This window comes from Leucoraja erinacea, chromosome 5 (assembly GCF_028641065.1).
Source record: "Leucoraja erinacea ecotype New England chromosome 5, Leri_hhj_1, whole genome shotgun sequence".
In the NCBI taxonomy this organism is placed as follows: Eukaryota; Metazoa; Chordata; class Chondrichthyes; order Rajiformes; family Rajidae; genus Leucoraja; species Leucoraja erinaceus.
This window is the reverse complement of record NC_073381.1, coordinates 55,058,851-55,182,618: the sequence shown is the minus strand read 5'-3', so window position 1 is coordinate 55,182,618 and position 123,768 is coordinate 55,058,851. Positions and strand designations below refer to the sequence as shown.

At 43.0% G+C, this 123,768-nt stretch overlaps 3 protein-coding genes across 6 annotated transcripts in view; 1 reads left to right on the top strand and 2 right to left on the bottom strand.

Annotated features, from left to right (window-relative positions):
* Positions 1-14,997: 14,997 nt before the first annotated feature.
* On the bottom strand, positions 14,998-35,346 carry LOC129697271 (uncharacterized protein KIAA0408-like). 3 transcript variants are annotated; one of them, XM_055635647.1, is made up of 8 exons: positions 34,298-35,346; positions 29,708-29,875; positions 21,795-22,022; positions 21,569-21,643; positions 19,679-19,828; positions 19,519-19,598; positions 16,671-18,006; positions 14,998-15,844 (listed from the first exon to the last, which is right to left on the bottom strand). In XM_055635647.1, exons 1-8 carry the CDS (start codon positions 34,505-34,507, stop codon positions 15,662-15,664), a joined length of 2,430 nt encoding a protein of 809 aa, XP_055491622.1. In that variant the 5' UTR covers positions 34,508-35,346; the 3' UTR covers positions 14,998-15,661. The 3 variants fall into 3 exon arrangements, with proteins under 3 accessions (XP_055491622.1, XP_055491621.1, XP_055491623.1); XM_055635646.1 differs by having other exon boundaries at positions 21,554-21,643; positions 34,298-35,344; XM_055635648.1 differs by lacking the exon at positions 29,708-29,875 and having other exon boundaries at positions 21,554-21,643; positions 34,298-35,342.
* A 513-nt stretch (positions 35,347-35,859) lies between these two features.
* Positions 35,860-98,316, bottom strand: LOC129697270 (protein SOGA3). Of its 2 annotated transcripts, XR_008723483.1 has the most exons (9): positions 97,542-98,316; positions 96,955-97,179; positions 96,614-96,772; positions 63,493-63,561; positions 58,870-60,084; positions 57,162-57,347; positions 50,168-50,267; positions 42,692-42,973; positions 35,860-37,280 (listed from the first exon to the last, which is right to left on the bottom strand). XR_008723483.1 is itself a non-coding variant. In XM_055635644.1 (6 exons), the coding sequence occupies exons 1-6, from the start codon at positions 98,265-98,267 to the stop codon at positions 57,348-57,350; spliced, it is 2,505 nt and encodes an 834-aa protein (XP_055491619.1). In that variant the 5' UTR covers positions 98,268-98,316; the 3' UTR covers positions 57,213-57,347. The 2 variants fall into 2 exon arrangements, 1 of the variants encoding a protein (XP_055491619.1); XM_055635644.1 differs by lacking the exons at positions 35,860-37,280; positions 42,692-42,973; positions 50,168-50,267 and having other exon boundaries at positions 57,213-57,458.
* Positions 98,317-122,395: 24,079 nt separating this feature from the next.
* LOC129697269 (protein LEG1 homolog) overlaps positions 122,396-123,768 on the top strand; it is a 21,551-nt gene continuing 20,178 nt past the window's right edge. Inside the window, exon 1 of the mRNA XM_055635643.1 lies at positions 122,396-123,082. Within this exon, the coding sequence (XP_055491618.1) occupies positions 122,755-123,082 (328 nt within the window). The 5' untranslated portion in view covers positions 122,396-122,754. The remainder of the gene's footprint in view (positions 123,083-123,768) is intronic.

Here is a 123,768-nt window from a genome sequence, read left to right as displayed (position 1 = left end):
TAGCTGTTATTTATATGGTAGTTGTGTAGTGATTATTAATCATACTTTTGTTTACAATGCATTATTATTTAATACAATTTTCATAGTGTTCTTGAGATAAGGAAATGTAGGAAAATATTCTTGACTTTTAACAACATTAAGATTATGGATAAGCTTCCGAGTGGGAATACTCATCATTGTTTAAATAGTCTTGGATCTATACTTAGAGTCATGACCTCCAGAGCTACAGGCTAGGTGCTGAGAGATCGTATTAGGGTGGGTTGCTCTTTTGCATTTGGCATGGCCTCCTTCCTTTGTCCTAATGTTTTGATTCGAGGAAAGTTCCTTTCAAATCCTGATTGACTTGCATTTTATGTTTCATATGTCAGCATACGCTATGTAATGACAGTCTCCAGATACCTTTTTACTTGAAATTGTGATTCTTTTCATTATAAAATTGAATGTAAATCACATCTTAAGCAATAAATCCTTCCTCTGTAATAATCCTTCTTTTGTTTTATCGTTATTAATCAACTCTGCAAAAACAGGTCAGTTCCCCCAGAAGACACGGATAATGTAAATTTTCAGTTATTGCATTTATTTTGTTGACGTCAATTAATAAATACATTTTGTGGAGACATCAGAATTGGAAGTACTGGTAACTGAATATTTAACATCAATTAATATCCAATCCAAAATATAATAACGGCAGGTACACAAAAATGCTGGAGAAACTCAGCGGGTGCAGTAGCATCTATGGAGCGAAGGAAATAGATGACGTTTCGGGCCGAAACCCTTCTTCAGACTGATGAGGGGTGGGGGGGGGAGAAGGAAGGAAAAAGGGAGGAGGAAGAGCCCGAGGGCGGGGGGATGGGAGGAGACAGCTCCAGTGTTAAGGAAGGGGAGGAGACAGCAAGGGCTAGCAAAACTGGGAGAATTCAACGTTCATGTCATCCGGACGCAAGCAATCCAGGCGGAATATGAGGTGCTGTTCCTCCAATTTCCGGTGTTGCTCACTCTGGCAATGGAGGAGACGCAGGACAGAGAGGTCGGATTGGGAATGGGAGGGGGAGTTGAAGTGCTGAGCCACCGGGAGTTCAGGTAGGTTATTGCGGACTGAGCGGAGGTGTTCGGCGAAACGATCGCCCAACCTCCGCTTAGTCTCCCCGATGTAAATGAGCTGACATCTAGAGCAGCGGATGCAGTAGATGAGGTTGGAGGAGATACAGGTGAACCTTTGTCGCACCTGGAACGACTGCTTGGGTCCATGAATGGAGTCGAGGGGGGAGGTGAAGGGACAGGTGTTGCATTTCTTGCGGTTGCGGCATGTTGGAGCGCGGTAGAGTTGCTGCCGTACAGCACCAGAGACCCAGGTTCGATCCTGACTACAGGTGCTGTCTGTACCGAGTTTGTGCATATGGCCATGAGGGGTTTCTCCGAGAGCTCTGGTTTCCTCCCACACTCCAAAGACATAGAGGTTTGTAGGTTAATTGGCTTAGTAAAATTCAAGTTGTACCTAGTGTGTGTAAGATAGTGTTAGTGTGCGGGATCGCTGGTCGGTGCAGACCCGGTCGGCTGAAGGGACTGTTTCTGTGCTGCATCTCTAAAGTGAACAAAACTAAAAATAGAGCAGTACAGTGGGCTTTGGTTTTCAACCGCACTTGCCTGGAAATATCAGCTGAAGATTGGAGTGGACCATGGGGGAAACCTAGTGCCTGAACGAAAAGGCCAGTTTCCTAGAAAGCATAGAAAAATAGGTGCAGATGTAGGCCATTTGGCCCTTCGAGCCAGCACTACTATTCAATATGATCATGGCTGATCATTTAAAATCAGTACCCTGTTCCTGCTTTTCCCCCTTATCCCTTGATTCCTTTAACACTAATAGCTAAATCTAGCTCTCTCCTGCCCAATTTTGTTTTGCATTGTTGTTCTGCAGCTTGCAAATGAAAAGAAAGCAGAGACTTGGGTTTAAGTGTAAGCAGCAGTGATCCTCGGGTGAATGTTTTAACGGGACTTGACCATGTTGAAGAGTAGTTGGCATGTGGGAGCAAGCAGGCCGGAGAATGATCCAGTCAGAATTAGATCGGAAGGAGATAATGCAGTGGTTAGGAGAAAGGGCAGTTGAATCAGGTTAGAAGGAAGCGATCGATGGACAAAGGTCAGGACTGTGGGCAGAGTGCAGAATCATTGAGGGCGGGTCAGTGAATGTGAAGAGTCAGAGTGTAAGGAGGGAGAGCAGATGTCAGGATTGAGGAAGGGAACAGTGAAGTTTGGTGAGTGGGAAGTGCTGGCCTGCAGCGGCTGAATCCATTTACAATTGCCTGGATTCAGGGAAGAGTAATGAAACACTGTCCCGAAATCAGGCCATTTAAACATTTGCAGCTTATTCCCGCATGTTATCTCTCTTCAGTGTTTACTTTTTGATTTGATGCTTCCAATTTCCCTCCTCACTTATTCTGTCTGTTCCTGCTTCTTGGAGGTGAAGGAAATGAGGAATAATGCAGGGAGGGTGAATACTCAACCAGCAGTGGCAGTGTATTTGACAACACTGTCAATCCCCATACTCCAGTGTTTAAAAATACGTCCAGCTAAAGACTTGTAACAGCTGTGTAAAACAAGAAAATGCATCAATCTTGCCCTCCACTCCGATTTGGCCCATGTCTATTATAAACATTATTTGGCTGGGCTGGGAATATTATCCAAACGTGCCAGTTAGGGTAGGAATAGGAATATAGGACAGATGAATGTGTGGCTGAGGAGTGAGGCGTTACTGAATGATCATCCCTTAAGGAGGTCATGTTGTCGACCTCCTGGTGGTGAGCCCTGTCAACTGACCTCAGTCAGGCGAACGACCAGAAACTGAGACAGCAGCAGGAATAATGCAACCTCAGTCACCATGGCTTGGCGCCAACCCAGAGCATGCGCCCTTTTTAGGGCAAGCACCTATGGATGTCGAACCGGATGGCATCACCCTGCTGCAGCTGACTGCGGAAGGCCTAACTGGCTACATCGCCTGGAGGGCGTTACATAACTTCTGCTGCCTCAAACGCAAGAAGAAGATCCAGTAAGGCTATATGAGTGGAACTGAGAAATATCAAGGGGGATCCTGGGCCTGCTCCACAGCCAGAGTGAGGCCCACCGCAAATTGGAGGAGCATCACCTCATATTTCGCTTGTGTAGTTTACACCCCAGCAGTATGAATATTGACTTCTCCTTGCTTTCTCCCTCCTTCCACTCCCCTCCCCTCCCCAGCTCTCCCACAGCCTACTGACTCCACCTCTTCCTTTCTTTTTATGGGAATTAGAGAAACAAATATGCCAGGAGATTGCAGATAACTACAAGACTAATAGGGTTGGTTGGCATGGTTGAGGGTTTTAACTTTCTCGATATAGACTGGGACTGTCAGAGTGCCAAAGGCTGCAATTGTCAAGTAAGTTCAGAAAAGTTTCCTTAGGCAACATTTAGAGGACCCTACAAAGGAGAAGGCAAAGCTTGAACTATTAAGGGAATTGGGCAGGGCAAGTGACTGAATTGTCATTGGGCGAGCCTTTGGGGAGCAGCAACCAGAGTTCTACGAGCTTTAAAATAATTATGGATAAACACAGGGCAGGCCCTCAGTTAAAATGCTAACTTTGATGCAATTAGACAAGAACTTGTAAAAGTTGATTGGAATAGGTTGTTTATGGGCAAAGAGGTCCAAAATCCATTTGGACACTTGTATGTGTGATAGTGAGAGTTCAGGATATACATGTTCATGTTTGAGATGGTAGATGTCAGTGCCCTGGAAAATGAGAGAAATTTAGGGCAGCGCAGTGGTAGTAGTGCTGCTACCTCACAGTGCCAGAGACGCAGGTTCAATCCTGACCTTGGGTGCTGTCTGTGTAGAGTTTGCACGTTCTCCCTGTGACGGCATGGGTTTTCTCCAGGTGCTCCGGTTTCCTCCTCCATTCCAAAAATGGGCGCTTTTTTGGGTTAATTGGCTTCTGTAAATTGCCCCTAGTGTGTAGGAGGTAAAAATGTGATAACATAGAACTAGTGTACTAGTGACCGATGGTCAGCAGAGATCTGATGGGCCAAAGAGCCTGTTTCCTCGATGTATCACTAAACTCTTAATTGAAGCTTTGTCTGGAAAATGGAGAGTGTGTGGGTCATCTATAGACAGCTGTGAGCAAGTGTATCTCTGGAGGAGTATAGCAATTTGAGGAGCATACTCATGAGGGATAAAAAGGGGGCATGAGATTAAAGAGAATCTAATGTGATTTTATGTTCATTAAAGGGAAAAAGGGTAACTAGAGATAGAACTTTGTCAGAAACCAAAGGTCCTCTGTATGTGGTGCCACAGGAGTTTGGCAAGGCCTTAAATTAATATTTCTCCTTTGTTTTTACTGCAGTGAAAGACATGTAGACTAAAGAACCTGAGAACGTTAATGGTTATGGCTTAAGAGTAGTCTGTATTACAGTCGATGAGGTGCTGGATGTCCCAAGAAATATGAAAGTTGATAAATCCCCCAGGCATGATCAGGTATGTCCAAGAACACTTTGGGAAGCTAGGGAAGAAATTGAGTGGGTCCTGGCTGAGATACATGCAGTATTATTTGACGGGGGTGAGTGGAAAAAGACTGGAGCGTGATTGTTGTTGCTCTTCTATTTAAGAAGGGCTGCAAAACAAACCTGGGAATAGAGATCAGTAAGCCTAATATTTGCAGTGGGAGAGTTAATGCATGGGATTTTGAGGTGTAAGATATACCTGTACATGCATTTGGAAAGGGGGGATGATTAGGGATAGTAGCATTGTTTTGTGCATAGAATATTGTGTTCAATTGAGGTTCCATTTGGTAGATTGCTGTAGAAACAGGTTCCAGGGAGAGCTGGATACCTCAATACAGAATTGGCTTCATGGTTGGAAGTATAACGTATAATTAGACCATAAGAGCGAAATGATTCCATTCATCCAATTGAGTCTGCCGCATTCGATCATGGCTGATCTATTTAACCATCTAAACCCCATTCTCCTGCCTTTACTGTAACATAGAAACATAGAAAATAGGTGCAGGAGTAGACCATTCGGCCCTTCGGGCCTGCACCGCCATTCAATATGATCATGGCTGATCATCCAACTCAGTATCCTGTACCTGCCTTCTCTCCATACCCCCTGATCCCTTTAGCCACAAGGGCCACATCTAACTCCCTCTTAAATATAGCCAATGAACTGGTCTCAACTACCTTCCGTGGCAGAGAGTGCCAGAGATTCACCACTCTCTGTGTGAAAAATGTTTTTCTCATCTCGGTCCTAAAGGATTTCCTCTTTATCCTTAAACTGTGACCCCTTGTCCTGGACTTCTCCAACTTCCTGCATCTAGCCTGTCCAACCCCTTAAGAATTAAGAACCTTTGACATCCTTACTAAACAAGATAATTTAAGCATTGACCAGGCTTTTCAGCTAAAACGTTGCCTGCTAAGCACCAATTAGGTGCTTAGAAACATAATTTTGTTCACTTGCAAGAACTCGTCCTCGTATCATTCAGCAACAAAGACATATAGTAGTAAGACAAAGCAACTTTTCTTCCCAGAGATATCTGAGGTTAGATCAACTTTTGCTATAATAAATAACTTTTGTTTTCACTATTTGTGAGGATAGCTGACTTTGAAACATAGTTGACTGTTGTTTGTAGATGCGGGAAGGAGTACAGATTTATTGAGTATATAAATACATGCTGTGTGTGAGCTCACTGAACTTCTCGTCGGGCCGAGATCTGGAACAGCAACAGGACCCTCAAGCTCTCCAAGCCAAGCTGCTGTCAGTAGTTCACGGTGTGCAATTGAAATGAATGTTCAGGAGAGACGAGGGCACTGATTGTGATTTTTAACTTGTGGCCTGAGTGAAGAAAACAGTTGATTTTCCTAATAGGATAAATCATGTAAATAAATCATATGGCTATATTGAGAAGCTTTTACATTTTCTATTTGGCTCCTTGGTTTTCATCTCAAATTCTGAAGCAATTCTGCAACCAACCCCCCCCCCCCCCCCCCCCCCCCCCCCCCCCCCCCCCCCCCCCCCCCCCCCTTCCCCCGGCTGCCAGATGTAATGAATGTAAAAATCCCTTACAGTTGGACAATTATTTTCAATAAAATAATGTATAATTTGCTCATTGCAATAATTAACAAAATTAACTTGTCCAACTCCGCTCAGAAATGTATTAGCTGTAGTTAGCTGTAGTTAGAGTGGGGAGTTTAACAAGAATCTTTGCTTAGCTACTTATTATAAGTAAGTAAGTTTATTGACCAAGTATTCACATACAAGGAATTTGCCTTGGTGCTCCGCCCACAAGTAACAACATGACATACAACATGTCAGTTACGAATGATTCAGAAAACACAAAACATTAATAATAATAAAACATTAATGATAAAACACAATTGATCAAGCGAGCCAACAAAATACCAGATCAAAGGGAGGCTACAGATTTTTGGCTGTTGAGTAGAGCAACTACTCGTGGATAAAAACTGTTTTTATGTCTGGCTGTGGCAGCTTTGACAATCCGGAGTCTCCTTCCAGAGGGAAGTGATTCAAAGAGTTTGTGGCCAGGGTGAGAGGGGTCAGAGATGATCTTGCCTGATCGCTTCCTGGCCCTTGCAGTGACAGTTCATCAATGGAGGGAAGGTTGCAGCCAATAACCTTCTCTGCTGATCAGATGATTCGCTGCAGCCTCCATGTGTCGTGCTTGGTGGCTGAGCCAAACCAGACCATGATGGAGAAGGTGAAAAGACTCTACGATAGCCGTGTAGGATACTCCCTACTCAAATCCTTTTGCTATGAATGCTAACATACCATTTGCTTTCTTCACTGCTTGCTGCACCTGCATGCCTACTTTCAATGACTGGTGTACCATGACACCCAGGTCTCATTGCATCTCCTTTTCCTAATCGGCCACCATTCAGATAATAGTCTACTTTCCTGTCTTTGCCACCAAAGTGGATAACCTCACATTTATCCACATTATACTGCATCTGCCATGCATTTGCCCACTCACCCAACCTATCCAAGTCACCTTGCAGCCTCCTAGCATTCTCCTCACAGCTAACACTGCCCCCCAGCTTCGTGTCATCTGCAAACTTGGAGATGTTGCATTCAATTCCCTCGTCCAGATAATTAATATATTATGTAAATAGCTGTGGTCCCAGTACTGAGCCTTGCGGTACCCCACTAGTCACTACCTGCCATTAAGAAAAGGACCCGTTTACTCTTTGCTTCCTGTCTGCCAGCCAGTTCTCTATCCACATCAATACTGAACACCCAATACCGTGTGCTTTAAGTTTGCATACTAATCTCTTAAGTGGGACCTTGTCGAAAGCCTTCTGGAAGTCCAGATACACCACATCTACTAGTTCTCCCTTACCTACTCTACTAGTTACATCCTCGAAAAATTCTATAAGATATGTCAGACATGATTTACCTTTCGTAAATCCATGCTGACTTTGTCCAATGAATTCACCACTTTCCAAATGTGCTGCTATCCCCTCTTTAATAACTGACTCCAGAATTTTCCCCACCACTGATGTTAGACTAACTGGTAGCGTGGATAGGGGAGAACCAGTGGATGTGGTGTATCTGGACTTCCAGAAGGCTTTCGACAAGGTCCCACATAAGAGATTAGTATACAAACTTAAAGCACACGGCATTGAGGGTTCAGTATTGATGTGGATAGAGAACTGGCTGGCAAACAGGAAGCAAAGAGTAGGAGTAAACGGGTCCTTTTCACAATGGCAGGCAGTGACTAGTGGGGTACCGCAAGGCTCAGGGCTGGGACCCCAGCTATTTACAATATATATTAATGATCTGGATGAGGGAATTGAAGGTAATATCTCCAAGTTTGCAGATGACACTAAGCTGGGGGACAGTGTTAGCTGTGAGGAGGATGCTAGGAGACTGCAAGGTGACTTGGATAGGCTGGGTGAGTGGGCAAATGTTTGGCAGATGCAGTATAATGTGGATAAATGTGAGGTTATCCATTTTGGTGGCAAAAACAGGAAAGCAGACTATTAGCTAAATGGTGGCCGATTAGGAAAAGGGGGAGATGCAGCGAGACCTGGGTGTCATGGTACACCAGTCATTGAAAGTGGGCATGCAGGTGCAACAGGCAGTGAAGAAAGCAAATGGTATGTTAGCTTTCATAGCAAAAGGATTTGAGTATAGGAGCAGGGAGGTTGTACTGCAGTTGTACAGGATCTTGGTGAGACCACACCTGGAGTATTGCGTACAGTTTTGGTCTCCAAATCTGAGGAAGGACATTATTGCCATAGATGGAGTGCAGAGAAGGTTCACCAGACTGATTCCTGGGATGTCAGGACTGTCTTATGAAGAAAGACTGTATAGACTTGGCTTATACTCTCTAGAATTTAGGAGATTGAGAGGGGATCTTATAGAAACTTACAAAATTCTTAAGGGGTTGGACAGGCTAGATGCAGGAAGATTGCTCCCGATGTTGGGGAAGTCCAGGACAAGTGGTCACAGCTTAAGGATAAGGGGGAAATCCTTTAAAACCTAGATGAGAAGAACCTTTTTCACACAGAGAGCGGTGAATCTCTGGAACTCTCTGCCACAGAGGGTAGTCGAGGCCAGTTCATTGGCTATATTTAAGAGGGAGTTAGATGTGGCCCTTGTGGCCAAGGGGATCAGAGGGTATGGAGAGAAGGCAGGTACGGGATACTGAGTTGGATGATCAGCCATGATCATATTAAATGGCGGTGCAGGCTCGAAGGGCCGAATGGCCTACTCCTGCACCTAATTTCTATGTTTCTATGTCTGTAATTCCCTGTTTTCTCTCTCCCTCCCTTTTTTAAAAGTGGGGTTACATTAGCTACCCTCCAGTCTTCAGGCACTACTCCAGAATCTAAAGAGTTTTGAAAAATTATCACTAATGCATCCACTATTTCTGCAGCTACTTCCTTACGTACTCTAGGATGCAACTTATCTGGCCCTGGGGATTTATTGGCCTTTAATCCATTCAATTTACCTAACACCACTTCCCGGCTAACCTGGATTTTACTCAGTTCCTCCATCTCATTTAACCCCCGGTCCTTTGCTATTTCCGGCAGATTATTTATGTCTACCTTAGTGAAGACAGAACCAAAGTAGTTATTCAATTGGTCTGCTATGTCCTTGTTCCCCATGATCAATTTGCCTGTTTCTGACTGCAAGGGACCTACATTTGTTTTAACTAATCTTTTCCTCTTCACATATATCCCTAATATATGATGAAATAGGTCTTGCTTATCTTATGAAGACCTGTTCCTTCACACTTCCGGATATTCATTCAACAATGATAATCATGAAGGGATGCTTTGCACGGTATCACTGTGTAAATCTTTTCATTACATTAAAGTTAGTTGGGTGCACAGTATATTTTTTATCTTTAGCAGTTTAGATGAAATTTACTCATGGAGTAACTCTTTTTTTGCTTCTCTCTTTCCAAATGATTCTGTTTTAGGTCAGGGTTTTTCTGCGATTTTCTGGCAATGTCAGGTGTTTCATTCTGGTACACCTTTAACATAGCCTTTGGGGCCAACAGTTCCAGGCAACAGTCAGCACATCTTTGCCAAATTCTTCCTGAGGCAGTAGATTTTTTTTGCTTCATTTTTCAACTGTCAAATTGAAAAGATAACGATGAATGATTTGGATTGTCTTTTGCACATGAAACAATGCACCATTGCCTTGTCAACATGATTTAGTATACTTCTTTAGTCACACTGAAGGAAGGTACATTTGATGATATAATTTGCTTGGCAGTGTTTAGATTACTTCATGAGCAAACTGACATGTACATTATTTTCGACTGGATCTGTTATATCAGTGAGATGGTGCTTACAGCAAAGGATCAATTCCAGTTATTCCTATTACTGCTAGGAAAAAAAATCATTTACAGAAATCAAAATTAAAATTTCCAGCTTTTCGAGGATTAAATCTTTCTCAGAGCATAATTGTGAGTAAACTGAGTAAGTGCAACATTATATGTAGCCTTGCATTAACTTTCAGTGTATGTTGCTAATGGTGAAGGCTGAGAATTCGTACCTTAGCCCATCTAACAATATAGATTTGTAAGCTGCATATATTTCAAGGCTTCACTTTTAAGATTTCCAACAACTAATGTTTTGCAACATTACTTATTTTCCTCTCTCCTCTGCTCCCATTCATTTCCTATTTACTGTACATCTTCTCCAGACAGATCAGCAGCAATTAATAAGCCTTCTCCACCTTTGTGCACTCACCACCAGACAGAGAGTCACCCAGACTCTTGGTCTCCACCCTGACACTCCCTTATTCACACCACCCTTCCACGTCTGCAAATTAAAACATGTTTGATTTCTTCACTCTTAAGTCATTAATATGATGCATTAACTCTTTATTTTTTTTAGTTGCTTTCTGACCCTATGAATATTTCAAGCATTTCCTGTTTTTATTTCAGTCACAGGGAGCTGATCAGTTGTGAATTTATTCCTCATCTGTGAAATTATGGTTCTTTTGGAGTCAGACTTCTTTGCCATCAGCCTCAAATCTAGTTGTTGAGAATGGTTTGACTGTGATCTGCTATAACTGCTCATGGTGTATAGTGGGAGCACACCAAATAACTCCTGAAGCTCTCACTAGATCATTCAGTACATAACGCAGATAGCGGGAAGGTTCAGCATGTACAAGGGAATAGCAGAAAATGACCAGAAATTCCTGTGTCATAAAATGTACAAGCTCGTATCGCAAATAATCAAGGCCGCACAGCCTGAGTCTAGGCTCAGAACAATAAACCTTTGTCTTTCCTATTGCTCATCTCACTAGGAATCATTTGCAACAGCCTATGGATATACCAGCCTGTACATCTCGTGGGAGGAAACCAGAGCCCCAGGGAAAACAGGCAAACTCTGCACAGGCCAGCGATCGAACCCCCATTCAGTGGAACTGTGAAACCATGCTGTGGTACACTACCTGCTGCACCATTGTACCATCCCTTGTTTGAACAGTGGATTTTGTTATTCATAGTTGCTAAGATAGATTAGTAAAAATAAAAAGAACATGTTGTATATCTAATTCCAAGTGGGGGAAGGGAGAATTAATTTTACGCAAACTCGTCCTCGTAGGAAACTGACACGACCAGACAAGGCGCCTTCTTAAATGTCACTTGATTTTACTTTCCCTTGACTTCAATGGTAAATGGTTGCCAGTAAACTTCTGTGCCAAAATTAACTGGGTCTGCTAAGCCCGATGTGTCTAAGTGGCCTGCCAACTTCATATCCAATGATGCTGACATGTGATAAATAGGTAACAGCAGGATAACATCATTACAAACTTGCGTCACAGGAGGTTTGGGCATACAGACTACACCACAGCTGAACTGTGCAATGCCAGTTATTCTTTCTTGTTTTCAGTGTAAACCATACAATGCAAACATATTGCTCGTTTGATTTTTAAGCAGGTTTTTTGAGAACCCAATTTAGAGCCATTTAGTTAATAATCACTATATTTTCAATGGGAAGCAAAGGAAAGTAAAATGGGCCTCCTTTCATTTCCCTTTCAGAAGCCATTGGTTTTAAAATATAGCTAGCAGAGGGCTCAATATAAAAACTTTAAAATGGAAGATTTTGAAATTACATCCATTCATTAAAAGCTTTGTCTTGTTAGAAAAGTTTTGTATAATCTGCAATCAGAACATATGAAGATGTTTCTTCAAAGATATGAAAGAGAGAGCCAATGTTTTACTGAGGAAAGTGTATATAAAACTACAGGCCTATTTATATTAAAAATGCTTCAGAAAATCATGGTAACAGTGTTGTAAATCCCTCAGCACAGATGTAAAGATCATCATGGAGTCGTACAGCATGGGAAAAAAGGCTCTTTGACCCAACTTGTCTAAACTGACCAAAATGCCCATTTACACTATGCTGCATTTTGGCCCATGCCCCTCTGAACCTTTCATATCCATGTACCTATTCAAATGTCTTTTAAATGATGTTATAGTACCTGCCTCAACTACCTCCTCTGGCAGCTCGTTCTGTAAACCCACTGTCCTGTGTGGGAAGAGGTCACCTCTATTAAATATTTCCCTCTCACCTTAAACGTATGTCCTCTGGTTCTTAATTCCCCTATTCTAGGTATAAGAGTCCATGCACTTACCCTATCTATTCTTCTCATGTTCTTATACACCTCTATAAGATCATCCCTCAGCTTCCTGCACTCCAAGGAATAAAGTCCTTGCCTGCCCAGCCTCTCCCTTTAGCTCAGGCTCTCGAGTCTTGGCAACATCCTCGTTAATCTTCTCTGTACTTTTTCCAGCTATATAGCAGGGTGATCAAAACTGCAACACAATACTCCAAATGCGGCCTCACCAACGCCTTGTACAACTGGAACATAATATCTCAACTTCTGTACTCAATACCCTAACTGATGAATGCCAATGTACCAAAAAGCCTACATCTATTTGTTTGTGATTCACATCCATGCTGACTTGAACAATCTGCCCAACATGCACCTGAAGTCCCACAAACACGTCTGGTCTTCCGTTAAATCCCTAGAAGACTTTGACACAGAGACTGCATGGCGCAGAGCCAGGGAAGATGCCAACACCACCAACAGAGAGGTCATCACAGACACCACAGTGAAACCACCGGGTTTTGACCTCCATCGCAAGCAATAGCTAACCCTGAACAGAATCCGCACCCTCCACGCAAGAACAGCCCATCATCTGCATAAGTGGGGGATGACAGGCAGTCCTGCTTGCGACTGCGGACATCCAGACCAGCCCATCCCACACATCGTGAATGACTGCTCACTGAGGCTTTTCCCTGGTGGCATCAAACCCAGCAGGAAAACTGATGCTGTCCTGGCCGGGATGTGTACCCTTGATCTACAGCTTTAGGCTGTGCACGCCATACACAAGAAGATGACCAAAATCCTTCTTGACACAGGCTATTTACCTGACACCACTTAAAGCAACAATTCTCCAGGGCCCTGCATTCACTGTGAAGGTCCTGGCTTAGTTTGACTTTGCAAAACGCAACACCTTGTAGTTATCTGTATTAAGCTTCATTACCATTTCTCAGCCCACTTGCCCAACTGATCAAGATCCTGCTGTAATTTTGGATAACCATCTTCAGTGTCTACGATACCATCCACTTTAGTGTCACTTGCAAACGTACTAATTTTGCCTTCCACATTCTCTTCCAAATCGTGGCTATGAACTACAAATGCCAATGGGCCCAGCACCGATCCCTGAGGTACGCAAGTCACAGCCCAAAGAACAACCTTCCAAAACCACCCTGATTCCTTCCATGAAGCTAATTCCCTACAACTCTCCCTGGATCCCATGCGATCTAACCTTCTAGTGATAAGACAAGACAAGAGACATTTATTTGTCACATGTACCAATTGGTACAGTGAAATGTGTGGTCATCATACAGCCATACGAATAAAAAAGGCCAAAGAACATGACAGTCTTTGACATGGACATCCCCACACAGCGGAATCAAAGTTTCCCACTGTGAGGGAAGGCACCAAAGTTCAGTCTTCCTCCTCTGTTCTACACCCATGGTCGGGGGGCTCTCGAACCCCTCGCTGTCGCAGCTACGGGCGGCCTGATGTTCAGGCCCTCTCGCCGGGATGATGGAACTCCGACGTCGGAACAGGAGAACAACCTCAGTGGCGTATACATCTGAATCGGCCACTTCCTACCAGAGTCCGCGGCTCCCGAAGTCCACAGGCCGCGCTGGGCGGAGATACACGCTGGCGGCCCTCGGCAAAAGATCCCAGGGCTCTGCGATGTTGAAGTCAGAGCCGCCCTCGCTGGAAGCTCTACAAGCCACAGCTCCGCGATGTTGAAGCAGCTCCGGAGCTTCAAACGGCGATCCAGGAAAAGCATCGCCCGCTCCGTGGTGAATCCAGTGTTGCGTCGCCGCTGAGGCTTTGGCCGGTCCCCGGCAGGAAAGGCCGCTCCAATCCAGTTGGTAGGCCGTGAGGAAGGGAGGCGGGGACGCGACTTGGAGAATAGTCGCATCCTCGCCAGGAAGTGACTGGGAAACGGTTTCCCCCTTACCCTACCCCCCTCCCCCACATAAAATAGCTAAAGAAACCTCCAAAACATACTTTTAAAACAGACGAAAAATAAAAAGATAGAAAAACAGACTGTAGGCAGAGGCTGCCATCAATGCGGCATCCCTAGTGGTTAGCCCCTAGTGCAGCCTACCATATGGAACTTTATCAATTGCCTTCCTATGGTTCATATAGACAATGTCTACAGCTTTGCTCTCATCTTCGTTACTTCTTCAAAATATACATTCAGAATTGTAAGACATGATTTCCCAGGTACATATCCATACTGACCATCCCTAATCAGCCTGACAATCCAAATACATATAAATCTTAAGCTTCAGAATCCTCTCCAGTAACTTGCCAACCATAAATGTTAGGCTCACTGTTCTATAGTTCCCAGGCTATTCCTTGCAGCCCTTCTTAAATAAAAGCACAACATTAGCCACCATCATCTGGCACCTTACCTGTGTCCACTGATGAATTGTATATCAGCCAGAGCACCTGCAATTGCTTCTCTAGCTTCTTACAGAGTTCTTGGATATATCTGCTCAGGATCGTGACATTTATCTACTACATTCTTATGCCTTAAGATGTCCAGCACCTCCTCAAACGTAGTATGGACTGTTAAATCATATCTTTCTCCAAGGTAAAAATAGAGGAGAAATATTCGAGGATCTTGCCTGTCTCCTGCGTCTCTTTACAGAAATAACCGCTTTAGTTTCTGAGCTTTACTATTCTCTCTCCAGTTATCCATAATTATTTTAAAGCTAATAGAACCGTGGTCCCTGGTTTCAAGAGTGTGAAGAGTTCATGACAAACAGTGAGGATGTTTCCTTAATCCTGAGTGAAACAGAGGCTGGTAGGTGCAAGCTGGTAGGACAAACATTGTTATAGGATAAAGATATAATAAAATACAAAATTATATATATAATGAAAGAAACTTACATACCAGAACTAGTCAGCTTTATTTTTAATATTGTACATTTACTTTATTTTTACAGTTGAAAACAGACTGAACTAAGAGCAACATTTTATTCCTAAAAGTGCTGTGAGTAATAATAACACTTTTAAAATCAAATAATAAGACTGTCTTCTTGCTTTAATTTATACTTCCACATATTAGAATGGAAAAAAAGACCCTGCTTTCTGCAGCTCACCATGAACATATACTATAGATGCCAACTAACTGCCTCCTAAATGCCCACAGACACAGCTTCAACTACTCATGCATGAACAAACACAATAGCATGCAAATAACTGAGCTTTCTGCTCATCATCGAATACAGCTGATATACAAGTTTGCAATAAAATACAGAATGTTACAAACATTTTAAAATAACACCGAGTGATTTAATAATTTGGAAAATAATTAAACATTGGAAACATTAATTTATTATAACAATTTATAGTTATGCAGAGTTTAGATTATGACATTTAATTTAATTACTGGAGACTACCAATCATAATTTCAACAATCTTTTCCTTTTAAAGCCATATTGAGATCAGTTGAAGTATAAATATACTGTATAATGTTTTATAGGAATGAAATGTAGAATTATTTAAATAAACCCATTAAGATACCTGTTAATCTGTAAGGGGCAATGTAACACATTATATCATTGAAGTTTTTATATCAAATCGGAAAGCTTGATTGTGCTTCTGTAAACATCGCTTAAGTGAATCTGGTGCAGACGGTGAACTTGTTGCCCATCGTGATGGTAAACGGCGGTTCTGTGGTATAGCAGGACGTGAAAAACTCATCCCATTTAATCTTCCCGTCACAGGCAGCAAAGTCTAAGGTTAACAGGAACGTTGTTAGTTAATAGGAAGCAAAGATTACTGTAATTCTACAACATCTAATATATAATCTGATGTGTTTGCTTACATTATAACAATGGATTATAATACATGATGCAGTGCACTATGATTTTGTTTTTAATCGGTCAAATCATAGTTTCTCGAGTCAGACAGCTCAGAAACAGGCCCTATGGCTCAATTTGTTCATACTGCCCCTCGGCCTACATTTGGCCCCTAGTCCTCTACACCTTTCCTACCCCTTTACCTGTTCAAATGTATTTTTAATGTTGTTACAGTACCTGCCCCAATGACCTCTTCTGGCAGTTCAGTACATATACCCACCACTATCTGTGTTAAAAAAAAAGTGCCCCCTCAGGTCCCTATTACATTTTTCCCTCACATCTTAAACCTATTTCCTCTGGTTCTTGATTTCCCCAACTGAGTCAAAGACTGTGCATTCACCCTATCTATTTCCCCTCAAGACTTTATACACCTCTATAGGATCGCCTCTCAGCCTCCTGCGCTCCAAGGAATAAGGTCGTAGCCTGCTAAAACTCTCCCTATAGCTCAGGCCCTTGAGTCCCAGCAACATAACAGCAGAGTGATCAAACTGCACATATTACTCCAAATGCAGCCTCATCAATGTGTTGTACAACTATAACATCCCAACTTCCATACCTGATGCTAATGAGAGCAGCCTGGTATATGTAGAACCTAGGGCACAGCAACAATACTGTATGTCAACAGGACTTTGTGGTGCACTGCTGAGCACTAACCATTGTAAAAAGCAATCAACCATGTGGACCATCAAAGTTTTCCTTACCACGGGCAGTGAAAGTTGTTGTCCTGAGACCCTCTGGTGGGATTGTCTTGAAGTTTTCTCCATTTCCTTTTCTTGATTCAGGTGCACAAGTTGAAAAAAGTCAGAGTTCCCCTTTGAGTTCTCTTGCATTCCATCAGTACAGGATGCGTATTGCTTGGGTCTATTATCAGCAAAACTGGCAATGCTATTCATCACTTGAAAGGAAGGATTTGATGATCTTTCATTGTGTCTCAATGTTGGCCAACCATTATCAAAATTTGATTTTGCTTCCCAGGCATGTGTTGGATTGGAAAAACTATTTGGAATCTTGTTAATTTTATCAAACCTGTGCCTTTTATCATTATCCACCATCTGGCCAGGAAATCTATAGTGATGCTTCTGTTCGGCTATTTTTGTATTAGTGATGTACAGTGGCTTACGGGATCCACATGCATAATCCATATGCTTTGATGGAAATTGTCTGGTAGCATGGACATTTCCTGCAGAATGGATCGCAAAGCTAGAGCCTTGGCCAGGTTTTGTTGCACTTTGCACCACAGATCTTCCACGCACAATGGGGTCACAACTTTCAAAGCTCAAGGTCGTTTTTCTGAAGCTATCTGCTTGTGTTGCAGGTGCATCGATTGAAGGATGCAGACACACACCACTGGTACTGCAAATTCCTGTTGCCTTTGAAGGGCTTGGAAAGTTATTCTCTTGTATTGGTAGCAAATGACCTTTATCTGAAGACAAGTTTACTTTTGAACCAATATATTTGTTTTCAGTTCCTGAGTCAATGTTAGTTGTATCACATGACCACCAACTAGAATTATTCGTACTTGATTTAGGACCTGTATCATACTTAATTAGAGGTACGGAAGCCTTAAAGTCCCATGCATTTTTAAGAATGTGCTCTTCATTTTCCTGCAGCATGGCTTCATTAGGGCCACTGTAACTTGTTCCCATGATGTGACTGTATGTTTCACAGTTACTGTTATCCTCTTTCAGAGAATCATCATGATCCTGTGGAAATACCAAGAATGAACTTGCAAGCAACAAAGAGGATGTCCTTGGAGGAACTGGTGGAGCTTTTCCTTTTATAGGAGAAATGACATTTATACCATTTCCTCCTGAAAGCCCAGCAGAAAAGACATATTCATCCTGGGTGGAGTGATTCCTGTTTTCTTCATTATGTATATCTTCAGAGCTTTTTTGATATTGTGAAAGTGTAGGGTGAAATGCTTTAAATAAATCATTTGACATGGAGAATTTATCATCAGAGGAGGTATCTTTTCTGATTAATGTCATTTCCTGACATTTCTTTTCATGTGCTTGCAGATATGGATAGGACGTGTTTCTGGTTAAAAAAAGATCAAAGTTTGGTAACTTTTTAACATATTACATGATGTTTTAATCATTCAGTTTAATAATTATACTTTGCAGCAATGAGGGTTCCCGCGTTCAAAGTACATTTTCAGTTAGTATCTAAACTGGTCTAGTTTCCACTGGGAAAAGTTTGGTCAGTTTATAGCTGGACTGCATCAAAGTAAGATTCCAAAAATAAAAACAACTGGTTAGAGATTTCTGATGTCATAAAATGAAAATAGTTATGCTATGCTATTGTAAATATCAATGTTCAAATGGTAACTTTTCTTTTGATGATGGAAATTAAAAAGTAAATGAGATTATTTTTGGTATCTCATTTTTCTTTTATTGTTGTTGTCTTGTTATATGTTAGCATAAGGTGTTTTTTATTTATTCTTTTCGTACACTCTGTCTGTAACAAATAGACAACTTTGTACTTTGTTATGTCCTGAAAACAAAAAAAAACAAAAAAGATTTAAAAAACCCATTGTGATAGTACCTGCCTCAACTACCTCCTTCAGCAGCTCATTCCATATACCTACCCCCCTTTATGTAAAAAAAGTTGCCCTTCAGGTTCCTATTAAATCCTTCCCCCCTCACCTTTATCCTGTCATCTGATTCTCCCACTCTAGGTAAGAGACTCCGTGCATTTACTCGATCTATTTCCCTCATGATCTTGTACACCTTTATAAGATCAATACTCATCCTCCTGCGCTTCAAGGAAAGTCCTAGCTGCCGAACCTTTCCCTATAGCTCCGGCTCTCAAGTCTTGGCAACATCCTCGTAGATCTTTTCTGCACCCTTTCCAACAACAACATCTTTCCTATAACAAGGTGACCAAAACTGAGCACAATACTTTAACATTCTTTCTCCCCAGAGATGCTGCCCGACCCGCTGAGGTACTTTTGTAAATCATTATTGTAGAAGTGTGAATTGTGATGCCAGGGGAAGGAATACGGGTGGAAGCAGTTGGGGAGAGGGAGGAGAGAAATGGGAAAGCATCCAGTTGGGGCACTGGAAAGAGTTGAGGTTTGGTGGTAAGTTACCACCAAAATTGGAGAATTCAATGTTCATACAGTTAGATTGTAAGCTACCCAAGTGGAGGTGCTGTTCCTCCAGTTTGAATGTATGTTCACTCTGGCAATCGAAGAGAACCAAGACAGAAAGGTTAGCCTGGGAATGGGAGCTAAAATGATTAGAAACCAGGAGATCCAGCAAGGCTTGGTAAACTGTATTGGTCCCATTTACATGATTTTTGATTGCTGTTAATACTGCTTCTGTTTCCCCAGTCAAAGCTAATGATATTTCAATATTACATGTTGATTCACTGGTCCCCTAAAGTGAATCTTTTAAGTCTATGTTTTCCCATGGTTAAATTTACATAGTTCACCTGCCCCACCCTCTCAAAGACAATGCACTTATTCAACAAGTGCTTCATTTTAACTTGCATACCATAAAGAAATAGAAACTGCAATTTGTAATGTTTCTGACATATTGATGATACCTTCCAGTGCCTATTTTATTTTGGACTTCCTTCTGGTAACTGCATAATTCTTCACTTACTTTTGCTATTTCCTGTAAAGCCTGTGAAAAAAAAAGTACAATATGTAAGGGAGCCCAAATGTCAACTACAGACATAATGTAACTTAAAGAAGGTTACTTACTGCATTCAATACACTGGAGCATTTATTTTTATCATTCTCTGGACTGCCCATATTTTGACTGTGACCATCTTTTTCAAAGCTTTCAAGTGATAGTTCTTCAATGAACAATGAGTCATTTGTGTTCTTTCCCAGGTCTTGATCTGTTGGAGCCTTTAGGGAACAGTGATTATACTTAGATAAAAAATTATGTAAACATTGGAAGTAATTTAGTTAAATCTGAAAACAACAGCGTACAAAAGTAAGCAGAATAAAGCAAACTAAAACAAGCATGAGATGAGTTGACTATAGTAGATTGTGAAATTACATTAAAAGTTATGACAGTGAACAAACAACAGCTAACATTCAAATAATTCATACAATGTTTACAAAGCTCATATATTCCTTTTGAGATAAAGAAAAACAAGAATAAGGGAAATTACTTGTTAAATTAAAGGAAAAATGCATATCAGGTTGCCATAAAATATAGCATCTGCAAATTGGGAAACATTCATAATTCTGCAAAGAATATCAGAGCATTGATTAGGGATTTAAGTTTAGGATTATTATAGTCAGGTGCACCAATGTACAGTGGGCAGCATGCTATCCAATCATATCAGGTAATACTATACATAAGTAGAATCAAACCATGCTCAAGTACAATAGGTAGAGCAAAGAGATCAACGCAGAGTGCAGAATACAGTCCCCAGCATTGTAGAGCAGCAGTTCCATAGATAATGTCCGCAATGGAGTTGAGGCACATTGGACAGAATTCTACCTTATGGAAGAGTAATTTAGAAGCCAGACAGAGGGGAAGAAGGGTTCCTGAAGCTGGTGCTATGCACTTGCAAGGTTCTAAACATAGTGGGGAAATCAGAATATGAAAATAAGTGTGCAAAAAATATGAAATATAAAAAAGTTTCGATAGAGTGATAAAAAGGAAAGGATTAGCTAGGTCCATGTGAATTTTAGCTGAGACAAAAATAATAATATTGGGAATAAGAAAATGGGAGAGAAATTAAACATATGTCTCATGGTCATCTTTGTGTAAGACACAGAAAACATCTTGGAATTTACTGATCTCTAAAGGTCTACAGTGAACAAGGAGCTCAAAGAAATTAGCATTGTTAAAAAAAGTAAAGGAGAAATTAATGTTACTGAGAGATAATAAACCTGCTGAAACTACCAACCTGCACACTTTTTAACGAGGTGGCTGTGGAGTTATGGGTGTGCAGTTTATCACCTTCCAAAAGTCTGTTCCCACAGATGAAATGTACCAAATATAACCTCCGTTTAAAAAGGAGGGAGAGCAAAAACAGGAAACTATAGTCTGGTCCACACTAATTTAGTAGCAAAAAAAAAATGCTGGAATTCATTGTTAAGGAACTGACAACAGTAATCAGTGAACAATGCAATTGAACTATTCTACCCACTACTAGAGTGCAGTCCTGAGTTAATATCGATCTCATTGAAGACCCTTGGACCATCTTTGATCGGACTTTACCTTGCATTAAACATTATTCATGTTATTCCTTTTATCATGTATCTGTACGCAGTAGATGGCTCGGTTGTAATCATGTATTGTCTTTCCGCTGACTGGTTAGCACGCAACAAACGTTGGCTAGTCACAATACCAAAGGGAAGAAATATTTTCACCCAGAGGGTAGCAAATTATTGGAATTTAGTTTTAAAGTTCTTTGTGAAAGACCAGTATATTCAAGACAGAGACTGTTACTTAAATTGAACTGCAACAGTTAAAATATTCAGTTTTTATGTTAATCTAATTAACACCATCAATCCTAAATGCATGCACACGTACACTAGTCACATGATCCTGGTCTACTTAGCATCCATCAATTCATAGCATTTGAGACAGGAAGCATATAAATGAAGCAGTACCCAATCGTCACTTGCATTTTTTCTTTGTCCTCGTTCATTTCTTTGTCCATTCAATTTACATTCTTGTCTTGAATTTACGTCCCAGTAAATCTATGCAGATTGAAAAATATGTGTTCACATGACATGAATTCTTTCACAAAATAGATAGGTTTTGTGATTCTACAATTCACAAGTTATCTATGATTGTCTCAAATACTTAGGCACTGTTGTCAATCTCAGTTAATCATTGCATTACATATACCTGCTCTATCTTCCACTGCATATCCATTAGTTGACTTTCCCATTCCTTTCTTTCATTATCAAAGCACTGAAGTAACTCCATCTTCTCCATGCTCCAATTTATCTTGCCGTTTTCCAACTGCTTGTTCAGATCCATGGTTGCCAGCAAACACTGCTGTTCCGTCACAAGCGAGCCCCTTGTTTTGCAAGGTGTTATTTCCACGCACTGTTTACTTTTCTTTGCTTCTAGCTTTCATTCATTTGGAGAGAAAAAAAGGACTTTGGTGAATGCTTCACGTTTTGCATCTGGACTGAACCTTATGCTAATTATCGGTAAATTAAATGCACAAACTCAATCGTGTAATAAGGAACTGCTGACCTTGAGTAAAAAGGCAAGAGCACTAAATTTCTCTTTTTTCTTTATTTTACTTTATCTCAACCTTTTAATTAATTCTCACACAATAAAGATCTTTAATCATTTATTTTCATTACTTAAAGGCCTTTTCTGTCAAAAGGCCATGAGAGCATTGAATCACACATAGAATCTAGTTGTAGTCATGGCCTGGATGTTTGAACTCAAAAACTACAGATACCATGAATGTTATCTCTCTAAATTAGATATGCAAGTAATTTACTCAGTTTTGAATAAGCACACCTTTCGATCATTGTCGCACTATGGTTGAATGAATATGCATGAATACAGGTAGATACATGGTTTTCAAATTTTTTTACCAATAAAAAACTGAAAAGTGTGGCGTGCAAATGTTTTCAGCCCCCTTTACTCTGATACCCCTAAATAAAATCCAGTACAACCAATTGCCTTTAAAAATCACCTAATTAGTAAATAGAGTCCACGTGTGTAATCTAATCTCAGTATAAATACAGCTGTTCTGTGAAGGCCTCATTAGTGAACAAACAGCATCATGAAGCCCAAGGAACACACCAGACAGGTCAGGGATAAAGTTGTGGAGAAGTTTAAAGCAGGGTTAGGTTATAAAAAAAATCCCAAGCTTTGAACATCTCATGGAGCACTGTTCAATCCATCATCCGAAAATGGAAAGAGTATGGCACAACTGCAAACCTACCAAGACATGGCCGTCCACCTAAACTGACAGGCCGGGCAAGGAGAGCATTGATTAGAGAAGCAGCCAAGGCCCATGGTAACTCTGGAGGAGCTGCAAAGATCCACAGCTCAGGTGGGAGAATCTGTCCACATGACAACTATTAGTCGTGCACTCCACAAATCGGGCCTTTATGGAAGAGTGGCAAGAAGAAAGCCATTGTTGAAAAAAAAGCCATAAGAAGTCCTGTTTGCAGTTTGCCACAAGCCATGTGGGGGACACAGCAAACATGTGGAGGAAGGTGCTCTGGTCAGATGAGACCAAAATTGAAGTTTTTGGCCTAAATGCAAAACGCTATATGTGGCGGAAAACTAACACTGCACATCACCCTGAACACACCATCCCCACTGTGAAACATGATAGTGGCAGCATCTGCTGTGGGGATGCTTTTCTTCAGCAGGGACAGGGAAGCTGGTCAGAGTTGATGGGAAGATGGATGAAGCCAAATACAGGGCAATCTTGGAAGAAAACCTGTTAGAGTCTGCAAAAGACTTGAGACTGGGGCGGAGGTTCACCTTCCAGCAGGACAACGACCCTAAACATACAGCCAGAGCTACAATGGAATGGTTTAGATCAAAGCATATTCATGTATTAGAATGGCCCAGTCAAAGTCCAGACCTAAATCCAATTGAGAATCTCTGGCAAGACTTGAAAATTGCTGTTCACAGACGCTCTCCATCCAATCTGACTGAGCTTGAGCTATTTTGCAAAGAAGAATGGGCAATAATTTCAGTCTCTAGATGAGCAAAGCTGTTAGAGACATACCTCAAAAGACTTGCAACTGTAATTGCAGCGAAAGGTGGTTCTACAAAGTATTGACGCAGGGGGGCTGAATACTTTTGCACACCACACTTTTCAGTTTTTTATTTGTAAAAAAATTTGAAAACCATGTATCATTTTCCTTCCACTTCACAATTATGCACCACTTTGTGTTGGTCTATCACATAAAATCCCAATAAAATACATTTACGTTTGTGGTTGTAACGTGACAAAATGTGGAAACGTTCAAGGGGTATGAAAACTTTTGCAAGCCACTGTAGGTGGTGATGTGGAGAGATAAAGAACAGTGAATGAAAGATATGCAAAAAAGTAACAATGATAAAGGAAACAGGCCATTGTAAGCTGTTTGTAGGGTGAAAATAAGACGCTAGTGAGACTTGGGTGGGGGAGGGAGATAGAGAGAGAGGGAATGCCAGGGCCATCTGAAGTGAGAGAAATCAATACTCATACCACTGGGCTGTAAGCTGCCCAAGCGAAATATGAGATGCTCCTCCAATTTGTGTTTAGCCTCACTCTGACAATGGAGGAGACCGAGGACAGAAAGGTCTGTGTAGGAATGGGAAGGAGAATTAAAGTGTCCAGCAACCGGGAGATCAGGCTGGTTCACGCGGGCTAAGCAAAGGTGTTCCGCGAAACAATCGCCCAGTCTGCGTTTGGTCTTGCTGATGTAGAAGGGTCCACATCTTGAACAACGGATACATTAGATGAGGTTGGAGGAGGTGCAAGTGAACCTCAGCCTAACCTAAAAGGACTGTCGGAGTCACTGGACAGAGTCGAGGAAGGAGGTACAGCGACAGGTGTTGCATCTTCTGCAGTTGCAGGGGAAGGTTCCTGGGGAGGAGGTGGTTTTGGTGGGAAGAGATGAGTTAACCAAGGAGTTGCAGAGGAAACGGTCTCTGCGGAAGGGGGAAAGGGGCGGAGATGGGAAAATGTGGCTAATGGTGGGATCCCATTGAAGGCGACAGAAATTTCGGAGGATTATGTGTTGTCTGCAACGGCTGATGGGGTGGAAGGTAAGGACTACGGGGACTCTGTTTTCGTTGCGACTGGGGGGGAGGGGAGCAACGGCAGAGCTGCAGGGTACCGAGGAGACACGAGTGAGGGCCTTATCTATGAGGGGAGAGGGGAACCCCCGTTCCATAAAGAATGGGGACATATCCGATGTTCTGGTATGGAACACCTCATCTTGGGCGCAGATGCGACGTAGACGGAGGAATTGGGAGTAGGGAATAGAGTCTTTGCAGGAAGCAAGGTGGGAAGAAGTGTAATCGAGATAGTTGTGGCAGTGGGTTTGTAATAGCTGTCAGTCAACAATCTATTTCTTGTGATGGAGACTGTGAGATGAAGAAAGGGGAAGAAGGTGTCGGAGATGGTCCAAGTAAATTTGAGTGCAGGATGAAAATTGGTGATGAAGTTGATGAAGTCGATGAGTTCTGCATGGGTGCAAGAGGTAGCACTGATGCAGTCATCAATGTAGTGGTGATAGAGTTCGGGGATAGGGCCAGTATATGCCTGTATCAGGGATTGTTCAGCATTCCCTACAAAGAAGCAGGCATAGCTGGGCCCCATGCAGGTGCCCATAGCTACGCCTTGGACTTGGAGGAAGTGGGAGGAGTCAAAGGAGAAGTTGTTAAGGGTGAGGATCAGCTCCGCTAAACGGAGTAGCGTGTTAGTGGAGGGAGATTGGATGGTTCTGCGGTCGAGGAAGAAACGGAGGGCTTTAAGGAGTGGGGGGCTCGGAAAGCGGAAGTCATTAAAGAGACGAAAGGCATGTGAGATATCTTGGACATAGGTCGGGAGAGATTGGACCAGGAGGGATGGGATGGGGTTGAGGTACGTGGAAATCATTTCCGTGGGACAAGAGCAGGCAGAAACAATGGGTCTGTGGAATGTGGGTTGTGTATTGCAGAATAACTAATGAGTCAGTACATTGATCTGCACGTAAGTACACCATTTTGTCACACACTACCTTTTATATGGAATAGTCCCGCACAGAATTAGGCACTTTGGCCCACAAGGCCTGTGCTGACCATGAGATCAACTTCACCAGATCTATATCGGTTAGACCAAGCGGAGGTTGGGCGATCGTTTCGCCGAACACCTCCGCTCGGTCCGCAATAACCAAGCTGACCTCCCGGTGGCTCAGCACTTCAAATCCCCCTCCCACTCCGTCTCCGACCTCTCTGTCCTGGGTCTCCTCCATGGCCACAGCGAGCAGCACCGGAAATTGGAGGAACAGCACCTCATATTCCGCTTGAGGAGTCTGCACCCCGGGGGGCATGAACATCGAATTCTCCCAATTTTGTTAGTCCTTGCTGTCTCCTCCCCCTCCTCAGCCCCCCTGCTGTCCCCTTCCATCCCCCAGCCTTCGGGCTCCTCCTCCTTTTCCCTTTCTTGTCCCCACCCACCCCCCCCGCCCCCGATCAGTCTGAAGAAGGGTTTCGGCCCGAAACGTTGCCTATTTCCTTCGCTCCATAGATGCTGCTGCACCCGCTGAGTTTCTAAGCTTTTTTGTGTAACTTAAACTACTACTAGCTGCCTGCACATGGTCTACATCTATCCATCCCCTACATGTCCAAATGCCCCTTTATCATGTCTGCTTCCACCTCCTCTTGACAATGTTGTCCAGGCACCTACTACTCTCTGTCTAAACACAAACTTGTTTTGAAGAACTCCTTCATACTTTCCCCCTCTCACCTCAACTATTCAACAATTCCATGCTGGGAAAAAAGATCCTACTCTAACTATGCCTCTCATAATTTTATAAACTTAGAGGTAGTCAAAAGTGCTGGAGAAACTCAGAGTGTGTAGCAGCATCTTTGGAGCGAAGGAAATAGGCAACGTTTCGGGCCGAAACCCTTCTTCAGACTGAAGTTTCTCCAGCATCTGCAGTTCCTTCTTAAACATTTTATAAACTTATATCAGGTCTCCCCTCAGCCTCCAACACTCCACAGAAAGCAATCCAAGTTTGCCTAACCTCTCTTTATAGCTACACTTCTTTAATCCAGGCAATATCCTGGCAAACTGTTTTGAATCCTCCCCAAAGCCCCAACAATAAAATACTCATGGCTCTTGACATCCTTCCTTTCATGCAGTGACCAGAACTGCTCACAATACTCCAAATGTGGCCAATCCACAGTTTTATACAACTGCAACATGACTTACTGAATTTTGCACTTGATGCTCGTATCAATGAACGCAAGCATAGCACATGTCTTTTTCAACGGTACCTGGACATGGCGCCGACAGACAAGAAACCGAAGCAAAGAAGTCGAAGCCAAAGAACGGAATGGAAACGAGGCCGAAACGCCAATAAACCGAAAGAGTCCGAAGATGAAACGCCTACTAACTGAAAGGATGGGACGCTTAAATGCAAACTAACCGAAAGGGCGGGACGCCTAAATCCCAAGGAATCGAAAAGCTGCATCGCCTAAAAGCAAACTTACCGAATGGCCGCTCCGTCGAAACGCCACCTACCCGAAAGGCGGAGTCGCCTACAGGCCAAAGGACCGACTGCCGCTCAACAGAAAAGTCCAATAACGGACTTGACGTTGCCGGGGGGCGGGACTTGTCAGCGATTGGTCCAGACCCCCGCGTCCATCACATCACTGTGAAGGCATGAACATTGTCCCAAACCTCCGCTCCACCCGACCTGCAGCCCGCGGAGGGTGGCCGTGGGAGAGTGGGGGCTGTTCCGAGCGATGCACACCTTTGGCTGCTTTCAACTTGGTGCTTTGGTTCAGATTACCCAGTCATCTATGGCTTGTGTGGGAAAATGAACCCTACGAGAGGGGGGGAGAGGAGGGGAAGAGAGAGAAGGGGAAGATAGAGAATAGTGGAGAGAGAGGAGGAAAGAGAAGGGAGAGAGAGAAGGGGGAAAGAGAGAAGGGAGGGAGAGAGAGGAGGGGAAGAGAAAGGAGGAGATAGAGAAGAGTGGAGAGAGAGGAGAGAAAGAAGAGGGGAGAGAGAAGGGAGAGAGAGAGAGAGAGGGAGAGGGGGAGAGGGAGAAGAGGGGAGAGAGAAGAGGGAGACGGGAGTGTGGGGTTCATTTTCCCACACAAGCCATAGGTGACTGGGCAATCTGAACCCAAGCACCAAGTTGAAAGTGGCCGAAGGTGTGCAGCCCCCACTCTCCCACGGCCACCCTCCGCGGGCTGCGGGTCGGGTGGAGCGGAGGTTTGGGACAATGTTCATCCCTTCACAGTGATGTGATGGACGTGGGGGTCTGGACCAATTGCTGACAAGTCCCGCTCCCCGGCAACGTCATGTCCGTTATTGGACTTTCCTGTTGAGCGGCAGTCAGTCCTTTGGCCTGTAGGCGATGCCGCCTTTGGGGTAGGTGGCGTTTTTCGACAGAGCGGCCATTCGGTAAGTTTGCTTTTAGGCGACCCATCCTTTCGGCTAGTATGCGTTTCGTCTTCGGAATCTTTCGGTTTATTGTCGTATCGGCCTCGTTTCCATTCCTTTCTTTGGCTTCGACTTCTTTGCTTCGGCTTCTTGTCTGTTGGCGCCACGTCCGCACACGTTTTCAACATCTATTCAGTTTACGTTGCTACTTCAGGGAGCTATGAACCTGTACACCATGATCTGAAGAAGGGTCTCGACCCGAAACGTCACCTATTTCTTCGCTCCATAGATGATGCCTCACCCGCTAAGTTTCTCCAGCATTTTTATCTACCTTCGATTTTTCCAGCATCTGCAGTTCTTTCTTAAATAAACTGTATACCAAGATCCCTCTGTAGATCATACTTCTAAGAATCCTTCCATTTCCTGTATACCTCCCCCTTATGTTTGACCTCCCAAAGTGCAACACCCCGAACTAGGGTGGATTAAACTCCATCTGCCTAGTCTGGATTAAACTTCATCTGCCAAGTCAAAATTAATCCCATTTCTCCCAATCTTTTGGATCAGTCTATCAAGTGTGATCAGGTCAAATACCTCACCAAAGTCCATGTATACAACATTCCCTGCCTTACCCACATCAATCAAATCACACAAAATAAAAAAAGACAAACGGACTGCAGTCGAGCCGCTTCCGTTAGGCGCCGCCACACCACAAGATGCCGAAGAAGTAGTAGAAACAAAGAACTGCAGATGCTTGTAAGTACACAAAAGGACACAAAGTGCCGGAGTAACTCAGCAGGTCAGGCAGAATCTCTGGAGATCATGAACAGATGACATTTCAAGTTGAGACCCATCTTCGCACTCTTGGACTGGAACTGAGCCTGGAATCCAGGTGAGTTAACGGCCCCAGCCTGCTGGTGGCCGGGAGAGGAGAAAATCAGCGGAGTTATTGGTCGCAGCCTGGACTGCAGGCAAGGGTCGGCGACGGCGACACAAGCGCGGCATGGAAGCGGCCGAGACAGCTATGTGAGTCGGGGTGGTATCGGCAGGCTGGCCTGGTGGTAAAGGGCGGCAGGTCCATCCGCTGTAACCAAAATCTGTTACGAGGGTTTACTGAATTTCAATTGTATTCCAATTTGAGGTTTTCTCCAGTAGGCGAAATGTGGTTCAGAAGGATAGTCTTGGTTTGCGAGGGTTGGGAAGTTAAGTTACTTCAAGTTGTCCTTTTAATTGTGATAGTTAAATTTCTGATTAGTGGCTGGATTGCTTTACAGGTAGGGCATTAGCTTAGTTTAGTTTAATGTCACGTGTACCGAAGTACTGTTAAAAACTTTTGTTTTTGTTGCATGCTAACCAGTCAGCAGAACGACAATACATGATTAATGAAAGCTTAAAGCTTAAGTTAAAGCGTATGATAATTACTCCGAGAAGATTTGGTCTGAAACTGATTTTTCTATTTCAGGTATAGTGCAAACACCACTCTTTCTGACTGAAATACCTCACATTGTCAGTAACATTTCATTCCATCATTTATTTAATTTCACAATATATAGCACCGATATTCAACTACTGAGTAGTGCACTTCAATAAAGTTCTTCAAACTAATTGCTAAACATTGTATGGCACTTTACTGCTCCCAGTTGACACCATACATTTTACCATTATGCAACTATTTAACACTCAATCTTACCTGATCAACAAGCCACTTTAATTTTTTTCTCTCCAATTCCCAGGCATATTTATCATTAGAATACTGACGCTGAAGTATTGCCTTTTGATTTTCCTCCTTGTTAATTTCAACCTGAACACCTTCCAAAACGGACTCAAGATCTAGCAAAATTCTTCTATTTTCATCAGCCTTTTGAGAAAGATGGTAATGTTCAAAATATGCAATTAGCTCAGTTTGTTCAACTATGAAAATATAGTTGACAATGATATTCACACAATTATCTGCAGACTGTAAATAACATAGGCACAGTCACAAAGTAAAAGACAAATAGGGTGTCCAAATGCAATAATGATCAACACATGACCAGTGATATCTGCTATCATTATTCCGATTAGCTGCTAACTAGACCAACTCATACCATTGACTCTTCAAAATCCTCGGAAATGGCCTAGTAAATCCAGATTCCCAAAACAAATAAATGAAAGCAGAGTAGTCATGGAGTTCAAATCCTTCCTTTGCCCAGCACCTATATCTGTTCCATGAGCATACAATCTATGCTCAAATTCCATTATCTATCTATGTATTAACTATTAAAAGTCTGATCTTGGATGCGGATGTGTTTGTTCGTGTGTGTGTTTGTTTGTTTGTGTATAATCACATATTCTCTCGAAAAATTCTTACATATTCCGGTAGAGATTTTCTCCCTGGAGTCCAAAATCACCTTATCTGAAAATGTCATGCTTTATTTCTCAAGTTATTAATGAAAATGTTCAAAAGTCAGAAAAAACGTTGAAATCAGTCTTTCACTGATGATGCCACAATAGATCTGCGTGCCTGCCATCCTGCTCATGCTGCGAGTGATGTCACTCCCCCACCCCACCCCCCCATTATTGAAAAGATGAGCAAGTCGGGCTCTGGATTGAAGCCGCCGAACTCACAGTCCTTTGGTTGACGCCCGCCCACCCTGCTCCCCTCCTCCTCTCTCCTCTCCCCCCTTCCTCCTCCTCCCCCCCTCATCCCTCCTCGTACCCCCCCCCTCCTCCTCTCCTCTCCCTCTCCTCCCCCCCTCTCCCCCCCCCTCCTCCTTTTCCCCGCTCCACTTCCCCCCCTTCCTCCCGCCCCCTTCCTCGCCCCCTCCTCCCCCCCCTTCCCATCCCCCGGCCCTCTCTCCACTCTTCCCCACCTCTCCCCCTCCCCTCCCCTCCCTGGCCTCTCTCCTCTCTCCCCCCCCCCCCCCCCCCCTCTCTCCCCTGTCTCCACCCCTTTCGCTCTCTGCCCCCTCTCTCTGTCGCTGCCCCCTCTCTCTACCCTCCCCTCCCTCTCTAGAAGCACCTGTGACTTGGGGGCTATGCGTGAGTGGATAGGGTGGGGGATGGGGTAAAAGGAACAAATTAATAATATTAATATTATATCAATGGGGGTGGTTAGTGTCTGTGTGTGGAGGGTGGTTAGTGTGTGTGTGTGTGGGGAGGTTAGTGTGTGTATGATGCCACAGGTCAGCCGCTCCAGCAACAGCACATTGAGGGGACGGGTCCCACTTGGTATAGTATTATACTAAAACTCCCCCCTTTGTTCTCAACATTCTAAATTTCCGTGTGTATGCAGGTTTGTGTTGGCTTTCTTTTAATCTCCTTAATTTGTATCTTCTTCCAAAACGCTTGGACACAGCCTTCCCATTTTCACACATGCTACTCACATATTTTCCGTTGATGGGATAAACATCTTCCCGTCGCATTCCAACCTATATTTCCAAATCTTTTAACGTTTTTATCGTTTATTTCAAAAAATGAACTGCTTTTCAGTCTGAGACTATTGCAGCACCTTCCATTGATGATGTCACAGTGCCATCTCACAGATGTCCAATCACAAGGAATCTCATTTACATATGACATCACAATGGAACGGGTGGGAGATTGCAACCTTCACGTTTCCAGGAATACAATCAACCTGGCGTGCACAATCAAATATGATCAAATAGAACAAATTGTCCTTCCCCCACCCTCTCTAACCCCCTCCCTCTCTGACCCCCTCCCTCTCTGCCTCCGCTCTCCCTCTCTACCCCTCCCCCCTCTCTAGGGAGTGGTGAGTATTGGGACCTATGGGTGAGTGATGGAGAATTTAGTTGTTTGGCAGTAACAACCGGTTCCATTTTGAAATGTATATACTTAACAAACATATTTAGTGAAGTTAAGCCAATGATGATGGAACATCCGCCATTTTTTTAGGGTTTAGTGAATATATTTGATACGAATTGCAAGGGTTCAGGTTTCTCCATGACACCCTTTGTAATTGGTCTCACCAGTTCAGCTTATCCCTCTTGTTTCTTTAACGGAGAGAGGAAAAATACCCTCTGGGGTGAATGTTGACCTGGTGGCAATTTTACTAGTATGAATTGTATTCACTAATGCCATTGAGTATATACTGATCACTCGTGATAGGCTCCCATGTGTTGGTATGCTCTATATACTGGTAGGAACCAGACCCACCTACCTCCATGGTTATGGGTATTTTTCTGTTTCCTGCCGGTCCAACGAGTGTTGCACGTCGTCTGACGTGGCGGTGACGTTGGGGGGTGGCACATTTTCCATGGGGTCCGCTCTGGGCCCCGGTCTAAATAAGACTTTTGGTGATAGATGCGGACCCCGAGCTTTCATCAGTCCGATATGATAGACGTTGACTGATGGATGCGATGGGGTGCTGCTGCGTAGGAATTACTGTTTTTGGTTACTCGTCCCGGCCCTGCCCTCATGAGCCGAAAGTTTTGTAAAACCTCTTGCATGTCCTTCATATGCTTTGTGAGGTTTTTGCCACAGAGCAGTGGGTCTGGCTCAGTGGCTGGGGTCTTATGACTTGTTTACGAAGGTTGTGGTCATCTCCGTATTTGTCCATGGAACGAGGAAAAAACGATGTGATGGCTGTCGTCAGGCTTTTAACGCCTCCTGCACGTGGGGTTTCCACGTAGCTGTCCACCACACACCACACCTAGCAGCTCTTCCTGTTCCTGCACCCCTTGCATACTCCCGAGATCTTCAGCCATTGCCCCTGTTCTTGACCAGCCCAGTCCTGGTCACCAAAGCTATCCTCTGGAAAGGAGGAAGCAATGGACAGTGCACAAGGCACTGTGGAGGGAGAGCCTGACCCCCTCTGCGAGAGCGCCCCTCCTGGGGTGCACCTCGCTGGAGCTCCTGCTCCAAGAGCCGCTCCATGCGGCTCAGGCGGCTGGCTCTCCGCCTGGGTGGAGAGACGTCCTCATCCGATAAGTCGGAGCCACCGGCCAGAAAGCCTCTTCCTTGGCTTTTACATCCAGCCCGCTGCTCAGGCGCTAGCGGGGCTGGGCTCGGTCACGGTGTCGGGGTAGCGGACCGCACGGTAAGTGGTCCTACCGCCTTGTTGCTGCCCCCGCGAGATGAAACGCTCCTCCGTGGAGTCGAGGTCTCTGCAGGCAGGTCTGTGCAGGCGGGTGGAAAGACGTCCCGTCCGATAAGTCGGAGCCACCAGCTGGACGCCTCCGTGGTGTTACTTCCAGCCCGCTGCTCAGGCGCTAGCGGGGCTGTGCTCGGTCACGGTGTCGGGGTAGCGGAGCGCCGGATAAGCGGTCCTACTGCCTTGTTGCTGCCCCCCTCCAGATGGAACGCTACTCCGTTGAGTCGAGCGGGGGACAGGTATGTTCCGTTGCTGCCCCCGCGATGGAAACGCTCCTCCGTGGAGTCGAGCGGGGACAGGTCTGTTCTGTTGCTGCCCCCCCCAGATGGACGCTCCTCCGTTGAGTTGAGTGGGGGACAGGTTTGTTGCAGAGCCTTTCTTCTCTGCAGAAGGCTCCCTGTGAAGGAAACCGACGTCAGCTTACCTGATGGTCAGCTCTTTCACCTCCATAGCGGGAGAGCCCGACTCCCGCCTGCCGCTGTAGCTCTGCTGGACGTAATGACGCGCATGCGTGCTGAACGGGTTCTTCACGGAATCACTCACGTGACTCCGAAGTAAAATTCACTGGCATCCATTAAGTCCAGCACATGACAGAAACAGAGCTCTCCTCGTATAGAGAAATAATTTAAAATGAGCTATTCAAAATGATCAAGCAAAATATGCCTAGTCAATATTTATTACATTACGATATTTAATTACATTTTATCTTAGAAGTTAAAGACCTGACTTTACTCAACCACCCTCAGCACCAATTTAAAATATCGTGATATTTCTGCAAGAGAAGAATGAGAGTACTTGGTAAATTGCTGGATGCAATGATTGAAAGCTGATTATTTCACTTTGGCAGCAACTTTTAATGCCCCTTAACTGCATGTAAAGTATTTCAAACTTTTTAAAAAGGTGAAATACGTCAAGCTATCACTATTTAAAAAAACCCAAACTTATATAATTGTAAATTCAAAGTAAATAAACTGCAAAATATATTTGTTTCCTTCTCCACTTTTATCAAACTATAGCACAGGTTTTCATTTAAAAAGATTGTCTGTAAATTTAGTATAATGTATTACACGATGTAATGTATAACGTGAGAAATTAAGTAAATAAATAAATAATCGTTTCTCTGAATAGCCACAACCATTACATTCAAATACAGTGAACAATAAATAAAGCCTGTTGCATTTTATTTACTTGGATTCCAGCAACTTTCTTCAGCATCATTTCCTTTTCTCTCATCCACACTTCTTTCTCTTGTCGGTAGCGTTTTTTGACTTCTTTGAACTTTCTCTTCAGTTGGAAGAGCTGATCCTGGAGCTCATGTGCATCAAGATGAGCTTTACTGGTGTTAATTTGCATGCTCGCCACATTTATGGGATCCTCAAAGCCAGCTGAATACGACATGATTGTGAGAGAACTCTGGCTCCTCTCCCTGCTACTGCCTTTCTCTCAAGACATCAACATGCCCTGCACTCCGCTCTCAGTGCCTCCACCATACGCAGGCTCTGCACTAGGTCCAACGACATTCCACATCTTGGACAGAAGGCGAGTATACTTCTTTTTACCCCTTGTCCCTTGTTGGAAAGAAGTGGAGTGATGCTTTATCTAAAATTTGCCTTGGTTTCTTGGAGTTTCGCCTCCCTGCGTTGTCCCGATTCAAGGGCGACAGCTTCATCTGGTGCCGCTGCAGACAAGGTCAAATCAAGCTCGACGCATTGCCAGAATTTAGGTGCAGGAAATCACATCGTGTTGACGTGCAGATTATTTTCACTTATTCTTAGCACAATTTACTTAATGACTCTGTTGATCTATAGCAAAACGGTCCAATATAGGTTAACTCTTTGTAGGCATGGACTGATTCTCGCAATTTCTTCAGCAGTTTTTTAATGTAATACTTTAAAATAAAATCAACGTATCTATAGCTTCAACATACACGTTTCTAAATAAAGCTGCTGATGCAAGTTGATTATGTTCACAGTAGATTATTTTCATCTCTGCGAAAGCTGAGTGCAGTCTCCTCTCCAGCTGTTCCACCCTTCAAAGCTTATCGCTTTAGGCCTAAAAGTTGGTTGTGCTACATATTGTTAAACCCTCTGACCTAGTTAAAGGAATAGTGCTTATATAATGGCTACTAAACTGGGTGCTTTCTGGAGACTAATGCAAGGTGCACAAGCTCTTGTTAAATTGCATTGGTGTGTAACAATATAAGAAGGAGCCGAGAAGTGATTCGAAGAAAATCTCCAGTGATTGATATACAAATATTTTACAAACAAGCTGTAATTAATTTATATATAATATTTCCCAATTAAATTACATTCTGAGGAAAACAAGCAGCAATATCCCTAAAGTTAGTTTTCTATCTAAAAGCAAACAGCTGCCCCAAGTTTCTTACCTGCCTTCCTCTTTGTGTTTACGTCAAGCCTTGCCCTTTTCTGAGCAGACGACAGTGTCCGTAAACAATCGAGTGGGACAGGAAGTTCAGGGGAGAGACGCAATTATGAAGACTCTGTACAGCCCCTTTTACACAAAGAAAGGAAAAGGGAAGTTAAGACCAAAAACATTATTCAACAACCCCAAATCAAAAACAACTAACTCCCAAAAGCTGGCATGTGACGTAAAGCTAGGGCACCTTCAGATTATTTGCACTAGCCACGGTACATAGTATGAAATCTGATCTCCATTCCCATATCACTAACCATAACCCCTCCAACCACACATCTCCCTCTCCCCCCCCCGCCCCTCCCTCCCAAGCAGTGAACGTCTTTAAACATTTTATATCCCAGGCCACTTTTAGTTTTGTGGTGAGCACACAGTCAGATTAACACATGCAAGAAATCAAAGATATGTACTAAATGTTAAAAGCAATTCTAAATTCACATTCAGTTGGGCTGCTAATCCATGGCTCACATACAGTACATCACCACAGAATCTCTGTGTTTCAGATATCAACTGCAGCTATCATGTAAAGTATATATTCTTACCAAGTATTAGAATTATGTTATTAAGGCCTTTGGCAAAAAATAAAATGTATTGAAACTGCTAGTCAACTATCAAGCATCACGTTTTGTCTTTTCAAAGGCCAATGTTGTCAAAATACTCGCCACTTCTTTTGCTTGATACACAACAAAATTCTATGCCCAACCTTCATTTGTAATTGCCTTTGCTGTATGCGCATGTAGCAAGCACATACGCCAATGTTTACAAGTGAAATCAGTTGCAAATGCCACAACCAGTTTAACAGAAGTTATATTAAGATGCCCAAGTCCCAATTTACAAATGATGCTGGTTTATTTATATCTGACTTTGTGTTTACTCATCGGAGAACCAGTTTGTGAGGAACACTATTGTCTGCGATCAAATTATAATATGTGACAATTTATGGAGCAAAATAATATATTTACTCATAAAGGTAAACCTACACTATGTTATACCCAATGTCAGGTCATCCTTTTTGTTTTTAAATAACTCTTTAATTATTATGTCACAATTTTCTGTAAACCAATCGAACTAGCAGGAGTGGCACGTGTCAGAGAATGTAACACAATAACATAAAATTAAATACTGGCAGCACTCAGCATGTCAGGCAACTGAATTCGTGGGTAGAGAAACAAAAAGCATGCTAGAATTGGTGACCCGACAAAAGCATGAAGTTGCCAGGCATAAGGAGTGGTAATAGAACAAAATGCAGAAACAGAAGTTCCAAAGTGTAAATTAAATAAAATAAATAATATGAAAGCAAATAATATGAAAGCATTCCAAGAAATGTCTGAGAGTGGGCTCTATTGGGCAGATCTTGAAAGAACTGCCAACAACCGAGTGAGGTAGAGGACATTTGTCAATGGCCTAAGGGCTTAAGAAGAAGAAGAACAACAAAAACTGCAGGTGCTGGAATAATAATAAATGTGGAAGATGCTGGAAATATAAATGGCTACAGCAGAATCATGGCGAGTAGGAGAATACACAGAAAATCTAGCAAACTGGAAGCTTACACATCTAAAAGTCAAGCTGGTTCATGAAAGGTTGTATGCTATTAGTAAGCAGAATAAAGCATTGTAATAAATATTTTCACCAATAACATTAATATTATTTACACTGACCACACCATTATTGTACTGATCAAACTGACAGTTCTTCAGATGCACATTTCCTTACCGCCTCCCTTCAAAATCAGGCAGATCTTGGATCAGATAAAAGAGTAAAGTTGTGTTAATCCAGGTGCAGCAATGTGCATTCCATCATTAGAATACAGTGGTATTTTCATTTCTAGTCAGGGATCGGGAGCTACTTTGAATTTGATTAAAGGACTGACACTTTCAATTGGTACGAATTGATATTGATATGGAATAACTCCCCTTGCTTTAGGCTTTTGGCATGACGGGGAAATCCGTTACAAAATCGATATTAGTTTGATTGAAACAGATCTTAAATGAAAATATAGTAGTTTAACACAATCCCATTAACCACACAGCCAATTAATAAAGTCATGGAGAGATAAACATGGGAGATCATGGGTCTTTCTAAAGGAAAATTAAGAATAGCAATTCTTTGTTGAGAATATAAAAATTGTTGAAGCAAAGCAGTAAATGCAGTTCTGAACCCAATTGTGTAAAACAAAAACACAACCATATTACATGACTCCTACTGTCTGGAGTGTTTAATTACTCCTGAGATTACTCTAGATAGTTTGAGTATATACCTCATAGTTAATGTAAAATTACAGGATTGCTAAATGTCTCAATGAGAAGGATTTATGTCTTATAAATCAAACTAGCCGGTTAATTGTAAACAGTCAGATCTATGGTCTAGTAGGTAATCTATTGAGAATTCAAAAGCAAATTTACTATGGAATAAATCTCAATGTGATCCAATATTAGAAATAAAAAACTGAAATGGTGCAGTGGAGCTCTCCTACCGACAATGGTGCTGTCAAGCAACTAGTACTTTAACTAAATTGAATACTTTAAAATATCAGGCCAGAATTATCTCATTTACAGAGCATCCAAACTTTTTTACATTATAAATGACAAATTAGACATTGAAACAGGTAGAGAATATTGGAGTAAATAATTTTAAAAGATCATTATGAATGAAATTCCTGACATATTTTCTCACATAAATAAAAAACCCAACCTTCACAAATTCTCAAATATACACGGGCCAGCACCTATGCTGTAATTTTGTCTGCCACCAACATCTCCAACATTTATTGTAATACGCAAAAGGAAGCTAAATATCTGGGAGGTCATCTCCCCTAAAATATGGTTCATAAAAATGAGCACAATTTTTTTTAAAGAATACCAGCATCCTGGGAATGTCTATTTATTTTAGTATGATAAGTACAGTGGTCATTATGCTAACTGCAATTATTCCATTATGCAATAAAATGGGTGTTTCAATTTAGAATTTAAAATAAATGTAGTCATTCTAACATCATAGAAGTAATTTCTCCAAAGTAAATGCACTGGGGCATTTTGAACTGGAGTACACACTGAGCAGAATAATAATGCAATGTCTTCAGTAGCTGAAGCAAACAACCTGATCCATAATCATGACCGTCTCATTTAAATAGTCTGGGATGGTTACCAGTGTTCAGTATGTACATTCAGGAGAGGGTGGGGCGTTGAATGGATTCCCTATTGAGATAAGTTACACCCAAAGAGGTGGGAAGCAACTATAAATGGGTTTCAGCCATCAGATATTTGACAACAAGCCTGGACATTCTTGGAAGATTTTGGTTGACTGAATTTGTAAGTCTGTTCTAAGACCTATATTGAGAAAACAAGTACTTTTTCTTATTTCTAATCTAGCAGGCTTCTAAAAATACATTTACTGCATTTTACTATTTAAGCTTTATTCATTGTTCTTAATCATAAAACCCAAGTTTTCAGTCTAGCTAACATACATAACAAGTTAATCTTTCACAATTAAATCCATTTTTGTAGCAATTTAACATTTTGTTATGATAAAGTGCTGGAATAACTGCAGTTCAGGCAGCATCTCTGGAGAACTGATAGGAGATATTTAGGATCGGAATCCTTCATCAAATATCAGAGAAATTAAGATGCTCAACATTTTTCTTCTAAGTAAACATGATACTACAAAGAGATGAAAGATCTATTCCATTTCCTGTGGCAAAACAAATCAGGTGCACTCTCCAAACCCTTTGACATCAGATTTATAGCCAAAATCCAAACCCTTATCAGGATGCAGAGAGTAACCAGAGCTGCAAGCTCAACTCTAAGTTGCAGAGCTATACAGCATGAGAACAGGCAGTTTAGCCCTCCAGGTTAGCAAATTGGGCTCATCCCATTTGCCTGCATTTGGCCCATAGCCCAAGAAATCCTTCTTATCCATATATATATCCTTCTTATCCATATATATATCCAAATGTCTTTTAAAAGTCTTAACTGTATCTTCTTCCCTGTCGAAGTGGGATGCAGGGGATTTGTTGCTACATCTATGACCAGGCTATTAAAGAAAATGGGGGTGAGGGGTCGCTCCCTCCAACAAGCAATCAAATCATTATCGAATTCTGCAGAAAAAAGCAGCAATTGGATTTGGATCAAAAGGAGAGACAACAATTGGGATGCAAGATGAAGACAGGAGGGTATGGAACTGAGGGGGGTGTAACTGGGACGCCAGGTATCACCATTGAGCCCTCTGGAGATGTTGTGGGCTTATCAATGAAACGTCAAAAAAGGAGGGTGACCACCTGATGACCACCATGAAGTACCTATTCTACCTTTCACCACTCCAATCCCACTGCAAATAGCAAGAGTGCTGACTTATTACAGGGATTGAAACATCAAGTCCTATTGGCTCTACTCTATAGCTTTCTCTGGCTCATTCCAGATACGAACTACCAACTGAGAAAAAATTGCTTATGAGGACTCTCTTAATTATTTCCCCTCTCACCTTAGGCCTATGCCCACTAATTTTAGTGGCCTCTACCCTTGGAAAAACTGTGAATGTTCACTTCATCCAAGCCTCTCATGATCTTGTATGTCTCAATAAGATCATCCCTCATCTTCCTACTCTCCACACTGCCCACCTGACTTGCCACCTTTAGGGAACCATGCATCTCTACTCCAAAATCCCAGTTCTGGACACTCACCAGGGTTCTACTCTTTACTGTGCACGAGTCCTGGTTTGACATTACAAAGTACAACATTTTACACTTGAGAGAGTTACATTTCATTTGCCATCCCTTGGCCCATTTTCCAACTGATCTTAATCTCGATGTAAACTTAAATATCCTTCCTCACTGTCTAGTACACCACTTATTTTGTCATCTGCAATTTTACTGACAATATCATCCAAATCATTAATGTGGAAACAGAAGAAGACCCAGCACTGACCCCTGCAGCACGCTCCCGGTCACTGGACCCCAATCAGAAAAGCAACCCTCCAAGACCATCTAGGAGATCTATGAGTGCAGGTACATAGTTCCTTGAAGGTGGCGTCACACATAGATATGGTGGTCAAAAAGGCTTTTGGCACATTGGCCTTCATCAGTCAAAGTATTGAGTATAGAAGTTGGGAGGTCTTGTCGCAGTTATAAAAGATGTTGTTGAGACCGCATTTAGAGTATTGTGTTCTGTTCTGGGCACCATGTTATAGGAAAGATATGGTAAAGTTGGAAGGGGTACAGAGTAGATTTACAAGATTGTTGCCAGGACTCGAGGGGCTGAGCTATAGGGAAACACAGAGAGTGGTGAATCTGTGGAATTCTCTGTCACAGAAGGTAGTTGAGGCCAGTTCATTTGCTATATTTAAGAGGGAGTTAGATGTTGCCCTTGTGGCTAAAGGTATCAGGGGGTATGGAGAGAAGGCAGGTACAGGATACTGAATTGGATGATCAGCCATGATCATATTGAATGGCGGTGCAGGCTCGAAGGGCCGAATGGCCTACTCCTGCACCTATTTTCTATGTTTCTATGAAAGGTTGAGCAGGACTCTCTATTCCTTGGAATGCAGGAGGATGAGGGGTGATTTTATAGAGGTGTATAAAATCATGAGGTATAGATTGGGTAAATGCAGAGTCTCTTGCCCAGAGGAGGGGATTCGAGACATAGGTTTAAGGTGAAGGAGGAAAGATTTAATAGCAATCTGAGGGGTAACGTTTTCACACAAAGAGCGGTGGGTGTATGGAACAAGCTGCCAGATTAGGTTTTTTGGGGCAGGGACAATCGCAAAGTTTAAGAAATAATTAGACAGGTATATGGGTAGGACAGGTATAGAGGGATATGGGCCAAATGCAGCCAGGTGGGAATAGTGTAGATAGGACATGTTGGTCGATGTAGGCAAGTTGGGCCGAAGGGACTGTTTCCACGCTGTATAACTCTGTGACTCCCCTTTGAGTCATTCCTCCAAGCCAATTTTGAATACAATTTGATACATGATCACCTTGGATCACGTAATCTAATCTTCCAGATAAAGCTACCATGTTGGATCTTGTCAAAGGTCTTGCTAAAGTCCATATAGACAATGTCCACTGCCCTGCCATCAGCAATCCCATTGGTGACCAGTTCACAAAACTCTATTAGAACTGCGAGACATGATTTCCTATCCACAAGGCCATGCTGGCTATCCTAATCAATCCGTGACTAACCATGCTGGTAGATTCTGTCCATAAGAATCCTCTCCAACAACATACTGATGTCAGGCTCCTGTGTAGGAAGGAATTGCAGATGCTAGTTTAAACTGAACATAGACACAAAATGATGGAGTAACTCAGCGGGACAGGCAGCATCTCTGGCGAGAAGGAATGGGTGACGTTTCGGATCGAGACCCTTCTGCAGACTAATGTCAGGCTCACTGGACTGCAGTTCCCTGGCTTGTCCTTGCTGTCCATCTTAAATAATGGTGCCATGTTAACCACACTCCTGTCGACCAGAACATCACCTGTGGATTTTGTCTTTAGTTTATTTCAAAGAGGTGTCAGGGATAGTTGTCAGATCAATCAGTAATGCCCCTGTCCCACTTAGGAAACCTGAAAGGAAATGTCTGGAGACTTTGCGCCCCACCCAAGGTTTCCGTGCGGTTCCCGGAGGATTTTGTCAGTCTCCCTACCTGCAACCTCTGGCAACCACCTGCAACCTCCGGGAACTGCACGGAAACCTTGGGTGGGGCGCAAAGTCTCCAGTGGTTTCCGTTCAGGTTTCCGAAGTGGGACAGGGGCATAAGAACCATCAGCAGACAGCCATCTGTACTGATTGCTGTCTACAAAGTATTGTTTGTCTTTCCCATGCGATTTTCCCACATTGAGAATTTGTAGAGGGAAATTGACCATCAAAGTTTGGCGCTGCAAGGCAACAGGACCATATATGATACAAATGGCTGCACGGGAAGGATCTAAATAAACAAAATTAGATAGACTGAGAAAATATTTTATTCCTTGTGCCACCAATCTTGGCTTAAACTGATATCAAAAACAGCAAAGAATTAGTTTTGAAATTCTAGAACACCTTTTAATATTTTGACTAACTTGAATGATGTCTAAAAAATGCTAACAGTAGTACTTAAAACATTTAAATAAACTCTCTCTCTCTCTTTATATGTGCATACATAAAATATATTAATGATTACCTCAGACACCTGCAGATATCCGAGCAGATTCCCCATAAATAAGCGATGAAGAACTGGCACAATTTCACACTTCTTTGCTGGAGGAGTCTATGTTGAAGGAGAGTCCTTTGTAGAAGAACAACTGGCTGCAAATTCTGGAGTTTGGCTTTCAAATGAAGACCTCAAAGTTGCAGACAATCACAAAAGATGCAAAGTCCAGTCTTGTCTGCAACACATTCCCCAAACGAAAGTCTGTAATGCAGGAGAACTCAGTTTGTACAAGTTTGCTTTCTCAATCCGCTCCTGCAGAAGACAGAGACAGGCTATTTTTTTCCAGAGTTGCCACCTCCACCAAGTTGAATTGTAGAGTTATGATCTCACTCATGTGGCATTGTATCCCAGTAATTAAATGAATCACATTTTCAACATGCTGGGAGCTGTCATGACGCTTTCATGCTTTTTCAGCCCTGTATGCCTGCTCAATTTCAACAGAGGGAAATTGTTCTTGAGTCATACATAGTCAAACAAAGGAGGAAAAGTTTCTACTTATTAGTGACAGATCAGATGCCAAGTGTATTTATGGTCAATTGAACAACTTTTGATCACTCCAAGAGATTTATCCACTTTGCAGTCTAATTAACATCTGAAAACAGATAACTAAAGACTCCACTCAGTAACTAGACTGAACAGGCAGATTTGCTTCAATGCTCATGAACGAGGAACTATGCTTAGGCTTTCTCCAGGCCCCTCTCCTGCAAAACAGCAACACAACCACTGACCTAAGATGAGGAATTGAATGTATTAGGCCTGCAGTCCACTGCAGTTACGAATAAACAAAATCTCATTAAAATCTTGAAAGGCTTGCCACGGTGGCCATTGAAAAGTGACTGTCCTTGGCTGGGCAGTGTAGAATTGTATATGTGTTCGGGTGGTGGTGGCAGGTGGGGGGTTACTTGGAGACAAAGGTTATAAAGTTGACCTTTCCGGACTACCAATAAGAGGATTTCTTTCACAGTAATCTATGGACTTTGCCAAACTAGAGGTCAGTTACTGAATACCTTAAAAACTGAAATTGATAGTTTTTGTTTTAAATACAGATACCACAGAGATGCAGATGAGAGGGTGGGGGCATTTACCATTCGAACAGAGAAAATATTCATCTGGCAGCTCATTCCAGATACAGACTACATTTTGAGAAAAAGTTGCCTGTGAGGACTTTTAAATTTCTCCCCTCTGACCTTAGACATTTGAACAGATATACAATTAGAAAAAGGATTAAAGGGCTGTAGGCCAAATGCAGGGAAATGGGACTACCCAGTATGTCAATTTAGTCAACATGGACAAGGTGGACTGGAGGGCCTGATTCCATTTTGTTTAGGTCTTAACGGGTTAGGCATCATCTGCATAGAAATTAACCAAGTAAAATATCAGAGCACTGACCTACCATCTGAATTAGGAAACGTTGAAAACTGAATATTCTTGATGTTGCAGAAAAGAAGATGGCTTGGTGCAGTGGGAATTGAGAGATTGAATGGTGATTAGTGAAGAAAGCAGACCTTTACTCCATTTAATTCCATTTCAATTTTGAATTCCAAATGTCATTTTGCCGTTTTCTCTATATGTGTTTTCTTATTTTCCAATATATTCTGCTTTTAATGGTTGCACAGCCTTGCATACGATTGCCTGCAGGGAGGACAATTTACTTCTAATGTTGAAATTTGCGATGAGGCTAAAACAGTTTAAGAAAATCCCGTTCTCTGTAGACAGGATTAATGACTGATAGTAACAGAGCATGGAATTGAATTCAATACAGAATTGTCAGTGTTTGAAATTAATCAATTCATAACTTTGCAGTAGAGACTTTCCATAGTGCTTGCTGAAGCTCATGTAAATCATGGCAAGAGCAGTTGTAATGCTTATATGGTCAAAAATTCTGGTTCCCATACAAACAATAACAAAGTCAAAACATTGCCACGGACTGAATGCTGGCAAAACACCAAGAACACTGTGTGTAAGAAGGAACTGCAGATGTTGGTTTAAACCAAAGATAGACACCAAAAGCTGGAGTAACTCAGTGGGACAGGCAGCATCTCTGGAGAGAAAGAATGGGTGATGTTTCGGGTTGAGACCCTTCTTCAGACCAAGAACACTGCACTAAGAATCTGTGAGGCTGTAGGGAATTTCTGTCAAATGTTTAGCAGAAATCTGATGGAAACGGAGCAGATTAGACGAGAAATATATATTGGCTTATCTCTACCCCGCTGATGATTTTAACAGAGGGTAACACTACTTACTCTTTACACTCTTTACAATGAGATTTCCAGCTGTACCAGCTAACAATGACTTCTGGTATGGATGTTCAGTCAGTTGAGACATGCTAATGTTGAGAATGTCATATGCAAGTCTCAATAAAATTGGGTAACCCGGTCAAGAGCCTGATTACAAAATAGCATTTTCCTTTTAATTTTCTCGAATCAGTAAAAGACCACTCTCATCTACCTCTCCCATCATCCACCACCTTTTCACGATCTCTAAACTGTATACCAGCATGGGTAGGGCAGGAACATGGTATTCACCTATGTGGTGTGGTCAGTCACAGCACCATATTATTAAGATGTACTTCCACTGATCTTGGATCATTGATGTATAGCACAAGTCGCCAATGCCACTGTGGGATCATCGCATGCTCTCGCAGTCATCTATCACAGGACTAAGTACTATTTTCAACAGTGAATTACTATCATTTGAAGACCTAATTACAAATAATAGGAGACACAGGCGTTCGATTTATCAGTTTCTTACTTGGCTCAGACACTCTGTCTTTATCAAGCTCTGCAGAAAATGTAATTTTGATTTAAGGAGAAGTTAGAACCAGATTACTAAAAAATGAAATTGAAGGTGTCTATTGCTCCAGATTTGTCTTGAGATTAAAACAAAATTACAAAGACAAAACTAGATAACTTATACAATAGAGTGATTAGTGATTTTAATGGCAATGTACTTTAGTACTTTAGACCCAGCAAATAGAGTTGATCTTAGTGTTGAACTTTGCACGATCCAGATTTCCCATGTACGTAATAACTACAATTTGGTAAATGTCCTCAATTAGACAACAGCACTTTGAAATAAATGCGAGATGGTAACATTAATATTTCTCAAAAACTTGTTCTCAAGAGACTTTAATCTTATTGGTAAATCCAGAACTGCTTTTTTCAAATTAAAATCTCACAGCACAATTCAATGGTGCTTTATTTGTCTCATGTGTATATTTTTGCATATTTACACATGTAGGCGGGCAATGTTTTAGTGCCATTTCCAGAGTCCAAAGCACAATTATTAATTTCCTAAAGTATTGATGTACTGTAGAATTCATGTACTAGCATTCTCAATATTAAATATTCGCTACATGTAAAGCTGGAAACATTTACCCTTCAGGGTATACGCGCCAGCTGCAACAACCTTGAGATCATAATTTATCTAACACTTTATTATGGACTGGAGGCTTACTCAGAGGGATTGTATTGGAAGCAACATCACATCTGTGGATCTAAGAGAGTTCAAACAGCAGAAAAACATTTTTTCCTTTCTTTGTTCCTGATGCTTTGATTTAATTTGTCTCCGTGCATGTTACTAATAGCCACATTAGGAAGCAACTCTGCTTTATTACACAGTTTTTTTTAATGTAATCTTTGCTATGTAAGCAGTCACCCCGCTCAGAGTGGAATGCAAATAGGGTTTGAATCAAATCCGTGTGCTTCCATTCATGACACACGCTAATGACCTGTTTCTGCATGAAACATGAATGTAATGTGATTTTCAAACCATTGCTCATTTAAAGCATCATAGGGAGAAATAGTCTATGCGATTGCTAAGTAGACCTGCCTTCAGCTCGCTCAACCCAAATACGGTATTTACTGTATGTTTGCAGCTAACCAATTTAAAAGGAGCCTCCTTGAGCAGGTCTCAGCCTGGAGCAAGAGTCATAGTCAGGCAGGTTTCCCATAATTTACTTATGCAGCTGTTTGTCATCACCCTCCCATCCCTTGGTAATGATGCCACCCACACCCCTCATGCTCACAAACCTCAGCCTTCAACCACTACCCATCAGCCTCTCAAACATAAAACCTCATCAATTAAACTCTACCCATCAATCTACTGCCCCACCATCCCCATCACACAAAACAATGTTCACTTAACTTGATCCCCAACTCCAAGCCCCCAGTAAACATTGACATCCCCCATACTGAGGAACTCCCACCCAGTTCAGTGTCGTTCCCTGATTGAAAAGTATCGTAACTCAGCAACCAAACCCCCATCACCATCAGTGATTTCAGTCTAACAACTCTAAGCCCTATATCTCACTAATAACTCAAGACTGACTACATGTCTTTCCACCCTGCTTCCTGTAAATACTCTATCCCCTGCACCCAATTCCTCCGTCTACAACTCATCTGCGCCCAAGATGAGGTGTTCCATACCAGAATAACCGGAGATGTCCTGTTTCTTTAGGGAATGTGGGTTCCCCTCTTCCATCATAGATGAGGTCCTCACTAGTGTCTCATCGATATCCCGCAGCTCTGCTCTTGCTCCCCCTCCCCCAGTCATAACAGGGACCGAGATCCCTTAGTCATCACCTTCCACCCCAGCAGCCGTCGCAGACAACACATAATCCTCCAACATTTTCACCAACTCCAACGGAATTCAACCGCTAGCCACATTTTCCCGTCTCCACCCATTTCTGCTTTCCGCAGAGACCGTTCCCTCTGCAACTCCCTAGTCAACTCATCCGTTCCCACACAAAACACCCCCTCCCCAGGTACTTTCCCCTGCAACTGCAGGAGAAGCAACACCTGTCTCTATATCTCCCCCCTTGACTCCGTCCAAGGACCCAGACAGTCTTTTCAGGTAAGGCACCGGTTCACGTACCTCCTCCAACTTCATCTACTGTATCTACTGTTCTCGGTGTGGATTCCTATATATCAGCAAGACCTATTGCAGACTCGGCGATCATTTCGCTGAACACCTCCGCTCAGTCCGCCTAAACCTACCTGATCTCCCGGTTTAACTCCCCCTCCCATTCCTGTAGATTGGTTATTTCCTACTAACCAATTGTAGTGCTTGTTAGTAGTTGCTCCGCCTAATAGGCGAATTATATTACCAAGAGCTTGCCTACGTAATTCAGTCTGAGTAGCTGCTAGTTACTTCCTGGTTTGCACCGAACTGGTGTTACAGGACGGGATTATAGTCAAGGGCCACAAGGCAGTTGTCCCAGCTGTTCTCCAGGACAAGTACTTCGACGGTGTCCACAGGGGACACCCTGGTGTGGAGGCAACCTTACAATGCGCACAGAGCATGCTTTACTGGCCAAGTATGACCAAGTACATACGTGACAAAACTGAAGTCTGCGCCATCTGTAAAAGCCTGACGCCACACCAGCAGAAGCGGCCCTTACCGCTGCACCGGGTTCCTCCTCTACTATGGTCAACGGTAGCCACCGACATATTCGAATGGCATGGGAAAGACTATCTGGTTCTTGTCAACTCTTATTCGGGCTGGTTTGACATCGATCTACTGCAAACCATCACATCTGAGGCAGTTATCCAGAAGTTGCAATGCCGTTTCTCCGTGCACGGTTCCCCTGCACGCCTTCTATCTGACAACGGCAGTCAGTTCACCAGCCAGCTTTTCAAATACTTTGCAAAATGATGGGACTGTCGACATATCACCAGCAGCCCTGAGTTACCGCAGTCCAACGGACTCGCCGAATGAGCCGTCTGAAGCGTAAAACAGCTAATGGAGCATTCTTGCTAAATCTGACGTCTACCTGGACCTGCTCAAGTTAAGGAACATTGAGCATGATCCCATACTGGGTTCCCCAGCCCAACGAATGATGTCTCGCCAAACCAGTGCTGCCCTGCCTGTACCCCAACTGCTTTTGCAGCCAAAGGTTCGTTCTCCGCCTGCTATCCAGAAACAACTACAGTTCAAGCACCATGCGCAAAAACGATTTTTCGACAAATCCAGTAAGCCACTTAAACCTCTCTCCAACAGACAGCTTGTTTGCCACCAGACCAATAAGGGCTATGGCCATCTGGGTCACATCCACTTACAGACCCATTTACAGACGCAACCGTCAACATCTCCTTCCAGTGAAGAACCGCGTCCTGCGACTCTGCATCCAGAGGTTTCGCGTTTTGTATACCCTCCCACTACCGGGCCGGCTGCTCCACTATCCGAGACTGTGTCCCCCACAGCCTCCGCACAGCGTTCAGCGCCTAGCTCGCGTATTTCACCACCTCCACCCGGCGGGTCCCCAGTCACATTCCCGGTCACTTCACTGGTGAAAGGAGGAGATGCAGATTAGGACTGCACACGTGCCGGACGGATCAGCTGTCCACCCATTTGATACGGTGATTTTGTGTAACTATCTATACTTCCCCATATGCGTTATTAAAGTTTTGGCTACTATATTGTTTCGCCACCATGTTTCCATGTATCTATGCTTTATTTTGTTTCTACAAGGAAAGATGTAGATTGGTTATTTCCTACTAACCAATTGTAGTGCTTGTTAGCAGTTGCTCCACCTAATAGGTGATTTATATTACCAAGAGCTTGCCTATGTAATTCATTCTGAGTAGCTGCTAATTATTGTAATGTCCTGCAGACCAACGCTGTAAGAGAACTTTAATAAACATGTGTTGTAGCTTGACGTGTGTACGACTCGACTCATTACAATTCTCACACTGACCTTTCTGTCCTGGGCCTCCACCATTGTCAGCATTGGTATGAACATTGACTTATCTAACTTATCAAGTAACCCCTGCTTTTCCGCTCTCTCCATCCCTCTCCCTTCCCAGTTCTCCGACCAGTCTTACTGTCTCCGACTACATTTCATCTGTTAGCTTTGTTGTTCATATCTTCTGCCAGCTAACAATGATCTATTCTACATTTTCCTTAATCTCCATTCCCTTTGTCCTATTTCCTTATCTATGTATCCCCCTCTTCCCTGACATCAGTCTGAAGAAGAGTTTCGACCCGAAACGTCACCCATTCCTTCTCTCCAGAGATGCTGCCTGTCCTGCTGAGTTACTCAAGCATTTTGTGTCTACGGTAGACTGTAGTTCCCTCTATGGCTGTAGATCTACTGATCTGCATCAATTAAACCTCTCCTTACACATGTCTCTCCCCTGCACCTTCCAATAACCAACTCTTCCCCTCTCCACTCATGATTTCCCCTGCATCCAGACCCCAAACGTACTGATTTTCTTTCGGCATTCTGCAACGGCAGAACTTGCAAAGATGAGGCATGAGCTCATGTAAGGTACTATCTACAGTACTCAGCACATTGGGTCTGAAGCATTATTGAATTTTGAAGCAATGGGTCCATGACCAAAATGGTCAAAAATGTGCCAGTGGACCAATGCGGCTCCTTGGCTGCTAATTATTTTTTTAGATCAATGCTTCACGTTTACTTGGGAATAGAACAAGGTTGGTTACCTCTCCTCCAGTTGCCTGCATTTTTCTGAATAACAATCAGTAGGCTGCCTACTCAAAAGCAACCTGTGCACCATTCATTAACTTGGATGTCTTTTTATCTCTGAAAGACAAAAAAAAGGAAATTATATACAAGATGTCACACATTTAAAAAAAAGTCAGTATTAACACATTACACAAAACTATTATCCACCCTGAGACATAATAAAATCTTGCCCAAGAATTATATTGGAGGTATTGGAATCCAAAACATTCGCACAAATATCACTGAAAAACTGAGCAGCAATAACAGGCTGCAGAGATGACCTTCAATAATTTTCGATGTCATTTGTTAATGTTCAGCAACACAATCAAACAATGCAAACATTCTGAAAAGTTATTAAACAATCACAAGTGTAGTATTTCTCACGGGTGGAGGAACTCAATAAACATATTTATGAAAGGATTTTAACCTTGAAAATATCAATGTCATTTGTCTCTCGAGAAAGCTCATTAAAATCAACAAAGCAAAAATGCTATTTGCTCAATAAAAAGTGAACACTTTATTGAGCAATGAAGTGACTTGGATTAGCTCAAAAGTAACAGTAGGTTGACAAAGCCACGGCTCAGGGTACTTAATATTTGACGGTATACTGATGACTATTAGCCAATTCAGTGGGTAAATGAAAGTCCTCCCATTACAGGTCCAGCTGAACCTATGGACTGGACACTAGCTAATATCCGTCCTTTCTATAAGAAGGGAAGTAGAGATAATCCAGGGAATCAGAGGCCGCTGAGCCCGATGTCAGTGGTAAGGAAGCTTTTGGAGAGGATTCTTCGGGATAGGATTTACTTCCATTTAGAAGAGAATGGATTAATTAGAGACATTAGGCATATTTTTATACGTGGCAGATTGTGCGTTGCTAATGAACAAGTTTTTGAGGAAGTGATGAAGGTGATCGATGAGGTTTTGGCGGTGGATGGTGTCTCCAAGACATTTGATAAAGTCCACTATGATAGGTTGTTTCAGAAGGTTAAAATGCATGGGATTACTGTGAACAAATAAAATATTCTTGGACAGTTGAACCCAACAGGCAAGTGTTAAATAACTCAAACTACTGTAATTATATGGATAGACACAAAGTGCTAGAGTAACTCAGCAGGTCAGGCAATATGTCTGGTGAAAAAGGATGGGCGATGTTCTGGGTTCAGCGTTGTGTACCACTCCTCTCACAAAGCTGGAATTAGCTCTTAAACAATTAACTATATTTAAATTCTGTTTATACCTATAATATGAAAAACGTATTTATTTTAAACTATTCAACAGGCCTTATAAAAGAATGAAATGCATACTTGCCACACTTTTCAGACCCAGATTTCCTGATACAAATTTAAATTCTCAGATGATGATTTTGATTGAGTTCCAAGCACAAATTCTGACACTCTCTTACATGCATGTTTTGACCCAGGAATAATATTGCCACTATTGCCTATTTCCACTGCTTGCTGCAAGGGGCTAGGATCTAAATTACAACGTTACTGTTGACATTGGGCCTTTAGTTTAGTTTATTAGTTTGGTTTATTATTGCCATGGGTACCGAGGTACAGTGAAAAGTGTTTGCATGTTATCAAGTAAAAAAAGAGTATACATGATTACAATCAAGTGTCCACCGATTTAACAAAAGGGGTACAACATTTAGTGTAAGATAAAGTCCGATTAAAGATAATTCAAAGGTCTCCAATGAGGTAGATCAGGGCTCTCACTTAACTTTTTTCCCCTGTTGCCAGCCGGGCAACCTTTACAGCTTTTTAGGTTGCCAAATGACAGTTTAGGTGGTCATTTAAGACAGTTTGCATGACGAGTGCGTCTTGTACTGATCCCCCCCCCCATCCATCCCATACTGACCCCCCCATTCAACACCAGTGACATCCCCCGTGCTCTCCCCTCACCATTTTACATACTCCAACCAACACGTACTAATTCACCTGCCTCAATCCATCCATTCCGCACCGATTGCCTTATCAACCCCCCGCCCCCGCCCCCCTCGCCATCTATCCACCCCTCACTGATTCACCCTATTGTGCTTCATGGTCTTCAGAGCGAACATTGACTGTTTGATAACGGAATGCAATTAGATGTGTTTTAATTCCCAATGCTATTATTTGTTTTGACACCTTTAAACATATTACCAAAAGAACATTTGCTGCAGTTATGTCCTTTGGCCATCTCTTGTCAGTTAGTGTAATGTTAGTGTAATTAACCTGTCAGATGGGTATAGTCAGTTTTAACAGCTATTATCATAAAATGCCTTTAGAAATTTCCTTGCAACCTGTATATTTTGTTATGGATAAATTATGCGGGGAGCGAGGGTGTTTCTGTACCAATAGCAATAGCGACCCATGCTATGGCCATGTCATGGTATTTTCGGTCCTTCACAGAAAACATGCTTGCATCAATCTGTAGTGTGCATGGTTAAGCATATATGTTACCATAGTTCAGGATTTATTGACACAGGTTGATCATATGCTGAATAATCCAACCAAATTTTTGTTTGGAAGTGGAAAGAACTAATATAAATTGCATTAATTGCAATGTGTAAAAAGAGTTGAGATATTGTATTATAATTTTCAAGATTAAGATTCAAGATTCAAGGTTCCGTTAGGCGGCACGACTCCCGTCCGTGTTTTTATTATTTTTTGTCTATGTTTCTGTGTAGTTTTTGTTATTTTTTGTTGGGGGTTGTGTGTGTGGGGGGGTGGGGGTGGGGTGGGAGGGAGGGGGTAACTTTTAAATCTCTCCCTGCACGGGAGACCCGACCTTTTCTTGTCGGGTCTCCGTTGTCGTTGGGGCTGCAACGAGGAGCGGCCTCCAACAGGAAGAGACTGGGGACTCTGGTGCCGATGACTCACCTCACCGTCGCGGAGCTGGCCGAGTCCAGAGCGGGTGGAGCGGTGGTGGAGCGCTGCTGCTGCTGCGGCCTGACCTCCGGAGATTTGGAGGCTGCAACTGCGGGTCTGGCGGACGGCGGCACCGGGAGCCCGCGGGTCCCTGGAGGGAGACCGCTTTTCAGGGCTCTCGCAACGGTGACTTCTCCCGCCCGAGTTGCGGGGTCGAAGAGCTCCTGGAGCGGGGCCTGACATTACCGCCCCGCGCGGCTTGGAATGGCCGCGGGACTCTGCGAGCGCACGCCGGGGGCTCTAACACCAAGACCCGGTGTGCGACCTTGCATCACCCGGCGTGGCTTTAATGGCTGCGGGACAATTGCCATCGCCAGCCGGGGGCTTTGACTTTGACTCTGACATCGGGGGGGGAGAGTGGAGTGGAGAGATAAGTTTTTTTGGCCTTCCATCACAGCGATGTGATGGATGTTTATGTAAATTATGTTGTGTCTTGGGTCTATTTGTTTGTAATGTATGGCTGCAGAAACGGCATTTCGTTTGGACCTCAAGGGGTCCAAATGACAATTAAATTGAATCTTGAATCTTGAATGTGCTCGGACGAAGTGCGTAGTTACGAGTCGGAATTATGCTCAATGAAGCATTCACATATTATGTTCAAGAAGGAACTGCAGATGCCGGAAAATCGAAGATAGACAAAAGTGCTGGAGAAACTCAGTGGGTGCAGCAGCATCTTATGGAGTGAAGGAAATAGGCGACGTTTCAGGCCGAAACCCATCAGTCTGAAGAAGGGTTTCGGCACGAAACGTTGCCCATTTCCTTCACTTCATAGATGCTGCCGCATCCGCTGAGTTTCTCCAGCACTTTTGTCTACATTCACATATTATTTCTGCTTCAAGTAACTCACAAACTAAACATATTCACCAATCAAGACATGATATATACCACAATGACATGCAGCAAAATTATAATACAATATCTCAACTCTTTTTACACATTGCAATTAATGCAATTTCTATTAGTTCTTTATGGCCAAAGGACATAACTGCAGCAAATGTTCTTTTGGTAATATGTTTAAAGGTGTCAAAACAAATAATAGCATTGGGAATTAAAACACATTTAATTGCATTCCGTTATCAAACATAGTCAATGTTCGCTCTGAAGACCATGAAGCACAATAGGGTGAATCAGTGAGGGGGGGAAAGAGGGGGGGGGGGGGGGGGGGGGGGGGTTGATAAGGCAATCTGGTGCTGAATGGATGGATTGAGGCAGGTGAATTAGAACGTGTTGGTTGTAGTAGGTAAAATTGGGAGGGTAGAGCACGGGGGATGCCAGCGAGGTTGAATGGGGGGGTGAGGGGTGGGGGGGGGGGGGTCTGTAGGGGGGTACAAGATGAATGGGGGTAGACAAAAATGCTGGAGAAATTCAGCGGGTGGGACAGCATCTATGGAGCGAGGGAATAGACAACGTTTCGGGTCGAGACCCTTTTTCAAACTGTTCCCCCCATTTTTCTTGAATGGGGGGATCAGTACAGCATGGATGGGGGGGGTCAGCACAGGATGAATGGGAGGATCAGTATAGGATGAAATGTGGGGGAGGGATGGGTGGTGGTCAGGACAGTGTGGATCAGAGGGTCTGTGCAGGATGAATGGGGGATCACTACATGATGAATGAGGGGATTAGTATAGGATGAAGGGGAGTTCAGTACAGGATGAATAAGGGGGTCAGTACAGGATGCAGGAGGGGATTAGTAAAATATGAATGGGGAGATCACTACAGGATGGATGGGGGGTTTGGTGCAGGGTAAATGGAGGGTGGGTCAGTACGGGATGAATGGGGGGATCAGTGCAGTATGAATCGGGGGAGAAGTGCAGGATGGATGGGAAGGGGCGTCAGTACAGGATTAATTGGGGGGACCAGTGTAGGATGGGTGGGGTGGGGTGGCAGAAGAATCAATGTGAGGTGGGTAGGGTGATGAATAGATTGGGATGGGGGGGGGGGGGGTGGGGGGTAAATGGGGAGGGGAGCACAGGGGATGTCAGTGAGGATTGAATAGAGGCGGGAATGGGGATCTGTGCGGGATGGAGAGGAGGGGTTCCTGGATAAGAGGGGTGGAGGGGGAACGTACAAGAGAGAGAGAGAGAGAGAGAGAGAGAGAGAGAGAGCGAGAGAGAGAGAGAGAGAGAGAGAGAGAGAGAGAGAGAGAGAGAGAGAGAGGGGGGGGAAGGGGCAGAGTAGTTGGGGAGGAAGGAAGGTCAGCGCTCCTCAGACAACATCGCCCGCTGCCTTGGCCATCCCTGTCCAACGCCAAAGTGCCGCCGCCAAAGGGGGTGGAAATTGGGATCTCCTCGCCACCGCCTCCCCTCCTCCGCCAGCCGACGGGAAGGTGCGGGGCCGAGCGGTGCAGCTGCTTCAGATGGCGGAAGGAGGCCTCCCCCTTCCTCCTCCCTCTCCCTCCCTCCCTTCCGGCCTCGGCATGCGAGAGGGGTTGTTTTGAAAGCGACGTTGGCGGATTTGCAAGCAGCGACCGTTATCAAGGCGATAGCGGCCGCTGCTTGCAATCCACCAATGGCGCTTTCAAAACAACCCCTCTCGCACGTTGAGGCCAGGAGGAGGGAGGGAGGGAGGGAGAGGGAGTCCACCTTCCGCCGGACGGGGTGCGGGAGGAGGAAGTGGTGGAGCCAGTGTCGCGGCCACTGCTGCCGCTGTTCGTGGCACGTCATTCGCTCCGACCCTTCGTCACCACGCACACCCGGTTGGGGCGCTGCAATGGCGGCAGCCCTGTCAGCAGCGTGTTAGTCTTTTCAACTTTTTTAATTTTTTTAGTATGTTTTAAAGTATGGTTTTTAATGTTTCTTTGTGTGTTTTGTGTGTGGGTGTGGTGGGGTGGGGGGGTGAGGGGGAAACCGTTTCGGCCGCCTCCTCCATGGAGAGGCGACTTTTTCCAGGTCGCCTCCCCCGTGGCCTAACAGCAAGGATCGGCGCGGCCTTTCCCGGAGACGCGCCCGGGGCTTCAGCGGCGGGCGCAGCGTGGACTCTCGGCGTGGAGCGGGTGAGCCCTCGCTGGGGCTTGCTGGAGGGGAGCGCTCCGTTTCGCTGGCCCGGGGCAGCCGGCAGCCTGAAGCCGCGGTCTGCAGAGCTCCAGCTAGCGCGGCGTCTACAGCCCGGGATCCCTCGTGGGGGACCCGGGGGGAAGAAGAAGCCATCACTGCCGGCCCGCGGCCAACTTCCACCGCGGGCGCGGTGGCGACTTACCATCACCCCTGGAGGGGGAGCTTCGACCGCCAGCCCTGCGGTCTGCGGTGCTTCTGGCTGCGGCGCGGCGGGAACTTTAAACTTTAAATCTTCGACCGCCGGCCTACGGCCTACACCAACTTAAAGCCGCGGCCTCCGGTGGGGAAGAGCCGACTCTGGACTTACCTGGACTTGTACCTAGTCCTTTTACCATCTGGACGCCCGCAGCAATGGCTGCGGAGGGCTGAGTTCCTGACCACGGGGGAAAATGGAGGAGGACTGGCCAAATTGTGTGCCTTCCACCACAGTGATGAATGCCGTGGTGAATGTTTATGTTAAATTTTTATTGTGTTTTTGTGTGTGTTCTTTATAATTGTACGGCTGCTGACATATTCATTTCACTTGTGACAAATAAACCGTATTGTATTGTATTGTATTGTATTGCACCTAGTATCTTTGCCCCACAATACAGCCGCCGCAGACACGAAACGTCATGTTCTTATTCTCCATAGATGTTGCTTGACCTGCTGAGTTACTCCAGTTTTTTATGTCTATCGGTATAAACCAGTATCTGCGTGCCAAGCCGGGCAAAATGGCTTTGCATTTAGGTTGCCCGGCGGCACTCAGGGTGGTCAATGGCACCTGGGCAACCGCTAATTTCGACCCCTGTAGATGGGCGATCAGCACTGCGCTGATGTTCAGTTGCCTGATAACAACTGGGAAGAAACTCTCCCTATATCTGGACTGTTTCTGAGTGTTATATACTGTATCACATCAATATGTTAGTATTATGGAAGACAGACTTGAAGTTGAATAAACACATTTTAAGAGATCACACTCCTATATCAAGCTTAGGCAAAGAGAAGGGAGTTAGAAAATGACTCACCTAATGGCTTCATGGAAAAATCTGTGCTGAAAATTGGTAGTCTCCAGTATTTAACAAAGGTTTGCATATTTGTTTCCGTAATGTCTTGACTGCTAAGTATGTTACTTGTATTTGCTGATTTCTTTATGAGATATTAAAATAAATGAACAAACAAAAAAAGGTTGTGTACTGAAGGAGGTGGGGATTCTACAGAACAAAGAAAAGTGTGAAAAGAAAAACCAATTTAAATATGGTAGCGTAGGACAATGATGAAAATAATACAAGGATGAGAATAAGTAAAATAATTGGTTGAAACATCTGGACAGGCAAATACAAAAAGCAAGAATTACTATTCAATACCAGAGTATTCATATCATAGCATTTTGAAAATAATGATAAAATATCACAATATAAAGTGTCTACCGCATTGTACTGTATATATTAATTACTTAGATCATCAGAAAATTTCTGATTGTAACAAAACTTTATACGTAGATATTGGTAATGCACATTACTGAATGTATATGCTTTGAAATTAAAAATAAAATTTAAATTAAAGCTGGAACATTAAATATATTATTGCATTTAAGTTATATAATTATGGAAAATGTACACAGGATATGCACATACAAATTTGTCCTGAAGTGGCAGTGTTAAATGCATAAATTATGGCAGCTGTATGAGGAAAAAAGTGATCATGGATCAAAATCTCAAACCTACCACAATGCACAGTCAGAGGCATAGAGTTGCACAGCACAAAAACAGGCCCTTCAGCCTGACTTAATCCTGCCAACCAAGTTGCCTACCCGAGCTTGTATCATTTGTTTGCTTTTGGGCCCATATCCCTCTAAATTATTCACATCCATGTTCAAATGTCTTTTAAATGTTGGAATTATACCTTCATACCCTCTTTAAATCATTCTCTTCTCAACTTAAATCTATGCCATCTAGTTTGAGACTCCCTTACCCTGGGAAAAAAGACTGTGGCCATTCACCTTAACTCTGCCCCTCATTATTTTATAAACCTCTATAATGATTCAGTTATGCTCTCAGAGATCCTTGGAAAAGGCGCAATGTTTCCATTGATTTCATTAAACCACTTTGCCCATAACCGTGCAGAATGAAGAAGCATTGAAGGTGACACTTACAACCATTTGTTCATTGTTTGAGAGCCCATCATAAACAGTGGAAGAGCTCAGCACCCTGCAAACTACACACCCACCTGTCCCATCAAGAAAGTCCTGCCCCACCCACAGCAGTACCCCGTATATCCTCTGGTGGCCTCATCAGCCACTATGAGCCCACGGAACTGGAGTGGAAGCAAGTTATCCTTAATTCAGAGGGATGCCTAAAGAGGAGGAAAACTGTAACATCTGTATTTTGTTCCCCACTTTCAAAATCATGTTTCTGTTATGCAGAATTCCACTAAAATCAGTGGAAAAATATTTTGGAAGCAGGGCAAAATGCACAACCTCTATTATATTACTGTTCAATGTTAACAACTAGCAAAGGGTTCCTTAAATCTCTCCATTGTAAGTCATAGTATTTTTCACAAGGGAATAATAATAACAAACTATCCTGTTGTGTTAAATATACTATTAAAGTGCCATAAATAATAGCAAATTTTAAGAAATCGTACAAAATCTAAATCATTGATTGAAGTTATCAGCATTTAACTAGATTGAAAATGCTGATTCTTCATCATGCGACCCATGTGAACTTTACTTACCTGACTAACAGACAAAGGTTCCTCTGCGTTTTTTTCATCTGTTGTTTTCGGTACCTCTAGTCTGTCTATGAAAGTTTGCAGCTCCTTCTGAAATGCTTTCATCTGAGCGTTGATCCTGTAGAGAAGTTCATGCTCTCTGATCCTACTGCTTTCATCTTCTTCCTCAATTCTGCCAAACAGATCACCATTTGCTACATAAATTCTTGCTTCGGTTATTATTGTGCTTGTGTCTGTTATCAATCGATCTATAGTTCTGCTCAGTCGCTCTGCCTCCAGCCGTATGTCTGACATCTGTTGTCGGTCCTTGAGATTTTTTTGAAGCAATCTACCATCTGTAGAAAATAAGGACCTTGGTGGAGTCTGTAAACACCTGATGTTGCGAACTTCTTCCGAGTCACTTTCTCCACCAATGGGCCCTTCCCTTTTACGGTGAGGAGGCCGAGAATCATCATCGCTTTCTTTTTTTCCTGCGTCACTTTCTGCATCACTATCTCTGGGACTTCCACGGATACCCAAATGGGATGCTAGGTCATAGCGTTGCATATTGGACATCAGTACACGGTTTTCATATTGTAACTGCATGACTTTGCCACTGAGTTCATTGATTTGCATTCTAGCTGACTTTAGTTCTTCTTGTAGCACTTCTGTAACTTTGGAATTCTCACTATTCCTGGCAGCATCTTGAGCAGTTCCTGTTTTGTACTTGTATTTATTGACTTCGGCAGAAAGTCTTTTATTTTGGTCTTCCAAGTCAGCCAGGTTTCGTCTCAGTAGTTCAGCTTCATCCTCAACCAGTTGCAAGTTCTGTCTTAATTCTGACACGGCTTCACTTTGATCCCGAAAAGCAGAAACACCGACACCCATGTAATCTTCACCAACTGCTCCTCCTTTTTCATAGTGGGCCCTTATATCATCCAACTCAGCCTTTAATCCTCTATTTTCAACCTCAAGTTCGACAATTTTTCGCCCCAGGATATTAGCTTCTTCTTCTACCAGTCGTAGACGTAGTTTGAGTTCAGCTTCTCTGGTTGTAGGAGGTCCTCCTGCTTCACCTTTTGGCAAAGGACTTTCTAGATCCCCATAAAATGACTTGTACTTTAGCAATTCACGCTCCAGTCTGTCCTTCTCCTTGTCGATCTTTGCCATTTTCTTACGCATTAAAACTGCCTCTTCTTTGATGAACAGTAGTTGGCATTTTAAATCATCATTGTCCTCCTTTGGGATAATTAGCAAAACAATCCCACTATTAGCATTTGAAGTAGCCTTGAATCATTAAAGATGACTTTATAGAGCTGACAATCAGTTAAAGAGCAACACTGCTTCATGAATTAATTTGTAATTCAGAAGATTTTACAAGACAATTTGATTGAATAATTTCAGCCATCAATATGTGAGAAGTATCACTAAGGACCACTATTAAGATTGCAAAAATGGACGAGCATTAATTACCAATGCTCCCAATCCTCAGTCCCAGAAATACTAGGGGACTGAGGATCTAGTGGGAGGGAGGAACTGAAGAGATTCCACATGAGTCAGGAAATGGTGTTAGGTAAACCGTTGGGACTGAAGGCAGATAAATCCCCAGGGTCTGATGGTCTGCATCCCAGAGTACTCACGGACATCGTGGATGCATTGGTGATCATTTTCCAATGTTCTATAGATTCTGGATCAGTTCCTGTAGACTGGCGGGTAGCTAAAGCAACCCACTTTTTACGAAAGGAGGGAGAGAGAAAACAGGGAATTATAGACCAGTTACCCTTACATCGGTAGAGTCGAAGATGCTTGAGTCGATTGTTAAAGATGTAATAGCAGCGCATTTGGAAAGCAGTGACATGATCGGTCAAAGTCAGCATAGATTTATGATGGGGAAATCATGCTTGACTAATCTTCTGGAATTTTTTGAGGATGTAACAAGTAGAATGGATAAAGGAGAGCCAGTGGATGTGGTGTATCTGGACTTTCAAAAAGCCTTTGAAAAGGTCCCACACAAGAGATTAGTGTGCAAAATTTGAGCACATGGCATTGGGGGTAGGGTATTGACCTAAATAGAGAACTGGTTGGAAGACAGGAAGCAAAGAGTAGGAAATTGACGGGCCCTTTTCAGAATGGCAGGCAGTGACTAGTGGGGTGCCGAAAGGCTCAGTGCTGGAACCCGTTATTTACAATATATATTAACGATTTATACAAGGGAATTAAATGTAACATCTCCAAGTTTGCAGATGACACAAAGCCGGGTGGCAATGTGAGCTGCGAGGAGGATGCTATGAGGCTGCAGGGATAGGTTCTTGGATAGGTTCGGTGAGTGGGCGGATGTAGTATAATGTGAGGTTATTCACTTTGGTGACAAGAACAAGAAGGCAGATTATTATCTGAGTGGTGTCAGATTAGGAAAAGGGGAGGTGCAACGAGACCTGGATGACCTTGCACATCAGTCACTGAAAGTTGGCATGCAGGTACAGCAAGCAATGAAGAAAGCAAATGGCATGTTGGCCTTCATAGCAAAAGGATTTGAGGAGAGGAACAAGGAGTTGTACAGGGCCCTGGTGAGACCACACCTGGAGTATTGTGTGCAGTTTTGGTCTCCTAATTTGAGGAAGGACATTCTTGCTATAAGGGTTCGCCAGGTTAATTCCCGGGATGGCGGGACTGACATATGATAAAAGAATCGGTCGACTGGGCTTGTAGGGAAGGACATTCTTGCCATAGAGGGAGTACAGAGAAGGTTCACCAGACTGATTCCTGGGATGTCAGGACTTTCATATGAAGAAAGACTGGATAGACTTGGTTTGTACTCGCTAGAATTTAGAAGATTGAGGGGGGATCTTATAGAAACTTACAAAATTCTTAAGGGGTTGGACAGGCTAGATGCAGGAAGATTGTTCCCGATGTTGGAGAAGTCCAGAACAAGGGGTCACAGTTTTAGGATAAGGGGGAAATCTTTTAGGACCGATATGATGAGAAAAACATTTTTCACACAGAGAGTGGTGAATCTCTGGAATTCTCTGCCACAGAATGTAGTTGAGGCCAGTTCATTGGCTATATTTAAGAGGGAGTTAGATGTGGCCCTTGTGGCCCTTGTTGCAAATGGGATCAGGGGGTATGGAGAGAAGGCAGATACAGGATACTGAGTTGGATAATCAGCCATGAACATATTGAATGGCGGTTCGAAGGGCTGAATGGCCTACTCTTGCACCTATTTTCTATGTTTCTATGTTCCTATTCACTGGAATTTAGAAGGATGAGATGGGATCTTATAGAAACATATAAAATTCTTAAGGGATTCGACAGGCTAGATGTAGGAAATATGTTCTCGATGTGTGTGGGAGTCCAGAACCAGCGGTCATAGTTTAAGAAAAAGGGGTCGGCCATTTAGGACTGAGATGAGGAAAAAAATATTCACCCAGAGAGTTGTGAATCTGTGGAATTCGCTGCCACAGAAGGCAGTGGAGGCCAATTCACTGAATGTTTTCAAGAGAGAGTTAGATTTAGTTCTTAGGGCTAACGGAATCAAGGGATATGGGGAAAAAGCAGCAATGGGGTACTGATTTTGGATGATCAACCATGATCATATTGGTTGGCGGTGCTGGCTCGAAGGGCTGTATGGCCTACTCCTGTACCTATTTTATATCTTTCTTTGTAATACCACATTGTAGAGGCACAAAGGTCGTGAATAAATGGATTCTTTATTCAGGCATAGGTTAGATATACATGCACGTTTAGCACTCTAACATAATAGTCATCGTTGTCAAATTGTGTGCCTTCCACCACAGTGATGAATGCTGTGGTGGATGTTTATGTTAAATTTTTATTGTGTTTTTGTGTGTGTTCTTTATAATTGTACCGCTGCTGTATTAATTTCACTTGCACTTATGTGCAATGTGACAAATAAACCGTATTGTATTGTATTGTTGTATTGTAAATGAACATGTAGGAAATGGAGAGATAGGGATCGTGCACAGGAGAATTTTGCATCATACCCGGCACACACACAATGCGAAGAGGGTCTGTTCCTGCGCTGCACTGTTCTATGCTCTAAATGGGCATTAAATGTGTTAATGAGGCTTAGAGCTTCACATGTAACCTTTATTTAGTTATTTATTCCAGGTCGACTAGTTTTACTTGGCATCAGAAAAAATAGCAACCCAATAAGGTGAAAATAACATCAGAATGGAGAAAATGCTTTCTTGAGTCTGGAAGGCAATATGTGTTTCCTGAATGGCCCCTAAATTAATCTGTTTTCTTACCATCACGCACCCATTACAAAAAAGGACTTCAGTCATAACTGTTATCAGGCACCTCAGAGTTGGTTGCAAAAACCTTGGGTCGCATACAACCACTCCAATTCCAAATGGCTGTTAGACTGGACTCTGTATGAATTCTTCCAGTGGTGTATGATGACAGTCTCAGTTTTAGACTTTGAAAGTAACCAGTTTTATCAATATTATTGATATTGCTAAGCCACACCATATCACCATTCATGCAAATCAATCTCTCTGCAACAATAATTAGGTCGTGTAAAATTATCTGGATTTAAGATAGATTATATTTCTCATAAAATTATTCATGTAAATATATTACTCAGTGGAAAAGTTACTTAATATGTTTTTTAAAAGATCACATTACCTCTTGATTTTGTTGAGATTTCTTTTCAGTTTTTTGCAGATCTTTACTTCCACGTCGCTTCGATGAACACTAAAGGAAAATGAAATGAGATATCCTGATGGTAATTAATTTCATCAATTATGTATGCAAAAATACTCATTACATCTTAACACAATTAATCAGCCATTTATGCAAAATCAATTGCAGCTTCTCTGCCATCAGGATTACAAATGTTCAGGTTTAATCTGTTGCATTATATTCATCTCGTATATCACAATTGTTATTTGAAAACTGTACTGTTTCACGATCAATTAAAAACAAAATTACTAAGCTGCCATATTCTTCAGAAAAAAAATTGCCTCTTTAAAATTTCTATGTGGATTGTATTTTACTACAGCAAAAATTCATATCCTTTTCATTATTTTCCACCTTACTTGTACGGTTCAATGCCAACATAATTTAATTTACAAGCTCCATGAGCAGCTTCACTTCAGTAAATTTATGATTTGATTAAGCATCTTTCAGTTACACCTCATAAAATAGCATCTTATTTATAACTAGACTAAGTGGAACCCGTTGGGCCCCAGTCACATGGGAGGCCTACTCCCCTAACGCAACCCATTCCCCAACGCAATATTCCACCACTCACCCATTCCCCCAACGCAACCCGTTCCCCTAATGCATTTTTCCACCACGCACCCATAGCTCACGGCTGACGGGTTCCCGTTGTGACGCCCCTGATCCCCCCTCCTTCCCTCACCGCCCCCCACTCCTTGCCTTTCCACCCCCAAACACTCACTCCATCCCCCCTCAGCACACCCCCCATCCACTCTTAGCGGCTCTCCGGCGGCGCAGTCAGGCCGTATCTGCGGAGGGATAACACTTAGGATCGAAACCATCATCTAACTATTTAGGGCCTGAAACATCATCTAACTATTCCCACCACTGAAGCTGCCTTATCTGCGGAGTTCCTCCAGCACTTTGTGTTTTGCAGAATATCAATTCAGCTATTGGTTGTTTGTCCATTCCCACCACAGATGCTGCCTGGCCCGCAGAGTTCCTCCAGAACATTGATTTTTGCAATTTTTTCTGCTTGCCATTTTCCAAAGTAACTTGTAAGTGACACTTTAATGTTTAGCCTAAGATTCCAGCAATTCAGTGGGCCAGACAGCATCTCTGGATAGAAGGAATGGGTGACGTTTCAGGTTGAGACTCTTCTTCAGACTGATACTCAGGGGAGAGGGAGATACAGAGATAAGGAAGTATAAGGTGTAAAAACGATACAAAGGGGATGGATATCAAGGAAAATGTAGAATAGATTATTGTTAGCTAGGAGAAGGTTACAACAAAGCAAAGAGATAAAATGTAATCAAGGACAGTCAGACAGGTCGGAGAACTGAGAAGGGTTTAAACCACCATCTGCGGTTCTTTCCTACACATTTCAAACCTGTAACCTCTTATCTTTCGAAAGACAAGGACAACAAGCACATGAATACACAACCACTGTTTAAGTTTCCCTGCAAGAATAGAACCATCCTTAGAAATATTACATAATTCCCTCATAGTCTCAGTTTAAAATTTTGCAATCACTATGCAAAAACAACATAAACCTTCAACATAAAGACTACAGTTCAAGATGACCTTCTCATGAGTGATTAGGGGTTGGGCAATAAATACTGGACTTGCCTGTGACACATTCATGACAACATTTTTTTTAAATGAAGTGGAGGTTATAGGTTAAAAAAAAAATTAAGAAATAAGAGACAGAAACATATCTTCTAAATAACTAAGAGTCAATTGGAGATCAACATGTGATGTTCTGGATCTTCTGTCGTAATGTTCAGTAGTAAGGAAATTAAGTCCAGAACTGGAGAGGGATCCCACAATGTGGCAGCACTTTGAAATTAAGTCTCACTGTTTTGGCAAAAAATTCCAGAGCTCCTGTTAAACTTGAAAATGACACTGGTAGATGAGGATCTGCTGCAGGGGTTGTGAAGATGGAGGATTGGGCAGGGAGTCTCCTGTAATTCCACAATTAGGCGATAAATACAGGAATAGGATGTAAAGAACATTCTCCAAAATTGGACTAAAATTCGGTGATGATAGGATTCAGGACAATAAGAAGTTTGAACTAAAAGGTCCTGGCATCAGACTCAGAAAGGGATTGTTGTAATGTGTTGAGATTGGACAATAACAGAGAATGAGCAAGTTTGAACATCCTTGTATGTGAGGTATACCAGGAGATAAGAACTGAAACTGCCACTAACCTAATTGGAACCATCAAGAAATTAAATGACGATCTTTTAGGAAGGAGATGAGGAGAAATTTATTTAGTTAGAGGGTGGTAAATCTGTGGAATTCTTTGCCACAGAAGGGGGGGGGGGGTGCGTTAGTGGATATTTTAAAGGCAGAGATAGATTCTTGATTAGAACGGGTGTCAGAGGTTGTGGGGAGAAGGCAGGAGAATGGGGTTAGGAGGGAGAGATAGATCAGCCATGATTGAATGGCCGAGTGGCCTGATGGGCCGAATGGCCTAATTCTACTACTATCACATATGCCCTTATGATCCAAGACAAACCTCAGGACATTTTGCCTACTGTTTGCATTTTAGCATATAATTGTAAATGTTTGGATTATGAAATACTTTTAAATTGAGAATATATAATATCTTATTGTACATCTTAGTGTACTTGAAGAGTATATGGTCTGAGAATTTACTGATGTATATAATGTTTAATAAAGAATAATTGCATTTTCTAGTTTTGTTTGTGCTAAGCTATGGAACAAGAGATTCCTCCAACTGAATATTTACAACCAAAAATAGTATTTCACAGAGAAGTGTTTTTAAATCAATACTTTTTTTTCTAATCATTAGCAAAATACACAATCAACACGTTTTAAATAGCTGTTCCAGTTTTCATCTGTTCTTTTACTTTATCTATGGCTTCAACATAAGGAAAGCACCATTGTCATACATTTGTACAAATATATTAAATATATTACAAGTTGCTGAAAATAATAGTGCTGATCATTTGATTTATAGTTTCATTTACGCATTTTTGTGCAAATCTACAAATTCTTCACAGGCTAACCAGACATGTGCTTTGAAACCTCACAGAGACATAGAAAAACAGGTGCAGGAGTAGGCCATTCGGCCCTTCGAGCTAGCACCGCCATTCAATATGATCATGGCTGATCATCTAAAATCAGTACCCCGTTTGTGCTTTTTCCCCATATCCTTTGATTCCATTAGCCCTAAGAACTATAACACTCTTGAAAACATCCAATGAATTGGCCTCCACTGCCTTCTGTGGCAGAGAATTCCACAGATTCACAACTCTCTGGGTAGGACTAAAAGCCGTCAAGTGTTCTGGAATTAAAATGTCTAGTCTAGTTCTCGGAGACAGGCTGGCTGCTTGATATAGAAGCTTTGATGAAAGTGTGAATATAGGGGTATGGGGAGAAAGCTTGCACAGGTTACTGATTGTGGATGATCAGCCATGATCACAATGAATGGCGGTGCCTCCTCCTGCACCTATTTTCTATGTTTCTAATAAGGGGGAAAATAAAACATACTTCATCATTTAAAACAGGTTTGTTGACCCTTTAAATTTATAAATTGTAACAATTAGTTGGGAGCAAAATTAAACAATCAATCCTGAAGTTACTAAATCTGTAAACCTGTCTCAACATACCACCTTGTGACCAGAGCAAAGAACTGCAGAACTACTAATCGAAATTATAGTAAATCCTTGTTAATCCATCAGGCTCAGTAATTGGATGGTGTTGGATTAGCAGAGTTTCCAGTTTGTCATAGAAACATAGAAAATAGGCGCAGTAGTAGGCCACAGTGGCATTACCTTTGTTACATGCCAATTTTAACTCCTGCTGCTGGAGCTTGCACCCTTTATCCCGGCTACTGTTTGGGGGCCTGTAGATAACTCCCATTAGTGTCTTCTTACCTTAACAATTCCTCACTTCTATCCACAGCGACTTTACATCATCAGTCCCTATGTCACCCCTCGCAAGGGACTGAATTTCATCCCTCACCAACAGAGCTACCCCACCTCCTCTGCCCACCTACCTGTCCTTTCTATAGGACGTATAACCTTGAATATTCAGTTCCCAGTCCTGCAACCATGTCTCTGCAATCCCCACAATGTCATATCTACCAATCTCTAACTGAGCCTCAAGCTCATCCACTTTATTTCTTATACTTTGTGCATTCATATACTTTTAATCCATTACGCACCTCACCTTTCACATAATTTCATATTTCACTTGGCCATACTCTCCTATCCCTTCGTGATCTTTCTGTCCCTCTAATTCTGGTTTCTTTCTTAACTATTCCTATACTCTCTTTCCCTTAAACTCCATCCTTGCATTTCCAATTTGTTTCCTCCCCCCCCCCACTATTTATTTTAAACCCACCCGTGTAGCAGTAACAAACCTGCCTGCCAGAATGCTGGTCATAGAAACATAGAAAATAGGTGCAGGAGTAGGCCATTCGGCCCTTCGAGCCTGCACCGCCATCCGATATGATCATGGCTGATTATCCAACTCAGTATCCCATCCCTGCTTTCTCTCCATACCCCCTGATCCCTTTAGCCACAAGGGTCACATCTAACTCCCTCTTAAATATAGCCAATGAACTGGCCTCAACTACCTTCTGTGGCAGAGAATTCCACAGATTCACCACTCTCTGTGTAAAAAATGATTTTCTCATCTCGGTCCTAAAAGACTTCCCTCTTATCCTTAAACTGTGACCCCCCTAGTTCTGGACTTCCCCAACATCGGGAATAATCTTCCTGCATCTAGCCTGTCCAACCCCTTAAGAATTTTGTACGTTTCTATAAGATCCCCCCTCAATCTTCTAAATTCTAGCGTGTACAAGCCGAGTCTATCCAGTCTTTCTTCATATGAAAGTCCTGCCATCCCAGGAATCAGTCTTGTGAACCTTCTCTGTACTCCCTCTATGGCAAGAATGTCTTTCCTCAGATTAGGAGACCAAAACTGTACGCAATACTCCAGGTGTGGTCTCAACAAAACCCTGTACAACTGCAGTAGAACCTCCCTGCTCTTACACTCAAATCCCCGCCTGTTACGGTGCAACCAATCCCTTTAGTCCAATTCACCCTTATTCCAAAACAGATCCCAGTGGTCTAAGAATCTAATCCCTACCCCCCGCACGAACGTTACTTTATTAATATAGGGGCTCCAAAGATGGTGCAAGGCCTAATTTATGGAAAACCAACGTTACACAATTTCGCACAAATGTGTGAAGCAATTTAAGAAAGGAAAATTATTTAGAGAAATTAAATTTTTTTTGTAATTATGTAATAGGGAGTTAATTCAAAGTACAGCTGGTTTTAAAAAAGGGAGCTGACCTCCATCTAATCTCCCTCCTGTAATCACACAGGCCAGTTCAGAGAAGTTCACAAAGACACAAAATGACACATTTGGAAAATGACACAAAAATATATTTTATTGACATAAAATATGTTATCAAAGTAACACCGATTAATACTTTAGGGGTTTCGTGGATGTGGGAGAGTCTGATCCTGTAGAATTGTAACTACATGAGGGAAAATAATAAATAGTTGTCCATGTTAATCAGCCCAAAATGAAATTGTTCATTTCTGAAAAGTTAGTTTACAAGCAATTCTCAAGAATGGAAGTCCTATAATACCGGGGAACCTACCGCCTGTACTCTAGCATCCTTTTAATTCACTTTTGTTAAAGATAACCTTTCAGTAAACCTAGTAGGTTTAAACAGAATGCATGAACAAGGTGCTCCAGCAAGCGTACAGGTAACACAGCAAACATCACTGATGAGCCAGGTGCCGGACTATGGTTAGATAGTGAGTTATCAGAGTCCAGGATAGCACAATTTAGTTCCGGTGACTACAATGGAAGCAGCCACAACAATATTTTGGATATGTGGAAGTGACAATACAGCTCTCCACCCCCTCCCCCCGCCCCTCCCCCTCCCAATCTTTGCACATTCCCAATCCCTGCTACTCGTCACTTTAATTTCATGTCTCATGTATCTTGTGTTTTATGACTGTTGGCAGATCAATTTCCCTCCTTGGATAAATAACATTCTATTGTATATAGCACTAATGATCAAGTGTAAATTTCTACACAATGACATAGAAACTTACAAATTTCTTAAGGGGCTATCAGCGACTTACCAGGTAAACGTAATACAGTGGCAGACACCAGGTCACGGAAATTTAATGACAGCACCGAATGGATGCTGGACCACAAAGTATTTGCTGATATTGTAACGCGATATGGAACACCAGATATCGATCTCTTTGCATCTAGACTAAATCACCTGTTGCCAACATATGTCGCTTGGGAACCTGACCCTGGGGCAGCAGCGATGGACGCTTTCTCGCTGGACTGGGGGAAATTGTTTTTCTATGCTTTTTTCTATGCCCCAGAAGCAGGGAAGTCCTATTGCAGTTGTACAGGGTCTTGGTGAGACCACACCTGGAGTATTGCGTACAGTTTTGGTCTCCTAATCTGAGGAAAGACATTCTTGCCATAGAGGGAGTACAGAGAAGGTTCACCAGACTGATCCCTGGGATATCAGGACTTTCATATGAAGAAAGACTGGATAGACTCGGCTTGTACTCACTAGAATTTAGAAGATTGAGAGGGGATCTTATAGAAACTTACAAAATTCTTAGGGAGTTGGACAGGCTAGATGCAGGAAGATTGTTCCCGATGTTGGGGAAGTCCAGAACACGGGGTCACAGTTTAAGGATAAGGGGGAAATCTTTTAGGACCAAGATGAGAAAAACATTTTTCACACAGAGAGTGGTGAATCTCTGCCACAGACGGTAGTTGAGGCCAGTTCATTGGCTATATTTAAGAGGGAGTTAGATGTGGCCCTTGTGGCTAAAGGGATCAGGGGGTATGGAGAGAAGGCAGGTACAGGATACTGAGTTGGATGATCAACTATGATCATATTGAATGGCGGTGCAGGTTCGAAGGGAGGAATGGCCTACTCCTGCACATATTTTCTTTGTTTCTATGTTTCTCTGACTTTAAATTTCCTTGGAAGATACTCAAATCACAACTAGGATCATTTCGCCCAATAACTATACTGCAGAGAAAGTTTAGCTATTTATGTCTTGAAGATCCTTTTGCAGAGCAGAAGCAATGGAATATTGGCCTGGTGCTGAACCAAACACCCTAGAATACAAAAACACATTTGTATTGGATTTTTTTAAAAATCAGCTCATTCTAAAGTACATCACTATTAAGCAATTTAAATATTATTATGGTTGGAAATCCATCAGCCAAAGCGCGGACCTCAAACAGCAATGAAATGGCCAGATAATCATCTTAAATTATAATGTTTCTGACTGAGATCAAAATGTTTTGAAAAAGTACACAAGGGACAAGGAGCTGGTTCAACAAAGCTGCACTGAGATTGCAGCTTATTAAATGATGAAACAGGCTTGAGTGGCTGAATAGTCTGTGCTTGTTTTTATTATTACGTTTGATTATGAATGTTGATCGGAATACTGGGGACAAATCGCCTCCACTCCTTCAACATTGTGACATTGCTTTTCTGAAGGCCATCTAAGAGTATCTTCAAGATCTAGGATTTTACTTCGGAGTCACGTGAGTGACTACGTGAAGAACCCCGCCAGGACGCATGCGTGTCATATCGCTACACACATTGCGAAACAGTCAGGCGGGGTGGAACGACGTTCCCCCGCAGCGGCAGTTTAAAAGCCGGAACCTGCAGGTAAGAGTTACTCTGCGGTCTTTTTGTGTTTCCCATACCGATTTACAGGTGGGGAGCATGGACAAGTCGAAGAAAGCAACGAGGGCTGCGACAAAGCTGGTGGGGGAGGACCGCGGAGTAGCGGGCAGCCAGCAGCGGCCAGCGGCACTTGAATCACCTATAATGGGATCAGCTGTGCCCGATGTCGCCTCCGCACCGGTCAGATCCACTCCACGGCCGGGCGGTAAGGCAAAACAAAAAACTAACAAAGTCGTGGTCTCAGATGAGTCCGACTTTGAGCAGCCGCGGGCGGCCAGCGACCGTGAGCGCTGGAGCCGGATGGAGCGGTGTGTGGAGCATTTGCTCCAACGTGACAGGCTCCGGGAGATGGAGTCGAGTCACTGTGGGTTCTATGTAAAACCCACAGCAGCACCTCTTGTAGGGCTGCACAGTGCTTCTCCCTCGTCAGAGGGGAGCACTGGGGGTCAGTACTGGGCTGATCCTGAAGAGGGGTTTGCAGAAGAGAAATCAAGTGTGCAGGGGGTGCAGGAACGTGAAAATCTACTGGACATGGTGTCCAACTTCATACAGCCAGACCAGACTGGCCAAAACCTGGAGCAAAAACTAGCTGCCAGTATAGATTATATGTCCTTTAACCAGCTACAAGAACAGGCTGTATTGGACACCACGTCAAGGCACCTGGCACCGGGTAACTGTATATCCCTGAATGTTCCTGTAGTAAATACTTGTATATGGAAACATATTGGAATAGGAGTTAGAGGCATGGATATCAAACTCCAAAAGGTATTAAAACTCCTAACAGCAGGGATAACAGCATTCACCCGCACAGTGGATGAGAAGGACATGTCCCAGGCCCAACAGGATGCACTGGCACTGCTTTGCAACACTCAATACGAGATAAACATCATCAGGAAGAGTGCCATCCGACCCACTTTAAACCCAAAATTCGCGGGTCTGTGCAAACCTGGAAACATAAAACCACCAATACTACTATTTGGAGGTAACTTATCAAAGCAAGCCAAGGAGCTCGATGAGGAAGCAAAAACCCTGGGACTCATAATAGGGACTTCATCAAAAACCCACTACGGCCATAGACAGCACCCTTACGCACCCACCAGTAGAACAAGACCGACTGGTGAAAGCTCGAAGGTCCGGTACACTGAACATGAGTCTTTTTTAGGCCATGGCCCAGGCCGGCCTTCTTGGAAGATACACAAACCTCCAACATCAACCAAACCACAAACCCAGACACCGACGCCTCAACATCAACGAAGGATTTACAAAAAGAAATAAACCTGCCACTGGTAACTATGGAGGTAGGTGGGTCTGGTCCCCTACAAATTGCAGGGAGCATGGAGGTTGGGGGGAGATTACACTCCTTTCTGGATGAATGGAGTATGTTAACTACCGAGACTTATATTTTAAGCAGTATCCAGGGATATACAATAGAATTTATACACAAGTACAGACCTCCAGTTCAACATATACCAAACCGAATGTTCGTACTTTCCGGTAAAGAAAAATCAGAAGCGCATGCTGAACTGGAGCGGCTTTACGCAAAAGGGGTAATTGAAAAATCCCAACACGAACCGCTAGAATTCGTGTCCAATATCTTTACCAAAAACAAAAAAGATGGTGGTTGTCGCATCATCATAGATCTGACCAAATTGAATACATTTGTACAATATATTCATTTCAAAATGGAAACCTTTGTTACCACTAAACAATTGATTTCCAAAGGTTACTTCATGGCTAGCATCGACTTAAAAGATGCTTACTGTTCAGTGCCTATACGAGGTGACCACAGATGTTGCTTAAAATTCAACTGGATGGGACAGCTCTGGCAGTATAGAGCGCTGCCAAATGAGTTAACATCAGCCCCCAGGCTGTTCACTAAAATTTTGAAACCAGCCCTAGCGTTTCTACGGAAACGAAAACACATGGTCATGGCCTATCTAGATGACATACTAATTGTGGGCAAAACTTTGGAATTGGCCAAACAAACTGTAACAGCCACAAAACAGTTATTTGAAAAACTGGGGTTTATTATCCATCCAGTTAAATCTAAATTAACGCCTTCCACTACTATGGACTATTTGGGGTTCACCATTGACTCAGTTCACATGTCGGTGACTTTGCCAAAGGGAAAGGCTATAGATAGAGGCTTGCAATAACCTCATTGACCAGTAAACCGTCCATCAGATTGGTAGCAAAAGTAATTGGCAAAATGGTGTCTGCTTTTCCAGCCACACAATTTTGACCTTTACATTACCAAAATTTACAGAGAGCAAAAATACAAGCACTCAAAATCAATGCTGGTCATTTTGACAGACCAATGAAGCTACCAATCAAAGCTATAATGGAACTAAAATGGTGGATAGATAACATTTGGCTTTGTTTCAATCCAATCATTATCAGCAACCCTTCTATGGTGCTACAAACTGATGCCAGTGTACTTGGTTGGGGTGCCACCAATTCCATCTCCAGCTGTGGAGGTAGATGGACTGCTCAGGAGGCATCATTATTACTAACACTGGGCATAAACTACCTGGAAATGTTGGGTGCATTCTATGGCTTAAAGTCATATTGTACTGGGTCATATCACCAGCATGTTAGACTACAGATTGCCAATACCACCGTGGTAGCATATATCAACCACATGGGTGGAAACAAATCAACATCATGTGACAATCTGGCTAATACAATTTGGCAGTGGTGTATCCAGAGAGATATTTGGATATCAGCTACTTACCTACCAGGTAAACTAAATTTAGTGGCAGACACCAGGTCATGCAAATTTAATGAAAACACCGAATGGATGTTGAATAAAAAAGTATTTGCTGATATTACAGCACGATATGGAACACCAGATATCGATCTATTCGCATCCAGGCTTAATCACCAGTTATCAAACTATGTTTCGTGGGAACCAGACCCTGGGGCAGCGGCGACAGATGCATTTTCGCTGCATTGGGGGAAATTGTTTATTTATGCATTCCCCCCTTTCTGCCTCATCAGTCAGGTATTAAGGAAAATACAGCAAGACTCAGCATCTGGTATTTTGGTAGTACCCGATTGGCCTACTCAACCATGGTTCCCAGTGATACTGAACATGGTACTAGAACCATGTATCACCATCCCGAATAGACCAGACTTATTGGTTCATCCCGGAACTAGGGATAACCACCCTTGCCATAACTATTTGAATTTACTCATTTGTAGAGTTTAAAAATACCACTACTACAGCTGGGACTGACGGACCGAACAGTGAACAGCGGCCCACAGACAGTCCACCAAAAAACAGTATCTGGTCTATATCAGGAAGTGGGAGATGTATTGTCACAAACACAGCATCACCTACAGAGATATGAACATCCCGTCTGTTCTGGAATACCTGGCAGGCCTCCATTATGATGAGGGGCTCAGTTATAGTGCCATCAACTGTGCCAGAAGTGCCCTATCAACTTATCTATGACAAGGAACAGAGCGTCACTCTGTTGGGACTCACCCACTGGTAACTAAACTTATGAGGGGAATCTTTAATACCAATCCCCCAAGAACCAGGTACTCCCAAATATGGGATGTGAGTATTGTCCTGAAGATGCTCAAGAATTGGTCTCCAGCAACAGCTGTCCCTACATAGACTGACATTAAAAACAGTCATGCTAATGGCATTGGTCACGGCACAAAGGGTACATTCATTACATAAATTAAGACTGGACAACATGACTTCTTCATCTGAAAATATTACGTTTCATATTTATGAATTAGTAAAGCAGAACAGACAGGCATCAGCAGGCCTCAATATATAATTTAGGTCTTATTCAACAGATGATCGTCTCTGTATAGTAAGACATTTGTCGTTATACATGGAGAACACGAAAATCATCAGAGGCAATGAGAAGGCACTTTTAGTCAGCCATAAGCAACCACACAAAATAGTGACGGTCCAGACCATCTCAAGATGTCTGAAACAGGTTCTAATACAGGCTGGGTGGATACTAATATTTTTTAATCTCATTCCACCAGGGCTGCAGCTACATCGGCAGCTATGCAGTTGGATGTACCAATGGACCAAATCCTCAAGGCAGCAGGATGGTCAGGGGAAAAAACATTCCAACTATTTTATCATAAACCAGTCATTAAACCTGGAACGTTTTCAGAAACAATTTTAAGTTCTGTAATTTAATTTACCCCATAAATAGGGGCTATAATTTTGTGTTAATAAATTTCATGGATTTCAATGTCAGATTCATGTCTAAATTATGTTGACACAATTCCTCCCACAGTCATTAAGGCAGATGTGATGCATGGACTCGTTTCCATGGCATGAAATCACAGAGCTTTGATCGTTATTTTATGAGGAGTACGTTGAGGGAATACGTGCCCTCCGCTCCCACCCATGATCATATACTCAACTGGTATTTCTTCTCTAATCTTACTTTGTTTAAGTCATTACAGTTATCTGTGATTTCACACCGCTGCTTTGAAGAATGACATGCATGCGTCCTGGTGCGGTTCTTCACGTATTCCCTCAATGTACTCCTCATAAAATAACGATCAAACTTCGAACTGGTAAGTTCTCGTTTAATCTTACTATTAATGCCATCTCCTGACCGTTGTAGCATCCTGCATTCTCTGCTCAAGCCTCTGCAGTGACAATTAAATGCATTACCTTCTGACTCGACAATAACAGAATCGCAGCTGACTAAATAGAAGCGAGGATGATTTGTTTAAACAAATTAGGGAAGTACAGTACAATAAAGCATTTGAATTTAAAAGTTAAAATTACATTTACATAAATTGCAGATTTTTAAGCTAATTTGGAGTCCTGAACTGGCGATGTACAGAATCTTTGCAGTTGTCATCAACAAATCCTTTGAATGGTGCTCCACTCAATGATCTTCTGCCCACAGAACAGCTTGAGATGGCCTGACAGAAAGCTAAAGCCTTCATGAACAGCAAAAGTGTACTGGCAAAAGAGCAATCTATCAGAATGTAGTTCTGTACACATTGAAGAAATTGTGGCTGCTCCCCAAAGCTTCAACTGTTCTCTCAACACTCCAAAATAAGGTAAAAAGACAATAGCAGCAAATATGCCAAAATGTTAATTAAATGTATGATTAAACGAGAACTTACCAGTTTGAAGTTTGATCTTTATTTTATGAGGAGTTACGTCGAGGGATTACGTGAAGAACCCGCCAGCACGCATGCGCAGCATTCTTCAAAGCAGCGGTGTGAAATCACAGACATCAGTAGATTAAATAAACATAGTAAGATAAGAACAACTAGAATACCAGCTGACCTTTATGATAGAGGGTGGGAGCGGAGGGCACGTAATCCCTCGACGTAACTCCTCATAAAATAAAGATCAAACTTCAAACTGGTAAGTTCTCCTTTAATCTTACTATTTTACTTCGGCCATAATCCCAATTCACTGCCTCAGGTTTTTAGTGGTCTCTAAATATAACAATAGGTGTGTCACTACACAGAGTCGGGTATCCGCAGGGTATGCCCAAAATTCCAAATTAAGGCCTGATGACCCTGGCCTGTTTTGCTTTACCAACTCCAAGATTCGAAAATGTATCTTGTTTGTTGAAATTACCATGTTATCCAGTCTCAGTTTATGTAGAGACTGGACCCTTTGAGCTGAAACCAGAGCCATCAGCATGACTGTTTTAAGAGTCAGCTTCTCCAGGGACAGGGACGTTGCTGGTGACCAACCGCTGAGCAACGTTAGAACAACACTGACATCCCAAATCTGGGAATACCTCGCTCTAGGAGGGTTTGTGTTGTATATGCCCCTCATAAGTTTAGAAACTAGAGGGTGAGATCCCATGGAGTGCTGTCCTAGTCCCTGCCACAAGTATGCTGACAGGGCACTTCTAGCGCAGTTCATAGCACTATAGCTGAGACCTTCACCAAAATGAAGGCTGGCCAGGAATTCTAGGACATTGGTGACAATGGCTGAGTTGTATGATATATCAGTCCTTGTGCAATACATCTCCCATTTCCTGATATATGAGAGGTATTGCTTCTTCGTCGATTCCCGGTAAGCCGCCGTGATCATGTTCATTGTTCCATTCGTCAACCCCAGATCCAGGAATGGTCTCTTTAGATTCTGCAAATCAACAGATTGATCCTGTCATGGCATGGGTGACTCTCGCCTGTTACAGGATGGACCAACAGATCTGGTTGTTTGGTGACGGACATACATGGTTCCGAGACCATGTCAAGAATCACAGGAAACCATGGCTGAGTAGGCCATGGTAGTACCACCAAAATACCTGACGCAGAGTCTAATTGTATTTTGCATAAGACCCGACTGATAGAATCATAGAAAATAGGTGCAGGAATAGGCCATTTCGCCCTTCACGTAATGCATTTCGTTGTCTCTGTACTGTACACTGACAATGACAATTAAAATTGAATCTGAATCTGAATCTGAAGTCTGCACCGCCATTCAATATGATCATGGCTGATCATCCAACTCAGTATCCTGTACCTGCCTTCTCTCCATACCTCCTGATCCCTTTAGCCACAAGGGCCACATCTAATTCCCTCTTAAATATAGCCAATGAACTGGCCTCAACTACCTTCTGTGGCAGAGAATTCCAGAGATTCACTACTCTCTGTGTGAAAAATGTGTTTCTCATCTCAGTCCTAAAAAATTTCCCCCTTATCCTTAAACTGTGACCCCTTGTTCTGTACTTCCCCAACATTGGGAACAATCTTCCTGCATCTAGCCTGTCCAACACCTTAAGAATTTTGTAAGTTTCTATAAGATCCCCCCTGAATCTTCTAAATTCTAGCGAGTACAAGCCAAGTCTATCCAGTCTTTCTTCATATGAAAGTCCTGATATCCCAGGGATCAGTCTGGTGAACCTTCTCTGTACTCCCTCTATGGCAAGAATGTATTTCCTCAGATTAGGAGACCAAAACTGTACGCAATACTCCAGGTGTGGTCTCACCAAGACCCTGTACAACTGCAGTAGGACTTCCCTGCTTCTGAGGCATAGAAAAAAGCATAGAAAAACAATTTCCCCCAGTCCAGCGAGAAAGCGTCCATCACTGCTGCCCCAGGGTCTGGTTCCCCTGGGGCAGCAGCGACATATGTTGACAACTGGTGATTTAGTCTAGATGCAAAGAGATCGATATCTGGTGTTCCATATCGCGTTACAATATCAGCAAATACTTTGTGGTCCAACATCCATTCGGTGCTGTCATTAAATTTCCGTGACCTGGTGTCTGCCACTGTATTAAGTTTACCTGGTAAGTCACTGATAGCCAAATATTTCTATTGATACATCATTGCCAGATTGTATTAGCCAGATTGTCACATGATATCGATTTAATTCCACCCATATGATTAATATATGCCACCACTGTGGTATTATCAAAGTAGGCGGACATGCAGATGGTGCATTGTTAATCAATATGCTTTTAGCCCATAAAACACACCCAACATCTCTAAATAGTTTATACACAGTGTTTGTAGTAACAATGCTTCATGTATAGTCCATCTACCACCACTACTGGATATGGTATTAGTAGCACCCCAGCCATGAGCACTGGCATCAGTTTGTAATATAAATGATGGGTTACTGATAATAATGGGGCTGGAGCTATGCCAAATGTTTTGCCTCCACCACTGTAACTCCAAAATTGCTTTTGCTGGTAATTGCATTGGTCTGTCAAAATGACCTGCATGTTGTTTTAGTGCTTGCACCTTTGCCCTTTGTAAATTTTGATAATACAATGGTCCAAACTGTGTAGCAGGAAATGCAGCTACAAGTTTCCCAATTATCCTTGCTACCTGTCGAATAGATGGTTGACTGATGACAACCAGGTTGTTACAGGCCTCCACTAAGTCTGCTGTTTTGTTTTTTGGCAATGTTACAGCTATGTGGGTAGAGTCAATGGTGAACCCCAGATAATCCATAGTTGTGGATGGCGTCAACTTAGATTTATCTGGATGGATGATAAAACCCAGTTTTTCAAACAATAGTTTGGTAGCTGAAACAGCTGATTTAGCTAGTTCCAGGATTTTCCCCACAATTAATATATAATCAAGATACGCCATGACAATATGTTTTTGTTTCCGGAGAAGTGCCAAGGCTGGTTTTAATATCTTGGTAAATAGTCTTGGGGCTGATGTTAATCCATTAGGATTATAATCCACTAGGCCTTATACTGCCAGAGCTGCCCCATCCAGTTAAACTTTAGATATCGGCGATGATCCTTCTGTATAGCTACTGAATAGTATGCATCTTTTAGATCGATGCAAGCCATGAAGTAACCTTCGGAAATCAATTGTTTAGCAGTAACAAATGTTTTCATTTTGAAATGAATATACTTTACAAAAGTATTCAGTTTTGTTAAATCAATGATGATGCGGCATCCACCATCTTTTTTGGTTTTTGTAAATATGTTGGATACATATTCTAGAGAATCATGTTCTGTTCTCTCTATTACTCCTTTAGCATATAGCCTCCCCAGCTCTGCATGACCTTCCAGTTTTTCCTGTGTGAAAGCACAAACTCTCGGCTGGGCACATGTTGAACTGGGGGAAGGTCTTTATGAACAAACTCAATTTTATATCGCTGAATACTTTGTAGTATATAAGGGTCAGTAGTAATAGACCTCCATGCCTCCCAAAACAGGTGTAACCTACTCCCAGTTAGTACAGAACTTACACCCTTTATGTTCTGGAAGGAACCAGACCCACCTACCTCCATGGTTACCGGTGGAGTATTCACTTCTTCTCTTTCTGCCTCTTCTGCGGAAGAGGCACCGGAGTGCGGGGCTGGCGCATCTTCCATGAGGGTTGCTCTGGGCCCTGGCCTAAAAAAGACCTCCGTGGTTGTTACGCGGCCCTCATGCTTTCACCAGCGTCCTGGTGTCATTGCCTGCTGGTGGATGCATAGGGGTGCTGCCGTCTGGGATATGTGGTCTTGCTCGTAGATGGTGCTTTCATGTGCCCGACGGCTTTAGCCTCTTCATCGAGCTCTTTGACCTGCTTGGATAGATTACCTCCAAATAGCAGTATTTGCGGTTGTGCAGAGGCAGTCTTACACACCCAGCAAATTTGGGGTTCAACGCAGGTCTTATCGTGCTCTTCCTCAAGCAATTCATTTCGTATTGCGTGTTACAGAGCAGCGCCAGAGTGTCTTGTTTAGTCTCCGTCATCTCTGTTCCATCCATGGAACGAGCAATATACCCGATGTGGGAAATTTTAATATCTTCTGCATCTTCACCTCCAGGGTTCTGATGCCGGCTCCAATGTTCCCCCAGATAGCACTATTCACTGCAGGGACATTTAATGAGACACAGTTCTCAGGAGCCATGTATTTCACTGTTGTCTCGTTGACTACCTGTTCCTGTAGTTGATTAAAGGACAGGTGGTCATTGCTGGCTGCCAGCTTTCGTTGTAACGGCTTTCCCGTTTGCGCTGGCACCGCAAACTTTGTGACCACCCCAAGCAGCTGCTGTAGATCTTGGACCCCCAGCAGACTGCCAGTTTCTTGAGCCATACCACCTTCTTCGGGGCTAGCCCAGCCCTGGCCTGTAATGCTCCCCTCTGTCGAGGGAGATGCATTATACAGCTCTGGATAAGGTGTTGTAATGGGTGTCCTACGACTCCCATGGTGACCATACTCCATCTCACGGAGCATGTCACGTTGGATCATTTGCTCCATCAACCGCTCCATGCGGGAAATGCAGTCACCTCCACTGCTCCCCGGCAACGAGTCCTCCTGGCCCGACTCATCCGAGTCAACCGGCCGGACTGACTTCTGCTTCGCTTTTCCACCAGTCCGCTGCGCTGGTTCGGGCTGTGCAGCTCGCGGTGCTGGTCCCAGCTGAGCAGATGTTATGTTGGTGACTACGGACCGCAAAGATTGTGGTCCAGGTGCCGCCGGTCACTGTTGACTGACGGAACTTTCGCAGTCCCCCGCAGCCAGTCGAGACGCGACCCGTTTCGATTTCTTGCCCTTGTCCGTGGTTTTCTGAAACAGAGAACATAAGGGCAAAATACACGACCTCAGATTAGTAAGTTACCTGCAGGTCCCGTATTTAAACCTTGCCACTGCGGGAGAACTCTTCACCCCGCCTGTCGCTGCGCAATGCGTGAGACGATATGTCGTTCATGCGTGCTGGCGGGTTCTTCACAGTCACTCACGTGACTCCGAAGTAAAATCTATGCATTTCTTTTTGAGCAGCTCTGCTATTATAAATAGAGGCTCTCTGTAGTTAAATTTCCATGATTAATAATAGAAAGTTTAACAAAAGAATATGTTTAAGAATAATAGAAATATTTAACAGGTCATTTTCATCATCTCAAATGAACTGTAATTCACCTGAAATTTTATTTCCTGACCAGATGAATATTTTCAAAATACCGTGATCTTATTTCACAGTTCCAGCCACAACAGTAAATTTCCTGTAAAACATTATTAATTACCCTTGCAGTGTTGAGGCCACACGTCAAAGTATTCTAGGGGAAGGGGGTGGGGGAGGGGGAAGGAGAGAGGGAAGGGGAGGTGGAGGGGGAGGGGGAGCGAGCTGCTATTTTATTGGATGGAAATAAATCAAACATATGATTTAACTTGTGACAACGTGACTATCGTGGAAGAAATGTAATAACGCCACTGCCAATGATAAGAAAGCACGCAGCAATTGCATACTAAATTGTTAATTAACAAATCTGTTATCCATTATTTCCGATTGTTAGAAAATTGCATTCTGCTTCATTAAGGTCTTTTGGGGGAAGGATATCTGCCACCTTTACAAAATCTAATCATTATGCATTATTCCTTTCATTATTCTGTGATGTGGTCGAACAAGCAATTCGGTTATGTCGATCAGCTACCTTCATCAGTCAGCAGCTGTTTGAGAAGGCAGCTCATCCTCATTTTCAAAGAGAGGTTGGTAATAGACATTGGCCTTGCCTGTAATTCTCACATCCAGCAAATTAATAAATTTAATCTCAAATTACAACTAAAACTAACTGCAAAATACATGCCTGTTTGAATCAATGTTGAACAATTCTCTCCCTTATGATTTAACAATAGATTGAAAACTGCTAGGTAAAATATCTGTGCTTTTTATTTCTCGGCTATTAATCTCTGAAAAAACAGCAATACGTAATGCATTTTTGAATATAAAACATTGTCTCACAGCTACTAATGCAGCCATATGCTATTAATAATGGTATTTGTGGAGGTGTGTAAAGCAGCGGGGTTGTCTTTAACTTTATAATTCTAACATTAAGATTGAAATCACTACCCTAGGGTGTGGGAATGAAAGACTTCACTATCTGTACATTGTAGAATTTAATTCAGGATGAACTTGGGCAGTTCTGTGTAAATGGATCAACAGCAGGAATTATGATATATTTGGTGCCAGTTGGCAATGTTATTCCTTCAGACCAAATGGTAGCCAGTGGAGGAAATGAAAATGTAAATTGGCATATTGGTGCAAGGTACAGAAATGAGACAGAAAGAAGACTTTATTTGTCATATACTGCAAGGATGGGAGGAGGTAGTTGAAGGAAGATATTGGATTCTGACAGGCAAATGTAAATTTTAAACTTCCCAGCAAAATTGACCAGATTAATAATGCAACAATCACATTTAAAATGCGAAGTCCTTCTATTCCTAAATCAACTCGCATCATGAATCTGTGCTCAATTTTATCTAAAAAATATGAATTTAATATTTCGGTCTTCATTACAGTTAATATGGAAAATAATAAATAATTATTGGAAGCACCATTCCCTTGATTTGAAATGAAACTAAGATAATTTCCACATTTTTTCTCAAAATACCATGATAGTTAACATATTTTAAGTAACTGATCCAGTATCACTGTTTTGCACCACCCACACACAACATCTGAACCATGATTTTTTAGACAATTTCAAATTATGTTGATGACATAAACATGAAAAATTCAATAAAACTTAAAGAAATCATGACAAGGAATGTAGCTGTACAGATGGTGATAAAACAATTATTGTTAATAACCAATCGATGTGAAGGGTGAGAGGAGTAATGGATTAAAAGTATTATATATGAATGCACAAAGTATAAGAAATAAAGTGGATGAGCTTGAGGCTCAGTTAGAAATTGGCAAGTATGATGTTGTGGGAAATTACAGAGACATGGCTGCAAGAGGACCAGAGCTGAAAACTGAATATTCAAGGGTATATGTCATATCGAAAAGGCAGACAAGTGGGCAGAGGGGGTGGGGTAGCTCTGGTGAGGAATGAAATTCAGTCTCTTGCGAGGGGTCATATAGAATCAGGAGATGTAGAGGCAGTATGGATAGAACTGAAAAATTGTAGGGGTAAAAAAACCCAAATGGGAGTTATCTACAGGTCCCCAACCAGTAGCCTGGATATAGGATGCAAGTTGAATCAAGAGTTAAAATTGGCATGTCGCAAAGGTAATGCTACGGTTGTTATGGGAGATTTCAACATGCAGGTAGACTGGGAAAATCAGGTTGGTACTGGACCCCAAGAAAGGGAGTTTGTGGAGTGCCTCCGTGATGGATTCTTGGAGCAGCTTGTACTGGCGCCAACCTGGGAGAAGGCAATTCTGGATTTGGTGTTGTGTAATGAACCCGATTTGGTAAGGAAACTCAAGGTAAAGGAGCCATTGGAAGGTAGTGACCATAATATGATAAGTTTTAATCTACAATTTAAGAGGAAAAAGGGAAAAAAGGAAGTGTCAGTATTATAGTATTGGGGGTATTGTACTGACATGGATAGAAAATTGGTTGGTAGACAGGAAACAATGAGTAGGGATTAACGGGTCCCTTTCAGAATGGCAGGCAGTGACTAGTGGGATACCGCAAGGCTCGGTGCTGGGACCGCAGCTATTTACAATATACATCAAAGATATACAATGGACACAGATGACACAGGATGTTCCTGTTTCTCCAACATGGCATAGGACTGGTGGCTTTATGATTCGCAGACTAACTACAGAGGACAAGGCATTTAGAGGGGACATTATGGGGAGAAATGGGTTCTCCAGATCAACCAAGTGAAATCGAATCACATAGAACTGGCACATCACATTTAGATGAAGGGATTCAAAGTAACATCAGCAAATTTACAGATGACACAAAGCTGGGTGGCAGGGTGAACTGTGAGAAGGATGCTATGAGGATGCATGGTGACTTGGACAGGTTGGGTGAGTGGGCGGATGCATGACAGATGCAGTTTAATGTGGATAAATGTGAGGTTATCCACTTTGGTGGGAAAAACAGAAAGACAGATTATTATCTGAATGGTGTTAAGTTGGGAAAATGGGAAGTACAAAGAGATCTGGGGGTCCTTGTTCATTACTCACTGAAAGTAAGCATGCAGGTACAGCAGGAAGTGAAGAAAGCGAATGGCATGTTGGCGTGCATAACAAGAGGAGTTGAGTATAAAAGTAAAGAGGTCCTTCTGCAGTTGTACGGGGCTCTAGTGAGACCACACCTGGAGTATTTGTGTGCAGTTTAGGTCTCCAAATTTGAGGAAGGACATTCTTGCTATTGAGGGGGTGCAGCGTAGGTTCACGAGATTAATTCCCGGGATGGCGGGACTGTCGTATGTTGATAGAATGGAGCGACTGGGCTTGTATACTCTCGAATTTAGAAGGATGAGAGGGAATCTTATTGAAACATATAAGATTATTAAGGGATTGGACACGTTTGAGGCAGGAACATGTTCCCGATGTTGGGGGAGTCCAGAACCAGGGGCCACAGTTTAAGAATAAGTGGAAGGCCATTTGGACAGAGATGAGGAAAAACCTTCTCTGCCTCAGAGGCAGTGGAGGCCAATTCTGGATGCTTTCAAGAGAGAGTTAGGTAGAGTTCTTAAAGATAGCAGAGTCAGGGAATATGGTGAGAAGGCAGGAACGGGGTCCTGAATATGGATGATCAGCCATGATTACAGTCAATGGCGGTGCTGGTTCGAAGTGCCGAATGGCCTACTCATGCACCTATTGCCTATTGTCTATTGCCTATTGTCTATTGTCAAAGTTTTAAATTATCCAATAGTTGTAGCCTCGATACAAAACAGAAGGAACAAATGTGGACAATATAATCACTCGGTCTTGATAGAGTAGCTGCACATGCAAGGCAGTGATTAACAGATCAAACATAATTTAGGTTTATTTACCAAAAATACAAGGGTTGCAGTATAATTCAGCATAGGGTGAGGTAGTAGCTTCAATTTTTTAATTATATTTTTAGAAGCTCTGTGATTTGACTGTGATAACTGTGGGAAGAGTGATTTCTAAAAGTGATTGATGTGTCTTGAACACCTGCTCAGACAGCCAATATGTCAGATGGAGGCTGTGGGGTGAGCACAAAATAGCCAAGATTAATGAAGTGATAGGAGTAACAGCTAAAGGATGTCAAATGAACTTAGAACTGCAAAACATTTTTTTTTAAATCTCATTAAGATTTATATTATGGATAGAAAATGATGAAACCTAGAGAGAGCTCTGGAGTGAAAAGTTAAAAAAGGAATAAGATTGTTCTGATTATTTAAATTAATATCTCATTAAGTGGGGTTTTCATGGTGCAGTGTGTGGAAAAATATATTTCCAATGCAGAAATACTATAATAGTTACAGCTTCTTGAATTTCAGGATGATGATTTAAATTACAATATTTCTCATTTCTCCCTCCAAGTTGTGGGCAATACTTATGAAGCCACCAACTGCTCACTAACTACATGGTGGGTGTAAATGGTATTATTAAGTACAAATTCCTTGCCAAGACAGGGTATTTAAGAGTTAATGTGGAATTTGAAAGTCATGATGTTCTTATTCTTTAAAAAGGCAAACATTGCAAAGCTGAGAAACATTGAATTATGGCAGTGAGCTCAAGCAGGCGACCTAATGTATTTTCAGACTATGCTGGTAGCACACTGCAGTGCCAATTTACTTCTAAAAAAAAACATAATTATTTCTACTGCCTGTGTCCTGATAATTTCCAACCAGTGTTAGTTTTAATAAATTCATCAATGCTCATTTATGAATGTATTAACATTCTGAATTTGGCTTCAAATAAACGTGCAGTGTGTAAAGTAGTTATAGATGATGAAGGAGTTTCGGGACAAACACTGCACAAACTAGTTCACTTTTACTCGTCAGCAAATTTGATGTTCATTTACGTTACTATCCTGAAATGCTGATTGTAATTTTTCCTCGTTGCCCCGTAGGTCTGAGCCTGAATCCTATAGATCTTATGGTGTAATGTTTAATTGCTGTGCTAGCATTGGCATATAAATATCAAATCCGTTATAGCAATGCAGAGATCAGCACCCAGATTTTAGATTTTAGCAATAGCTGACATGTTAATTTTTATCTCAGCTACCTAATCGCCAACTACAAGACTCTCCATCATGCATGTGAAAGGCCATTAATTAGCTGTCCATGCTGTTGCTACAGACTCACCACCTGCCAACGCCAATTAAGAAGCAGAGGGAAATGAAAACTGCAGCAGAAACAACAAAAAAGGAAAAGGTAATGAAATAGCAGTGAATGAAGATAGAGTGAGAGAGATAGCAGATAAAATTGGAAGAACAAAAATAAAGCACATGGAGATTTAGAAATTAATTGATTTTGAATAATACAAGAAACAAGAAACTAAAAACCGAAATGAGAAGATGAAGAAAGGCACAATAATGAAGGTGACTGAAAGAGGCTTTTTGCCAACTTACCACTACCAATATCTTCAACTAGAGAGGTATGTATGAAAGGCTGACTGGTTTATTTTACTGCACTTTGGACATAAAATGGCTCAGAACTGCTAAATAGTTTTTATTCTAACATTATCAAGAATTGTATTTGGCCTTGATCTAAGATGCATGTAAAATTACAAGTATTTATTATATTATCTCTCAAGAGTTTATACATTTAACCTCTACATAATCACCCTCACACTTGAATTTAAAACATAGATGATTCTCTTTACTTCTCCAGTAAAGAACACTTCCTTTAAAATTTTGCATTGAAAAATAATCATAGCTATGAATGGCAAGATAATAATAACAAGTAATCCAAGAACAACTGTTCCTTTTTCTCATCTGTTTACATTTCCAAAAGGTAGACATCAAATCTTTATTTTTCATATTTAAATTAGCAATACAACCCAAGAATCAGCACAGACAGGCGATTCTAGTAAAATTAATAACACATTTAAGTTTGAAATAGTCCCTCAGTCTAAGTAATATTTTTGTAGCATAGCTGATACAAAATTGTGTATAAATACTAATAAATTCAAATACTAAAATCCTAATTATGGATCACTTAATACAATGTGATAATCAGGTTATATTTTCCAACTTGACTGTAGTGGAAAAAGGTTTACAAATCAAGACAAAATATTATTCCACCAGTAAAGCAGGTGGATGCTCTTAAAATCACAGCAGTGACATATAAGATGACTTCAAAAATTAGAAATTTATTCAATGAAACCCAGAGGATGAAGCAAAATAACTCAAAATTTAAGGGCTTAATGCATCTATAAAGGGAGGGTAGATTTAAGATCTACATGAAAGTCAAAATGCCGCAATTAAGACAAACCGATAACTAAAAATAATAATTAATTCATGAAATTCTTTTATTTGTCAACAGTACATTTAGTCTTTATAATAATGCATTTCACATCACTTAAGGGGCTGTTCCACTTGGGCGACCTAATTGGTGAGTTTAGAATAGTTTGAAAAAATCCTTAGACTATGTAGAAGATCTCCTTCGACCTCCGTCGACTATGTTGAAGACCAGCTTCGACTAGCTACAACTAGCTACGACTGACTTCGGGAAAATTGGACACCGAATAGTGGAGAGTGAAGACGACCTCCTTCGATCTCCTTCGACCTCCCTTCGACTATGATGAAGACTATCTACGACTACCTTCGACTACCCTTGATTACCTACGACTAACATACCGACCTACTACGACGTACTATGATTAAACCTACGAGCAAAAAAGGTATCGATTTATTCCATGGCAACCTTTGTTTTTACTCGCGGGCTTTTTATTAACAGATTGAAAAAAACTCCGCGACCTAGCTGAGGCCTCGAGTACGCAGAGATCACTCTCGAAAATGAAGGAGAGTTACGAAGACCTCCTACGACCTCGTGCCGACCATGCTGCGAGTATGAGTCGAGGCCAAACTCACCAAAACTCGCGGATTAGGTCGCCCAAGTGGGACAGGCCCTTTACAGAAAACAAAAGGGCAGTTTCCTGATTTTGCCCACTCACTCATTTTGCTCAAATGGGAAGAATTGATCACATGAATTCTCAACACTTCTTGAATTTAAGCATATTTAACCCTTCTCTTCTTGCAAACTATCAATAGCACCAACTTAATGCTGCTTACTGCTAGTAAGAGAACTTCGCTCCATAGATGCTGCCTCACTCGATGATTTTCTCCAGCTTTGTCTACCAACGGGATCCCACCACTGGCCACATCTTCCCATCTCCTCCCCTATCGGCATTCCGCAGATACCGTTCCTTCCATAACTCCCTGGTCATTTTGTCCCTTCCCACCCAAACCACACCCTCTCCTGGCACTTTCCCTTGCAACCGCAGGATATGCTACACTTGTCGCTTTACTTCCCCCTTGACTCCATTCAAGGACCCAAGAAGTCTTTCCAGGTGCAGCAGAGGTTCACGTGCACCTCCTCCAACCTCATCTATTGCATCCGCTGCTCTAGGTGTCAGCTGCTCTACATCGGTGAGACCAAGCATAGGCTTGGCGATCGCTTTGCCCAATACCTCCGCTCGGTTCACAATAACCAACCTGATTTCCCGGTGGCTCAGCACTTCAACTCCCCCTCCCATTCCGAATCAGACTTTTCTGTCCTGGGCCTCCTCCATGGCCAGAGTGAGGCCACCCGTAATTTGGAGGAGCAGCACCTCATATTTTGCTTGGGCAGTTTAAACCCCAGCGGTATGAAAATTGACCTCCAATTTCAGGTAGTCCCTGCTTACTCATCCGCTTCCCAGCTCTGCCTCAGCCCACTCTCCGCCTCTTCCTTTCTTCTTCCCACCTCCTGCACCCTCACATTAGTTTGAAGAAGGGTCTCGACCCAAAACGTCGCCTATTTCCTTCGCTCCATAGATGCTGCCTTACCCGCTGAGTTTCTCCAGCATTTTTGTCTCCCCATTCACATGTTCTGTTATCCCACTTTCCTCACCCCCTACACATTAGGGGCAATTTTACAGAGACAAGTTAACCTACAAAGCCAATGCATCTTTGGGATGTGGGAGGAAACCCACACGCTTGCAGGGAGAATGTGCAAATTCAACACAGACAGTGCCTGAGGACAGGATCGAACACAGATCTCTGGCGTGTGAGGCAGCAAGTCCACCAGCTGTGCCACTATATTTTATTTTCCAACACACAATAAATTATACGTTGATAACGTTGGTTACTAAAAAAAAAAAAACTATCCATTTTCAGTCATAAATCTCTAAGTGACACTATGTCCCCCTTTACAGCTACTGTAGGTTTTAATTCAGTTCAAGACTATGGGGCAGTACATTGGCCATAAAGTTGCTGCCTAAAATTGCTAGAGACCTGGAATTGATCCTGAATATGGGTGCTGTCTGTATGGAGTTTGCTCCATTTCCCTTTGATCGCATGGGTTTTCTCTTGTTTCTTCCACATTCCAAAGGTGTGCAGGAACCTTTTTCAGACCCAACCCAAAACGTAATATTTTCCTTTTGTCCAGAGATTCTGTCTGACCTGTTGAGTTACTCCAGCTTTTTGTGTCTATCTTCAGTTTAAACCAGCATCTGCAGTTCTTTCCTACACACATGATACTATTCAATAGAACTTTATTAATGCAAGGAGGGAAATTGTGTGTGTATGTGTATAGATTTATATTCATTTATAAATATACACTGTTTTGTTTTCTCATTGATAACATTGTTTACAGAGTACTATGTTTACATATTCTGTTGTGCTGCTGCAAGTAAGGATTTCGTTGGGACATGAGAGAATAAAACAATCTTGACTTGACTTGTTCGCTAATGTGTGGGATAAAACTAGTGTACGGGTGATCGGTGGTCGGCATGGACTCGGTGGGCCGAAGGGCCTGTTTCCCCACTGTATCTTTAAATTAAACTAAAACACTAAAACCAGAGGAAATCTAAAAAGGGTCTCTACCCGAAACGTCACCCAATTTCTTCTATCCAGAGATGCAGGCTGCTCCATTGAGTTCCGCCGCACAATTAAAGCATGGAATAGTCTTCACCCTACCATAGGTACCCAACCAGACGCAACTAAATTTAAGGTAGCTCTTTTTTTCCCCCAAGAACCCTTTCTTGTTTAAGACCAAGTCAAGAGTCAAGAGAGTTTTATTGTCATGTGTCCCAGATAGGACAATGAAATTTTTGCTTGCTGCAGCACAACAGAATATGTAAACATAATACAGAACAGGAGATAAAAGTTGACTATGTCTATACCATACCATATATATATATACACAACAAATAAACAGATAAAATGCAATAGGCTGTTATTTTTCAGAATTTGGTGGTGGTGTTTAAATTCTGTTTAAATTCCATTTCGAATATTTTTGGAGGACCAGGAAACCAAGCAGCTAGAGTTACTCCGAGTGATTCTGCGTTGGTTTTCAGCGGTCGCGGCGAGTGGACAGCAATGGCAGCCAGGTCTCCCACCATGCAAAGGGAGGGGAAAGTGGCCGACGCCGACCTGTTGCAATGGCAGTGCGCATGTGCAGGGCTGCAGATGCGCACAACCACGGCCGATGATGTGCTGGCCAAAGATCCTCGCTATAGGATCTTTGATGCTGGCCATGGTTGTGCGCATGTGTAAGGCGGCCGGCCATGCCGGCGGATGAGGAGTGGGCGGAGACCCGAGATACGGATAGCGGGCGAAGACCCGAGACATGGACATGGATAGTGGGCGGAGACGGACAGAGAGAGAGAGAAAGATATCGAGGGGGCCCGCTCAAAATTAAACGAGAGGTGTCCTGGGTGCTTGCCAAGCCGGGCAAAATGTCATGGCTTTTAGGTTGCCCATTGGCAACCGGGCAACCGCTAATTTCGAGCCCTGTTATTAAAAGTCTCATCTTGTATGTATGTATACGTGCATGTGTGTGTGTGTGTGTCTGTATGTGTTTTTCTCCTTTCTTAAAAATGCTACACGGTAGCGCTCAAATTTTTACATATTCTGACTTTACATATTTTTCCCCTCCATGCAGTAATCAGTTTCACTTAAGATTTTATCCTATATTTCACGTTATTGACGATTCAAGTTTTAAAAAAAAGGCAAAAAACGGTTCTGACACACAGCCTTTTTCCAGGACTATCCAATGATTATGTCACAATGCCACTCAGTGCGCCAATCACAATGGGCTCTCAAGCTGCCCCTTCCTCAATCCGGGTTATTCACAACCCCAGCCCCCTCCCCTCCTGGTTATTCATCCCCCTATTATCACCGCCCCCCCCCCCCCCCCCCCCCCCAGGTTATTCACAACCCCAGCCCCCCCCCCCCCTGGTTATTCATCCCCCTCCCCCCAGTTATTCACCCCCCCCCCACTCCCCCCCCCCAGGTTATTCACACCCCCAGCCCCTTCCCCCATGGGTTATTCATGATTAAAGTTTAAAAAAAAGCCAAAACCATCTTTTAAAACACCAGCTTCCAGTGACATCCCAATGTTCCCACCCCCAACGGTACAGTGAAACAGAATATTCCACCACCTTCCAATGATGTCAGGGGGAGGGCATCATTTAAAAAAACAGCTTCATCGGCTCTCCAACGCACACTGTTGGGGGGAGCAGACCCAATGGGTCTGCAATTAGTCTAGTCACTACTAAATGTTCAAAAGAAACCCCAAGGAAAGCAAGGGCATTGAATGTATCAAATGTGTAAATTGATCAGTAGTCCCAATCCCACAACTGAACTGGCCAAGACCCAAAGGATATAACTGCCACACTGCTTTTATGGCAGGTAGTAAGAGAATTATCATGAGGGAAAAAATCTATTTTATGTCATCCTCACAAATCCTATTGCTAATGAATCTGTCCATGAAAGGAATGATTGGGAGGTCTTTAGAGTTTTAAATGTTTCAACTGTAGTCTTCATGATGACAAAAAGTAGGAAAATTAAAGAAAATTATCCATGGATAACCAAAAAGTTAAAAAATAAAATAGAATGTGAATATAGCAGTATATGACAGATGCCAAATTAATAATACAAATGAAAACCAGACTATGTAGATATCACCTTCCAAATGTTTAAAGGTGCTGTCTGGGGATTCAAAAATGTGTAGGGGATATACCTGGTAACCACATAAATCTATACATAACTTCTATACATAACTAAAACTCTGATCTTGTTATCTTCCGGTTTGGCAGTCTTTCTATTGGCAGCTCACTCATTGTTTTCCTGTGCTGCGAATCCACCAAGTTTCGTTCCGATCGGTTGAATGTCGTAAAAGTTAGCGAGGTTTACAAATCTTTAAAACTGCGCGTGCGCAGATCGATCTCATCTCCTGTCACTCCCCGGGACGGTCCTGCCCCGTCCTGCCCCATCGCGTCTTTACTGGAGCTGAGGAAAACTGGCGGAGGTTTCCAACCGGACATTCGGAGGGACCTGAAGCAGCTCCGCCCCCAAGTAGTCACCTCACTCCAAGCAGCGACCCCGCCCCAAGCAGCAGCCCAGACCCAAGCAGCAGCCCAGCATCGGAGACCCGACCCAGCCCAGCGTGGGAGACCCAGCCCAGAGTCGGAGATCCAGCCCAGCCAATAAACGGAGACCCAGCCCAGCCAAGCCCGGAGTCGGAGATGTCACCAAGTGGAAAGCAGAGACTCTGATCCCGGCGGAGAACGACCAGAGCCCGCAGAGAGTCCCCATCACACCGCCAATTCCAGCCACTACCCCTCTGATCCCCCTCGCTGGCTCATCCCCCCTCCCCCGTGATGCCCCCTCTCCCCCATGGCTCTTCCCACGTCTTTTCTCTGATCTCACTCCCCCCTGCCCACACACCCCCTCTCCCTGCACAACTCCCCCTGCCCACACACCCCCCCCCCCCCCCCCCCCCCCCCCCCCCCCTACCACCCCCCTCTACCTTTTCCCCCCATAAACTTTTTTTCCCTGTTGTTTTCCGCTATCCCCCCCAAAAACACCCCCCCCCAACCCCCACCACCCCCCCCCCCCCCCCCCCCCAATGTTCTCGCCCCCCCCCCCCCCCCCCCCCACACCCCCCCCACCACACACACCCCCACACCCCCCCCACACACACCCCCCCACACACTCCCGCCCCCACACCTCCCCCCCACCCCCACACCCCCTGCCCACACAACCTCTCCCGCACACCACCCTCTTCCCCCTCCTCCTACACCTCCCCGTCCACACACCTCTCCTCCTCTCCCACCCCCCACCCCCCCCCCCCCCCTCCCGCCACACACCCCACTTCCCTCCCACCCCTCCCCTCCCACACATTAAGAGGATGGGGAGGGAGGGGGAGGTAGGGGAAGGTAGAGGGAGGGAGAGGGAGGGGGAGGAAAGGGAGTACTCGGGGATGAGGGGAAATGAGCCGCGCCTGCTCAGTTACAGGCTATGGGTGAGTGGTGGAATATTGCGTTGGGGAATGGGATGCATTGGTGGAACGGGTGACTGGTGGAATATTGCGTTGGGGAATGGGTTGCATTGGGGGACCATGCCTCCCGTGTGACCCAACGGTTCCCACTTAGTTTAGTCAGTTATAACGTTGATGGTGGAGGAGGTTCTTGAAACAATAACCAAGGACAGAATTAGCAGTTATTTGAAATGCGTGGATTGACTAGAAAGTGTGACCATCACCACGAAAGTGCATTGTACCTCATTAACTACATCAAGTTTTCTGATGATACATTGTGAATCGAGATACAATATCCACCAGTAATATTACGGTTTTCCATTGGCCATGAGTAGTCCCATTCTCCCCTCATTCTCTTCAGATTCATACACAAAAACCTATTCTGTCTTTTTCCTCTATAACCATTCCAATAACCTTAGTCTCAGTTGTTCTTCCTGCTTAAGTGATTTGATAATTGAACAGATTTTCTTGCAGCATTTTATGGAAGAAAATGTCAAATCAGTATCATTTTAATTATAACTATTTGATAATAAATAAATTGTCGGGAATTTTTATACCATACTCAATTTGTTTACAATTCATTTTCATATACTATTATAATTGTCTGTATTTCATTCGAGCAATAAAAGTTAAAACGCACTTCATGCTTCAGAAATGAATCAGTCTGAAGGACAATACTGGCGTGCAGCAGAATAAAATAAAAACATAATTGTTGGAAATATTCAGCAGGTCAGATCTCATCTGTGGGAAGAGAAACAGAGCTTCGAAGGTTTTTAGATTTCCAGCATCTGCAGTTTTTGTTTTGATTTTCACTTTGTGGCAGGATAACCATGAATACGTGAATTCTGAGTAAACCTGGTCAATGGGTTTTCCCTGAACCATGAAATGGAGTTAGCCTTTTATCCTCCACATATCCTGTCCTCCACATAATAATGTTTATCTATAAATTGTCCACGTTAATAATATTAATGTTAACATTGTTAATATTAATAACATTACCATTATCAGATGGCTTTCTTCCCACAGGGCAGCAACTAGTTAATTTCAGTCAGTATTGATCTTAAACCATTTTAATCAATTAATATGAATATTAACATTACCTCAGAACCAGATTATTGTCAAAATGCCAGTACTCCCTCGGGCCATTATGGTGTATCAGAGCATGATGTCATCCTGTACATACACCCTTCAACAGACACCAGGCATTTTGCTCAATTATGTTTATTTTTTTAATGTTAAAGTTAATTTGTTTACAGATGAGCCTATGTTTACTCTTTCTGGAGGGTTCCCAGCAAACATAAATTCACGTTTTTATGGGTTTTACTTCTGGATTTATCGAATTAATAAAAAATAGAAATCAAATCATAAGGAAACAAAAAATTAACCCCAACACCTAATTTGAGGAAGGACATCCTTGTGATTGAGGCAGTGTAGCGTAGGTACACGAGATTGATCCCTGGGATGGCGGGACTGTCATATGAGGAAAGATTGAAAAGACTAGGCTCGTATTCACTGGAGTTTAGAAGGATGAGGGGGATCTTATAGAAACATATAAAATTATAAAAGGACAAGCTAGATGCAGTAAAAATGATCACAATGTTGGGCGAGTCGAGAACCAGGGCCACAGTCTTAGAATAAAGGGGAGGCCATTTAAGACTGAGGTGAGAAAATACTTTTTCACCCAGAGAGTTGTGAATGTATGGAATTCCCTGCCACAGAGGGCAGTGGAGGCCAAATCACTGGATGGATTTAAGAGTGAATTGGATAGAGCCTAGGGGCTAGTGGAATCAAGGGATATGGGGAGAAGGCAGGCACGGATTATTGATTGGGGACGATCAGCCATGATCACAATGAATGGCGGTGTTGGCTCGAAGGATCGAATAGCCTCCTCCTGTACCTATTTTCTATGTTTCTAATTGAATAAGGAATTTAGGCACAAAATGCATTGTGTGTCAATAAATATCCGTTTCAGTTTTTAATGAGTATTTTCCTGAATTATTCCCGATCACAAACAATAATATTCTGTTTTTTTCCCTAATTATCGCCATTTTTATCTGATAACTTTTGCTCAATGTGGCTCCTGAGCTGGTGTAGGTTCCCAATTTAGCATATAATAGTTCCTTGAGTTCCTGTCTGGTTCCTTGAAAACAACTGCCTTTTAGATGGACAAAACTGCTGCCAGAGTACATTTCACTGATTAGTTTGGTACCCTTATATGTGCAGATTAGACCCACTGCTAAATTTGGCACCAGCATCAAACTGGCATAAATTAGTCTAGGGGTTAATTAGTTCCCTGACTTGTCAATTCCTTTCACGTACAAGACTGATCTCTTGAGAAATTCTGAAAAATATATAATCTTTAAAAATTTAAGTAGGATTCTTTGGATCTCCTAAAACACACTTGCAAAAATCATTTGGTATTTGACATAAATTTCAATCTGACAATCAAGCCTTGGAAACTGATTGGGAAAATTTGATTAAACATTTAGCACAACTTAAATCTTAAAAATAGTTGTCCCTATGTCAAAAATCCATCACATCTCTAAACTGATAATGTTTCTTTAAACACAGGATATCTTTCCATTGCTTTAAATTCCCAGGTTCTAGTGCCATCTAAAATAATCCAAAGCAAGAGGTGAATCTGCTATGTCCCTTCCTCACCACCAACATCACCAAAGTTAACTCCTAAACATTTGAAACACATCTGGTTTCTTACATTTTTGAACCATTTACAGGTGATCACAATTACTTGCCTCTTTGGTTTTGTCCATTTCATTCTGCAGAGCTTGTTTGGTAATTTCAGCCTCTATTAACTGCTGCCGCAAGGTTTCATTCTCTTCCTCTGTTTTAGTGCGTTTTTCCTCCACATTTTCCAATTCGTGGTGCAGCCGGACAGACACGTCTTTGGCAACCTGTGATGGATGACAACAGTCAATAGGATAGTTTTAATATACAAAATGCATATGACTAATTGGTATTAAAATAGATGCGAATTGGTTAGATAGAGGCCAGTTCCTTCAAAGGTGCCAAACTGTATTTGCATTTAATAACTTTAACGACCTAGTTACACGTGACAGATTGAAAGTGAGCTGACCTTAAGGTCTTGCTCCAGACTTCTCAGTAGCTCGTTGTCCATCTCCCCGGTCTGGGCGAACCTCATCCTTTTCCTCTCGGTCTTGCGCAGGCGATATTGCAGGATCCGACAGTTCTTGTTGGCCCGCTCCAGCTCTCGCCGGAGGTCTTGCAGCTGGCACGCATCCTCCTCGTAGAAACTGTCCCTCATTTCATCCATTTCGGTTCGCATCTCCTCGATCTCGCCCTGACAAAGGCAAAGCTTTCATTTTTTTTAAGGAAAAAAAATGATCGAGTTCAATACTAAGATATAAGCAAAGCAAAATGGAAGGTAACCCAAAAGGTGGAAAAAACTCCTTGCAATCTGCGACAGGCGTTCCCGAACACAATGGCCATATAGGCTGGGTTTATAAATTGTCAACATCATCTTGCATTGCAGCTTGGGGCCCGGGAGAATGAAGGTCCGTGGTCCCAGATGTTAAGGTCTTGTTATTGTGTTGTTGCGTTAAAACACACTAATGACTCGCCCCCTCCCCTCCCTTCATCTGACCACATCACCCCCCACCCTCGCAATGTCTGCAATACACCGGGACAAAAGCAAGAGCCTACCTTAAGGCCCAGGTTTTCCGAGCGCAGCTTCTCGATCTCATTTTGTAGGCTTTCTTCTTGCTCCATCATCACCGGCTCCATGGTGGAGTCTCCGGCTGCTGCTGCTGCTGCTGCTGTTGCTGCTGCTGCTGCTGCTGCTGCTGTTGCTGTTGCTGCCGCCGCCGCCGCCCTCTCCTCTGGCTCGGCCGCACCTTTGGTGTGCATGGCGGCGACGGCGCCGCTGGACAGTGCTTTGCCCGCGTTGGGCGGCGCCGATCCCACGCCGGCGCGTCCCGGCCGCTCCTCTCGCAACTCGCCGTCTGTACGCAGCTCCCCGCCCCTGCCCTTGCCCTTGTCCGCCACGGCTGCTAGCACCTGCCGCTGCGACGTTGCCGGCACCTCGGCAATGCCCAGAGCGCGGCCACTGTTAGCAAGCTTTGCCTCAGACGTCTTTTCTCCCTCCTCGCCGCCACTGTCTGGAGGCGCCGCCGCCGCCAACCTTTCAGCACCAAGGGGGCGGACAGTTGCCGACTGTCTGCTGGGCTTTTCCTTGACGCTTGCAGCCGCGGAGCTGGAAATCCGGCCGGGATGGTAGCCCTGCTTTAACGCATTAGCTTTGCCAGCCAGCGAAGTCTTGATGGAGGGTCTCGAGTTAATGTCCCGGAATCTGGCCGGCGAAGAGGCCCGTTGCTGTTTTCTACCGTGATAGTGTTGTCGGTTTTCAGCAGCGCCACTGGCTGGGTTCATCGTGTTACTGACATCTACTCGCAATGCTCAGGCAGCTCCATGCATAACACTTTATGTGCTGCGGGAAATGTCAAGTTAGAACAAAACCGACCCCTGCAATTACAGATAATACAAAGCTTACTATGCCACGTGTTAAAGTATTTTTCTTTGCAAGTTGTATCAAAAGGAGACGACTTTATTTCAGATGGCGATCACGCTGTTGCCCACAGCAGATCGGTTTGTCGCCGTGGTTAATGCGCAGAACATCAAGAATCATTCGGCCATGATTACGAAGCAATATACATCCATCTTCCAGCTTCATCGGCGCATCACAGCTTGGTGGAAACCCTGGTCCGTATCGTCATATTGTATTTAGGCCGTTTTGACAAAATGGTACTCGTATCTGTCAATAAATCAGATTTGTGCAGATAATGTGTAAAACCCAAGGTCTTTATTGAGCAAAAACGCTTAAAATTCTAGATATAACGATTAGTTTATAAAAGTTTGTCAAATACCCTACAGATTTTAATCTTTGGATTGGATCCTATTTTCTGTAATCGAAATTAAATTGATGTATTATAATAGCTAATTCTTCTTGCCGGAATTGTTGACTAAGTGTACTGGTGTTTACCATGATTAAAAAAAAGATTTCCTTACAAATAATTGGTGAATTACATATTGGATTGTCAAGTTGGAGTTCCTGGACCATGGTAAAAATAAAATCCGAGTTCTTCCAGCCACCATCACAGTTATAAAACTCCTGCTTCTGCACAATATTAATAATAACGTGATTCTCTTTCGAATGATTTACATTTTCTTTGGGATATTAGATTGCAGGAGAGAGAACTATATCAATGTTTGCATTAAATCATTTAGATTCTAGTTCTTCATTGAGAGGATACTGATTCTATCAGAGATCACTTACATGTTTGTAGAAGAACAAAGATATTTTTATTAGTTTGCCACAAATATATCATTTAGAATTGAAGATATACACAAAATGCTGGAGTAACTCAGCGGGTCAAGCAGCATCACTGGAGAAAAGGAATGGGTGACTTTTCAGGTTGTTGATTGTCCAACAACCTGAAAAAGGTGGCTCAGTTTAAAACTATTTGGGAATCATTGTATTGACCAGCCTTAAACCCTTTAACAGGCAATCATGAACTTTATCCCAAAAATTGTCAACCAATCTTTTTCCTTGACTAACAATAATAAGTAATCTGATGTTCTCAATATAACTTGCATTACTCAAACCATAACATGAAACTTAGGCATGATAAAATTAGACATTTTCTCACTTAATGAAAGGTCAATATGGTTTTAAACCCCTCACATACAAAGCATTAATTTAGTTGCACTTTTAATATGATATGTAAGCCTAAAGGATGTCGAGCAATTTTCTGTTGGTGTCGCACGTTTGTATTGGTGGAAATGTGTCAGACGCGATAACAATCAGCACAGGAGCACCTCAAGGCTGCGTGCTCAGCCCCATGCTGTACTCACTCTTTACTTATGACTACGTAGCCGGTCATAGTGCGAACTCCATCATCAAGTTCGCTGACGACACCACTGTTGTGGGACGTATCACTGATGGGGATGAGTCAGAGTATAGAAGAGAGATCGAGCAACTGTCCATATGGTGCCAGCACAATAACCTGGCCCTCAACACCAGCAAAACCAAGGAGCTGCTTGTGGACTTTGGAAGGAGTAGGATGGGAACCCACAGTCCCATTTATATCAACAATGGTTGAAAGGGTCAAGAACTTCAAATTCCTGGGCGTGCACATCTCTGAAGATCTTTCCTGGTCCGAGAACACTGATGCAATTATCAAGAAAGCACATCAGCGCCTCTACTTCCTGAGAAGATTACGAAGAGTCGGTTTGTCAAGGACGACTTTCTCTAACTTCTACAGGTGCACAGTAGAGAGCATGCTGACTGGTTGCATCGTGGCTTGGTTCGGCAACTTGAGCGCCCTGGAGAGGGAAAGACTACAAAAGTAGTAAACACTGCCCAGTCCATCATCGGCTCTGAACTTCCTTCCATAGAGGGGATTTATGGCAGTCGCTGCCTCAAAAAGGCTGGCAGTATCATCAAAGACCCACACCATCCTGGCCACACACTCATCTCCCTGCTACCTTCAGGTAGAAGGTACAGGAATCTGAAAACTGGAATGACCAGGTTCAGGAAGAGCTAGTTCCCCACAGCCATCAGGCTATTTAAACCTGGCTTGGACAAAACTCTGAACATTAATAACCCATTATCTGTTATTTGCATTTGATCAGTTTATTTATTCATGTGTGTATATATTTATATAATGGTATATGGACACACTGATCTGTTTTTGTAGTCAATGCCTACTATGTTCTGTTGTGCTGATGCAAAGCAAGAATTTCATTGTCCTATCAGGGACACATGACAATAAACTCACTTGAACTTGAACTTGAACAATGATTGAATAATGGGTAGGTTTTAATTGTATCTCCCCGTTGGATTGCAACCTTGTCGTAGGCGGGGAGCTTATGTGTCTCAGTGACCCTTAGAGCTATGCCAGCGGGAGATTCGTCTCCTGTTAGGGTGCCCCATGCTGGACAGGTCGAAGGGTAGAGGCGAGACGAAGAGCGATCCACTGGTCCTCCAGGTTGGAGGTTGAGCACAGGGCTCTGTCTCGTAAAACAATTATGTTATGGAAACAGCAACGGAAGGAATCAACACTACTGAGTGGAGGACCGTTGCTGCCCTACATGCCAGGAGGCATAATAGGCAGTAATTAAGTTTAATTGTATGTGTTGATGGTGGATGCCATCTGGTCTCACCGTTGATATTGCTCATTCCTCCTGAAGGTAAAGATTGTATTTTCTTATTATATACTAAAATACTTATATCACGGAATTAAAATGTAAAGCAATATTTTTTCAACGTGACAATCAAGTGCTTGAGTTGTCAAACTTTTTAGGTCAGTACATTTGCTTACATGTAAGTGTGTTTATATTGTCTTGGAATCATCTGCAAGGGATGTACAATTATTTCTGATCCTACATATCCACCAATGTCTTTTCATGGGTCTATACTTTATTTGTTTATCCTGTCAAAATATATTACTCATGGGTGTCCTATCTTTCACCTTCCTTTCCATCCTGCTAATCTGACAATATCCTTTTGCAGAGGCTTGTACTCTTCTGCATGGTTTGTTAAACCATTTGCTTTTATGTCATCATCAAATATTAAGAACATTTTCCCTCTGCCAAATCCATGTCAATTAAAAACAGAAGTGGAGCTACCGTTTAATCCATACAGTACCTTCTACATCCTGTTTGTCAATCTACTTACTTTTAAGTGTTCATTTCCTCATACCCTTTAAATATTGTAAACAGATCTTGTAACATGCCATTCAATATATTGAGGATCTGTACATATTACATATCCGTATCACATTATACATACAATATATAATTAATCGGTTGGTCAAATGCATCTTTTCTAACCTTGATCTGTAACAAACCTGACCAATATAGATTATTTGACTTTACACACAAATAATTTTAATTTAATTAGTCTGAGGTTACATGATCTATTATTCTCTCAATGGTGGGAGATGCAATACTAAATTGACTCTCTCAGTCTCCAGCACAATTGTATAATGAGATGGGGGCAGGGAAAAGAGTAATAAATCTGTGTACAAATACTCAGCTATCTCTTGTGAAATATCCTTCAATAAGGATTGCTTCCCTAGACTCAGTGACTTAGGGACAAAAAAAGAGCACATGTCATTGCTCCTGTGACACGGGTCACCCTGACACATCTGTTTTGGCTCCCAGTATATATAATTTTAAAACCAACACCTTTCAACTGTATCAATTCGCCTTAATGCATCCATATTTTCACTTGTAATCACTATTTGTAAGAAATGGAAACCATTTAGTATTTCTGCCATTTCTGCACAACTAGATTAATCTTTAATCACAAATCCATTTTTTTACATAGCCTCTGGGATTACAAATATTTCACAACTCCAACTCAGAATCATTATGTCATCTCCAGAGAGATTGCTGAATTCATCAACTTTTTTACCCCCAGAGGCAAACATAGTCTCCTTACATGCATGTTATTTAATGCTCTTTTGTTTCCAGCTGAATTTATTAAAATTTCCACTTTTTACGTGACCTAATGCTGATATACCAATGTGCCAGGGCAGAGAACTAAGTCCAACAACAGTCAGAATTATCCTGTCCTTCATGTAATGAATTTCCAGTCTTTGTTGTTATACTTGAAAGTGCGTATAATTACATGAGATATTCTCACATATTCATGACCTGATGACAAAAACTCCATCACGACATACTAGTTTACTACTGTGTACCGTTTATGAATGTCTGGATTAAGATATTTGTGATTTCAATCATCTGAAGATGCAAGATCCTTAGGGAAAAAAAGGGTGTCAGGGGGCGAAGGCAATAAATTGGTGTTGAGAGGGAAAGATAGATCGGCCATGATTGAATGGCAGAATAGACCTGATGGGTCGAATGGCCTAATTCTGCCCCTACAACTTCTGAACATGAAATAAATCATTAAATGTTCATTATTTTTTAATTTGTGTATAAAACAGAAAAACCTATTCATATCTCAATTTTATATTTAAATTATGTTGTCTGGCCTAGTCATAGAGAAATAAACTGTAACCAGATATCTGCTTTTGTTACCTCATAGACACAAAAAGCTGGATAACTCAGTGGGACAGGCAGCATCTCTGGAGAAAAGGAATGGGTGATGTTTCGGGTCGAGACCCTTCTTCAGACTAGTTAGGGAAAAGGGGAACAAGGAGAATTACCTCAAACATACCTGAAACATTGAAGTACAGTAGTTTGTAAGAGCCAGCAGTTTGATATCAAGTCCAATGTCATGTCTGCCACAGGTGGTTGACTTGGGCCATTTACCATGTGTCTTAGAAGATATCTCAATGCCTTCACCCTCTCACACCACCCAAAAAAGAAACTGGCTATATTTAGTTCACCCCAAAGAGACCAATGGTCATATGGCAATGATAGACATTTTTTTTTCTCATTAAATGACAGTAAATACAAGGATTTTGTTCTGGGCAAAATTTGTTATAAAGTATTAATGTTTTTTGCCATTATTTTGCATAATTGTAAAAGGTGGTTTTGTAACATAGCTTCAGCAATATCTAATCATATCTCTGCAGTGCAAACATGGATAGATGAAACTTTGGGTTTGTACTTCTCTTACTGACCTTCAGGTAGACTGTAGAATACCAAAGTATTACTGTCAGTTCAGTTAACTGATGGAAATTGGAGGGTTGACTGTTCCAGAACACTGTAAGCCAAATCTCCAATGAACAAGAATACAATTGTTGCAACAATAACCATACCTATGAGTGCAGCTGATAGTACTTGAACGCATGAAATTCCAAACATAGAAACATAGAAATTAGGTGCAGGAGTAGGCCATTCGGCCCTTCGAGCCTGCACCGCCATTCAATATGATCATGGCTGATCATCCAACTCAGTATCCCATACCTGCCTTCTCTCCATACCCCCTGATCCCCTTAGCCACAAGGGCCACATCTAACTCCCTCTTAAATATAGCCAATGAACTGGCCTCAACTACCCTCTGTGGCAGAGAGTTCCAGAGATTCACCACTCTCTGTGTGAAAAAAGTTCTTCTCGTCTCGGTTTTAAAGGATTTCCCCCTTATCCTTAAGCTGTGACCCCTTGTCCTGGACTTCCCCAACATCGGGAACAATCTTCCTGCATCCAGCCTGTCCAACCCCTTAAGAATTTTGTAAGTTTCTATACATGTTTCTCTGATAAGTATTTGGATGATAATATGATAGATGTCCACAATTTCCTGAAACTAAACTATAAATACATTTATGTCCCATATCCCCAGTGATATTCCGTGCTCCTCATTGGTAAATTGCAGTGTTTCTTCATTCAGCATTAGGTAAGTCATCTCTAAATACCAGGATGTATTTATGTTCAATGTGCAATCTTCACCTATTCAAAACCCCAACGCCCTACATGAGACCCATTATATTCCATGTTAAACCATAGTGATACGGACAATCTGTGATCGGGTATCACAACACATCCAATCAGAATGTATCTTTGTGGCTGCAATTATTAGTCACACCGACATTACTAAACACGTGATCCATTTATTTATTATTGGTCGGTGGGGATTGAAAAAAAAAGTCAGCAAATGAATCAAATATGGTTGGTAACTATGATATTTGGAAGGGAGAGGATATTTTAGCTATTGCAGTTTAGTAGCATGAGATTGACATGGCTTTTTTCAAGAAGGGGGAGTCATGTATTTTCGCTGGACTCGTTTGCATAAAGTGTGGGAGTTCTGCGTTCAGGCAACAAAATGCCACATGAGGTAACCATCTTGCCTTGTGCCGCTAAAAAGAGATGGGTGGGGATACAGGGCAAATATTCAATTATAAAAGGCAAACCTAAAATTCGTGAATATTTATCTTCCTCTTGTTGATGACACTTTAACGGTATATAATTAAATAAAAGACTCGATGCAAACATTTCCAAATTGCTGCATTGTTTGGAGCAGCGGCAACGACTTAGAGCGGCGTCCCTGCAGCAGCTATTGTGCAAAACGTTGGAGCTGCCAGATTTCCACACAAGGGCAAGCCCGCAAAAGACAAGATCATTAGATCCCGTTTTTTTTTAAAGCCAGTGAATAAACTAACAAGTCAAGTTACTGAGGAGTTCGATAATGGAAACAAAAATAACAGGCAATCCTTGGTGGAGCAAATGCAATAAATCTAAAAGAACAGTCAAAGGGGGGGTAGAAGTTTTATTTGCATAGAGTGAAGATGCTTCTTTTCTTTGCGAAGATGCACCCTCAAGTCTAGTAATTGAGCTTCTTGGTTTGGCAAGCGGGAGGTCTGAGGAAGAAGGGACTCACCGTTTTCGGTTTGTGCTGCTGTAACAAGCTTCCATAGCTGAGCTCAGCGTGCTGATTTATTTGGATCTCCCCAGGCTAAAGCATTGCTCTGTCTGATGAGGAGAGACACACGAGCAGGGAGGAGCTTCCCAGTGACTTCAAGGAGCGAACACCATCTGAGGCAGCAGCACGTCAGCTGAACTACAGCTGTCACTTGCTGCGACCTTGCGGGAACTGGCTGGCTGGCGTTATATCGTGCAGGAACGCCTCTTTTGTTTCTTCACCCACTACATTTTCGCTTCTCTGAGACAATGCATTCGATTATCCCAAAGATTTAAAGGGCCAGTTGGGTAAAACAAATTTTACACTGAAATAAAAACACTCAGCAGATCAGGCAGCATACGTATGTGGTAAGGAAAACAGAGTTAGGTGTAGAGCCGATGTCCTTCGCCGGAAATGAGAAAGAGAAAACAAGTTAATTCAAAATTGCAACAACAACAAAAAAACACCAGCAGGGACAAATAGGGAAAAGAGAATATTTCTCATCGGGTGAAACCAGGATTGTCGTGGGAACGAATTGCACACATCGTGCCGTGGATTAATGGGGGAATGCAGAGTCGCAATGACTAAAGAAGCCAATTGACACTATGTACTCTGACATTGAAGTGTAACATTGTGTCACCGTCAATTGCCATGTGACAAAACTGATAACGTTACAAATTCCGTCTACAAATTTGCCTTTGGGTTCAGTCGCTTGTAAATCACTGAGGCGCAGTCGTATTATGGGCTGCCAGCAACAGACTATACACAGCCATAATATCCAAAGACATAAGAAAAACAATTCAATTAGATTGTAAGTGAATTTACTCATAACCCCCCGTTCCCTGTCCATCCTAATCTTTTCATGAGGTTTTTACCTCTTGGGAATATACAAAAAGGAGATTGAGAATCTCGTAGCCTGGTGCCAAGACAACAGTGTCAGCAAGAAAAAATAAATTGTGATTGACTTAAGGTAGCCAAGCAGTACACACAGACAGACATTGATGGCACCAAAGTAGAGATGCTCAAAAACTTCAAGTTCTTAGGAATAAATATCACCAACAATTTCTCCTACACCAGCCACATCAAAGCTATGCCCAAGAAAGCATCTCTACATCCCGAGGAAGGCCGAGGAAGTTTGACATGTCCCCAACAACCCTCACCAAATTCTATAGGTGCGCTGTAGAAAGCACGTTATTGGGATGCATCACAGCATGATCTGGGAACAGCTCCAGCCGAAAGAAATTGCAGAGAGTTGTAAACGAAGCACAGACCATCGCGCAGACCAACCTCCCTTCCATGGAATCCATCTACACTTCACGCTGCCTCAGCAAAGCACCAACATAATCAAGGACCACTTTCACCCCAGTCACTCCCCCTTTTCCCCTCTTCCATCAGACAAGAGATACAGGCATTTGAAAAGCATACCCCCAGATTCAGGGACAGTTTTCTTATCAGCTGTTATCAGGCAACTGAACACCAGTCTCCACATATTAATTATTAATACAGACCAGTTGATTCCTGGTCTATTTTCCTCTCCTTTGTTCAATGCTCTTTTTGTTACAGTATATTACTTCTGATACCATGAGTCCTAATCCTATGTAATATTATTTTGTGTGGCATCTTATATATCTTTTGACAATGAGAATCTATGATATCCATTGATTTCCTCCTTATCTATGATACAATGGTTTCACATTTTTGAGCCAATAAAAGATATGTCCAACATGATTTCTCGGTGTGTTCTCTATGACCTGACTGATTTTCAAGTGTTTTGTTGGCATGCCAGCTATTTCTTTAAATCAGACTGCCCTCAATTGTTTCCCACTCATTGTTTACACAGCAGTGTTGCATTTGCTACCTTTTGATCCATGGGGACTGTTCCAGTATGTAAGGTATTCTAACAGATGAAATACTTCACATGAACTGCCTCTGTTAATATTCTAAGAGCTACGTCAATTGGTCTTGGGAATTTGTTTGACTTTTATTATTTGCATTTTTTTCTCTTTATGTTCTTTATGGTCATTTTACAATTGGTTATCCACTCACTTTTGCCTTGAAGACCAAGTCAAGTGACGAAAATGGTCCAATGCTGACTTACAAAATGCATAACTTGATGTAAATCAGCAAGTGACATCAACATAGTGATACCACACTGTAATACATCTTCAAAATGTATACTCATGGTTCCGCTTCAATAGAAAGAAGTAAACCATATCCCTTCCACATTCATGAGAATTGCAACAGATGACCAGCACTAGAAGGAAGAGGGAGGTCCCACTAGGAGCCCCATGACCAAACAAAATGTGCACAGAAACAAGGCTAAAATATTCATGAATATATTTGAAAAAAGTATCAAGCTGAAGAATGTATTTGGACTCCACATGATCACTTCACTTCCAATGGTGATAATGATTAATCATACATAAATCCAACAGAGCAATTATCATCTCATTTGGTATTTCTTATGCAATTGTGCTGGGTTTATAGGAGTGCACATAAACAATCTTAATCTTTTTGGATGAAAATTTGCCTATGTATCCATAACCTTCAGTTCATTTTTGTGATTAAACGAGGGGAGACACTTGCCCCTGTTTGTCCCTCCATGAATATGCTGCTCATTCTAATTATATTTGCCTGGTGTCTTAAAATAAATTATTCAGCCTTATCCTCTCTTTATCATTGGAGATGCTACCAGCTCCATTTTGAATTATCATTGGATGTTCAAAGCACCCTCCTTTTTTCAATGCAAGATCCATTTCTAAAATAATTTGCAGCCTACACATCTCTAATTGCAAATGGATTTGCAGGTGAAAGTGCACCCTAAAAAGTTAAAACATATATATATATTCATGGAATTCTGAGATCTGTCAGATTAGAAGTATGGAAATAGGGATTTATCATTGCTCACATTCTAGATGTACAATAGAACAGTAGCTAGAGTTTGTTCCTTGTTTCCAGGATCCAATTCCACTATTTTCAAGAGGATATAATACAAATGACTGTCAAGAGTCTTTTTTTCAAAGGGAATAAAATGTAAGTTGTGATGTTAAATTTTACATCAGTCTTAGTTGTTACGGATATGGGTTTCTCAGATTCAGATTAGGTTATTGTCAAATATACAATGGTGCAATGACATTTCTAATTTGTATGAAACTTGTAGAATAAACAATCAATACATTGGTACAACAACAAAAAATACAATGGCAAATGCAAAACATACAGTGGTGCAAAGATTTTAACGCAAAATGAAGTAGTACAAAAGATTTGAGTTCCATGCTGTATAAAAATATCCAGGTGTTAGAAAGCACAGGTGAAGGCTTGACAAATTGAAGAATTGGAACATAAGAGATCTTTGAATGATTTGATACAGGAATGCAGACGATACTATTTACGAATATTTTCTGCCAAAAGTGTTGATCGAAACAATTTGATTTCAATTATCTGAGTTGTCAAAAACAAGGGTTAGAACATGGAACGGGGAAAAAAAATCTCAGACACTAAATTGTGAGATTGCAAAATGCACCAATGTGCATTTAGTTATTTAAAGGGAGACCACATAAAACACAGGAAGAGACCGATTAAGTGCCTGAAGGAAAATATAGTAAACAGATAAAGGGAAGAATCTATCTATCTATCTATCTATATATCTATCTATCTATCTATCTATCTATCTATCTATCTATCTATCTATCTATCTATCTATCTATCTATCTAATTTTTTCTATTCTATTCTATCCAATTCTATCCTATCTTATATCTATGTTCTATCTATCTATACATAACTAAAACATTGATCTTGTGCTCAACCGGTTTGTGTTGTATTTCTATTTGCGCAAAAACAGTACATAGAAACATAGAAACATAGACCATACTATACATACACTATAGCGCTGCGACTTTTCGCCACCTTACTCACCATTCTCCTGTGCTGCTAGTGCAACAAGTTTTGTCCCGATCTATCGACCACTGACTCCCCCCCCCCCCCCCCTTCCCCCGTGGCCTGGTCCGGCCCGGCGTCGGTAGCGAACAGGCAGGTAGGCAGGTGGGCAGGGCGGGGACGGGCCGAGCAGTGGCTGATCCAGAGTGGGCAGAGGGAAGGAGGTTGAGTCGGGTTGCAGGGTGGCCGAGCAGTTTGCGCGGAGTTTGAGTAACTCACACACACACACACACACACACGATGCAAACTGGTCCAATTGTCAAGTTGACGGGATCTAAACCACAGCTAACAATGAATGACCTGTGGAGGAAGGAACAGCAGATGCTGCTTTTTATGGAGGGAGGGAGGGAGGGACTGAGGGTAGGGGAAAAGACAGGGAGGGAGAGGTGGGGGAGGGGAGGAGGAGAGGGGAAAGATCCTGGGGAGGTGAGGAGGGAGTGTGGGGGGATTGAGGGAGAGGAGGGAGTATGGAGGGAGAGGGGGGAAAGTGGGGGAGGTGAGGAGGGAGACTGGGAGAGGAAGGGGAATAGAGGGAAAGGAGGGGGATTACGGCCCCGGGGGAGGTCAGAAGAGATATTGCCGGGGGGGGGTGGGGTTAGGGGGAGGTGAGGAGTGGGGGATGGATAGGAGGAAATAGAGAAAGCTAGTAGACAGTGTGTGAGGCAGGAGGCAGAGAAGGGAAGCACTCAGACCCAACATGTAGGGGAGAAAGCAGAAAAAGATAATAAACAGAGAATAAGAGGTGGTGGGTTTCTTAAATGTGTATATTTTAATGCTAGGAGCATTGTAAGAAAGGTGGATGAGCTTAGAGCCTGGATTGACACCTGGAAGTATGATGTTGTGGCGATTAGTGAAACATGGTTGCAGGATGGCTGTGATTGGAAACTAAATATTCCAGGATTTCGTTGCTTCAGGTGTGATAGAATTGGAGGGGCAAGAGGTGGAGGTGTTGCATTGCTTGTCAGGGAAGATATTACAGCAGTGCTTTAGCAGGATAGATTAGAGGGCTCATCTAGGGAGGCTATTTGGGTGGAACTGAGAAATGGGAAAGGTGTAGCAACAATTATAGGGGTGTATTATAGACCGCCAAATGGAGAGCGAGAATTGGAAGAGCAAATTTGTAAGGAGATAGCAGATATTAGTAGTAAGCACAAGGTAGTGATTGTGGGAGATTTCAATTTTCCACACATAGACTGGGTAACACATTCTGTAAAAGGGCTGGATGGTTTGGAGTTTGTAAAATGTGTGCAGGGTGGTTTTTTGCAGCAATACATAGAGGTACCAACTAGAGAAGGGGCAGTGCTGGACCTCTTGTTAGGAAATGAGACAGGTCAGGTGGCGGAGGTATATGTTGCGGAGCACTTCGGGTCCAGTGATCACAATACCATTAGTTTCAATATAATTATGGAGAAGGTCAGAACTGGACCAAGGGTTGAGATTTTTGATTGGAGAAAGGCTAACTTTGAGGAGATGCGAAAGGATTTTAAAGTAGTGAATTGGGACATTTTGTTTTATGGGAAGGATATACTAGAGAAATGGATGACATTTAAGGGTGAAATTTTAAGAGTACAGAATCTTTATATCCCTGTTCGGTTGAAAGGAAAGAGTAATAATTGGAAAGAGCCATGGTTTTCAAAGGAAATTGGACACGGTTCGGAAAAAGAGAGAGATCTACAATAATTATAGACAGCATGGAGTAAATGAGGTGCTTGAGGAATATAAGGAATGTAAAAAGAATCTTCAGAAATAAATTAGAAAAGCTAAAAGAAGATATGAGGTTGCTTTGGCAAGTAAAGTGAAAGTAAATCCAAAGGGTTTCTACAGCTATATTAATAACAAAAGGATAACGAGGGATCAAATTGGTCCATTAGAGAGTCAGAGTGGACAGCTATCTACAGAGCCAAAAGAGGTGGGGGAGATATTGAACAATTTATTTTCTTCGGTATTCACCAAGGAGAAGGATATTGAATTATGTGAGGTAAGGGAAACAAGTAGAGTAGCTATGGAAACTATGAGGATCAAAGAAGAGGAAGTACTGACACTTTTGAAAAATATAAAAGTGGATGAGTCTCCAGGTCCTGACAGGATATTCCCTAGGACATTGAGGGATATTAGTGTAGAAATAGCAGGGGCTATGACAGAAATATTTCAAATGTCATTAGAAACGGGAATGGTGCTGGAGGGTTGGCGTACTGCGCATGTTGGTCCATTGTTTAAAAAAGGGTTCTAAGAGTAAACCTAGCAATTATAGACCTGTTAGTTTGAAGTCAGTGGTGGGCAAATTAATGGAAAGGATACTTAGAGATAATATATATAATCATCTGGATAAACAGGGTCTGATTAGGAACAGTCAACATGGATTTGTGCCTGGAAGGTCATGTTTGACTAATCTTCTTGAATTTTTTGAAGAGGTTACTAGGGAAATTGATGAGGGTAAAGCAGTGGATGTTGTCTATATGGACTTCAGTAAGGCCTTTGACAAGGTTCCACGTGGAAGGTTGGTTAAGAAGGTTCAATTGTTGGGTATTAATAGTGGAGTAGCAAGATGGATTCAACAGTGGCTGAATGGGAGATACCAGAGAGTAATGGTGGATAACTGTTTGTCAGGTTGGAGGCCGGTGACTAGTGGGTTGCCTCAGGGATCTGTGCTAGGTTCCCTGTTGTTTGTCATATACATCAATGATCTGGATGATGGTGTGGTAAATTGGATTAGTAAGTATGCAGATGATACAAAGATAGGTTGTGTTGTGGATAATGAAGTAGATTTTCAAAGACTACAGAGAGATTTAGGCCATTTGGTAGAGTGGGCTGAAAGATGGCAGATGGAGTTCAATGGTGATAAGTGTGAGGTGCTACATCTTGACAGGACAAATCAAAATAGGATGTACATGGTAAATGGTAGCGAATTGAAGAATGCAGTTGAACAGAGGGATCCAGGAATAACTGTGCATAGTTCCCTGAAGGTGGAATCTCATTTAGATCGGGTGGTAAAGAAAGCTTTTGGTGTTCTGGCCTTTATAAATCAGAGCATTGAGTATAGAAGTTGGGATGTAATGTTAAAATTGTACAAGGCATTGGTGAGGCCAATTCTGGAGTATGGTGTACAATTTTGGTTGCCAAATTATAGGAAAGATGTCAACAAAATAGAGAGAGTACAGAAGAGATTTACTAGAATGTTGCCTGGGTTTCAGCACCTAAGTTACAGAGAAAGGTTGAACAAGATAGGTCTTTATTCTTTGGAGTGCAGAAGGTTAAGGGGGGATTTGATAGAGGTCTTTAAAATTATGAGAGGGATAGACAGAGTTGACGTGGATAAGCTTTTTTCATTGAGAGTAGGGAAGATTCAAACAAGAGGACATGATTTAAGAATTAAGGGACAGAAGTTTAGGGGTAACATGAGGGGGAACTTCTTTACTCAGAGAGTGATAGCTGTGTGGAATGAGCTTCCAGTGGAAGTGGTGGAGGCAGGATCGATTTTATCATTTAAAAATAAATTGGATAGGTATATGGACGGGAAAGGAATGGAGGGTTATGGTCTGAGTGCAGGTATATGGGACTAGGTGAGAGTAAAGGGCCTTTCCCACGAGCATGCGACTGCATGAGGCATGCGCGACCAAACCGGAAGCGGGGGCCGCGCGGAGGTCGAGTGAGTGGCGTGAAGTTCGAGCGAAGTCCGCGGCAAGTTCGCGCGTGACGTACAGCGTCAAGACACTGCGTCCGGCGTCGAGACGCTGCGTATGCCTGTTGAGGCAGTGCATACGGCGTTCAGGCGGCTGCGGGTAGGCAGGCTGTTGCCGTTCGGAATTTTTGAACACTGTCAGTTTTTCAGAGCCCCGCGCGATGTCGGGACCAACTCCGCACAACTCCATATGGCTCCGGCGATTGAAATGGGACCGGCCCAGCGAGGCCGTATGGCTCAAGCGACCACGTTAGGTCGCGCTTGCCGCATGCAGTTGCATGTTCATGGGACAAGCCCTTCAGTGTTCGGCACGGACTAGAAGGGCCGAGATGACCTGTTTCCGTGCTGTAATTGTTATATGGTTATAAGGAGGGGGTAGGGAGGGGTGAGGAGTTTTGGAGGGAGGTAGTGACTGAGGGTAGGGGAAAGGAGAGATGAGGGCCAGATTGGGGGAAGGGAGGAGGAGAGGGGAAAGAGGGGTGAAGAGGAGGGAGAGGTTGCTGGGGGATGAGGGGAAATGAGCCGTGCCTGCGCAGTTGGGGGCTATGCATGAGTGGTGGAATATTGCGTTGGGGGAACGGGTTGCATTGGGGCAACGGGTGAGTGGTGGAATATTGCATTGGGGGAGCAGATTCAATGGGTCTGCGCTTAGTCTAGTAAAATAATAAAATGAAAACCAGGTCATACGGTAAAGTTTTATTGGGCTACATAAAATATTTGCAAATCTGTATTCACGAGGTATTAACTGTTAAATATTTTATTGTCAAATAATGCATTTTATCAAGTGAAACACAAAAAAGAAGTCTATCCAAAATGTATAAAATAATAACTCCTGAATAATGAGACACGAGAACCAAACAAAATTTACAAATATAAGCAATATGCCAAACCAATTCACTTCATACCACATTCTGAAAAAGATCATGTTTCTCTCCGTACCTGTACATAGAAGTGAAATGTTAAAGTAAGAGTGTTAAACAATTACTATTTCATCGCAGTACAGATTGCTTGCCATATTATTAAATCATGGAAAATATACAAATGCTACAGAAGAATTTATGGATTCATTGTATGATTTGACATTAAAGACTATTGCAGGTAATATTTTCTGTAAAAAAGGAATAGACTTTGAGGTCCCTGAAGACCTTTCCTAAAAAAAATCTCAGAAATTCTTTAGGATAAAATATTTACATGAAATATTACAGCAGCATAAAAAGTCTATAAATTCTATTGAATTTCAATACAGTAAAATGTTTTGCCAGATTAATTATTTTGATATGTATTTGCAGTTTTAAAGTTTACTTGTAAAGAGTTTTTACGGTATGCTTCTTTTCATGGGTCTGGGTATTGAGTATTAGTGTCAGGAAGTCATAATGCAGCTTCATAGGACTTCGGTTAAGCCACATTTGGAATAATGGCTGTAGTTCTGGTGACTTGATTACAGGAAGGACATGGAGGATTTAGAAAGAGCGCAGAGAGATTTAACAGTATGATCAACAGTCAAGAATATTTTAGTCATATGTCCCGAAAAGGGAATAATGAAATTTTTACTTGCAGCAGCATAACAGATATGTAAATTTCATACTCTTTAAACACCATAATAAACACCAAAAACATGTTTGACTCATTTACCCTGAGAATAAGACAGTGACAATCCACCTTTTCGATGCTCCTCATGGTTTTATAAACATTCAAAGTGATTCAAAAGTCAAGAGACAAAAGTCAAGAATGTTTAATTGTCAAGTGCACCAGGACTGTAAATTCTTACCTGCTGTACCTTACGTGCATATTAGCGCAACAGCACAACAAATATATGTACAATAATACAATAAATTGTCAGTTCAGCTAGGCAACCAATAATAGTGCAAGCCAAAATACACAGTGCAACCTTATACAATTTCTATTGTAGTTAAATGTTCAGGTTGAGTTTCAGTCATGATGTAGGGCTTCAACCAAAAGTGTCTTTCCCCAAAGTGACAGTTTGGCAGATTGTTTGTGCTTAAGGCAAAGGGATGATTTAACATAGTCATATAGCGTGGCCATGCTTGCGACTGTAGACATCCACACCAGACCATCCCACACATTGTGAATTACTGCTCACTGAGGCTTTTCCCTGGTGACATAAAGCCATCTACCCAGTAACTGAAGCTGTTCTGCCCAGGATGTGTACTCTTGATCTACAACTTTAGGCTGTGCACGCCATACACAAGAAGAAGATGGCCTAACATGTCCACACCGACTGACATGATCATGATTTTGTACACCTCTATAAGATCGCCCCTCTTCCTCCTGCACTCCTAAACTGCTCAGCATCTCCCTAAAGCTCAGGACCTCAAGTCCTGGCAACATCCTTGTAAATCTTCTCTGCACTCTTCCCAGTTTAACACCATCTTTCCTGTAACACGGTGCTCAAAATGGAATACAATACTCTAAATGTGGTCTCACCAACATTTTATATAACTGCAGCATAACCTCCCAACTTCTATACTCAGTATACTGACTGATCAAGGCCAATATGCCTAAAGGGGCTGTCCAACTTGGGCGACCTATTTGGCGAATTTAGAAGAGTTTCAAATAAATGACATGTTGAAGATCTCCTTCGACCATGTAGAAGACCTCCTTCGACCTCCTTCGGCTATGTTGAAGACCAGCTCGACTAGCTATGACTAACCGGGAAAATTGGACACTGACTATCCTCGATTACCTACGACTAACATGCCGACCTGCTACGACCTACTACCACTAAACCTATGAGTAAAAAAAGTATTGATATTTTCCATGGCGACCTTTTTTTACTCACGGGCATTTTTTAACATATTGAAAAAAACCTCGCGACCTAGCTGAGGCCTCGAATACGCGGAGACCACTCTCGAGCATGAAGGAGAGTTACAAAGACCTCCTACGACCTCGTGTCGACCATGCTGCAAGTATGAGTCGAGGGCAAACTCTTCAGAACTCGCGGATTAGGTTGTCCAATTGGGACAGGCCCTTAAGCTTTTTTGACCACTCTATCTACCTGTGACACCACTTTCAAGGAATATGTTGCCAAATCATGAAAGGTTTTGATAGGGTTAAGGAAGTTTTCAGTGGCACAAGGGTAAGTAACCAATCGATACAGATTTAAGATTATTACCAAAAGAAGCAAAGCCAAAGTGAGGGAAAAGATGCAGTGTGCATTTACTATGTAAAATGGTTTTGCTGAAAGGTTGTAATAAACAGAACTGACTCTGTTTATCTTTCTATTACCAATGCCTGAATATGTACTGCATTTTCTGTTTATATTTCAGCTTTCCAATATCTGCAGTACTTCTTTTTGGTTTGCAGAAGTAATGGTAGAAGCAGGAAATGGGTAAATGCTGAAAATGAAGCTTACATTGATGACTGGAGTAAAACAGGGAATTGAGATTGACTGGCGACATTTCTCAATAGGTAGGCATGGGCAAGATGACATCTCTCTTAGCTGTATCATCTCTGACTATATGAAAACATATCCAAGCAAAAATAATTTATAATAACCTGCTTATTTGTGCATCTATCTATAATATAATTAAAACAAAAACGTAACTGCAAATTTCAATCATAATGCAGCATTTAACTTTCATTCTTTTATCCACATGTTGCTGTGGATTTTTAATTTGCAGAACATAACTGCCATGGGTCATGCATTCAGCTCCACAAAGTTGAATTTAGGTTAGAAACATAGTAGCAGTTTGATTTAGGATAAAGTTTAGCATAAGTTGTATCAGAACAGGAGAGATGAAGGTAATTCATGGAGAAATCACAAGAACACCATTGAGTACAAAAGACCACGATGATGAAAAAAAACAATATTTGCATGGACAGGAATGCTTGAATGTTTCTGTTTCGGTTTAGTTTGGAGACACTGTACAGAAACAGGCCCTTCGGCCCACCGAGTCAGCACCAACCAGTGATAGCCGCATATTAACACTATCCGACATATACTAGGTATAATTTACATTTATACCAAGCCAATTAACCTACACACCTGTACATCTTTGGAGTGTGGGAGAAAACCGAAGATCTCAGAGAAAACCCACGCAGGTTACGGGGAGAACATAATACTCCGTACAGATACTCCGCACCTATAGTCAGGATCAAACCCGGTTCTCTGGCTCTGTAAGGCAGCAACTCTACTGCTGTGCCACTGTGCTGCCCCTAATATTTTGTTATTTTTTACTTTTATCCTCTTCTCCCCTTTATGATCTTGGAAGAACCTATTTAAAAAAATAAACTTCTAAAATGTCTTGTACAGCTGTAACATAAAATCCCAACTTCGCTACACAATTCCCTGACTAATGAAGGACCAGCATACGAAAAGTCCTCTTCATCTCCCTCTTTAATTGTAATGCCACTTTAAAGGAACTATGTACGTACTCCTAGCTCCATCTTCTCTACCCAATGGCTAATTAAGTTTAATTCAGATAAGATGTGTTGCTTTCAGGGAGGGGAGAGGGGTTATGAAGGGTGGGAGGGAGTGACTGAGGGTAAGGAGTGACTGACCCTTTCCTTATGGAGGTCACCATACCGCCGCATGCTAGTGGGATAAAAAGGAGGATTGGGCCTGGCGAGGAAGAGCTAGGACGTGGGTCCAAAGTTAGGGGGATGTCTTTTTCCAAACCTTCCACCACCGATGTGGTTGGAGGTCATGAACTGGTGTCTTCTGGGTTGGAGGTTGAGCCTCCACTTCAGGGATCTCCCGAGGGTACCACAAGATCAGGTGATAGAGTTGACCCCTCTGGAACTGTGTCCTCTGGGCGGGTGGATGTCCCTTCGTCTCAGGAGCCCTCCGAGGGAGTTATCTCATCGCGTGTTGAGTTTAGCTCCCCTGGGGGTGTGTCCTCTGGGTCGGAGGAGGTCCTCTCATTTCAGAGGCCTACTGAGGGTGTTGGCACGCTAGACGGTGGGGTAAGCTCCCCTGGTAGTGTGGACCCTGAGACGGGGGATGAGCAGAGTCAGCCCGAGGGGGCAAGGGTTACCAGTCTGTGCTCCATATCAGAGCCAATGGAGGTGCTGGGGGGTGTGCTGCACCGCCAGCTGAGTTGGCAGGGTAGATTAAAAAAGCAAGTGGAGAGCCTCTGGGTGTTGCCAGTGGAGGGGGTGCTTTAGGTGCTGTGGAGGTTGGGGCTATTTCAGGCAGCGATCCTCTTTCAGATTCTGGGGGTGCCAGTGTACCACAGACCCTGGGGGTGCCTCTTGTTTTTTCTTCCCCAGGCCCAGATGTAGAGGGTGAGGGCAGAGCGCAGGAGCCCAGCCAGTCAGTGGGCTGCGTGATGCGGATAGGGGTTTCAGGATCCTTCCCCGGCATTGATCCTGGGGGTGGTGTCATGCCGGAAGAGGGGGAGAGTGATGGGGCCAGTTTGTGTGGAGGGGTTAGCGAAATTCCAGAGAGTTCTGGTCTTTCGACTTCGGACAATGACCTTGGTGATGCTGAGCTTGTTGTGTCAGATGCGAGTAACTTGGCCGATAGCCCAGGATCCAAGGACGAGTCTCATGCAATTGTTATCTGTGAGGTGCGGGAGTTTCTAAAAACAAGCCGTACCAACAGAACAAAGGCGGATGCTGCTAAGAGACGGTGGGCTGATCTGCCGGCTTTGGTTAAAACTCTCGAGGCTATCCTTGGCAACAAGAATAGTGATATTCCTGTCTCTGAGAAGTGCCAGTTAGGGGACTTTTTGGAGTTCCTAAGAGAGAGAGTTATGAAGCCTACGAGCAGTATGAGGGTCTCTATCTAGTGTGCCTGCATATTTATAGTAGCCACATTAAACTTAAACGGGAGTAGAGCGAGTCTTCGTAGATTCCAGCTTTTATCAGTCCTTAGGGAGGGGAAATTTGCAGTGTGTTTTCTGCAGGAGACGCATACCGTTGTTAGTGACGAACCCACCTGGAGGTTGGAGTGGGAAGGGAGGGTCTACATGAGCCATCTTAGCTCGAATTCGAGTGGGGTGGCCTTTCTGTTGGCTCAGAATTTCCTGCCAAATGTTCTAAAAGTGCAAGAAGTTGTGCCAGGACGTTTGCTCCATCTGGCCGTGAGCCTGGATGGCATGCCGTTGCATTTCATTAACGTGTATGCCCCCAGCTCCGGCACGATGCAGGCCGGCCTACTTCAGGAGGTGACTGCTCTGTTGAGCACTATTGATAGGGGAGAGTGTGTCTTCCTTGGGGGGGACTTTAATTGCACACTTGAGGTGCGAGACCGTTCTGGTACTCAGTGTGCCCCTGCTGTAGCGAAGAAGCTGAGAGGGTTGATTGATTCCTTTGAGTTGGTTGATGCGGCTCCACCCGGATTCCACTGCTTTTTCGCGGAGGTCTGAGGGCGGTGGTTCCCGCATTGATCGAATATATATCTCCCGAGCGTTTGTTTCCCGTGTCTCAGCGGCCTCAATGCAACTGGTGCCGTGCTCGGACCAGTCTGGTGCGTGTGGATTTTAATCCAGCACGTGCTCGGGCCGGGTCTGCGTACTGGCACTTTAATAACTGGCTGCTGGAGGTTTCCGGGAGTCATTCAGTCGGTTTTGGGTGAGGTGGAGAGAGAGGCAGAGATGCTTCTCTTCCCTTAGGCAGTGGTGGGATGTGGGGAAAGCTCACATCCGTCTTTTTTGTAAGGATTATACGTGGGGGTCGACCGGGCGGCGGGACTCAGCGGTCGAGAGGCTTGAGAGGGAGCTGCTGGACGCAGAGTCTCGCCTGGGTCGGGTTGGAGATGACTCTTGCGAATGGGGAGTGTTTCAGGAGAAGAAGGAAGCCTTGCGGAACCTGCAACTTGAGTGGTCCCGAGGCGCTTACGTGAGGGTGCGGGTCCAGATGCTGCACGATCTGGATCGAGCTTCGCCTTTCTTTTTCTCTCTGGAGAAGGGGCGGGGAGCCCGCAAACAGCTCGTGGAGCTGCTCGCAGATGATGGCTCCTCTGTCACTGATCCGGAGAGGATTAGGTCCTTTTATGGGTCCCTGTTCTCCGCAGATGGATTCAGCGGAGAAGCTCACCAGGAACTGTGGGAGGGTCTCCCGACTGTAGATAGGGAGGTGGCCGATCTTCTTGATGGGCCTTTATCTTTGGAGGAGTTGACTCGTGCATTGTATCAGCTCAGGAGGGGTAAGTCCCCCGGGCTGGATGGGCTGGCGGTAGAGTTTGTTAGAGCTTTCTGGGGTATCCTGGGGGGTGATTACATGTTGGTTCTGGGGGAGAGCCTGGTGACCGGGGAGATGCCCCTCTCGTGGCGTAGAGCAGTTGTTGTCTTGCTGCCCAAGAAGGGGGAACTCCGCCTGTTGAAAAACTGGCGCCCGGTCTCTCTCCTATGCACAGTTTTAGCACGTGCGATGGCAAATCGCCTGGGCTCCGTGCTGTCTCAATTAATTCACCGTGACCAGTCCTACACAGTCCCTGGCCGGTCCATTCAGGATAACATCCACCTGGTTAGGGACCTGATTCATCTAGCTCAGGGTACTGGTCAGTCAGCTGCTTTTCTGTCTCTTAATCAGGAGAAGGCTTTTGATAGGGTAGAGCATGAATACCTCTTCAGGACGTTGCAAGCGTTTGGATTTGGACCGCATTTTGTGGCCCGGGTCCGCCTCTTGTATGCTGCAGCGGAGTGCCGTGTGAAGATTAATGGTGTGTTGTTGGCTCCCTTTCATTTTGGGAGGGGGGTCCGTCAGGGGTGCCCTATGTCGGGTCAATTGTACTCAGTCTGTGTGGAGCCGTTCCTGTGTCTTCTTCAGAGGAGGTTGACAGGCCTGGCCCTACCTGGCCCGGGACTGGAGGTGGTTCTTTCGGCATATGTTGATGATGTGCTCCTTACGCTCACTGACCCTCGTGACCTGCGGAGGATGCGTGATTGCTAGAAGATTTTCTCGGCTGCATCTTCTGCCAGGATTCATTGGAGCAAGTGCTCTGGAATTTTAGTGGGTCAGTGGCAGGTGGACTCCCTGCCAGAGGAGATGGCAATGTTTGCGTGGAGCACCACGCACCTCCTCTATCTGGGGGTGTACCTGAGTCCCACTGACGATGCTTGGTCGGCAAACTGGCAGGAGTTGGAGATGAAAGTGGTTGCCCGGCTGGGGCGCTGGTCAGGCCTGCTTGGAGTTCTTTCTTTTCAGGGGAGGGTGCTGGTCATAAACCAGCTGGTGGCCTCCATGTTATGGTACCGGCTGGCTACTCTTGTCCCGCCTTCCATTTTTGTAAATGCTTTACAGAAGAAGCTGGTGGACTTCTTTTGGGGAAATAGGAAGCACTGGATTTCCGCAGCTGTCCTGAGTCTCCTGTTAGAGGAGGGCGGCCAGTCCTTGGTATGCGTGCGTACCCAGGTGGCGGGTCTCCGCCTCAGGACTCTGAGGAGGTATATGTATATAGAGAACCCCCCCAGATGGCACGCTTTGGCCACGTATTTTTTCCGACGAGGTCGTTGTCTAAGGGGGGTCTCGCGGCTCCTGGTGGCAGGCATCAGTCGACCTGCCCTAAGGGGCTTGCCTGTTTTCTACCGGGATGTGCTAAGAGTGAGGAATCTGATTGTTTTCAGCCAGCGTGTTGCTCCACGAGGGGAGGGGGATGTTGCGGCTGCGGGAGTGGCCGGTCCTCACCCAGTCATGGCGGGTGTCGAGGAGAGGCGTGCGTGCGCCTAGAGTGGTTCTGAATGAGCTTTTACCTGCTCCGTCAGATCTGCTCATCGGGCTTCGGCTCCGGGATATTTCCCGGGCACCCGCTCCACATAACCTGAGCCGCCTTTCTGAGATGACTAGCATGCCATTTCGTGATGCGAAGAGACGCTCACTGTATAGAATGTTCCTGCACATTCTGCACCTCCTTGCTTTCGTCTCCCGTCCCGACACACCATAGCGGACGGTGTTACCACCTGAAGGCGGGGGCGGTCCCCAGTGGGGGTCCCTCTACAAGGGAGTTGTCCCCCTTTACATTGGGGACCTGGGGTAGAGAGTGTTGCACAGGGTGGCATGTAATAAACTTTTGAGTCGGTTCACGGGCTCGTCCGCTGCCTGTATTTTCTGTGGCGAGGAAGAGACCATGTTCCACGTTTATATGGAGTGTGAGAGGCTACTGCCCCTGTACCAATATCTGAAGGAGTTGTTCCTAAAATTCTGGTTGCATTTTAGTCCTACGATTCTTGTGTTTGGACACAAGGCAGGGTGTGGGGAGAGCCAAATGGGGGGGTGGGACCTACCTGTCGGTTTGCTCCTGGGCCTGGCCAAGATGGCCATACGCGGATTCAGGCAGCAGGCGGTCGATGGTCAGGCTAGAGCCGGCTGCCTGCCCCTCTTTTGGGCCTACGTCCGTGCACGCGTGTCCCTGGAGAGGGAACACGCGGTGTCCATGGGGATTTTGGAGTCTTCCGTGGGCGCTGGTCACCGCGTGGGGTTGAGAGTATTGTGAACAATGATTGTAATGTTGTACTATAATGACACTTGATATGGTGTAATTTCTTTTTTCGTTTATGAATTGATCTGTTGTATCATCTGTTGAATAAAGTCTTGGAATTAAAAAAAAAAAAGAGAGAGAGAGACAGACAGAGAGAGAGACAGAGAGAGTATCTTTACAGCATTTATCCCAAATGTATGTATATCTTATCCCTCAGAATCCTCTCGAGTAACTTCCCTACCACGGATGTTGGGCTAACTGTCTTTAGTTCCAGATTTATTTTTGCAGCCCTTCTTAAATGAAAGCATAGCATTGATCACCTTCAGTCTACCATAGTCCACCCATGTTCAACAATGATTCATATATTTCATGTGTGGATTTTGATTAATTAAGCTCTCACGTGATTTTGGCTGAAAACTATTACAATCGCTGGGAAATGAAACACTTGTGAACCAGTCTGGTTATCTGATAACTCTATGTCCACGTCTGCAGAGGAGACCTTGGAGTATATATAAAGGCAATTCAGGCTTCTCTGCAAAGCCATCTAAAATGGCACGATTTATTTTAGCTTGTGAAACATTTGCCATTGTGCTTCTTACTTCACAACTGACAAATCGTCTGACTGCACATGGACAGGAGAGAGTGGGAGGAGATAATAAATACCCACCACTTTGGGATGATGTTCCTGATTCACTGGGTGAATTTGATACCATCCATAACAAGACTGTGATCAATCCTTGGAATTACCTCGAACGAATGGGAATGTATAAAACATTACTGAGTGTCACGGCTAAGTACATGAGCAATTTTGGACCCGGCAACACTGGAAATGTGTTATGGGGACTGCCACTGCAACATGGCTGGCAGTTTAATACAGGTATGAGATTAATTGCAAGTGATCTTGTGTCCAATTCCTGTTCCTTAAGGTAATGTTAATGACTGGTGCATTAAAGATTGTTATTTAAAGAATATAGTTTTATATTCAAAATATGGATATATCGTGGATAAGAGCGGCTGGTGCGTATAGTTTACGGTTTTATAGAACATGGAAGAGTACAGCACAGGAACAGGCCATAAGGCCCCCAATGTGCTAAAATGATGCCATGTTAAATCACCCTCTTCTGCCTGCCCCTGATGAGGAATTGCCCCACTGTTCCCTGTATATCCATGTGCCTTTCTATGTATCCAAAGCGCCACTATTGTATCTGGCTCCGTCACCATTTCTGGCAGCACTTTCCAGGCTCTTACCACTCTCCGTGTCAAAAACTTGCCCGCATTTTGGATTTACTTTTTGTGAATTTAGAGATACAGCGTGGAAACAGGCCCTTCAGCGCACCAGGTCTATGCTGACCATCGATCACCCATTCACACTGGTTCTATGTTATTGCACTTTCACATTAACTCCCTACATACTAAAGATCATTTACAGAGGCCAAATAACCTACAAACCTGCATGTCTTTGGGATATGGGAGGAAATCCACATGATTACAGGAAGACCATGCAAACTCCACACAGTAGCACCCGACGATGGGGGTCAAACCAAGGTCTCTGGTGCTGTGAGG

Bases quoted from the DNA above. Each gene is read 5' to 3' on its own strand.
- LOC129697270 (XM_055635644.1), bottom strand. From the start codon at position 98,267: ATGAACCCAGCCAGTGGCGCTGCTGAAAACCGACAACACTATCACGGT. The intron at 63,562-96,613 runs GCAAGTAATTGT...ATTTTCCTTTAG, and splicing joins AAATGGACAAAACCAAAGAG to TGTTCATCGAAGCGACGTGG. The intron at 57,459-58,869 runs GTAAGTAAAGTT...TTGCCTGTCCAG, and splicing joins AACCTTTGTCTGTTAGTCAG to ATGTTTCAACCAATTATTTT.
- LOC129697271 (XM_055635646.1), bottom strand. From the start codon at position 34,507: ATGTCGTATTCAGCTGGCTTTGAGGATCCCATAAATGTGGCGAGCATG. The intron at 22,023-29,707 runs GTAAGATTGAGT...AATGAATGAAAG, and splicing joins TAAAGTGGCTTGTTGATCAG to CTAGAAGCAAAGAAAAGTAA. The intron at 15,845-16,670 runs GTAAGGAAAACT...TGTTAACCTTAG, and splicing joins AACAACTTTCACTGCCCGTG to ACTTTGCTGCCTGTGACGGG.